Source organism: Pelobates fuscus, chromosome 12, assembly GCF_036172605.1.
Source record: "Pelobates fuscus isolate aPelFus1 chromosome 12, aPelFus1.pri, whole genome shotgun sequence".
Lineage (NCBI taxonomy): Eukaryota > Metazoa > Chordata > Amphibia > Anura > Pelobatidae > Pelobates > Pelobates fuscus.
In genome coordinates this window covers 73,534-217,712 of record NC_086328.1, presented here as the reverse complement: position 1 = coordinate 217,712, position 144,179 = coordinate 73,534, and the positions used below count along the sequence as shown (strand labels likewise).

General features: G+C 45.7%; 1 protein-coding gene across 5 annotated transcripts; it reads left to right on the top strand.

Annotated features, from left to right (window-relative positions):
- Positions 1–26,975: 26,975 nt before the first annotated feature.
- On the top strand, positions 26,976–139,628 carry LOC134579518 (anoctamin-10-like). Of its 5 annotated transcripts, XM_063438830.1 has the most exons (14): positions 26,976–27,050; positions 35,384–35,544; positions 36,796–36,969; positions 37,214–37,348; positions 37,892–38,011; positions 38,895–39,461; positions 46,176–46,231; positions 52,949–53,023; positions 64,921–65,082; positions 68,517–68,708; positions 102,481–102,618; positions 108,952–109,060; positions 127,179–127,246; positions 139,255–139,338. In XM_063438830.1, the coding sequence occupies exons 2-13, from the start codon at positions 35,400–35,402 to the stop codon at positions 127,214–127,216; spliced, it is 1,911 nt and encodes a 636-aa protein (XP_063294900.1). In that variant the 5' UTR covers positions 26,976–27,050; positions 35,384–35,399; the 3' UTR covers positions 127,217–127,246; positions 139,255–139,338. The 5 variants fall into 5 exon arrangements, with proteins under 5 accessions (XP_063294900.1, XP_063294902.1, XP_063294901.1 ...); XM_063438832.1 differs by lacking the exon at positions 108,952–109,060 and having other exon boundaries at positions 139,255–139,628; XM_063438831.1 differs by lacking the exon at positions 127,179–127,246 and having other exon boundaries at positions 139,255–139,340.
- Positions 139,629–144,179: the final 4,551 nt, after the last annotated feature.

Here is a 144,179-nt window from a genome sequence, read left to right as displayed (position 1 = left end):
ACTGGAATTACGCGTCCCTCTCCTTTGTATCAGATGAGCCACGTGGTTAGACCGGATGGATGAGTTTAGACTCTATTTATTAAATAGGTTAAGGGTATGTGTGGGTGTAGTTAATTGTGGGAGGAGCTACAGTGCTATATAAGGAATGTACTCTATGTATTCAGTACTCAGACTTTGCTGTATTTTGGTGACGCTAGTCCCTCTGAGTCCCGATCGGTGATCCAATAAAGAATCTCTTCCTTCCTGAAGAAACCTGTGTCCATCTCTCTGTGCTTGGCTTCCGTCAGTTTCTCCGGTATCACACTCAGACACATTACTGGGAGTATTATTGCTGTGGAGCTCTGTTATACACTCAGACACATTACTGGGAGTATTATTGCTGTGGAGCTCTGTGATACACTCAGTCACATTACTGGGAGTATTATTGCTGTGGAGCTCTGTTATACACTCAGACACATTACTGGGAGTATTATTGCTGTGGAGCTCTGTTATACACTCAGACACATTACTGGGAGTATTATTGCTGTGGAGCTCTGTTATACACTTGTTGTAGAATTATTAACCCCTTATAACTTACATCCAGTATTAGGCCCCTTATAAACTATATAATCCTTACTGGGCCCCTTTTAATACTATATTCTCATATTCAGCTCTCATGCCTCGTAGTTTAAACTTTACAAGATTCCTTTGTTCGTAGAAACAGCATGTCAGCAGAAAATGCTAGAATCTTCTGATTCAAAGAACACACTGTAGCAGATAGTATTGATAGAGTGTATAATTGCCAAAGAGGCCTTGAGAATACTGAGGATACTAACCTTGAAAGACTAAAGGTACCAGCTACTCTTTGTGGATAGCTGCCAAAATGCCCCCTCCCATCGAAAGAACTCCTCGTGCTAGCAAGATGTCGCTGAAATCTGGAGGAGAACTTTATGACGTCAGTTATGATGTAAGACGTAACACCCAACAGGGAGGGCATTTAACTAACCACTTCTTCTCTTAGCCAATTGACAATGTTTCCTATTTTTTTATCTTGATTTTACAATGATGTAATTCTACCTTTAAAAAGGACTTGCAAGCCTGCTTTGTTCAGATGCTAATAAATTTCCTGAAGTTCTTTCATTTAACCTGAACCTTGTGTCAGTGTGAATTTACTTCTGCGTATACGCAATTTAACCCTTTAAGTCCGGAGGACGTACTATTACGCCACGCAGAAACCGGCTCTAAACGCCGGCGGGCGTAATAGTACGTCCTCGCTTTTATTGCCGCCCACGTGGCCGGCGGTATTCTCCCGCTGCAGATCGCGGTCGGGGGGGATGCCTGGCCCCCCGGGCAACCCCCCCTGTGGCCGGTGACCGCGATCTGCAGTCTCTGATCGCAGTGACAGGCTGTCACTGCGACCAGTATTCAGCATGTGTCAGCCGATTTCAAATCGGCTGACACATGCGGCCGGCGGCTTTCCCCTTCTGCAGATCGCGGTCGGGGGACTTACCTGGCCCCCCAGGCAGTCCCCCTGGGGTCAGTGACCGCGATCTGCTAGGTCTGAGATCGCAGTGACAGGCTGTCACTGCGATCTCAGAGCGCTCTGATCGCAGTGACAGCCGGTCACTGCGATCAGTGTTACATGTGTCAGCCTATTGGCTGACACATGTAACTGGCACAGTGATCCCCCTGCAGATTGGAAGGGGGGAGTGCTTGTACCACCCAGGCACTCCCCCCTGTGGTCAATTACCCAATCTGCAGGAGGTGATCACAGTGACAGGCAGTCACTGTGATCACTGATCCTGTGTGTCAGCCAGTGATGTGACATCACTGGCTGACACTGTCTCTGCCCCCTGTCCTGTAAAAAAAATAAAATATTAGTTCAAAAAATAAATTAAAAAAATTACAGTTACAAATAAAATATACTTAGATCATATATATTATATATATATGATCTAAGTATATATATATATATATATATATATACACATACACACATTTACACATACACGACGTGTATTTAAATATTAATATATATATATATTAATATCAAATTACACGTAGACTGATACTGATTAAATATATATATAATTATTGTTATATATATATTTATATATAATATAAAAAAAATATATATGTAAATACGTAAAAAAATAAAATTAAAAAAATATTTAAAAATAAATAATTAAAAAATATATAGATGTGTGTTATTTCGTTCTAACTGTATTGTGATAATAATATATATATATTTATATCAAAATACACGTAGAACAAAATAATATATATCATAATATATATATCTATATACATAAATATATACGTATATATCACTATATATACCTATATATAAATAAAAATATAAAAAAAAAATTATATATATATATATATACGTATATATACACATATGTATATATATACATATATTAATTCTACACATATATTTATGTAATAATTTTACATAATTAGGTATCCTAATTAATTACAATTAGCGGGACCTGCCTGACAACCCATGCCGAAAGTATAGGGAATTTAATTTGCTAGCACTATATTTAACCCTATAACTTTCCAAGACACCATAAAACCTGTACATGGGGGGTACTGTTTTACTCGGGAGACTTTGCTGAACACAAATATTAGTGTTTCAAAACAGTAAAATGTATTACAACGATGATATCGCCAGTAAAAGTGACGTTTTCTGCATTTTTCACGCACAAACAGCACTTACACGGACGATATTATTGCTGCAATACTTTTTACTGTTTTGAAATACAAATATTTGTGTTGAGCGAAGTCTCCCGAGTACAACAGTACCCCACATGTACAGGTTTTATGGTGTTTTCAAAAGTTACAGCGTCAAATATAAGGCTTGTGTTTCAGTTTTTTCACATTAAAATTCGCCAGATTGCTTACGTTGCCTTTGTGACCCTATGGTAGCCCAAGAATGAAAATTACCCCTATGATGGCATACCATTTGCAATAGTAGACAACCCAAGGTATTGCAAATGGGGTTTGTCCAGACTTTTTTAGTAGCCACTTAGTCACAAACACTGGCCAAAATTGGCGTTTTTTGCATTTTTCACACACAAACAAATACTAACGCTAACTTTGGCCAGTGTTTGTGACCAAATGGCTACTAAAAAAGACTGGACATACCCCATTTGCAATACCTTGGGTTGTCTACTATTGCAAATGGTATGCCATTATGGGTGTAAATTTAATTCCTGGGCTACTATACAGTCTCAAAGGCAACGTAACCAATCTGGCGAATTTCAATTTCAAATGTAACACGCTATATTTGACCCTGTAACTTCCCAAAACACCATAAAACCTGTATATAGGGGGTACTGTTTTACACGTGAGACATCGCTGAATACAAATATGTGTATTGCATTGCAGTAAAAGCAAACAGTATTTTGACATCCACAGTTAAAATGTCACATAGAACTAAAAAAAAATAAAAAAATCTTTTTTTCTCCCATTTTTTTAATATATTTTTTATATTAAATTATGTTCAATACCTAAATATTTAATGTTAAATGAAAGCCCTGTTTCCCCTGAATAAAATGATATATAATAAGGGGGGATGCATTTCATATGAAAGAGGTGAATTACGGTTGGACAGACATATAGCGCAAATGCCAGGTTTTGTTTACGTTTTGTTCTGTTCACAACTTGTACATTTGGCTGCGGTGTTAAGGGGTTAAACATCTCTAATTTGGACAGGAACAGATAGTCATTCAAACTTTTTTGTTTGCTTAAAAGATTCCCTTATCAGCTGGCGCATCCAACGTGGAGCTTTGGGTTATGCCCTGCTTGTCAGGGTACTCACCTGTGAGACAGACGGCCAGACGTGGTCGTCCCTGGAATTCCCAACAGGGGACTTGAACCGGGGTATTTATCTATCCCAGTCCTGCTCTCTGCCTCTGAGCCACAGCAGCTTTACCTGAGACTTCTGATTCCGGTCTTGTTCATTCTGGCTTGGCTACTACACCGGGGGCTGCACCATGACTTGCCTGCTTCTCACCTGACTCTGATCTTCATTAGCAGGGTATTTAAACCCAGCCTCGCCCTGCACTCATTGTCAAGTCTTTGATCTTTGTTCCTGTGTCGTACCTGTGTTCCTGTTTATTCTGCTTCGTGTATTTGACCTCGGCTTGTGACTCGTTTATTCTACCTCTGGCATCCTTTGACCTCGGCTATCCCTCGACTATCCTGCTGGTTCTGTCCTTGCCTGTCCTGCGAATTTGGTACTGCATCCTGCACAGCCCCCGTGCACAGACCCACAGGCCAGGTGAATTCTTACCTGACCACCTCGGTCTGTGGCTATCTGCAAGGGTGAGCGTCATATCTGCGCTACAGACTCCCAACTCAGGTAAGACCCTGACAAAAGACTTGACCAATATGGAGTCCGCAGAAATGTGCTCACCCTCACTCCAGCAAGTGTCCAGCCTGGCCCAGATTGTTTCGGAGTTGCAGCAGGAACTTTTTTCTCTTAAAGGCGCAGTACATCCAGCTCCGGAACCCTTTGTCATCATGCCCGACAGATTTGATGGTAACTACACGTCCTTCCAGTCATTCAGGATGGATTGCGAGGTATTGTTCTCTTTAAAGCCTCGAACTTACGCCACGGATTTCATCAGGGTCAGAGCGGCTATCAACCTGTTGTCTGGACGCATTAAAGTTTGGGCTTACCAAATGTTGCAGAGGAAGAGTCCTGTCCTTGTCAGCTGGGAGTCCTTTATTATTGCTTTGGACTCACAGTGCAGGACCACTAAGCCCAAGCCAGCTCCACCTACTAAAAAATCGCGGAGTCTACGTCACCACACCCCGGTGATACCCTCTTATGATCCAGTTCCCAGGAGAACTCCAGAGGTATCCTGTGTTCAACTTGATCCTGAGGAGCCTATGCAAATTGGACGTGTCCACTGCAAAGTCACACCGGGAGAGAGGGACCGAAGGAGAAGCCATGGTCTGTGCTTTTACTGTGGAGAAGGTGGACACTTCATCACGCTTTGTCCTGTTCGCCCTCCTAGACCCCCTGCTCCAGAGTCGTCTGCCTTTACTACCAAAGTTGCTTCCTGTATTACCACCACTACTTCCTACCCACTTGAAAAGGATTTACCTAAGGATTGTGTCATTGCTTCTAATGGCACTACGGTCTGTAAAAAAGACTTGGAAGTGTTCGAAAAAGCACTGCTAGCTGCGAGCACTGTCCCTCCCGAAGTTGTGGAAGTTTTTGTCACCCCTACCCGGAACCTAGACCGATCGTCCGCTGTACCAGAAACTGGTACTGGGAAATCCCGAGCTAATCAGGGATCCCATACTGAGGACTTTCACTATGGGGACTCGACAGATTCTGAGAGTGACTCTGGAGAGACGGATTGTTTCAATGAGGAGCCTACTTACGCCCAGAGGTCGTTTTTGAAGGGGGAGGTACTGTCAGGGTACTCACCTGTGAGACAGACGGCCAGACGTGGTCGTCCCTGGAATTCCCAACAGGGGACTTGAACCGGGGTATTTATCTATCCCAGTCCTGCTCTCTGCCTCTGAGCCACAGCAGCTTTACCTGAGACTTCTGATTCCGGTCTTGTTCATTCTGGCTTGGCTACTACACCGGGGGCTGCACCATGACTTGCCTGCTTCTCACCTGACTCTGATCTTCATTAGCAGGGTATTTAAACCCAGCCTCGCCCTGCACTCATTGTCAAGTCTTTGATCTTTGTTCCTGTGTCGTACCTGTGTTCCTGTTTATTCTGCTTCGTGTATTTGACCTCGGCTTGTGACTCGTTTATTCTACCTCTGGCATCCTTTGACCTCGGCTATCCCTCGACTATCCTGCTGGTTCTGTCCTTGCCTGTCCTGCGAATTTGGTACTGCATCCTGCACAGCCCCCGTGCACAGACCCACAGGCCAGGTGAATTCTTACCTGACCACCTCGGTCTGTGGCTATCTGCAAGGGTGAGCGTCATATCTGCGCTACAGACTCCCAACTCAGGTAAGACCCTGACACTGCTATGGTAGCCGTCCGAGAAAGACGTGGAGCGGATGGATCCTAGGGGAAGGAAGGGAGATTGATCACCTCCAATTACACGGTTGAGTCTGCAGCACCCCGGTATGTTCCAGCCCCTGGGATTGACCTGCCCCAGTCTGTGATCGGCTCCCTAGAGGTCATCAAAGTCAGGTAATATCTTGCCCAGAGACCCCACACCTTACTTGTTGATATTTACTTTTACCTGCACATACTGACTGTTACCTGGGAGTGCTCTTACTGATTTGTCCTTATTTTTAGTGCCCGAGTAGTTTTATTTGTTTATTTGCCTGTTTACCCCTTTTAGGTACCACATGGCTGTGGTAGTAAGGAAAAAGGGGGGTGGATCTGTGGAAGTTTTCCTGGGGATCTTCTGTTTACCTGTTTTCCTCTTTTAGGTGCCGAGTAGCTACGGCAGTAAGGAAAAAGGGGGGGGGGGGGGAACCTGTGGAGGGGTGTAGACTCACTGCCTCCTGGGGGTTTCCCATAAGTGTCACTTTGACTGCTAGCCTCATTGGACATCACTTTACTCTGCTTGTTGTGTGCAGAGAGGTGGAACACTGCAGCCTCGAGCGCTGACGCTGGGTGTTCCAGTTTAACTTTTGTGGCAGGTGGATTCAGGCTGGTATTGCTGTCTCCATTACCACGGGGTAGTGATACTTGCGGGTGGGTCTGCGGGTGTACTACGGGATTGAGTTAGGTGGCTTTTGCCACACGTGTAAGGAAAGGGATTTTTGTTAACCCTGTTTGAACTGTTGAACTTATTTGAACTGTGATGCATGCACTGTATTTTACTTGAAATGTCTTAAATTGTCTGTCACACAGATTCCTGTGTTTACTTTTGTCTTACTCTCTGTACTATTTACACTTTCCCCTCCTGTCTCTCTCTCTCTCTGTCTCTCTCTATATCTGGGATGCCTCTGTAACGGGGTTTTGGGGATGCCCCCTAGTGTCTTTGGGGTCCTTAAACCTAGTTAATTCACTATGCCTGACAGGCGGATCCTGAGCCTCCGCTATCTGGGAGCTGGGGTACATGTCTGCGGCAGCGCCTCCACCCAGTGGAACATCCGGGGTAGGGATGTGGGGTCCCACTGGGAACATACTTGGTGCAATAAGACTGACACAGCCTAACTGGAACTAACTTTATATGGTAAATAGCAATTGAACCGACACACATAGGAAAATACAATGGCGTAACAGATAACAATGCAAATGTGGATTTTCCCCACTCACCCACCAGCACAGCTGTGTCCTACCCCCTTATCTTCGCCCTAGCGGCCGTTGGTGCACATAGGAGAGTTGGGGCCCTAATAAGTCCTGCTCCACAGAGTCACTGACACAGCCTCAGATGTGTAATGTCTGTACGGGACCTCAGAGTCTTTACTGTGAGTGAGAAGACAGGTGCCCTGTGGTGATACAGGGAGAGGTTTGGCTTACCCTCACAACACAATTAACCAGGTAGTCAGTAGCAGTCTCCTCTCACTGGATTCACCAAACGTCTGGGCTCAATGCTTGTCTTTGCCAGCAGGTCCCTCTCTCATCTGGTGTGATCTTGGGTGAAACAAGTTCTCTCTGCCAGGTTGCATCTCTTTTTACAGCCTCTCACATGTCCTCCATTTCAGCTCAGCATGTCATCCTTCTAGAATCCTTTTTGGCCCTCCTTCCCCAGAGCTGTGCAGGAAAACCTCCCAGGAACTGATGATGCCACACTCCTCCCACTGATTTCAGCAAGTCATGTGATCAATGCTCAATGTTTTATTAACAACATACTGGGGCCATGTGCCATCTACTGGGCATTTCAGATAATGCAGTCTGTGTAACTTCACAGGGTTACATGCTCCCCCTTGAAAATACTTGCCTTCCACTGGCAAGTCCTAGCCAGGGAGCTTAACAAAAATTCAACAGAGAAAGGTTTAGCATACCTACAGTACAGTTAGCACAGTAACATCCTAGCTAGCTAGTTATTTAGGGTAAAGAGTCACTAACATTTACCACTTCAGCTAGTGCATGTAGGAAAATGGCCATTTTAGATGCGGCTTGTGTCAGCGGGGCATAACTGGGCTCTCCTATATTGTCATAAACTAGGGTCCTAGGGGGTTGCCGCACTCTGGTGCTGTGTCTCAGTTCTCGCTGGGGGAGAGGATCTTGGGACATCAACTGTGGAACTTCGACTCCTGCCCTCGAAGTAGAGTCTCTAAGGGAAGTTCCAGGCACAAAACATGGACTTTCTGGATTCAACCTTGGAGAACTTAGTGACCCAGGAGAGGTTCCGGGACTTTGTGAAACCACAGGAGTTAAAGGAGGCAATTGCTGTGTTTCTTCAGCCGGTGATGACCACCACTGATCCTCTGCACTGGGAGTCCCCGAGGTCTCCTCTGCCCCATTTCTAGGACTCTCTGTTGGGTTTTCCTCCAGTTCTTCACTACTCTCTTCCTCTTCATCAGCATACACAACTGGAAGCAGATGGTTTCTATGCCAAGCCTTTATTCGGCCCTCCGGGCCCCTAATGTTGTACACTGGTAGTCCGTCCAGTTTGGACACAACCTCAAACAGGGTATCCTTCCATCTGTCAGCCAGTTTGTGTTTTCCAGGCACACCTAGATTCCGGAGAAGAACTTTATCCCCTGCTTGAATCTCCCGATATCTCACCTTAGCATCATATCTTCTTTTGTTCCGTTCTTCCATTTTTGCTGCTGCTTGGGTGGCCAACTCATAGGCCCGATGAAGGTTTTGTTTGAGGTTCCTCACATATTGAAAGTGTGAAGTTGAATCTGTTCCATCAGGAGACACTCCCAAACGGACATCTATCGGCAATCGAGCTTCTCTTCCGAACATTAGGAAATAGGGTGAGAACCCTGTAGATTCATGCCTTGTACAGTTGTATGCGTGGACCATGGCTTCCACATGTTTACTCCAAGACCGCTTCTCGACTTGCTTGAGAGTCCCTAGCATATCTAGGAGGGTCCTATTGAACCGTTCTGGCTGTGCATCACCCTCCGGATGATAAGGTGTGGTTCTGGACTTCTGCACCTGCAACATGCCCAACAGCTCCTTGATCAACTTACTCTCAAAGTCTCTACCTTGATCAGAGTGTATCCGATTGGGTAATCCATAGTGAATAAAATACTTCTGCCAAAGGACTTTGGCTACAGTCACAGCCTTTTGATCTTTAGTGGGGAAGGCTTGAGCATATCTGGTGAAATGGTCCGTTACCACCAGCACATTTCCAATTCCCGCTGTATCGTTCTCAATGCAGAGATAGTCCATGCACACAAGATCCATGGGTCCCGCACTTTTCAGATGACCCATAGGGGCAGCTCTCACAGGCAGGGTCTTCCTCTGGATACACCTCCTGCATGTCTTTACGTGTTGCTCGACATGTTCCCTCATGCGAGGCCAATAGAACCGATCTTGTACTAGGCCATAGGTCTTGTCCACCCCGAGATGCCCATGTTGATCGTGGAGAGCTCTCAGGACCATGCCACGGTATCTGTGCGGTAGTACCAATTGTTTTCTATCGGGGTGATCATGATACTTCACGACCCTATAGAGTACTCCATCTTCGAGATGTAGTCGGCTCCATTCTCTTCGGTATAATTCTCTTTGACTCACAGGTAGAGAAGTCAGCAATTTAGGATTCTCAGTCTTTATTGCTCTGATAACTATCCCAATATACCAGTCCTGCGCTTGAGCCTTCCTCTTGTCTTCTGTGGTTATACTGGGCCACTGTTGAAGCATGACTGGAGCATGGAACACCTCAGGCACAGCTTCTGGAGAGTGGCTAATGGAGTCTATCCCCCTTAGCTCGGCAAATTCTTCTTGACTCTCGGCCACCACATACATCTGACAAAAGGCTCCTACCCCCGGCCCAGGGATCTCTTCCCACTCCTCTTCTTCTTGGTGAGGAGGGAGTCTAGGTCTGCGGGACAGGGCATCTGCGCTGATATTCTTGGGCCCAGGCTTGTACTTCAGGCGGAAACTGTAGCTTGACAAGGCAGCCAACCACCTATGTCCTGTGGCATCCAGCTTAGCTGTAGTCTGGATGTAGGTAAGTGGATTGTTGTCAGTCCTTACTTCGAATGTTGCTCCATACAAATAGTCATGCAGCTTATCCACGATGGCCCACTTGAGTGCCAGAAATTCCAATTTATGGACTGGATAGTTTTTCTCAGCACCTGTAAGACTTCTACTTATGTAAGCCACCGGCCTCAATCCTTCTGGATAACTTTGGTGCAGTACACCCCCTAGGCCTTCCATGCTGGCATCCACATGGAGGATATATGGTTTCTCAGGGTCTGCATAGGCTAAGACAGGAGCTTCTGTAAGTCTATTCTTCAGTGTCAGAAAGGCATCTTCACATCCTGAAGTCCATTTCTCTCCAAAGGGGTCTTTAGGATATGGTGCCTTAACACCCTTTACGTCAGAGGTAATCTTCAGCAGGTCATGTAACTCTCGAGCAATCTTTGAGTAGTCTTTCACGAACCTTCGGTAGTAACCACAGAATCCGAGAAAGGACCGCAACTCACTGATGTTATTTGGTCTTGGCCAATTCAACACTGCTTCAATTTTAGCAGGATCTGTGGCTACTCCTTCAGCGGAGACTATGTGCCCCACATAAGTGACAGAGTTCTGGGCAAATCGGCATTTGTCCACTGATAGCTTCAGGCCTTCAGCTTGCAGTCGATCCAACACCTTTAGCAATCTTTGTTCATGCTCCTCTGGTGTCTTCCCGAAAACAATTAGGTCATCTAGATACACTAAACACTCTTTGGGATTCATATCCCCCACAGTTTTCTCCATCAGCCTCTGAAAAGTAGCAGGAGCTCCTGTGATTCCCTGTGGCATTCTGGTAAACTGGAAGAACCCCAAGGGGCAGATGAAAGCTGTCTTTTCCTGATCCTCCTTCTTCATAGGTACCTGATAATATCCAGACCTCAAGTCAAGCACACTGAACCACTGGCTGCCAGATAGGGCGTTCAGAAGATCCTCTATTCGGGGCAAAGTGTACTGATCTGGCACAGTTCTCTTGTTCAGAGTACGGTAGTCCACACATAGCCGAACTGAACCATTCTTTTTCCTCACTACCACAATAGGTGAGGCATAGGGGCTCCGGGACTCTGTGATGATGCCTGCTCCTTCCATCTGTTGGAGTATGTCCCGGACATCTTCCACATCTCGAGGGGGTATTCTTCTTGACCTTTCTCTGAAGGGAGTAGGATCAGCAAGTCTTATAGCATGGGTGGCACTTTTAGAACACCCCACGTCCATCTCTGCTCTGGAGAACACTCCCTCTCGGGTGGCCAGTTTTGAACGAAGGCTGTCTTTCCACTGCTGTGGTAGGGGAGAATCTTCTAGATCAAAATCTAAAGGTGCTTTCACATAATCCTTCTGTTCTGCACTCACAGACATGATGGACGAAACTTGATCTAAAAGGTGTATTGCACCAATCGTTTGATGACGATCAATCCGGATTTCCGTGGGGGTTAAATTCTGTACCATCACAGGAAAGCTCCGACACCACCTTTTTCGCCAATCTTTTATCTCAGGTATGAGAGTCCACCCCTTCTTCTGATCCTCTTCAGGCAGAGACTCAATAAGGTATTGTCCAGTTCCCCCCAACATTTCATGGTGCATTGAGGCTATGGCTCGTAAGGTTTTAGTCTCACCAGGCTTCACAAATGCAGGTTCTGTTCCTGAATAGTGGCACAACCCTGGTTTTGTTTCAAGGGCTAGTCGTCGACACTCTTTTCCTAGGACAGGGCTGACCTCCATCAGTCGGTCTAGGGAGACATCTCCCACTTCTGTCAGATAGGCCCTGAATACATCTTGTACCATCTTTGCATTAGTACCCAATATTATTGGGGCACACACTTTCTTGGCTGCAGGGCATATCAAAGCTTCCAGCTCCATAGGACATATCATCCCGGTATTTAACTGGGGAATAGTTATGGTCACTTTTATGCATCCCTCCACAGGTTGAGCTTGCGACCCAACGCCCCATAGCTGAAACTCTCCTGCAGGTTCCATAGGAATGTGTTTCAAATGACGTTCATAGAAGTCTCTGTAGATAATGGTGACTTGAGAACCTGTATCTAGCAATGCTGAAGCATGAATTCCTTCCACTTGTACGTGTATCAAAGATTTAGGCCCAATCTTGGCCCCTACAGATAGACTATGTGTAGGCCGGGTCTTCCTTCGCTTGTAAGACCTGGTCATTTGAGTCTCCTCGAGCTCGGTTGCCAGCACCTCCACATCCACCTCCATGGAATTCGCAGGGCACTCCCGCTGAAAATGCCCTGACTTTCCACATTTAAAGCAGTCCCCTCGGCGGGGTGAATCCTCAGGAAACAGCTTTTTCTGAGTCTTCCTGTGTTGCCCCCCACTTCCAGGGGGAAAAACTGCTCTCTTTGGTGGTGATTTGCATAAGAGCTCCAATTCAGCCACCTTCTTCCTAAGAGCTGACAGTTCTGTATCCTCTTTCTCCTTCTGTAGGGGTGGACACGTCTGGTCTTCCATTCTCCTAGCTGTATTTATTAATGTGGAGTAAGGCAGAACTTTATCATCCAATTTGGCTCTCAGCAGAATCATAACTGGATTATTGGTCAAACCACCTCTCTGAATTTGCTTAGATAGCCGAGCATCCAACTCAGGGGCAGTGACTGCTCCTTTATGGAATAACTTTCCAAGCGATAGTTGTAACCGGTTGATATAGTCAGTGGCCTTTTCATGCTCCTTCTGCTTAGTGGCTAGGAACTTAACCAACAGATCATCCAAATCTTCTGATTTCCCATAAGCATCCTGTAAAACTTGTAGATAGTCGTGCACAGTAGCTTGCCCATTTACTCCCTTGTACAGTCTTATCATGTCTGTAGCGGGAAAACGAAGACTCTCCACCAACCGCTGTTTCTTTATGGTATTCGTACAAGACCATTCCTCCAACAACTGCATAGCATTATCCTTCCAGACCTCAAAAGGTTCTTCTCCTGCAGGAACAGGCTGATTCCCAGAAAACACCTTTAGTTTGCGGTAACTATGGGTGTGGTTTGCCGTCACTATGGCTTCTGAGAGTTTCTGTAGTATGTCCGATACATCACTACCTCCTGTAGGCAGGGTGTGTACTTCAGGGTTGTCTGGTTTCAGTAATGCTGTAGGTGGATGAGATTCTACTTTAGGAGTAATCATCCCCTGCCCTCTAGGAGGATGGGCAGCTTGTTTAGGAATGGCTCCGGCCTTTCCGGAGATGGGGGTCAGGAGCTTAGAATAATTTTCTGTGACATAATCTTTCCGTTCTAATTTAAAGGGTTGTTGCAGTGAGGCCCTTTCTTTCTTATCAAGGAGAGCGTACACTAAGGAGCATCCTTCATCCGGGGCTCCATATAAATGAATGTTGGTAGGCATCTCGTGGTCTCCCAAGTCCGTATGACAATATATTAACATGTAAGTTTGGCCTTCAGAATCCTGCAGGATATCCCTGACGGTTGCCATTTCTATTCCCAGTCGAATTTCTATACACAAGATGACGTGATTCATCTCACAGCAGGATGGGACTTTGCATAACATCACAGCTTGCTGTAATGGTACATTTCTTTTCTGGGCCCACTCTTTTGCAAAGGAGGGAGTGGCCTGAGGACTTAGCCTATTCTCACTGGTTGTACCCCAATTCATCTCAGCAGCGCCTCCATATGTAACGGGGTTTTGGGGATGCCCCCTAGTGTCTTTGGGGTCCTTAAACCTAGTTAATTCACTATGCCTGACAGGCGGATCCTGAGCCTCCGCTATCTGGGAGCTGGGGTACATGTCTGCGGCAGCGCCTCCACCCAGTGGAACATCCGGGGTAGGGATGTGGGGTCCCACTGGGAACATACTTGGTGCAATAAGACTGACACAGCCTAACTGGAACTAACTTTATATGGTAAATAGCAATTGAACCGACACACATAGGAAAATACAATGGCGTAACAGATAACAATGCAAATGTGGATTTTCCCCACTCACCCACCAGCACACCTGTGTCCCACCCCCTGATCTTCGCCCTAGCGGCCGTTGGTGCACATAGGAGAGTTGGGGCCCTAATAAGTCCTGCTCCACAGAGTCACTGACACAGCCTCAGATGTGTAATGTCTGTACGGGACCTCAGAGTCTTTACTGTGAGTGAGAAGACAGGTGCCCTGTGGTGATACAGGGAGAGGTTTGGCTTACCCTCACAACACAATTAACCAGGTAGTCAGTAGCAGTCTCCTCTCACTGGATTCACCAAACGTCTGGGCTCAATGCTTGTCTTTGCCAGCAGGTCCCTCTCTCATCTGGTGTGATCTTGGGTGAAACAAGTTCTCTCTGCCAGGTTGCATCTCTTTTTACAGTCTCTCACATGTCCTCCATTTCAGCTCAGCATGTCATCCTTCTAGAATCCTTTTTGGCCCTCCTTCCCCAGAGCTGTGCAGGAAAACCTCCCAGGAACTGATGATGCCACACTCCTCCCACTGATTTCAGCAAGTCATGTGATCAATGCTCAATGTTTTATTAACAACATACTGGGGCCATGTGCCATCTACTGGGCATTTCAGATAATGCAGTCTGTGTAACTTCACAGGGTTACACCTCATATAGAGGATCTGGGACAGAAATTAGGAAAGCCCAGTAAGGGGTGGCTTGCGTGTGATTTGGTAGAGGATAGAGAAGGGGAAGAGATGGTTAAGAAAGTTGATAAGATTGCTAAAGTATGTGGAATTGCCGTACCTGTGTGCGGAAGATTGCAGCCAGAAAGCTAGGCGTAAGTTATTGACAGAAAAGAAAGGGAAGCTTTTAGATCATGATTTAGTCCATACAGCAGAAGCCTGGTTATATTATAATTGTCCTTCTGTCTTGTTACTATATATTAAATGCCCTCCCTTGGTTCTATATTATAACGTAACTGTCCTTCCAGCACTGACATGGTTAAAATTTCATGCTTGCAGTCCCTCTTGTTTCTCTCCCTCTCTCCTCCTACCCCTCCCTTTTTGCCTTCTGTGAGACAAGGGGGGGAGGAGGGAGGGGGGAGGGGGGGCGTGGTTGCGATTCAGATTTGTGTTCCGTAGAGTTATTCAGAACTACTGATAAGACTTGGCAATGGAATTTTTGCTAGAAAATATTCTAATTGTGTATTTTGTTATTTAAATTGAAGTTGATAGGATCGTGTGGGAGACTAGCTCACAAGAATACATTCCACCTTTCTGAGGCTGTATTTCCTTTCGCGGTGCAAAGTATTTTCTCCAAGACTGGTGTATAAGATAGGGAGTCGGGGATGTAGCTCAGTGTTGATTACGAAGGTTAGAAATGAATCTGATGCAAGAATAGAGAATTATTTGGACGAGTTAAAAATGTAAAGGCAAGTGTGATTTGTTGCAATACTATGCAATGTGGATAGAGGGAATATGCAAAGTTGTTAAGTTAGATTGTGAAGAGGAAAAGTGATTAATGGCTGTAGGTAAATTGTTTGAATTCCGTGAGTCTATTTTTCATCAAGCTATCTTAAAGTACATGTTTCTAGAGAGTCTGTCCATAGTTTAGTATTTCATTTTGCCGGACAGAATGTTGCTTCTCTGATTTTAAAGTTGAAACACCCTAAAAGAAAGTACGTCAGCCTAGCACAAAAGGAGGTTGGCACAGCCAGTCCCGTGACCTCCACCTAATTACCATAATCTACAGTCACGTACGCTCCCAAACTGACGTCACTTCTGCCCTATTCATTCATCTCCCCTGTGCCTCCCGTAGTCACGCAGCCAGCCCCTTTTACTCCTGCCCACACTATGCCCACATCCAACATGGCCGCCATTTCCTCACTGAACCCAAAACATGAAGCTTGCAGATTTAGCAGCAGGCCTTAACGACATTATTCAGGAGAAAGGTGGAACTGTAGAAAGATTTCATGCTAGACTTTTTCAAGTGTTCACTGACCTAGGGTTTGAGCTCAGTAATAAAATACACGCTCAGATGCTTTCCGGTGCCTTTGTCCAAGGCATCAAGGACTCTATACGTAAGGGTATTATTGCTGCCCGCCCAGAGTATAGAGTGGTTCCCCTTGATAAGCTGCTCCTAGTTGGCAGAGGCTTAGAAGCCGCACAGGTTCCAAGGAGACCCCATCCCACTCCCCTTATGGTTTCACGTCCACCCATCCCCAAAGGTACTAAGCCTGCAGATGGGATCTGCTTCAACTGTGGAGAAAAAGGCCATTTTAGGAGTGACTGTCCTGCACCCCTTAAGCCCCAAAGATCAAACAGGCCTAAATCTGTCATAAAGGCCCCAGCACCTCCTTCACCTGATTCAGCCCAGGAAGAATGGGATATTGGCAAGCCTGTATCATTAACCCCTGTTATGGCAGTATCTGCAGGGGAACAAGGGGGGCCATTAGCCACTGTTACTTTACCCATTGAAGGCCACCCCACCACATTCCTTGTTGATACAGGTGCAGCCCGAAGTGTTCTGCGAGAACAAGACCTGCCTGATTCTTCCTTTTTGTCCAATATTGATGTCTCCTGTGTGGGAGTGGATGGTCTTCCAAGACAAAGCCCATTAACTACTCCTTTGCGGGTTGGCAGCTGCCCTAGTCTGCTTGCCCGTTTTGTGGTGTCATCCACATGTCCCATTAACCTGTTAGGTGCTGATGTACTTTCCCGCCTACAGGCATCAATCACTTTCACACCTGATGGCCAAGTGGAATTATCTTCAGCCCTCTCTGATTCAGATACCTCAGCCTTGTGTTCCTTACCTCTGATGCTTCACCTAGAGACTCCACAGGGCTATGCAGAAGGCATGAGAGACAATTTCCCTGCATCTCTAATGAACACTGTCCCTAAGACCTTGTGGTCCTCAGGTCCAGAAGATATAGGCCATCTGAAAGTCCCACCAGTGGTGGTCAAACTTATCCCAGGGGCAAAGCTACCAAGAAAGTCTCAATATCCATTGAAACCTGCCCAAGCAGCAGCCATTACCAAGCAAGTCCAAGCACTGCTGGAGAAAGGGGCTCTTGTTAAATGTGAATCTCCATGTAATACTCCTTTATTTCCTGTGAAAAAGAAGACACCCAAGGGTGAACCAGAGAAATACCGAATGGTCCAGGACCTCAGAGCAGTAAATGAGGCAACAGTCCTGGACACCCCAAATTGTGCCAAATCCGCACACACTCCTCTCTGGCGTTCCACCTTCTGCCAAATACTTCACAGTGATTGACCTAGCCAATGCATTCTTCAGTGTTCCCCTGGAACAAAGCTGTCAATACCTCTTTGCCTTCACACGAGAAAAACAACAATATACATGGACTGTTATGCCCCAAGGGGCACATAATTCCCCAAGCCAGTTTGCAAAAGCAATGAGTATCATCCTTGACCCCTGGCAGTCTGACCATCCAGAGGTTGTCCTACTTCAATATGTAGATGACTTGCTCCTTTGTGGAGATGATGTTCCCACAATAGAAAAATGCTCTCTGGATCTCCTCTGTTATCTTGCAGATCAAGGATGTAAAGCGTCTCTCATCAAACTTCAATTCTGCCAGCCTACTGTGATCTTCCTAGGCCACTGCCTGTCACATGGCACCAGACACCTCACACGTGACCGTGTCAGGGCAGTGTTGGCCATTCCACCTCCAAAGAGCACAAAATCCCTACATGCTTTTCTAGGCCTCATCTCATACTGCAGAGCCTGGATCCCTGAGGCCTCTCTGCTCATGCAACCCTTGTATGACGCTCTCAAATCAGACCCCTTCTGCCTGTCACCAGAGGCACTTGACAACTTCTACACTCTTCAGCGAGCAATTGCCTCTGCCCCTGCTCTTGGCCTACCAAATTACGACAAGCCTTTCAAATTGTTTGTGTCTGAAAGACAAGGCCATGCTACAGGCGTCCTCACTCAACCACATGGTCCTGGCGGACGTCAGAGGCCTATTGGGTTCTTCTCCTGTCAACTGGATATCGTAGCCAGAGGCACCCTTCCTGCCTTCGTGCTGTCTTCGCAGCTCAAGAACTTATTGACTGTACTGGGGACCTAGTTCTTGGTCACCCTCTTACTGTTTTGGCACCTCATGACATTTCTGCGATAATCAACCAAGTCCAAATCAAACATGTCACAGCTGCCAGACACCTTCTACTCCAGTGTCGTCTTCTGCTACCTGACAACGTCACCCTCCAAAGATGCCAGGTTTTAAACCCGTCCACTCTTCTGCCCCTCCCTGAGGGGGGTACCTATTATGGATTCATCATGGATGAAGGATATATCCTACTCCTTACACACACCCTGGCGAAACTGCTACCCAACTTGCCTCCCTGTGACGGGCCTGAATATGCTTTTTGCACCATGTGGTACAAGCCAACCATCAACCCTGAACCTCGCTATGAGGATGAACTTTTCCAGTTGGTTGAGATAACACTCACCTTACAGGACTTCTACTATGATACTGAAGGTAACAGCATGGCTTTAGTCCAACTGCCACATGAACTTGAACATCTGTACCATCATTGGGACACAGCCATTCCACATGTCCCTGTAACCAAGTCTAAGACTAAGTCATGGGGTGATCTTGGGCCCATGGCAAAATTATGGGCCACCATGAATGATTCACAACTTCAAGAAATAGGCGTTGCCAAGTATCCATCAACTGAACGTGAACATATAAGAGCATGGCCACGTTACTTTCTGGAAGAAGAATTTGAAGACCTGGTCATACAGCATGACTATGACCCAGAAACCCCCCATGACTGCTTTGAACAGATGAAAGTGGAAACCACACATCTACCAACTGTGCATGAGGATCCACTAACAGACCCTGACATCACCCTGTTTGTGGACGGCTCCAGATATGCTGATGAAGAAGGAAAATATCATACAGGATATGCCGTCACCACAACAGATGAAATTATTGAGTCGTCATCACTACCATCAACAAAGTCAGCACAAGAAGCTGAATTACAAGCTCTAACTTCAGCATGCAAGATTTCTGAAGGAAAGCATGCCAATATCTACACAGACTCAAGATATGCACTGGGCGTGGCTCATGACTTCGGAGTGATTTTGAAAACAAGAGGATTTCTTACTACTGCCGGTACACCAGTCAAGCACAGTTTTGCGATCAAGGAGCTGATGGATGCCCTCCTACTTCCAGAAGAAGTGGCTGTTTTGAAGATAAAAGCACATGGGAAGTTGGACTCAGATGAAGCAAAGGGCAACCATCTAGCTGATCAAGCTGCAAAGCAAGCTGCAAGAGGACCACAGGAAGTGGAAAGAAGAGTGTCCGGAAATGAAGAAATTCCAAGAAAAGAAGAAATTCCAAGAAAATAAGAAATTCCAAGAAAAGAAGAAACTCCAATATTCACTCTGCAAACTCTTCCAACCGACCTAAAGATCTTACGAGAACAACAGGCTGCAGTAGCCCCTGAGGAAATACAGAAATGGAAGAAGAAAGGAGCAGTCCTAAAAGATGGAGTATATTACAACAACCTCAGATTCTGTCTCCCTAAGAGTTTGTACCCAGCAGTTGTTCAATGGGCACATGGCCCTGCACACTTATCAAAAGATCTGATGAATGCTCTTGTACAAAAGTACTACGAAGCTCCTGGAATTACCACGCTAACCAATAACTACTGTAAAGCGTGTGTCATCTGTGCTAGATGTAATCCTGGGAAAACAGCTAAAGTCCCCTCGAAGCACCTGGCTAAGCCCATGTATCCATTCCAAAGAATCCAGATAGATCATATCCAGATGCCAAAGAGCGGCAATTATGAATATGCACTAGTGATAGTGGACATGTTCTCAGGCTGGCCAGAAGCCTACCCAGTGATTAACATTACCGCCAAAACAACAGCACGACGTCTACTTACAGAAATTGTGTGTAGATTCGGATTGCCGGAAGTCATTGAAAGTGACCAAGGTCCGGCCTTCACAGCATCAGTTGCCAAAGAAATTTGGACTGCTCTAGGAGTGACTCTTGCTTTCCACACCCCTTACCACCCACAGAGTAGTGATCCTGATTCTGACACAGGCAACCACAGTCTGCTACCCGGTGATTGGGTCCTAGTCAAGAAATTTGTGCGAAGACACACTCTGGAACCAAGATTTGAGGGACCATTCCAAGTTCTCCTGATCACCGCTACCTCTGTCAAGCTGGCTGGTAGGCCACATTGGATTCACGCCTCTCACTGCAAAAAGACACCTGCTCCAGAAGAAGCTGATTCCGCACAACCATGTACTTCTGGTACCTAATCCCCTTGATTGGCCTTCTTAAAGCCCAGCAGGTGGCCATAACTAAAGATGCTAGTGGGTACACCTTCTGGTATAATTCATCATGTACCCGTGTGGCCACCTTTACCTTTGATTACTGTGATATTGTAGATTGCCCATTCCCTAAATCACAGATTCAAGCCATTTATAAAGACATACCGCAAGCAAAAGACCCCTACATTTGTGTAGTTGATAACCAATGGGGGCATAATTGTGATCATTGGGGGGCGGCGGGATGGAATACCGGGCCTGCCTGGGTTACAAACCAAAAAGTGCTTTATCAAAAGTAGATGATCATGGTAGATCCCTCCTCCAAAGAATGACTTTAAGAAAGCCTGGAGGAAGTACACCTATAAAGTTAGTATTAAATATTGAACATCCTGGCCCAGAGGATGCTGGCCAATATGTAATGGGAATGTACTGGAGAAGGGGTTCCTACAATAAACTAGGACATTTCTACCTCAATGATATGTGTCATTCTCCAGAGTGGCAAGGGGCTGTACATATGGTCCCAAATCCGCTGAAACCACACATCCAGTCCTTTAGAGACATGATGGCCATTGCTAACCCTACCTTTGAAGATACCATGGCCGCTGAAACTGGATTTAATGACATTAATTTGTGGTTAGAGTGGATGAGATATAATGCCAATAAGCATAATCGAACCGCATGTTATGTATGTGGTGGTGCCCGACCTCACCTTGGCACCGTTCCCCTAATCCTCCCTTTAGAAATAGAAGAGTGTTTCTTGAGTCTTTTCGCCTACCGCTATGATTTTAACAGGTCCCTCTGCGAAGCATGGACAGCAGAGTACCCTATCCTAGTAGGAGGTGTTAAACCCCCAGATGGAATTACCATCTATAAAGGTAATTACACTTGCAACACCATGTATGATGGGATCGGTAAATTTATGGGTAACTTTTCCAAAGGTTATTGTGCTACCTACAGAACTGTTCCTGTGCACCTGTTACAACACCATACTAGGTCACTAGGAGATATTTACTGGTTGTGTGGGGATTTACAATTAAGGTCTAGACTGGAGTCTGAGTGGTGGGGAGAGTGTACCTTAGTCAAAGTCATCATGCCCATCCACATTATTTCTGATAATCATCCTGACACTCATAGTCCGGCACACACATCAGCCAGAGCCAAACGGGAAACCCCAGTAAAAGGCAGTTTTGACCCACATGTTTACATAGATGCCATTGGGGTACCTAGGGGGGTACCTAATGAATTTAAAGCTAGAGATGAAGTTGCAGTGGGGTTTGAATCACTGTTCACTATAGTCACTGCCAATAAGAACCTTAACTGGATAAATTATATCTATTACAACCAACAGCGCTTTGTTAATTATACCAGGGATGCCCTCCAGGGTTTAGCCGAACAATTACAAGCCACATCCCAAATGACCTTCCAGAACAGACTGGCCTTAGACATGATTTTGGCTGAGAAGGGGGGTGTATGTAAAATACTACCCGACACCATGACTTGTTGCACTTACATTCCAGAAAACACAGGCCCTAATGGTAAGGTCACTTTGGCCATAGAAAAATTAAATAAACTCTCAGAAGAGTTAAAAAAGAATTCTGGGGTGACAGATCCCTGGGAAAAATGGTTTGGTTGGATGACTGGTTGGCAAAAAGCTTTAGTTCATATTGGTATGGCTCTACTAATTTTTCTTTTTGTTCTCGCTCTTCTCGTTTGTTGTGTCCTCCCATGCCTCAGAAAATTCCTACAGAAGACTGTAGACCAAACAACACCAACCTTTACTCATCTGGAAATTGGTGATCAAGATCTCACATCGCCCTGCATTCCGCTACAAACTCTTCCCTATGACGATGAAGTGCAGAAATTCTAGGGAGGGACCAGCTTAGGGACAGCATCTGTCAGTGAATGGTAAAGACCCAGTGTGGAGAAGTGGTGGAAGTGAAGTGTTCGAGAGCCATGCTGACGATGAGTTAGCCTACTAGGGTCAGATTAGGGACAGAATTGCACTTTGCACTAACACCAAAGTAGCGGACATGGGGGTTTTTATGTGTCTTTGGGCTAACAACTTTTCTGATACTAACAAATAAAGTTTATCCTTTTTAGCAATTAACACTCTATAGGGGGGACTGTTGTAGAATTATTAACCCCTTATAACTTATATCCATTATTAGGCCCCTTATAAACTATATAATCCTTACTGGGCCCCTTTTAATACTATATTCTCATATTCAGCTCTCATGCCTCGTAGTTTAAACTTTACAAGATTCCTTTGTTCGTAGAAACAGCATGTCAGCAGAAAATGCTAGAATCTTCTGATTCAAAGAACACATTGTAGCAGATAGTATTGATAGAGTGTATAATTGCCAAAGAGGCCTTGAGAATACTGAGGATACTAACCTTGAAAGACTAAAGGTACCAGCTACTCTTTATGGATAGCTGCCAAAATGCCCCCTCCCCTCGAAAGAACTCCTCGTGCTAGCAAGATGTCGCTGAAATCTGGAGGAGAACTTTATGACGTCAGTTATGATGTAAGACGTAACACCCAACAGGGAGGGCATTTAACTAACCACTTCTTCTCTTAGCCAATTGACAATGTTTCCTCACTTTTTATCTTGATTTTACAATTATGTAATTCTACCTTTAAAAAGGACTTGCAAGCCTGCTTTGTTCAGATGCTAATAAATTTCCTGAAGTTCTTTCATTTAACCTGAACCTTGTGTCAGTGTGAATTTACTTCTGCGTATACGCAATTTAAACATCTCTAATTTGGACAGGAACAGATAGTCATTCAAACTTCTTTGTTTGCTTAAAAGATTCCCTTATCACACTCAGACACATTACTGGGAGTATTATTGCTGTGGAGCTCTGTTATACACTCAGACACATTACTGGGAGTATTATTGCTGTGGAGCTCTGTTATACACTCAGGCACATTACTGGGAGTATTATTACTGTGGAGCTCTGTTATACACAGACACATTACTAGGAGCATTATTACTGTGGAGCTCTGTTATACGCTCAGACACATTACTGGGAGTATTATTACTGTGGAGCTCTGTTATACACTCAGCCACATTACTAGGAGTATTATTACTGTGGAGCTCTGTTATACGCTCAGACACATTACTGGGAGTGTTATCGCTGTGGAGCTCTGTTATACACTCAGACACATTACTGGGAGTATTATTGCTGTGGGGCTCTGTTATACACTCAGACACATTACTGGGAGTATTACTGCTGTGGAGCTCTGTTATACACACAGACACATTACTGGGAGTATTATTGCTGTGGGGCTCTGTTATACACTCAGACACATTACTGGGAGTAGTATTGCTGTGGAGCTCTGTTATACACACAGACACATTACTGGGAGTATTATTACTGTGGAGCTCTGTTATACACTCGGACACATTACTGGGAGTATTATTGATGTGGAGCTCTGTTATACACTCAGATACATTACTGGGAGTATTATTGCTGTGGAGCTCTGTTATACACTCAGGCACATTACTGGGAGTATTATTACTGTGGAGCTCTGTTATACACTAGACACATTACTGGGAGTATTATTGCTGTGGAGCTCTGTTATACACTCAGGCACATTACTGGGAGTAGTATTGCTCTGGGGTTCTGTTATACACTCAGACACATTACTGTGAGTATTATTGCTGTGGAGCTCTGTTATACACTCGACACATTACTAAGAGTAATATTGCTGTGGAGCTCTGTTATACACTCAGACACATTACTGGGAGTATTTTTGCTGTGGAGCTTTGTTATACACTTAGACACATTACTGGAAGTATTATTGCTGTGGGGCTCTGTTATACACTCAGACATTACTGGGAGTATTATTGCTGTGGAGCTCTGTTATACACTCAGACACATTACTGGGAGTATTATTGCTGTGGAGCTTTGTTATACACTCAGACACATTACTGGGAGTATTATCGCTGTGGAGCTCTGTTATACACTCAGCCACATTACTGGGAGTATTATTGCTGTGGAGCTCTGTTATATGCTCAGACACATTACTGGGAGTAGTATCGCTGTGGAGCTCTGTTATACACTCAGTCACATTACTGGGAGTATTATTGCTGTGGAGCTCTGTTATACACTCAGACACATTACTGGGAGTATTATTGCTGTGGAGCTCTGTTATACACTCGACACATTACTGGAGTATTATTGCTGTGGAGCTCTGTTATACACTCAGACACATTACTGGGAGCATTATTACTGTGGAGCTCTGTTATACACTCAGATACATTACTGGGAGTATTATTGCTGTGGAGCTCTGTTATACACTCAGCCACATTACTGGGAGTATTATTGCTGTGGGGCTCTGTTATACATTCAGACACATTACTGGGAGTATTATTGCTGTGGTGCTCTGTTATACACTCAGACACATTACTGGGAGTATTATTGCTGTGGGGCTCTGTTATACACTCAGACACATTACTGGGAGTAGTATTATTGTGGAGCTCTGTTATACACACAGACACATTACTGGGAGTATTATTGCTGTGGAGTTCTGTTATACACTCAGACACATTACTGGGAGTATTATTGCTGTGGTGCTCTGTTATACACTCAGACACATTACTGGGAGTATTATTGCTGTGGTGCTCTGTTATACACTCAGACACATTACTGGGAGTATTATTGCTGTGGGGCTCTGTTATACACTCGACACATTACTGGGAGTAGTATTATTGTGGAGCTCTGTTATACACACAGACACATTACTGGGAGTATTATTGCTGTGGAGTTCTGTTATACACTCAGACACATTACTGGGAGTATTATTGCTGTGGAGCTCTGTTATACACACAGACACATTACTGGGAGTATTATTGCTGTGGAGTTCTGTTATACACTCAGACACATTACTGGGAGTAGTATTGCTCTGGGGTTCTGTTATACACTCAGACACATTACTGTGAGTATTATTGCTGTGGAGCTCTGTTATACACTCGACACATTACTAAGAGTAATATTGCTGTGGAGCTCTGTTATACACTCAGACACATTACTGGGAGTATTTTTGCTGTGGAGCTTTGTTATACACTTAGACACATTACTGGAAGTATTATTGCTGTGGGGCTCTGTTATACACTCAGACATTACTGGGAGTATTATTGCTGTGGAGCTCTGTTATACACTCAGACACATTACTGGGAGTATTATTGCTGTGGAGCTTTGTTATACACTCAGACACATTACTGGGAGTATTATCGCTGTGGAGCTCTGTTATACACTCAGCCACATTACTGGGAGTATTATTGCTGTGGAGCTCTGTTATATGCTCAGACACATTACTGGGAGTAGTATCGCTGTGGAGCTCTGTTATACACTCAGTCACATTACTGGGAGTATTATTGCTGTGGAGCTCTGTTATACACTCAGACACATTACTGGGAGTATTATTGCTGTGGAGCTCTGTTATACACTCAGACACATTACTGGGAGTATTATTGCTGTGGAGCTCTGTTATACACTCGACACATTACTGGAGTATTATTGCTGTGGAGCTCTGTTATACACTCAGACACATTACTGGGAGCATTATTACTGTGGAGCTCTGTTATACACTCAGATACATTACTGGGAGTATTATTGCTGTGGAGCTCTGTTATACACTCAGCCACATTACTGGGAGTATTATTGCTGTGGGGCTCTGTTATACATTCAGACACATTACTGGGAGTATTATTGCTGTGGTGCTCTGTTATACACTCAGACACATTACTGGGAGTATTATTGCTGTGGGGCTCTGTTATACACTCAGACACATTACTGGGAGTAGTATTATTGTGGAGCTCTGTTATACACACAGACACATTACTGGGAGTATTATTGCTGTGGAGTTCTGTTATACACTCAGACACATTACTGGGAGTATTATTGCTGTGGTGCTCTGTTATACACTCAGACACATTACTGGGAGTATTATTGCTGTGGGGCTCTGTTATACACTCAGACACATTACTGGGAGTAGTATTATTGTGGAGCTCTGTTATACACTCAGACACATTACTGGGAGTATTATTGCTGTGGAGCTCTGTTATACACTCAGACACACCAACAAGATCAAGATGGACATTAGAATAGAAAAGAGGGAGACTTTGGAACCACCGCTGGTTACTCCCCCTATATATATGCAGTATCCCAGAAATTATTATTATTATTATCACCATTTATATAGCGCCAATAGATTCCGTAGCGCTTTACAATATTATGAGAGGGGATTTAACTATAAATAGGACAATTACAAATAAACTTACAGGAACGATAGGTTGAAGAGGACCCTGCTCAATCGAGCTTACAATGAAACTAGATCTAGCAAACATTTCGCCTGATATAAGGTGGAGCTACCATAACCAATAACATTTTGTAAACATTTTTGTTGAGGGGGGGGAGCAGACTACGGGTTACGTCCCCTGAAAAAGATAGTTAATATTGCATATGTAAGAGTAGATCTAACAAACAGAATACTATTTTATTAAAATTCTTAATATGGGGGGGCTAACCAGAGGGAGGTCACTTTGAAGGTATACAGCTATGCTTTCAGTTCGGCTAGTCTGGCCTGGAATTTTAAATTTACTTTGAATACTCACTTTAGTAAATAGCTCTGACTGTGTTGATTAGGAAACACATCTATTGACTGGAGGGGAGGGCAGAGGAAGAAAGCAGGAAGGAATTCTTTAAAAGATTTTGGTAACACCCCGTATCTGAACAAACCTGTCTGACGTGTCTCCTATCTATCTGTTTAATAGAATTCACTTGGGGAGAAATCACCGAAAAGGTAAAACATTTGTGATTATTTCCACTTGTAGCCATTCATTAATTCGAATTTTGTTCTGAATTTAGACTTTTCATTTAGTGTAGAGTTTTGCTGGAATATATAGCAGGATCCTGCGGATACGCAATTCTTGTTTGAACGCAGTGCGGACTATAACAGGCATGCGATGCGGACTATAACAGGCATGCGATGCGGACTATAACAGGCATGCGATGCGGACTATAACAGGCATGCGATGCGGACTATAACAGGCATGCGATGCGGAATATAACAGGCATGCGATGCGGAATATAACAGGCATGCGATGCGGAATATAACAGGCATGCGATGCGGAATATAACAGGCATGCGATGCGGAATATAACAGGCATGCGATGCGGAATATAACAGGCATGCGATGCGGAATACATTTTTTTTTGCATGTTCAAATATAAACAAAATGTTTGCAATAATAATAAATGTTTTCCAGAATACCATTAGCCGACCTCCATAGCCACGCCCCCTCACTCCAGTAAATAAATGTCTTATTACATGTATGTATTAAGCTCAGCCACTGACAGTACTACAAACTAACTTCCATGAGAAGGAATTGGTAAGGATGTCACTTCATGTCACTGCCCATAGCCAGGTTGTGCATTAAACACGCTTACTCAGTGCTGTGGGGGCTGAGACTGTGTGCATACCTTTGATAGCAAAGTCTTTCCAGCGTGAGACCGGCTTATGGTGTGTGTTGTGCAAAACAATACTGCATATTAATGATGGCAATATCTATCAAATGCAAGCTGTATTAAGACAGAAGTAAAAGTCATTTAACTCCTAAATAGCAGAGAATTGAGCAGTGAGCCTGCTGGGGCACACCAAAACTGCTTTATTAAGATAAAGTTGCTTTGGTGCTTGGATTATCCCTTTAAATTTGAAATGATCGTTTAGTTCACACTTTAGTGCATAACACTGTAGGTTTTTTATGCATGCTATACAGAATGCTACAGGCATGTAATGCTAGTTATTATATATACAAACCAAAGAAAAAAGTAACATATTAACACTTAAAGGGACTCTCCAGTGCCAGGAAAACATATCCGTTTTCCTGGCACTGCAGGACCCTGCAGTGCCCCTCTCTCTCCCACCCCCCATCATGTGTTGCTGAAGGTTAAAACCCCTTCCGTGACTTGCCTGAATCCAACAGCGATGTCCCTCGGCGCTGGATCAAGCTCCGCCCACGCTCCTTCCCCGCCGATGTCAGCCGGTGGGGGAGACCTAATGTGCATGCGCGGCATTAGCCGCGTGCGTATTAGACATCCCCATAGGAAAGCATTATTTAATGCTTTCATATGGGGATTCCAGCGACGCCGGAGGTCCTCATGCATTGCGTGAGGACGTCCAGCGTTGTTTAAAAGACTTCGTGTTCTAAGGCCTGTTCCACCACTTCTTGCATGGCAAGACGAAAAAAAAAAAAGGTCTAGCTCGATCTTCATCACCCAGAAACACAGTAGCTGCCACATGCGCGAAAACACCCTGTGGCAAACCAAAATCCCCTTACCCTCAAACACCTCGAAAGGCCCTCCAATTTTGCTTCATACGGCAGCGTACCATGCACCGATTATGGGCCCGCTGCCAAAGATACAGGAAATTACCTCCGACCAATCGAGGTTATTTATTGATTTTTATTGATTTTTAATTTAATTTAATTTAATTTTTTATTTTTTATTTTTCAGAATGGCTTTTGTTATAACATACGACAAGTCCCGTATAACACATCCAGAATTTATTATAATAATCTCTATAGTTATAATCTCTCATCTTTTCTGAAACCAAAACGTTAAGTTATGGTTATTTATGTTTAACATATATAACTTAACACACAGGGTCATACAGTGAACCCAACACCACGCATCACAAAACTACTAAAACATGCACCAATACCCTCGTAGGGGCAGACGCCAAACACCACCTTGGTATCGTCCCAAGCTCAATGCCCGCCAGGTGAATAACCCGAACATTGGGTACAGGTGGGACAGCTGAACCTGCTCTGGGAGGAGCCGAACACATTTCATACCTCCGGCACCAAACCAACAAACCTCCGCTTCAGAAGGTGCACAACCCAATAGCTCACCTCCCGGACGGACACCCGCATGCCACCTGGGAGTATAACCAGGAAAAAGACATCCAGATATTTTCTGTTTTCCAAGTGCACCCTGGGAATTGTTTCTTTTACCCAAGGAACTGGTACTCCTTTATCTAGCTCAAAGGAACGAATGGATGAGCCACCCTGCTGAGAATTGAACCCGCAACCCCCCAAGGATTGAACAAATTCCACAAAACCAGCATTACTTCACCGAGACATCTCACCATACCCCTTCCCGGTTCTTTGCGCCACGTGCGCTGACATACCCATCCTAAAATCCTCCAAGTCAGCGCTAAACAGAAAGGAATCAGACTTGAGACAAAGACCCAAAGAATTGGGAATGGGAAAGAAAAGGTTTCATCCGCATAACCCAAAAGAGGGGCCGTGCATACTGGGCGCAGCGCACAGTGCTCCACAAAGGAAAAGGGCAACAGCCGAACCGCCATACCCTTCCCGAAAAACCATCCGACCTGGATTGTGAAATACTTGTAGTGATATGATCCGCAGGGCGCCGAAGGGCGGCAAACAATACCCCACCACCGCATGGCCTACTAGGAATAACCAATACCCCAACATGCATGGCCCCCAGGAGCATAGCGTCCAGGTGGCCTTGGAAACTGATCCACGGACCCACGATTGCCCCTTAAGCAAGCGAATCACCGGAGGGAAGGAGACTGTCAGCCGAGTAATGGCCTGAACAACCCTCAAATTGTCCGTAAAACATGACCTCCAGACCTCCCCCACCAACAAAATGGGGAAAAGCTCCAAAAAAAGGCCAGATTCTTTGTGAGCCCAGAGACATGCCAACTGTCTGGCCACACGGGAGCACACCCACTAGAGCCCAGAATGGCCCCAAACCCCACCGCGCCAGCCGCGTCTGTAAATGGGTGGAGGTCGACGTTAGAAACCTCCGGCCCTTGCCAGCAGTCCCAAACCACCAAAACCTCCTGCAGCGGCAGAGAAAGCCAAATGAAATGGCGAGGCCTGGAGACCCCGGCTGTCGCCGTAGCCAGACACCGGTTAAAGACCTGCCCCACGGGCATGATCCGACAGGCAAAATTCAGCTCACCCAGGAGCGACTGCAGGCAGCGCAGCTGAATCTCGAGCCGCCCCATGGCCAAGGCCCCCTCGCGCCGCCAGCCTTGAATCTTATCCAAAGGTGTGGCAAAACTAGCCACTTAAGACTGTATTTACATAAATGTGTTTCTGTAGCTTTAAGGTTGTTAGAACCAAGTGTATTTCATGCGAACAAAAGCATTCGTATGCTGGCGGCATAAAAGCCACCAGCATTCATACAGTAGTTTCACGAACAGTGAATTTCAACACTGTTCGTGAAACGAACGAACTACCGAATGGGAGAACACACACAGGAGGTCGTGTGGCTCCCATTAAATATTGAAACATTGTTTCCATCGGCAATTAGCGAGATTCAGGGTGGCCGCCGTTCGGCTACCGACCATGCAGCAGTCTGCCATCTTAGATCCTTTGTTAGCCCAGCGGTATTTGGTCGTCGAGCGCCTGGAACTAAAATCGGCTACTCGACGGCACGAATACAACTGGACTTCCAAGCCGTTTGGGAGCCCCGGTTCTTCGGTAGTTTGTTTCCCTAAGGTCAATCGGTAGTTTGAAGGTACCTTGAAAATAATGTGTGTTTCGTGCGGCGTTCGGTTAGTTGTGCTAGGATCTGAGCGGTACTTTCACAAAATGTGCGCTCAGACCCCAGCTATCTACCGAACGTCCATTCGTTTAAATATAATGAATACTGTAAAACGTATGTATTTTCATGTAAAATGTCAGTTCTGCTGTACGGAGGGATAATCCACTTAACTGTATATTCTAGTGGGAGTATCCCTCTCGTACAGCAGTGCATGATGGGAGAAATGTCCAGGTTGTTAAGTTCCCCATGTAGTCCCCTACTGTACAACCCCTGTAATGTCAGTAGGGAAACCCCTTGCATGGGGAATCCCATAAATACTGTGATCTGTGATTAAAAGCTCAGTTGACTTCCAGCCTATGTGTCGTCTAGTTCTTGGGAAGGAAGGATTCTTACAACGCTACCGGGATTATTGTATGCTGTATTTATTTACCTGGATTATTTTATGCTGTTCCTGTTACCTAGCGGAGATACCGTGGATTATACTACCTCTCCGCTACAAAAGGCAATCGGCATTCCCCCGACAAATTGTCAATCTCAATGCCCAGAAAGCTGAGACAAGTGACCGGGCACACCGTCTCGCCATGTGCCAACGGTACCCCAAACTTATGGAACACCTCACCCAGAACCCGTCGCAGCAGCGCACAAGCTGGCGAAGCGGCAGGACCTACACAAAGGAAATCATCGAGATAGTGTAGCAAGGAGTCTATCCCAGCCTCCTTCCTCACCGCCCAGTCCAAGAATGTGCTGAAGCATGCAAAGTAACAACAGGATATGGAACTACCCATAGGGAGGCACATATCCAGGTAATATATGCCTTTAAAAACACAGCCCAGAAGATGGTGACATTCCGGGTGCACCGGCAGTAGACGGAAGGTCGAATCCACATCAACCTTGGCAAACAAGGCCCCAGGGCCCATGGCACTGACCATGTCAACCGCCACGTCAAAGGATGCATAAGATACTCGGCAGAGTTCCCAGGAGATGTTGTCATTCACCAAATCCCCCCTGGGGGTATGATAAATGGTGAATCAGACGGTATTTGTCCAAAACCCATGCTCAAGGGGCCATGCTAATCTTCTCTGCCCACAAGTGGAGCATTCGTGCTTGAAATGGCAAGATGCCACCCATTTGCAGTGACTGTCGTTGAATTTCAACAACAGCCCGGCCTCTGAGGAGGAGGACCCCCCCCCCCCCGAGAAAGGACGAGAACCCACCCTGCCGGGGGGCCAGGCACGTCATAATGGAGAGCCAGAGGCCAATGTCAATCTGGTGCCACGAAATTGAGGGGCGCACCGCCAACTGTTGACGGAACTGCTAGTCATATTTCCACCACCCCAGACTGCCATAGGTACGACAAGCGTTCCAAATGGTATCCCAGGATCAGAACAACGTGGAGCACTTCTGCGGAGCCCTTTCCCCAATTACACTGGCCAAAATTGCAAACGCGCAAATCCAATTCCTGCAAGTCTTAGGGATCTTCCAGTACTGGCATTTCTCCTTATCTTTTCCGGATTCCTACTCGTCCTTTGCCATTAACCCCTTAATGACCAAACTTCTGGAATAAAAGGGAATCATGACGTGTCACACACGTCATGTGTCCTTAAGGGGTTAAAGGACTAGCCTCCTCCATGGGAAGGAGGGAAAAATCTCAACAAAGTCTCCACTCCAAATTTTTCCACGAACCTCCTGTTGTAGGTGCAAGCCCAAGGGCCCTGACCAACACATAGTCGGACCCACGCGAAATGGCAGCAACACCCGGGGGATCACCTAATGCTAGGGACCCCCCAGCAACAGTAGGTGCTGCGGCACCCGACACCATAGCAGGGGTGCCAACATGCCCGCCCACTCCGGGAGAGGGAAACCCCGTGACCCCAGAAACCGTCAAAACGCCCTGTCCAGGCAGGACAGAGTTAACTTCATTTTCAGCACTGTTCAGCCTTGCAGCAGTACCAGGCGCAATCTGCTGGACGGTCCCAGGAACTGCAGCCACTGCAGCCAGATCCTTGGAGAGGAGCTCACACCCCGCAGAGGAGGGCAGCCGAGGTGAGTACCCAGGGGGCGCGGGGGGGACATAGGGACTAGGAAAAGGGGCAGGAAAGAGGGGGGAGGGAGACAGAGAGAGAGAGAGAGAGAGAGAGAGAGAGCCAGGAGGGGGAGCAGAGAGAGGTAGGGGACACAGACCAGCAGGAACAGGGGAGTAGGGAGGGAGGGAGAGAGCCAGAAGGGGCACAGAGAGCGGAAAAGGGCACAGCAGAAACAGGGGAGGAGGAGGTAAACCAAGGGAGAGGGGACCCCAGAGGGAGAGGGGGCAAGGGACAAGGGATGGCACCCCGGGGCGGTGAGGGGGGAATTGTGGACAGAACCCGGGGGAGGAGAGGGGGACCCCCCCTGCCGACCCTCATCCTCAGAGGAGCCATCAGAGCCCGGGGAGGACCCCCCTGCACCCCCCCCCCCTGCGGCAGCACAGCCGTGGCCCTGAGGGGCCCACTCACCACCACTGGCCTGGCTCTGGATCCACCGTGCGCTGACCATGTGGGGGCTGGGAAGGCCTCCCAGACCTCCCAGGATGCTCAGCAGGTCTTCTGGCACCCCTGGCCGGGGGGTGCGCTGGGGGCGGCAGTAGTAGCAGGCCGCGTGTCAGATGGAGCAGATGGAGATGACACGTGGGCCTGGTGGTGCCTTGGGCCCGGGCTCCAGCTCCTATACTGGGCCCGAGGTGAGGGATCGGGGCTCAGCCGAGCAGGCGGGTGGGAGTGCCGGCCCGTGCTCCTCCGACCTACAGGGGCTGTAGCCGCGTGGGAGGCCCCAGGAGAGGCCTGACCGCGGGGGGTGAACCCACACCGGCGGGTAGGTGCCTGCCGCCATCCAGGGCAGCAGCAGCTCTGAGGGCAGCAGGATTGAATCCACATCCATCCCTCAAGCAGGTAAAGTCACCAGGCCCAGGACAAACAGGAGCGCAGAGGCAGGGGAGTTGTTTGCTGGCCAGAATCCCAAAAGGCACTGAGGTAAGATGATCCCTGCCCCCCTATACACATACAGCCAATCACTAGCACCATCCCCACACTCATACATGTGCCCTTGTCCGTTTAGCTGTGCTGACTCCCCAAGGCCTTGTGTGTGTGGGGGGCAGGGACGCGTGGGGTAGGAGGTCGATGTATGGAGGGCCCCAGGGCAATTTTAGTCTCTATTCCCTCCACTTGCAGCCCATAACCCCCGACTACAGCCCCTAACTCCACTTTTGCACCCCAATTCCTAATTACAGTCCTTACCTCCCACTACAGTCACATACCCTCCCAACTACAGCCCCTTCCCCCAATTGCAGCAATCCACCTACTTAAGCCTCTAACTTTCCTAATACAGCCCTCATCCTCCACTACATTTCCTAACCCCCGTGTATAACTCATACCCCACACTACAGCCTCTGTCTCCTAAATTACAGCCTTGATCACCCTACTACAATCCACTACCAATGCCCCTCCAGGGATTAGGCTCTGGACTGATCCCAGCCACTCCAGCTAGACACTGGGCTCTGGAGAAACCAAGTGACCGAAGTAGTGAAAGAATGACACAGTGTGCGTCCTGATTTTTCAAAGAGAGACCAATCAGGACATGCGCTCTGTCACTCTCTCACTACGTCTGTAAAGTCTGCCTACCGATTAGCTTGTAAAGCTGCCTCCCTGAAATTAGGTGACCACCTCCCTGAAATGAGTTTTGGCATGTTGGGATGTCTGCATATAGTTCATTTAAAAAACAAAACTTAAAATGATCCTATAGTGCCAGGAAAACTGGTTTGTTTTCCTGGCACTATAGGCTCCTTCAGCCACTTACCTGAATCCAGTACCGATGTCCCTCGGCGTTGGGTCAGGCTCCGCCCAAGCTCCTCCCCTGCCGACGTCAGCCGGCAGGGGAGACCTAATGCACATGCACGCCAATGGCCGCACGCGCATTACACCTCCCCACAGGACAGCATTATTTAATGCTTTCCTATGGGAAAAATCTGACACTGGAGGTCCGTGAGGACGTCCAGCAACAGATAACGGACCAAAAGTCAGTTTGGATTCCGGAAGCCCTCTATTGACTGTCTGTTAGAAAGCCACAGAGGGCAGACTTAGAGCAGCAATGTAAACATTGATCTCTGTTACTGCAATGTTTTACATTGCAGCACTAAGTGCAAAAGGGTCACAGCACCCAGAACAGCTGACGTGGGTGCCTATAGTGTCCCTTTAATGAAAGGATTATTATACTTAAAAATAGTTTGGAAATGACTGTTGTACTTTATATACTAAGAATAATTCTGTCGTGTGGCAGGAAGGGACTGTTTGCAGGAACTTTCAAATTGTTTGTTTTATTTTGAGCACTTTTAATACATATGCAATTAATAAATCAGTAAAGAGTGTTAAGTAATGTTTATTTCGTTTTGTCAGGTTGTTTAGAAGTGTCCTAGACTCAGAGTAAACATATATTTTCTGAGTTTGTGGAACCTTACACGCTTTATGTGATACAGAGGATAGCTGGTAAATACTATGATGAGATAGCTATGATTCTTGTGTTTTAGTAACACGCGGCAAGCGATGGGATCATGGACGGCCATTTCCTGCAGCTGCTGCCAAATGGATTCAATCCTGACTCTTGCTGTGATCCAACTCAGACCAGACATCAAACCTGAGGCCAAGCAGTGGCTGACGGCGCTACTGGAGGCCCCCGCAACAATCGGAGGTAAAATCCGCTACGTCCAGTCAGCAATATCCAGGCCACATTCACAGACGAGGCTTTTCCCCCCTTTTGCATTAACAGAATTCATAATGTTTTTCTATTATTATTGATCATAAAGGATTATATGTAATTTAGCATATTTGTGTTAAACTGCAATGTAGGTTATTTTAGCCTTATTAGTAAAGTGGGAAAGAGCTGATTCCCACTTAGTTACATTATGTTAAAGGGACACTGCAGCTCATTGACGTGGTCTGGGTGCTGCAATGTTAAACATATAGATGATGGGGTTTTTTGCAGTTGAGCAGTCACTAACTGATTGACGTTTATTAGATGTACACCTAACTGTGGCCTATTTCCCTGCAGGCAAATAGTGTGGATGCTCATAATTTTTATGTTTGATTCTGTATTTCAGCTGCGTAGCCTCATCCAGACAGGCTAAAATACCGACAATATTTGGACTCATTTGGAGCCATTTTGGCAAAATTTAGATATTGCTAAATCGTGTGAACACTGCCCCTTATCTGATATAATATGCGCAGACTGCCCCTTCTCTGATATAATATGCGCAGACTGACTCCTTATCTGATATAATATGTACAGACTGACTCCTTTATCTGATATATGTGATGACAGCCTCCCAGTTGGATATGATATTTAAGGCTGGGCCTGTAGTTGTGTGAGGAGCTTGGGTCCCCTTCATAAGAGCATCCAATCCTCTCCCACATTACCGTGGTTGGTCTGGCCAGTTTACCTGTTTTCTCGTGCTCCTGGCTTGCTGTTCGTTTCGTTCCATCTGCCGACCGGTGGAATTCGCCTTCTGCCCTCTTCCTGCTACTGCTCCCTAGTGGTCTGGCTCGGATGCACTCTCCATGGTCGTGAGTCGGGTTGGGGCAATGAGCTGAAGTGGTCTGGGTGCCTATAGTGTGCCTTTAAGGGAATATTCATACAAATAATGTCCCCCAAAAGGGAACACCAAACAAATGGAACAAACTAATTAAAATGAGAAATACTGGCAAATAACCTTTATTCAACTTCTGTATGCAAAGAACGATATAATTAAAACACTAGTGATTATGCAGTATACAAGCACCATAACAACATAAGGACAGGCTTAGCAATCACAATGGCATCACTAAGCAGACAGGGAAACATAGTGTCAAACAGGATATTAACAGTGAAATGTATCTCATCCTAAATCAGATATGTTATTTTGTATTTGTGGGTTCTGTGATACTTCTGTTGAAACTTTACTAGGGCCACACATTTTAGTTCATCCTGGTGAAGATGATGAGGGTCACATTCTCCTTCTTTCGGCTACTGAATGTCTTCTTCTACAAGCCACAGAGCACCTTGGCTATGCTAAGATGGATTGCCATGGGTTCATGCGCTCATTTTGTTATTCTTCTAGAGCCAACTTTTTACATTCAGGTGAGTGTAAGATTATTATTGTTACTCTGTTTAAAGCCCGTCTGGAATGAGTAAAACCAGCCTTTGTCTTATGCTGAATGTGTTTAAATTTATTACAATTGGAATGATGTAACCTGAGACTGTAATAGCTGACTGACCACGTATTTCTTGTATTAACGTGGATCACCTTGAGATGTTTGTGAAGCAATGAAATACTCTGCTTTCTATAAATGAAACTGGGGAAAACCTTATTTTATTTCAACAGATAAAAGAGAACTTTTTCTGTCATTATCGGAGCAGCAGTTCCTGTTGAAATATGTTGTGGAAAATCTCAAAGTACAAGAAGAGACTTCTATCCCTGGATATCCCGACTGCATCCTTTACCCAGGACAACACGTTGGTAAGTGCCAGTTCTAGTGCAGACTTGTCACTTTGGACCTCATTCTAATATTCTGGGTAGCTCTGTCGGACCGATTAGAGTCGCTAGCTATTTATTGTAGTCAGTGGTGCTGCAGAGGCTTTTAACTTGGGGGTGATTGACAAACAAAGGTTAACTCAAGTCATTTTTATTGTTTTATTCAGTTGTAAAAAATCTGGATAAGTGTCTATTCCACGTTAACATGCAGAAAATATCACCAAACTATTAAAATCGAATTTCTTTTACTGCCATAGTCCAAGTATTTGATTGCACTGTGAAATGGTGGGAAGGAGTACTTTCTAAACCTGGGATATGTTTTTTACTGTCATACAATGCTACCGGTTCATTGCTATTGTATTCTCTTCTCGAGTACAATGCACTAATCATCTATTGAACAAACTTCAGATATGAAAGTTTTTTTTTTTATATTAGTGCACAATGTATGATAACTACCTGTCACTGTCTTTATTACCTCCTAAAGCATGCCAGTGTATTTTAACACATCATGTAACTCTATTTCCCTAGTTCATCTTCTGCAAAAGCTGAACATTGTTGTCAAATTCTACCCCCTTCATGATAAACCGAGACTGGACAGCTTAAAATCGAGATGGTATGCACAGTTGAACCTCGCACCCCAACCTATAGGTACGTTCTGTCTTTTAGATTGTAAGCACTTGTAGAGGACAGGACTTGGGTCCTTTCTTTCATTTAAATGGAATTATCTCCATTGCTGTTAATAGCAGATGGAATTGACATTGACCATGCTGATTGTAAATTCTCCTTATCAATGCGGCTAAAGAGGGAATGGACTCTGACTATCAGGAAAAATCACTTGAGAATAGATTCACATGAAACCAGGGCATCTAGGTAATGCATTGAGGTACATACTAGAGTAACTGAGCTACAATGATACAGCAAGCTGTAACAATACGATGAGCTGCAATAATACAATAAGCTGTAACAATACGATGAGCTGCAATAATACAATAAGCTGTAACAATACGATGAGCTGCAATAATACAATAAGCTATATTTGGGGCTTGCAATTCCATGTCTGATGCCACCAGCCAGACCTTAAATGTACTTGGGGGTCCATGGCCAACTCACCTGGCTAGAACTTGTACTCCCCAAATGCTAGTGGCCAGTGAGTTTTGTAGCCCTGATTATACGCTCTGCTGTAATAATAGAAAGAGCTGTTCTACTATGATAACATGTAAAGGTACAATAAGCTGTAACAGTACAGTAAGCTATGATAATAAAACAAGCTGTTATAATACCCTGGCCTATAAAGGTGGGCGATCTAATATATGAATAGCGCTAGCTAAATAGTCAGTAAATGTTATCCACCCTAACGTTATGTTCTTCATCTATTAATCGGTTTCGTAATGCACATTGTGACTCCCCGGAATCAGCTGGGATTTCACTATCCACACATATGGAGTACATGCGGCACAGTGTGTGAATATGTGCTCGTGTAATCGATTTGTTATTGTAATCATGTAACTCTCTTGTCTCCTTTTCCCTCCAGATGCTATCTGCTCTTATTTTGGGCAGTCTGTAGCTTTTTATTTTGATTTCCTTGGATATTTCACAGTTTCACTCATGTCGATGATGCTTCTTAGTTATTTTTGTGCCTTTTTCCAGGATTCATTAGATAAATATGTCGTTTTTGCTCTTTTTAACATCCTTTGGTCTACAATAACTATGGAATTTTGGAAACGTCACAGTTGTGTTCAAGCTTATTTTTGGGGAACCCTGCAGTGGAAAAGCTATTTAAAACCCTGTCGGGTTCAGTTCTGGGGAACTTTGACTAAAAACGCAATTACTGGGAAATGGGAGCTCTACTATCCTCCGTGGAAGCGGGTGCTGAGAGTCCTTTTTGTGACTTTACCTATAGTTTGCCTGTTTTTGGGGCTGACGGTTGATGGAATGTTAATGTTTCTCTATTGGGAGAAATGGGCTCAGGACCAGTACCATAAAAGCAATCAGTTTTTTGCCACAATCATGTTATACCTGCCCAGTGTTATTCACACATTTTTCATGGAGATTTTAAATGCTCTCTATAGGAAAACTGCTGCAGCGTTAACAGAATGGGGTACGTATAATGTATGTATTAAGGGGTGCAAATTATGTGTCACAATATGCAATAAAAATACAATTCATTAATTTGCAAGTAATGCTCTAATGATAGGTTTAAAAATATATTTACCGTAATTAAAATGACATCGTGAGGTGTGAACATTATATAAATTAATAGAAATCATCCAAATAGTTTGTTTTCTTTATTTGGGCAGGGTTTGTGAGAACACAGAACAATAAGTAACAATAACGAATAAAGTTAGAACAACACTACCGAGCATAGCATCAAGCCAGCCAATCAGATCAGAGTACTGGCTGTAAACGTCAGGGACAGCTCACCATCTTGCTCTTTCTTGCTATCTCAAAGAGCATTAACTGGAACTGTTATTCAGGAACAAAAGCCATAGCACTAGTCTTCACAAACACACAGAGAACAATCTCTAGCAGCAAAGAATTCCACTCCGATGAAAGCTTCAGGCTAAAAGAGAAAAAACTGAAATCTAAAAAAAAAATACAAATGTAGTACAATAATAAGTGGACATTGTCAAAGGTACCTACGGTAATATGAATATCATAAAGATAAAAGTAACGGAAACAAAAAGTCTCTGGGTCGGGAAAGCTTTTATGTCATTAATACAATCATGACTTTGTGTCATTATAATAGTAAAATCTGTTAATTTGCTTAAAGACACAGAGGCCAATATTATGCTTGTTTAAAACTAATGACATGATCCAAAAAGTGGCAAATCGGTCAAAAACAAGTCACAAAAAGTAGTTTTGAGAGACCAGAGATGTACTAGGAATGGCAGATGGATTACTGTAGGATCTGGTAGACTTAGAGTTGTGGATAAAAGGCATATTGCACAGTCTGTTGCTCTACATAATTCATTTTCTGCACTTTCAGAGTGTAATGGTGTTATGGAGACAGGCACTGAGGCTAGTGGTGTTATAGAGACAGGCTTGGAGACTATGGTGAGGCCTAATAGAAAGCAGTTGTTGTTTGGGATTCCATCATAAGAGGTGTGGAGATGGACAATGGTGGTCTTGTGAGGTGTCTTCCCGGAGCTACTGCTCACAGAGACAGGAGACGTATCTGTAATATTGTTAAGCAAGCAAAGCAGGAAGGGGAATTGGATGTACTTGTCCATTTAGGGACAAATGACTTGGCTTGCAATGAGGTTTCAGAGGTTAAGGAAGTTTTTAGTGTTTTTGCCAATGAAATATGTCAGGTTGCTTCCATACTGTCATTCTCTGAAGTTCTGCCTGTGCATAACACTCAGAACGACAGGCGGATGCGTATTAGGGACTTTAACTTGTGGCTTGGTGAATGGTGTCGGGAGCAAGGATTTGGCTTTATTTCTCATGGTAGCTCTGTTTGAAATGGAAATAAACTGTACAAAAAAAGATGGTTTGCATCATTCTCAAAAGGGAACAAATGTTCTCAGTGAGCAGTTCAGAGGTTTTTCTAGGATGTATCTAAACTAGGAGGTGGGGGCAAAAGGGTGATAAAACATCAAACCAACTGCCCCCCAAAACAAGGACAGAAGGTACTGTAGCAAGTGTGTTAAAAAATTATAAGCTTAGAGTCATGTCTACAAATGCTCGCAGTTTAGGGAATAAGATCCATGAACCTGTGGCAATAATGGCAACTGATAGTGTAGACTTAGTCGCTGTTACCGAGACATGGTTTAATGAGTAACTCGTGTAGGTGTGATTTATAGGCCCCCAGGACAAATAGAAGAGTTAGATAATCTACTAGTTGAGGAAATAGCTAAAATGACAATGAAGGGGGAAGTTATCATCATGGGTGACTTTAATCTTCCTGATGTGAATTGGAAAGCAAAAATAGCTACTTGTGCCAGGATCACGCATATTCTAAACTCCCTACTTGGATTGTCTCTAAAACAAGTCGTTGAGGAGCCAACTCGTAAGGAGACTATACTAGATTTAGTGTTAACAAATGGAGATTTGGTATCAGATATTACTGTAGGTGAAAGTTTAGGATCCAGCGATCATCAGTCAGTGTGGTTTAATATAAGAACAGTGACTGAGTCACACCACACAAAAACAAAAGTTTTAGACTTAAAAAAACAAAACAGACTTTTCTAAAATTAGAATATGTGTAAAGGAGTCATTATCAGAATGGAGCAATTTTAATGGAGTCCAAGAGAAATGGGGTTATTTAAAAGTTGCATTGCTGAAGGCAACAGAAAATTGCATTAGGCTTGTCAGTAAAAGCAAAAATTTCAAGAAACCACTGTGGCACTCCCAGAGTAGTCCCAGAAGATTGGAAGTTAGCGAATGTTGTGCCCATTCACAAGAAAGGCAGTAGGGAGGAGTTGGGCAACTATAGGCCAATTTGTCTTACTTCAGTAGTGGGGAAAGTAATGGAAACCATGTTAAAGGATAGGATTGTTGAACATCTAAAAATACATGGATTTCAAGATCAGAGACAACATGGGTTTACTTCAGTGAGATCATGCCATCTAATCCTATTGGTTTTTTGATTTGGTAACTAAAATAATAGATCAGGGTGGTTCAGTTGCTTACCTAGATTTCAGTAAGGCTTTTGACACTGTTGCACATAGAATGCTTATCAATAAATTGCAATCTTTAAATTTGGATTTCAATATTGTTGAATGGGTAAGGCAGGGGCTGAGTGACAGGCAACAGAGGGTTGTAGTCAATGGAGTATATTCGAAGCTTGGGCTTGTCACCAGTGGGGTACCTCAGGGATCTGTTCTTGAACCCATTCTCTTTAATATTTTTATTAGTGATATTGCAGAAGGTCTTGATGGTAATGATACTAAGATATGTAACACGGTTGATGTTCCAGAAGGGATAAGCCAAATGGTAAATGATTTAGGTAAACTAGAAAAATGGTCAGACTGAGATTTAATGTGGATAAATGCAAGATCATGCATGTTGGACGTAAAAACCCAAGGACAGAGTACAGAATATTTGATAGAGTCCTAACTTCAACATCTGAGGAAAGGGATTTAGGGGTGATTATTTCTGATGACTTAACAACAAGAGGACATAGTCTTAAATTAGAGGGGCAAAGGTTTAAAAATAATATCAGGAAGTATTACTTTACTGAGAGGGTAGTGGATGCATGGGATAGCCCTCTAGCTGAAGTGGTAGAGGTTAACACAGTAAAGGAGTTTAAGCATGCGTGGGATAGGCATAAGGCTATGCTAACTATAAGATAAGGCTACGGACTAATACAAGTATTTAGAAAACTGGGCAGACTAGATGGGCCGAATGGTTCTTATCTGCCGTCACATTCTATGTTCCTATGTTTTAGTTGGCAGTTTTCATGACTTGGGCAGAATGAGGAATAATGATAGGGCCATACTCCATTTGATCCAGTAGGCCAAAGTTTGTGTAGAAACAGGTAATTGAGACTTGTGATGGGAAATGAAAAGATGAGACTGTAGCGGACTAGCTGGTAACCCGACCGGTTACCTACGCTAACTCCCTTCCTTCAGTCGATTAGGAACCATTTCAAATACAAAGAGGCCCATTTCCCCCCAGTAACTTGACGAGACACAGTTCTTGAGGTACAACTCTAACAATCTTTATAGAAAACATGCTTCTTTTATGCACAGACCCCCACAGGGGTCTCCATTCATTCAGTACAAATTCCTCCGTACAAGGTTGGTGGGGGATGGCTTACAGGAGATAATCATCTCCCACTCTGGGAGATACCAACTAGACAATAGTTACACACATTAAAACATAGTACACACAGGGGGGACACTTAGGGGCTCCGTGCCCCGGGAAGGGGTCACACATATCAGACATAGGCACGAAACTTGGTTGAACCAATCGGCGCTTGGGGAGGAGAGGGATAGAGGGATCAGACAAAAGGGAGTGAAACCCCGTTTGGAAGGCGCTCCTTCTTTGATTGGTCGCCTCCGCCCCGCAGCGACCAATCAGGAGAATAGCGCAAAACCAGTTTGAAGGGGAGCGCCTTCTCTCATTGGTCGACACAGACTTCCAGGCCTCAAGCGGGGACTCTGCGGCTGTGAAGCTGACTCACAGCCCCAGGGTCCCCGCTGGGGCAGACCCATGGGGGAGTGCTCTTTGGGCAGCTACGAGCCTGGCTTCGCAGCCCCGGGTAGGGGAACAGTGATTATGGCTCCTTTTAGAAGATATCCCCATCAACATCAGGGACCATCCCTGGAGTCCAGCTGCGAAGCCCCCGCAAGGGAAGCATCCCTCTTCGGGATTTGAACGCTCCCAGTTGTGGTCACCCAGGGAAAAATGCTCTTCCTGGCGGCCTATAAAATATTCTATAGGCCACCCAGGGTAGCACTCATTAATTACTTCCCCTGCGGTTTCACACCTATGTTGCTAGTGCGAACGTTCTGATTAATTGGAGGGAATGTTCTAATGAGGCACCGGGGTGGTCCTCATTCGGGAGGCGCACGGGCTCCGTGCGGTCAAAGGCATATTACACAGTTAAAATAAAACTACATGGGGAAACACACATTTTATAATGGGTAATCTACGAATATAGAAGAGGGCAATTCACGGAGAGCCAGCGGTCCCACCACAGAGACATTACAAGACAGATTTTATTATGGTCTTTCTTCTGCAAGTTAAATCAAAAGAGACATCCTTTGGTGTAAAAGAACAGGCATCGGCATCCAAAGCACAAACATTGTATATCCTCTTGCAGGACTATAAGCAGAGGAGCATGGTTAACTTGGCAGAGAGAGTTGCTTCAGTGATCGATAGAGATTGTCAGGTCAAGATTCAAGAGGACAAAACGATGTTAACATCCCATATGGCAAAGTAGGCTTAAGAAGTTGGCAAAACAGATGCTCTTAAGCAAACAACAAATATAAGGATGTCACCCAATCAGAATGCTGTCCAGGATGTCCAGCTAAAATGGCTGGCTGATTAAAGATTAACAGTATGATAGCGTCTCTCTTTAATGCTGGCAGAGGTTAAGTGTAGAATGGAGTTTAAAGGAGCTGATAGGCGATTCAGATCTATGTCCAGGTACCAAAGATTCCAAGCATTGCAATATGATCTTCCAGTGCTGGGCACCCATATAGTAAAGACGTTGCAGAGTCAATTGTGAAACTCCATCGGGAGCTCAGTGTCCCCTGATATCAGCCAAACCAGATATTATAAGAGACGCTGTTGGATCAACACATGTGAGTTCTTATTTTGATTGAGTAGGAGGCAGTCTTGTAAAATTGATTGACATCTCCATTCATTAGACCTAGCTTTGCCATCCAATAAGAAGGCAGAAGCAGATCTCATAGGCAGTACATACCCTCCATTTGGAAAGTTGTTATTTAACTCAAGCAATTTATCACCGGATGTACAGCACCTCCTTTCCTGGTAACTAGAAAAAGATTGCTCAGAAATCCTGGATCACTTCCTTATTCACCAACTTGGTTCTCTTTCTTGAGACCAAGGGATCTTCCTGTTGGGAAAAGACCAGGTCGCCGTTGTTACACTGGTGGAGACCTTGTACAGCCTGTAGAATGTAGCCCATGCATCTCTCAGGTCTGACAGATTTTTAAAAATGGGTGTGTTTCCGCCCAGTCTATGAGGGAACAAAGGTGGAATACAAGGAATTACAATAGGAGTGTAGTCCAAAAGATGCACTATGGGCTTCTCTCAAAGACCAGGTTTGATTTTGTTCTCATCCGAAGCTCGGTGCAAACTTAGTATCTGGCATATTAGGCCTGAGTGGAAAGGAGCCTCTGTTCTGACAATAGAAATCTCTTGCATCGTGGGCAGACAGGGGGCTTTGATGCAAGATTTTTCTTATATTTGCTTGCACCTTATCCAATGCAGTCTCCGATGAATGAATCACCATGTTGTATACCCATTTATTTAGCCAGGTTGACTAGTTTGGGCTCAATTTTGAGAAAAATCACTTAACGACATTCCACAGCGATTGCCATACTTGCATTCCTGACAAGGCATATTCTTGTTTTTACCCACCCTTTTACAATCACAGGGCCCACCAGGTACTTGGAGGAATGTTGTTAAGGGGCCCAAGATTTCCAAGATTTTATCTTGGCAGTTCCTCAAGTAAAATTCCAGCTCTTTCTTTTCGTTTTCAGCCAGTTTTACCCAAAAGATTGTGCAATCTTTGGGTCTACAGTGAGCATCTGGCATACAGTGTCAGGAACTGTGGGGAAAGGTTAGTTGAGTAACCCCAAGGAGCAACAAAAATGTAGGCCAGAGAAAAGAACTCACAGAAAGCTGAGTGCACTGCAACAGGCAGAAGGAGTCACCCAGAAACAAAAGCAGCCCCCCAAGTAAGATTTGCGTGCCTCTGGAGCACCGCAAAAGCTGGGAGGCGGAGAGAATAAGGAAATAATTGCAATAAACCTGGCTACTGCCAGCACAGGCAGGAACCTCAAAAAGATGGCTGCCACCAGCGCTACCTCTGATGGGGTGCACCTTCCCTGACATTTTATAGCCTGTACTGTGAGCTGATTCACGGATATGTTTTCATGCTAGGTGACATTGTTCTATCTTTATTCATGTTTTCTCAATCTTGGTTTTCCTTGGTGCTGAGGAAATAAAGGAAGCATAATATGTGTCTTTAATAAAATATTTTTTTCTAATTTTCGGACACTAGGTTTGTTGATGAGAGATGTAATGAAAGCAGTAAGCAGAGTATCCCTCTCAAACTGTAATAATGTATCAAGGCTTTTTAATTTTATTAATAATAATATCTTTAATTTAACAGAGAATCACAAACACGAGTCTACATTTCAGAATTACCTGACCGTCAAAGTACTTCTGGTAAGAATATATATAATAATATAATATATCATGAAGTATGTGATGTATATTGCATACAGATAGTGCATACTGACTACTGTATGATCTACTCGGTATGTATCACGCTGTGTGTTAGTGAGGATACAGTGTGTTATGTATCACGCTCTGTGTGTTAGTGAGGATACAGTATGATATGTATCACGCTCTGCGTGTTAGTGAGGATACAGTGTAATATGTATCACGCTCTGCCTGTTAGTGAGGATACTGTCTGATATGTATCACGCTCTGCCTGTTAGTGAGGATACAGTGTGATATGTATCACGCTCTGCGTGTTAGTGAGGATACAGTGTGTTATGTATCACGCTCTGCGTGTTAGTGAGGATACAGTGTGATATGTATCACGCTCTGTGTGTTAGTGAGGATACTGTCTGATATGTATCACGCTCTGCGTGTTGGTGAGGATACAGTGTGATATGTATCACGCTCTGCGTGTTAGTGAGGATACAGTATGATATGTATCACGCTCTGCGTGTTAGTGAGGATACAGTATGATATGTATCACGCTCTGCGTGTTGGTGAGGATACAGTGTGTTATGTATCACGCTCTGTGTGTTAGTGAGGATACAGTATGATATGTATCACGCTCTGCGTGTTAGTGAGGATACAGTATGATATGTATCACGCTCTGCGTGTTAGTGAGGATACAGTGTAATATGTATCACGCTCTGCGTGTTAGTGAGGATACAGTGTGATATGTATCACGCTCTGCGTGTTAGTGAGGATACAGTATGATATGTATCACGCTCTGCGTGTTAGTGAGGATATAGTGTGTTATGTATCACGCTCTGCGTGTTAGTGAGGATATAGTGTGTTATGTATCACGCTCTGCGTGTTAGTGAGGATATAGTGTGTTATGTATCACGCTCTGCCTGTTAGTGAGGATATAGTATGTTATGTATCACGCTCTGCGTGTTAGTGAGGATATAGTGTGTTATGTATCACGCTCTGCCTGTTAGTGAGGATATAGTATGTTATGTATCACGCTCTGCCTGTTAGTGAGTATATAGTGTGTTATGTATCACGCTCTGCGTGTTAGTGAGGATATAGTGTGTTATGTATCACGCTCTGCCTGTTAGTGAGGATATAGTATGTTATGTATCACGCTCTGCGTGTTAGTGAGGATATAGTGTGTTATGTATCACGCTCTGCCTGTTAGTGAGGATATAGTATGTTATGTATCACGCTGTGTGTTAGTGAGGATACAGTGTGATATGTATCACGCTCTGTGTGTTAGTGAGGATACTGTCTGATATGTATCACGCTCTGCGTGTTGGTGAGGATACAGTGTGATATGTATCACGCTCTGCGTGTTAGTGAGGATACAGTATGATATGTATCACGCTCTGCGTGTTAGTGAGGATACAGTATGATATGTATCACGCTCTGCGTGTTGGTGAGGATACAGTGTGTTATGTATCACGCTCTGTGTGTTAGTGAGGATACAGTATGATATGTATCACGCTCTGCGTGTTAGTGAGGATACAGTATGATATGTATCACGCTCTGCGTGTTAGTGAGGATACAGTGTAATATGTATCACGCTCTGCGTGTTAGTGAGGATACAGTGTGATATGTATCACGCTCTGCGTGTTAGTGAGGATACAGTATGATCTGTATCACGCTCTGCGTGTTAGTGAGGATATAGTGTGTTATGTATCACGCTCTGCGTGTTAGTGAGGATATAGTGTGTTATGTATCACGCTCTGCGTGTTAGTGAGGATATAGTGTGTTATGTATCACGCTCTGCCTGTTAGTGAGGATATAGTATGTTATGTATCACGCTCTGCGTGTTAGTGAGGATATAGTGTGTTATGTATCACGCTCTGCCTGTTAGTGAGGATATAGTATGTTATGTATCACGCTCTGCGTGTTAGTGAGGATATAGTGTGTTATGTATCACGCTCTGCGTGTTAGTGAGGATACAGTGTGTTATGTATCACGCTCTGCGTGTTAGTGAGGATACAGTATGTTATGTATCACGCTCTGCGTGTTAGTGAGGATATAGTGTGTTATGTATCACGCTCTGCGTGTTAGTGAGGATACAGTATGTTACGTATCACGCTCTGCGTGTTAGTGAGGATATAGTGTGTTATGTATCACGCTCTGCGTGTTAGTGAGGATATAGTATGTTATGTATCACGCTCTGCGTGTTAGTGAGGATATAGTGTGTTATGTATCATGCTCTGCGTGTTAGGGAAAGTAGCGGAGCTCCCTGTACCCCAGCTGGGTACCTCCTCCAAAGGAACTGCTTCCTATCTGGAACAGGAAAACCGATAGGGGAACTAACTCCTTACAAGCACTTTTCCCGCTACATCTTCCACGAGCTGCGACAAACCCAGGGATTTACCCTTTCTTCCCCCCAGTAACTGGGCAACACCTAGTTCTGGAGGTACAACTCTGACAATCCTTTATTGGTACACACCTCTTTTATGCACATACCCCCACAAGGGGTCTACACTCTTTCAATTCAATTCCTTTGTCTCAGGCAGGAAAGGGGAATGGGTTACAGAAAACCATCTCCCGCTCTGGGAGATACCAACAGGACACACTCACATACATTAAAACATATTACACCGGGGATGGGGGGAGGGGAGAATTAGGGGCTCGGCTTCCCGGAAAGGTAAGGGGTCATGTAGCACATACATGTAACACATATATCACTGGATAGCCCCAGGTCCCAACTAGGATCCCTGCGGGGCTATTAGATGTACATAGACCGGGAAACCCTCACTCACAGGGCTCGAGGCTCTGTACATCCCCAAAATTAGTTCCATGGGGTTGCTTGGCTTAGGCTGGTCAATTCAAACTTCGCACCTAAACCAAGCAACAACCAATCCAGTGAAAGGTGCAAAACCAGTTTGCGCCAATTAGTGCTCAGGAAGGAAAGGGGCTTCGCCGCCCAATTAGGACAAATGGCGCGAAACCCATTTGAATGGGTGCTTATTCTCTGATTGGTTGCCTGCGCCCCACAGCAACCAATCAGCGCTTCATCGTGCCGACCTATCAGGAGAATGGAGCGAACCCAGTTTGAATGGGAGCTCCTTCTCCTATTGGTCGATACTGACTTCCAGGCGGCCTGCGGGACCTCTGTGGCTGTGAAGCCGACTCACAGCTCCAGGGATTCCACTGGCGCTCTCGCCTCTCTCCGATGGCTACCTCCACTTAAGTAGCCCCGGGGAGAGCGCTCTCTGGACAGCTACAAGCTTGGCCTCGTAATTCCCGGGTAGGGGCAACCGTGATTATGGCTCCTTTAGGAGCCGGTGGGCGATCCAAATCGCCAGTAACCCAAAAGTGTCCCTGCCAACCTCAGGGGCCTGTCCATGGAGTCCCAGTGCGAAGACCCTGCAAGGGAAGCGTCTCCTTTCGGGATACGAAAGCCCCCTGTGGGTAGCGTTCGCCTATACGAAATGGCGGCCACCCAAGGTAGCACTAATTACTTCCCTTGCAGTTTCACACTTATGTTGCAGGTGCAAAAGTTCTGATTGATTTGGTGTCAACATTTGTTTTTATTTTATATTTTTTATTCTTTATTTTTGGTCGTGCATGAGAATTCAACGGCAAATGCAGGGAGATGTAAAACATACAATGATACATATAGAATAATATCGGGAACAGTTAGAGATAATATCTTGCATCTTTACGAGAGAATAGCACAACATTTTATGTTTAGGGTAGTGTGGATAGACTGCGCTTGTTCAATTGCATGAGGAGGAAAAGTAGTCAGCGGCGAAACAAAGCTTTTTTAAGATATCTGTCTATACTAACTGACTATGTGAAAGGTGTGAACAAGAATAAACAATTAAGGACCTGCTGGGCTGATTAGGGAGGAGGTTAAACATATCTCTTGTCTGACTAGACAGAGAATAAGCGGTTGCATTACGTGCAAGACTTAAACTAGATTCTTGGTTGCTTGGAAACAAAAATAAATGAAAGCATCAAACAGATGAAAATACACTTTAAAGGGAAACTCCAGTGCCAGAAAAACTATCCGTTTTTCTGGCACTGGAGGTACCCTCTCCCTCCCACCCACCAATCCCCGGTTACTGAAGGGGTGAAAACCCCTTCAGTCACTTACCTGGGACAGCGGCGATGTCCCTCGCCGCTGTCTCCGCCTCCGCGACGCTCCTCCCAGTGATTGCGTTGGCCGGTGGGCGAGACTGACCCCCCCCCCCCCCCGGCCGAGGAGACCTAATGCGCATGCACAGAAATGCCGCGCATGCGCATTACGTCTCCTCATAGGAAAGCATTGAAAAATAATTTCAATGCTTTCCTATGGGGTTTTGAGCGACGCTGGAGGTCCTCACACAGCGTGAGGACATCCAGCGACGCTCTAGCACAGGTTTCCTGTGCTAGAACCCAGGAAGTGACCTCTAGTGGCTGTCTAGTAGACAGCCACTAGAGGTGGAGTTAACCCTGCAAGGTAATTATTGCAGTTTATGAAAAACTGCAATAATTACACTTGCAGGGTTAAGGGTAGTGGGAGTTGGCACCCAGACCACTCCAATGAGCAGAAGTGATCTGGGTGCTTGGAGTGTCCCTTTAAGCTTTTCCACCCCGGGTGATCCCCTTATCAGCAAGATGATAATCAATGGCTGTATACCATGAGACCTGCCTAAATGTGATGATAATAAGGAGGGACAAAAGCCTGGAAACTGCTGTAATAGTTGTAGTCCAGTTGAGTGACAGAGCGATAGTCCCTATGTGGTTAACTTGTTTTTCAGTCGAGTGCCTGCCTCGGGCGGGAGATAAATCCCAATAGCCGTGCTGTTCTTCAGGTGCAACATCACAGCTGCCGGTAGTCCATGTATGTCGGCCCCCACGCGGAGATCTGGGAGGTACGGCAGGTAAGGCTAAGACGCTGTAGCTTTGACTCATTCTGTGAGTTGTATACCTGGGCATGCTTGGTTGGCAGTTTGCAGGTACCAACCTCCGCTGGTAGCTTGTAATGCTGCTTGCGTTAGCTTGGTGTGGCTCCGGCTTCTCTGCCACAGCTTGGCTTGTCCCAGGACTGATAGTGTGGTCTTAGCAGGTACTCGCCAGTTCTTGATCAGCCTACGCCGACAGTCCGCCAGTGTGAGGTCAAGTGAGGTGGGTGCGTCTGTCTTCTCTTTTACATGGGTGGCTCGACATGCGGTCTCCGCCATTTTGGATGCGGCCTCTGAGCTCTGGGTCAACCCTGGGCCACAGGGATCACCGGGATCAGTCCCACCGGTCCAGAGGGGGAGAGGGGAACAGGGCCAGATCCACCTAGCCTTGTGCTTCTGTCATGCCGCTGGTGGGCAGCTCGCTCGCTCACCGCTCACCGCCCAAGCGGTACCCATCGTGGATGATGGAGAGCGCCCTTCCAAGGGACTAGAACTTTACAGCAAGCCTCTCGTCAGAACCAGGGTGGCTTCTTGCACTGGGTCACAGCTGCCAGTCGTCAGGTAGGTATTAAGTCGGTTATTTAGAGCTAAACCTGGAAGAGATTGCAGGAGCTGCTCTATTGTGCGACCGTTCAGCGTGGCGGTCCAGCCCCGCCTCGCCCCCCGGTGTGAACATTCTAATGGGGTACTGGGGTGGTCCGAGTTCGGGAGACAAACTAGTTCCATTCGCATGAGCGCTCCCGAACAGTCCACATGGTTATATAACACGAAATACATGGGGAACCGTACATTACACAGGGGAAAAACACACAAATTAGCAGTGGACATGGTACTCAGTGACAGTGGTCCGTCACAGTGAGGATACAGTGTGATATGTTTCACGCTCTGCGTGTTAGTGAGGATACAGTGTGGTATGTATCACGCTCTGCGTGTTAGTAATGTGATATGTATTATGCTCAATAACAAGAAACATTAAAGGGACACTATGGTCCCATAAAAACAACGTTCGCTTAATTAAGCAGTTTTGGTGTATAGATCATTCCCCTCTAGTCTCACTGCTCAATGCCATTTCAGAGTTAAATCCCTTTGTTTATGAACCCTAGTCACACCTCCCTGCATGTGACTTACACAGCCTTCCTAAACACTTCCTGTAAAGTCAAATCTAATGTTTACACTTGTTTTATTGCATAGTGCGTTTAATTAAGGATTTATTGTCTCCTACTATGTTAATAGTCTTGTAGATCCTTCAAGAGCCTCCTGGGTGTGATTAAAGTCACATTTACATAAAAACATCTACAGCAAGTTAACATCTGGACTGTAAGTTTGTTTGAGCAGGGCCCTCTTCTACCTATTGTTCCTGTGTCACTGTGTAATTGTCTCATTTATTGTAAATCCCCCCCCCCCCTCCATAATATTGTAAAGCGCTGCAGAGTTAGTTGGCGCTATATAAATACTACTACTACTACTACTAATTATTATTATTATTATTATTATTATTATTATTATTATTATTATTATTATAATAATATCCAAGTGAAACCATTTTTCCGTCACAGCCAGGGGAGGTGTGTCTAGGGCTGCAAAAACATAAACAAAGTGATTTAACTCCTAAATGGCAGATAATTGAGCAGTGAGACTCCAGGGGCATGATCTATACACCAAAACTACTTCATTAATATACCGTTGATTTGATGCCTGTAGTGTCCCTTTAAATTACCTGGAGTGAGCATGATAGTTTGTAATTAGTGTGTGATAAGTATCATGTGACACTGTATATTTTCACATTTTGAGAATTTAGCTTTTTTTTCTGCAGTTTCGTTTTCTAAACTGTTTTGGCCTCTTATTCTACATTACCTTCTACTTGCAAGATGTTCATTTACTGAAAAAGGTATGTTTCCATTTTAATATATGCACACATTGGCCTGAAAAGGTTTATTAATGTATGTAAAAGGACACCCTGAGCACGTTTAGCAAGTTTAGCTTGACGAAGCATTGTATAGATCATGCCCAAGCACTTTGCATGAAATGGTAATAAACCAAGCCAGGCCAGCAGAGATTGGATAAGGGTGTTTGGCTGCTGCTGACTAATGCTTCTGTGTGTGGCGGGAGGGTGATGTATACGGCTGTTCGCCTCCCTCTGACACCAACGTGCCCTGCTGGATGCGGTGCCGGGGGGGAAGTACAAGCTGTCAACCTGACTGGAGCTAATTGGACAACAGCCTGGAATTGGTGGGAGTGGGTTGTTTTTTCGACCATTGGTCAGGGGGCGGGAGGGCAACTCAGGTCTCCTGGTTTGTTCGTCCCTCCCCCAGATTGATTAATTGGCTGGGGTGGCGGATGGATCTGAATGGGCTAACGAGTAGGGCTTTGAAGGTATACGAGTATAACACTGTTGTAAAAAGGTTTTTTGCATTTGATTCTTATAATTTATGTTATTTACAAGGGAGGGCTCCTAATGTTGGGATTTCATGTATGTGACTCCGGATATGTGTACAGCCTTGACTTCGAAACCGCCATTTATAACGAAAGAGGGACCAAAATTTGTATTTAAATGCCGTCATGCTACATACTAATGTCATACAAAGAACAAGGGGCAGACTGACGCTCATAGAAAACGCAGTGAACAGCTGGGAAGGGGATCTATGTCATATTTAAATGTGTATAATAGTTAAAATCGCCATTGTTTTTTCCCTTGATTCATATTGTACTATAGTCTGGCTGTTTTCGAGGGGCACCTTGGAGGGCGAAAAACTGCGCGATACCAAATAGCGTACCCATTCCACGGTAGGGATCTGGTAGCTTTGGCACTGAATAGAGAGGATGGTGACCGACTTCGGTGCCCTTTTATGGGGAGACTTAATCCGTGCCTAGGGGGGTGATTCCAGAAGTGAGCAGGCAAAATCATACATTTAGATGCATTGAGGCAAAAACAAACAATTATAATTAAAGTGACAAAATTAGGCACAAAAAATAAATCAAAAAAATCAATGATAATTACCAAAAGTTTTCACAAGCCTAACAGGGCAGAAACAGGACACACAAAGTAACCCCCCAACATTAATGTTCCCTTGATAAAGGCAACCAGGAGGTGCCGAAACGTTGGGGGGTTACTTTTTGTGTCCTGTTTCTGCCCTGTTAGGCTTGTGAAAACTTTTGGTAATTATCATTGATTTTTTTGATTTATTTTTTGTGCCTAATTTTGTCACTTTAATTATAATTGTTTGTTTTTGCCTGTGTCTGATATTGGCTCATTAAACCAGGTTAAGTGACTATTGTGGCTTTTTTGGTGTGCATTCTCTTTCTTGTTAGATTACTATTTATATGGGTATTTGAGGGAATACTAGTGAGGATTAGCACCCAGATGGTTATGCTTTTTGTTAATTAGTCTCTCCATACTTTGTTTATTGTATGAAACACAGAGGAAACCCACATATTGCAAAAGGAAATCCACGAATAGGCAGGGGTTCTGCCACATGGATATATGTCTGTGTTTTTACTTTTAATTGGCATTAACTATAGAGTGATGTGGTTCATTCCAGTTCACTTATACAGTTGCAAGAAAAAGTATGTGAAACCTTTGGAATGATATGGATTTCTGCACAAATTGGTCATAAAATGTGATCTGATCATCATCTAAGTCACAACAATAGACAATCACAGTCTGCTTAAACTAATAACACACAAAGAATGAAATGTTGCCATGTTTTTATTGAACACACCATGTAAACATTCACAGTGCAGGTGGAAAAATATGTGAACCCCTAGACTAATGACATCTCCAAGAGCTAATTGGAGTGAGATGTCAGCCAATTGGAGTCCAATCAATGAGATGAGATTGGAGGTGTTGGTTACAGCTGCCCTGCCCTATAAAAAACACACACCAGTTCTGGGTTTGCTTTTCACAAGAAGCATTGCCTGATGTGAATGATGCCTCGCACAAAAGAGGTCTCAGAAGACCTACGATTAAGAATTGTTGACTTGCATAAAGCTGGAAAGGGTTATAAAAGTATCTCCAAAAGCCTTGCTGTTCATCAGTCCACAGCAAGGCAAATTGTATATAAATGGAGAAAGTTCAGCACTGCTGCTACTCTCCCTAGGTGTGGCCGTCCTGTAAAGATGACTGCAAGAGCACAGCGCAGACTGCTCAATGAGGTGAAGAAGAATCCTAGAGTGTCAGCTAAAGACTTACAAATTCACTGGCAAATGCCAACATCCCTGTTAGCGAATCTACAATACGTAAAACACTAAACAAGAATGGATTTCATGGGAGGATACCACAGAGGAAGCCACTGCTGTCCAAACAAAACATTGCTGCACGTTTACAGTTTGCACAAGAGCACCTGTATGTTCCACAGCAGTACTGGCAAAATATTCTGTGGACAGATGAAACCAAAGTTGAGTTGTTTGGAAGAAACACACAACACTATGTGTGGTGAAAAAGAGGTACAGCACACCAACATCAAAACCTCATCCAAACTGTGAAGTGTGGTGGTGGTGGCATCATGGTTTGGGGCTGCTTTGCTGGTCAGGGCCTGGATGGATTGCTATCATCGAAGGAAAAATTAATTCCCAAGTTTATCAAGACATTTTGCAGGAGAACTTAAGGCCATCTGTCTACCAGCTGAAGCTCAACAGAAGATGGGTGTTGCAATAGGACAATGACCCAAAGCATAGAAGTAAATCAACAACAGAATGGCTTGAACAGAAGAAAATACGCCTTCTGAAGTGGACCATTGAGATGCTGTGGCATGACCTCATGAAAGCGATTCAGACCAGACATCCCAAGAATATTGCTGAACTGAAGCAGTTCTGTAAAGAGGAATGGTCAAGAATTACTCCTGACCATTGTGCACATCTGATCTGCAACTACAGGAAACGTTTGGTTGAAGTTATTGCTGCCAAAGGAGGTTCAACCAGTTATTAAATCCAAGGGTTCACATACTTTTTCCACCTGCACTGTGAATGTTTACATGGTGTGTTCAATAAAAACATGGCAACATTTCATTCTTTGTGTGTTATTAGTTTAAGCAGACTGTGATTGACTATTGTTGTGACTTAGATGATGAACAGATCACATTTTATGACCAATTTGTGCAGAAATCCATATCATTCCAAAGGGTTCACATACTTTTTCTTGCAACTGTATCTATTTTTTGGGTTCCTGCTCTGGATTTATCCGCTGAACCTGGGAATAAGGGTTTTGTTTCTTCCATTGTTACGGTTTACTTGGTACTAATGCAGCTCTACATGGCATAGTCTATTGTCCTTCTACTTTCTATTCTCTTGGTACTCCTCTTTTCTCTTCCTCCTTACCTTTCTCCCTTGTCAATTTCCATAAAGCTTTGGGACAGCTTGGAGGTGGTTGTGTTTGTACATATGTTTTGTAACAGAGCTTACCGTACCCCGGTTGGGTACCTCCGCCAACGGATGCTCCTAGTGCTCACCGAGAGCTCCAAGCATTCCACCAGACACCATAAGCACTGCAGAGCCCACAGACCGCCGCAGCTTGGTTGGGGTCTCGCCGTCTCCTACCCACCCTGAACCTACGACAAGGTTCCAGTGGGTGAACCTCTCTTCCTCCAGAGAGTCAAGCAAGAATAGCTCTTACAAGAGCTCATGGAATCCAAGGGAGTATAGTGATTATAGAAACCCCTTGTAGTGATATAGCAATTCCCCCCAATAAGAGACAAGACTCTAGATTGAGGGTGAAGTAAAATGGAAGGTTTAATGGAGCATACTGGTCTTTTATACAAGTTTCCCAACATGGTTGACGCCCAGGTGGACCTTTTTGGACACAGGACATAAAATGTACAAGCCATTAAAAACAACGTAACAATGAACGACACTCCCACATTCAGTACACAATCCCTTCCCTCTGCCTGAGATACAATTAAGGTAGATAATACATTCACTTAATTATCTCCAAACATAAAAAAAACAAATTTTTATGAAGTCCAATAAGTACCCCAAAATACAACATATCCCCTAATAGCCCTGACCTGGGTAAACAACATATCCAAAAATCACCCAGATCAGAGCAGGGGTTTAGGAAATTCCAGGAAGTCTCTTTTTGACCGACCGCAGGCATGGACCCATGCCCAAAACCGTTCCAGAGAATCTGGGCTTGCGGCGGGTCTAGTTCGGTAGTTTGAAAACTAACAAACTACTGAACGGAGTCAATAGTCTTACCCTGGAGCTTGTTCTCCTCATACAGCGGTATGGAACCAGCAGGTCCCCAGATAGCATTCGCATATGAGGAGGAGTTTCGCTGGAGGTTGCAGCACCACTTGACCCAACAGGATGGGCCTGTATCAGAGGAGAACATACTGAACTACAGAGATGTCACTAGAAAGGAGCTTTGGGACGAGGTCCTGGAGGGTGTACAGCGTCGGCGTGGTAAGAGCCTCCCCAGCGAGGAGCATTGGCTACAGGTAAGAGTGGCACTGTGAATGCCTCTCCTGGGAGAGCAGCCCCTGGATGAGTGGGTGACGGAGCTTGAGAGCCTGATATGGAAGGATATTTGGCCCGACGACGCGTACCAGGCGATATGGTGGTACACGATTCAGCATGTTCCCTGGATGACTGAGCACGAACGGCCTTGGCCTGTTATGGGAGGCCTTTGCCGATGCGGAGTTCGGGAGTGCTGAAGAGTCCCGATTTTGGGACGTACATGACTATAGGGAAGCTCTGCTGGATCTTCCTATAGCTGGCGACCTAGTGCCAGACCTGATCTATCTGGCCACCATGGAATGGGAGCTGGAGCAGGATAACCAACACCTGTTCAGCTCAATTCAGCCCCAATATACCCTGCAGGAGAGCTAGGTGGTGGACCCAGACCACCCTAAAGTAGGGGAGACCTGGCTGAGGTACCCCCTGCTTCACTATCAGCTCCAGAAGTAGGGGACCTCATCAACTGGTCCTGGGAAGACCCCAATCGGCAGGTAGAGATGGGACTGAGGTCTCTCCACAAGCCATACAGGGATGTTGGGCCCGCGGTCCAGATCCCAAACCACAGCCAGAGCTACCGAGAGTAGGGACAGTCGGTCCTACTCCCCAGCGGCAGCTTACCTTACAGGGAGAGGAGACAACCAGTCCCTCTCCCCAGCGGCAGTCAGAGATACCGGAAGAGAAGACAGCTGGTCCCTCTTTCCAATTACAGGGGACTTTATCGACTGTTCCTGGGGGGAACCCCAACTTGCAGGTGGAGATGGGACCGAGGTCTCTCCACCGGCCCTACAGGGATGCTGGGCAGCCGGCCCAGATCCCCAACTGCAGCTGGAAGTACCAGGAGGGAGGACAGTCAGTCCTACTCTTTAGCGGCAGCTTAACGTACAGGAAGAAGGGATAATCGGTCCTTCTCCCCAGCGGCAACCGGAGATACTGGGAGTGGAGACGACTGATTCCACTCCCCAGCAGCGGTGCCTGTTGGCCCAAGGCAGGACACCGGAAATAGATGGTGCAGATGGTACAGAGGTCTCTGCACCAGACCTACAGGGATGCTGGACTGACAGTCCAGATCCCCAACCACCCCCGCAGGAATACCAGGTTGAGGATGTAGTCAATTCCTCCTCTCAGTAGCAAATTCCCAAATGGGTCCTGGGGGTATTGGTACCTAAAATACCCCACTAAAGACAGGGGAGAGTTTCAGGGGTGCAAAGTGAGCTGCATGGAACCATACACTGGATCAGTATTGAATTGTGGCTGGCCAAACATTTAACCTTTAATCATGTGGACAATAAGAACACTCTTTGGAAAAATGATAGCTAATGAGGTGATCTATCTTGGAATGTCTTGTTTGTGGGGGGGTGTTAAGTTTTCGGAGGGGGTGTTATGGCTCCCCTCTCCTGACGCTCTGGCTGGCTTGGGCTCATTGGGACAATTATCAACCCCAGACCTGGTAGTATCGGGGAGGGATCATTCTTTTGTTCTGTTAATTATCCCCTGGAAGGTGAATACACACTTTGTAAATATGGTTCCTGTTTCCCAATAAAGTGTACTTGTTTCACCCTTCATCAAGTCTCGACTGATGTTTATGTAGGCTGATAAAATCACTCTAGGCGTCTGAGATGATCAAACTAGCAGAGATTAGCGGAAATGATCGGCTTGAATACTGGAGCTCCGGTACATCGCCCAGGGCTGCCATCAGAAATTTCGGGGCCCCTGACACAGTTCAAAGTGTGGGCCCCCTGGGCCCGCCCCCGAGGGCCCTTTCTGAGTCCACCCACAAGGATGGCCTGTGTGGTGTGTAAAATAAATACAGATTGCACATTTGTATAATGAATGTAGTTTTGTGTGTTTTAGATAAAGTGTGTGTATGTGTAGTGAATGCAGAGTGTTTGTGTTGTAGTTTTCGTGTGTGTATGGTGAAAGCAGTGTGTGTTTGTGTTGTGGTTTTAGTGTGTGTATGGTGAATGCAGTGCGTGTTTGTGTTGTAGTTTTAGTGTGTGTATGGTGTATTCAGTGTGTGTTTGTGTTGTGGTTTTAGTGTGTGTATGGTGAAAGCAGTGTGTGTTTGTGTTGTGGTTTTAGTGTGTTTATGGTGAATGCAGTGTGTGTTTGTGTTGTGGTTTTAGTGTGTGTATGGTGAATGCAGTGTGTGTTTGTGTTGTGGTTTTAGTGTGTGTATGGTGAATGCAGTGCGTGTTTGTGTTGTAGTTTTAGTGTGTGTATGGTGTATGCAGCGTGTGTTTGTGTTGTGGTTTTAGTGAATGTATGGTGAAAGCAGTGTGTGTGTGTGTTGTAGTTTTAGTGTGTGTATGGTGAATGCAGTGTGTGTTTGTGTTGTAGTTTTAGTGTGTGTATGGTAAAAGCAGTGTGTGTTTGTGTTGTGGTTTTAGTGTGTTTATGGTGAATGCAGTGTGTGTTTGTGTTGTAGTTTTAGTGTGTGTATGGTGAATGCAGTGTGTGTTTGTGTTGTGGTTTTAGTGTTTGTGTGGTGAATGCAGTGTGTGTTGTAGTTTTAGTGTGTATGGTGAATGCAGTGTGTTTTTGTGTTGTAGTTTTAGTGTGTATGGTGAATGCAGTGTGTGTTTGTGTTGTGGTTTTAGTGTGTGTATGGTGAATGCAGTGCGTGTTTGTGTTGTGGTTTTAGTGTGTGTATGGTGAATGCAGTGTGTGTTTGTGTTGAGGTTTTAGTGAATGTATGGTGAAAGCAGTGAGTGTTTTTGTTGTGGTTTTAGTGTGTGTATGGTGAATGCAGTGTGTGTTTGTGTTGAGGTTTTAGTGAATGTATGGTGAAAGCAGTGTGTGTTTTTGTTGTGGTTTTAGTGTTTGTATGGTGAATGCAGTGTGTGTTGTAGTTTTAGTGTGTATGGTGAATGCAGTGTGTTTTTTGTGTTGTAGTTTTAGTGTGTATGGTGAATGCAGTGTGTGTTTGTGTTGTGGTTTTAGTGTGTGTATGGTGAATGCAGTGCGTGTTTGTGTTGTGGTTTTAGTGTGTGTATGGTGAATGCAGTGTGTGTTTGTGTTGTGGTTTTAGTGTGTGTATGGTGAATGCAGTGTGTGTTTGTGTTGAGGTTTTAGTGAATGTATGGTGAAAGCAGTGTGTGTTTTTGTTGTGGTTTTAGTGTGTGTATGGTGAATGCAGTGTGTGTTTGTGTTGAGGTTTTAGTGAATGTATGGTGAAAGCAGTGTGTGTTTTTGTTGTGGTTTTAGTGTGTGTATGGTGAAAGCAGTGTGTGCTTGTGTTGTGGTTTTAGTGTGTTTATGGTGAATGCAGTGCGTGTTTGTGTTGTGGTTTTAGTGTGTGTATGGTGAATGCAGTGCGTGTTTGTGTTGTGGTTTTAGTGTGTTTATGGTGAATGCAGTGCGTGTTTGTGTTGTGGTTTTAGTGTGTGTATGGTGAATGCAGTGCGTGGTGTTTGTGTTGTGGTTTTAGTGTGTGTATGGTGAACGCAGTGCGTGTTTGTGTTGTGGTTTTAGTGTGTGTATGCAGTGTGTGTGTTGTGGTTTTAGTGTGTTTATGCAGTGTGTGTGTGTGTGTGTGTGTTGTGGTTTTAGTGTGTGTATGCAGTGTGTGTGTTGTGGTTTTAGTGTGTGTATGCAGTGTGTGTGTGTGTGTTGTGGTTTTAGTGTGTGTATGCAGTGTGTGTGTGTTGTGGTTTTAGTGTGTGTAAATGTGGGGGCTCTATGTAAAATAGGGGGCTGCATAGGGGGGTGGGGATGAGAGGGGAGCCTTTTTTGTAGTATTAAATTTTATTCCCCCCTCCCTGCTTCTTACCTGGCCAGGGAGGGGGGAGATTGCATCCCTGGTGGTCCGGTGGTCTGGTAGAGGGAGCCAGCCGCTGTAGAATGCAGACGGGCACCAGCCAGCACATCTTAACACTCCAGAAGCTCCTGCCTGTAAGTCTCGCGAGCTGTGCCTGTTTGCCGCGCGGAGCGTTGCCATGGCAACCCGTGACAACGGTCTGCCCGCCGCGGAGCTCGCGAGAGTTACAGGCAGGAGCAGCTGGAGAGTAAGGATGTGCTGGCTGGTCCCCGTCTGCATTCTACAGGTAGCCAGGGCCCGAGGTGAACATATAGATAGCGATAATCGCTATCTATATGTGCACAAATGAAATGTGGGGCCCGGGACTCCCAGAACAGTCCGGGCCCCCCAGGACCGCCGGGCCCATGACAACCGTTATGGTTGTCATGCCCTGATGGCGGCCCTGACATCGCCTATACATATTCCTTTTGCCAAATGTAAACTGTCTTAACTGGAATTAAAATAACTGTTCCCCCATACAGCTTTACTCTGCAAATTATACCCCAATGCTTTCCAAGTTAAAGAGAGAATTGGAGACGTGGAACAAATATATATCTCCTGGGTGGACAGAACACACCGTGTGAAGAAGAATTTTCTTTCCAGATTTTATATTTATTTTAGGCTCTTTCCGTTCTGTTATGAACCTCTGATTTTAAATCACTTCAATCAGCAATCAATGAGTTCATATGGCAAGGATGTTGGCATCAAGTTGCCCGATCTGTCTCTTCTGACCTAGATTGCAGGGGGGTCTGGCTTACTAGCCACACCTTCTACTACATTCCTGCCTAGTTAGCTCAGGTGTGACATTGTTCAGTTGTATGTAGGTAAATTACATCTGTTTGAAAGTGAAACCAGTTATTTTTTCATGCAGGCTCTGTCAATCATAGCCAGGGGAGGTGTGGCTAGGGCTGCATAAACATAAACAAAGTGATTTAACTCCTAAATGACAGTGAACTGAGCAGTGAAATTGCAGGGGAATGATCTATACACTAAAACTGCTTTATTTAGCTAAAGTAATTTAGGTGACTATACAGGGAGTGCAGAATTATTAGGCAAATGAGTATTTTGACCACATCATCCTCTTTATGCATGTTGTCTTACTCCAAGCTGTATAGGCTCGAAAGCCTACTACCAATTAAGCATATTAGGTGATGTGCATCTCTGTAATGAGAAGGGGTGTGGTCTAATGACATCAACACCCTATATCAGGTGTGCATAATTATTAGGCAACTTCCTTTCCTTTGGCAAAATGGGTCAAAAGAAGGACTTGACAGGCTCAGAAAAGTCAAAAATAGTGAGATATCTTGCAGAGAGATGCAGCACTCTTAAAATTGCAAAGCTTCTGAAGCGTGATCATCGAACAATCAAGCGTTTTATTCAAAATAGTCAACAGGGTCGCAAGAAACATGTGGAGAAACCAAGGCGCAAAATAACTGCCCATGAACTGAGAAAAGTCAAGCGTGCAGCTGCCAAGATGCCACTTGCCACCAGTTTGCCCATATTTCAGAGCTACAACATCACTGGAGTGCCCAAAAGCACAAGGTGTGCAATATTCAGAGACATGTCCAAGGTAAAAAAGGCTGAAAGACGACCACCACTGAACAAGACACACAAGCTGAAACGTCAAGACTGGGCCAAGAAATATCTCAAGACTGATTTTTCTAAGGTTTTATGGACTGATGAAATGAGAGTGAGTCTTGATGGGCCAGATGGATGGATTGGTAAAGGGCAGAGAGCTCCAGTCCGACTCAGATGCCAGCAAGGTGGAGGTGGAGTACTGGTTTGGGCTGGTATCATCAAAGATGAGCTTGTGGGGCCTTTTCGGGTTGAGGATGGAGTCAAGCTCAACTCCCAGTCCTACTGCCAGTTTCTGGAAGACACCTTCTTCAAGCAGTGGTACAGGAAGAAGTCTGCATCCTTCAAGAAAAACATGATTTTCATGCAGGACAATGCTCCATCACACGCGTCCAAGTACTCCACAGCATGGCTGGCAAGAAAGGGTATAAAAGAAATCTAATGACATGGCCTCCTTGTTCACCTGATCTGAACCCCATTGAGAACCTGTGGTCCATCATCAAACGTGAGATTTACAAGGAGGGAAAACAGTACACCTCTCTGAACAGTGTCTGGGAGGCTGTGGTTGCTGCTGCACGCAATGTTGATGGGGAACAGATCAAAACACTGACAGAATCCATGGATGGCAGGCTTTTGAGTGTCCTTGCAAAGAAAGGTGGCTATATTGGTCACTGATTGGTTTTTGTTATGTTTTTGAATGTCAGAAATGTATATTTGTGAATGTTGAGATGTTATATTGGTTTCACTGGTAAAAATAAATAATTGAAATGGGTATATATTTGTTTTTTGTTAAGTTGCCTAATAATTATGCACAGTAATAGTCACCTGCACACACAGATATCCCCCTAAAATATCTATAACTAAAAACAAACTAAAAACTACTTCCAAAAATATTCAGCTTTGATATTAATGAGTTTTTTGGGTTCATTGAGAACATGGTTGTTGTTCAATAATAAAATTAATCCTCAAAAATACAACTTGCCTAATAATTCTGCACTCCCTGTAGTGTTCCTTTAAGATATATGCCTGGCTCTTGTTCACAGCACAAGCATGTCCGGCCAATCGGATGGATAGTTTAGCTCTGGCCAAAGTAAGTGATGTATATTCAGCCTCTTGGAACTTGTTGGCAATGGAACAATGGTGCAGAAGGTAGATATTCCCCTCTTGGACGTAGTCAATAATCATGCCCCACTTACCCATGTAAGCAGAGGATTGGGTAGCATTCACAACTCTCTCAGGATTATTTGGTATAGGGTGAAGAATCTATAAGGGTTCTGTGTGTCAGAGTTTGCAGGGCATTTTTAAGGGATGTTAGTAGCTTACGGAGAAAAAAACATAATGCAGGATTCTGTGTAAATGTTAATTCCCCAGGAAAGAGAACTGTTCCTCACAAGCCCGTAGCCTGAAGAGGTTGTGAGAGGGCCAGATGTGTCTCTCTAGGTTGCCTAGCATCTCCATAGCAGTGCTGTAGTTGAGTAGGTATTCATGTCCCAAGTTCTGTGTTGGGAGAGGGATAGGATGACAGGTTGTTCCTAACTTTTAGGCAGTGGCACCAGAATCTGAGAGTGGCACCAACAAAATAGTGTGCAGAAGCTTGTCTTGGTACTTTCACAGGAGAAATCCAAGACAGGGACACAATGGTTTTAACCATTGCCTTATTTTCTAGACCTACCCATTTATTGTATGTGTGACCACCACCCATTTTGCAGGCTGGACATACAGCAAGGAAAAGTCATGTTTTCCAATGCATTGCCTTACCAACTCTCACAGGACACAATAAGTGTGTTGTTTTTTCCATAGCAACTCTACTAGGACATAAAATGTTCACTGAAATGTACTGAAATCTAATATAAAATATAATATAACCTAGCAATCAATGCGGTTTTGATTTGGAAAGTAACAGGGTGCTGTCAGGGTAATATTTAACCTAAACAACGTGTAACTTGTGTGTTTTGTTTCCACAGCGCTTGTCTTCATTATTGATTGTATCCCAAACAATTAATCAGGTCAATGAATTCCTGCTACCGTATCTTCAACAAAAACTAAAAGTAGGCTTCAAGTCACAGGTTGGCACTAACCCATTCATTGATGAAGTGGTTTCAGATGGAGATTTGCCCTCCTTTTCAGTAAGGGGAAATATTTATCATTTTGTCTCTGGGTCTGTCTTGTTGTGAATTGGAATAAAACCTTGTTTATAGTTTTTTTTTTTTCAATTTGATGGCTGGATAAACAATTATATTATCACTGACTTTGCTTTATGACAGCTTTTTATGGAGATCAATAGATTCAGACAAAGAGATTTCCATTACATCCTGAATCTGAATTATTTGAATTAATTTTTTTGAACGCCCTTTTAAAATGAAAGTGAATATTGGCACTATTAAGTGATAACGTTTCCAATCTATATGTATCTATAGTTGCTATAAATACGTCTCCTACTTTCTCACTTGCTTAGGACAAAGACTCCTCATCTTATAGGATTATCAGAAGAATATACGTTCCCTATCAGCAAAGTTTCTGCTCAAAGCCTTTGTGTCCACCCTGGACTTGGCCAAAGCTTTTACTTCAGCTGCATTTGGCTTAGTTTTCTTTATTACTGTATCCAACAGGTCTCTTTGTGTAAAATCAATAAAATACTGACATAAGAATTTAAAAGAAAGTAATGTGAAATTAATGCAAGGAACCAGAATTTACAACTTTTTGCAAACAGACATTTATTAAAAAACAATCAGGCTATACTACTGACCCAGCAACAATGTCAAAAAAGATAAAGTTAAACGCCTGTAGTAGAGCAGCAGGTCTTGTGATCAGAGGAAGGGCGCTGTTGGGGAAGTATCTAGCACAAAGCAAGGAGAAGATCCCCTAGCTATGTGAGTAAGAGAGGGGGAAGAGCCCCTGGACTGTGTGAGGAGTAGAGGAGGAAGAGCTTCACGCTATATGAGAAGCAGACCGAGATGAGCACTAGGTTATGTAGGGATCAGACAGCTTCAGGATATGTGAGGAGTAGAGGAGGGAGAGCTTTGAGCTATGTGAGTAGCAGTGTAGGGAGAACCCCTGGCTATTCGAGGAGTAGTGGAAGAAGAACCCCTGGCTATGTGAGGAGTGTGATGGAGCTCTTGTACTCCGTCTGAGTACCCCCACATGGTCACCTTCCTCACTGCTACCAGGGATCCTGGAATGCTTCAGACCCAGTTGACAAACCTTGACTTGGGTCTCTGAGGACCTCTTCCACCGGACCAGGCTGCAGGGAATTTAGCCTTGGAGACTCTCTCTACTGTAAAGCAGGGATTATAGCTCTACTATAGCTTCCCCCCACACATTAGTCTCAATTTAGGGGGTAGAATGGTATTTATATGGAACAGTGTTGACCCTCCTGCAGGGGGTCCTCCATACAATGCAATGTACAGTACAACTGATCCTACCCACTGCCACTCTGTCTGGTGTCTTCATTACATTATCCCCAGCTAACACAATCCGCTCCCTGCTGTGTCCTCACAAACTTGGAGGCACAGCATACAAAATGTCCACCAGTACCCTCTTCCTGGACTGTACCTTTACAAAATATATATCCCTAGAAAGCTTCTCACAGAGTGCCCTCACAGTCCAAATAGTGCCCTATTGTAGAATCTGAGTTACAAAGTGTTAAAGTTTTACCAGGTTGCAACTATTCTCCAATCCTGTGAAGAGTTCAAGGCGTGTGGCAGCTAAGTCCCAGTCTCCAGAAAGGGGTTCTCTGACTTTTGGGATTGGTTGGGCACTTTAAAGCCCCAGGTATCTTCTTATAGATCTGAAGTGGACCGCCTTGTACCCCGACTGGGTACCCCCGCCAAAAATGCTCCCTAGCTTTCTACTCCTCTACTGACACCATCAGCACTTCAGCCCCTTGCCGCTACAGCTTGGCCGGCGTCTCGCCGTTGCTTCCGATCCTAGCAACGGCTTCAGCTTCTAGTGATTGGAGCTCTCCTGCAGAGAGTATAGCTGTATAGCTGGTACACCCAAACACTAGTCAAGACTTAGTGAAGGGTGCTAAGGAACTGGTTTATTATGGCCAAGTTGCCTGCTTTTATAGACAGCTACCAGCATGGGGTCTCCATTCAATGCAAGACAAGCCCATCCCATAAAGCTAATTATCTCCCAGAAACAGAGAGGCAAACATAAAAATATAAAACCTAAAAATACCCCAAAAATTAAATAACCCCACAATAGCCTTATCTGAGCGCCCACATTTTCCAAAGATCCATGCAGTGTAGGGGAAACGCCACCATGTTAAAGTTCTGACCGGCCGCACACGTGGTCTTATGCCGAAAATAGTTCCAGGTGTTTGGTGTTTTGGTAGGTCAACTTTTGGGAGCTCCTGCATCTGAAATATAGGGTGCTCCAGCTGGCTCTTGGGTAGCGTTTGTGCCCCTAAGTCTCGGGCACCTTCCCTCCAAAAACCGCTCTCCTGGCGAGTTGCAAAGTCGTTCAAAATTCCGGACCAAGTTGTCCGGGAGCCGCATGGTCACCTCATGCCTAAAACCGTTCCATAACATACGTGGCTAAGTCCTGCTGAGGTGACCGGGAACCCACGAAGTCCTCATGCCGAATTTAGTTCCATGATGATTGTGGCTAAGTACCGCTGAGGACAATTCGTGGGTTTTCTTATGCGAACAGCCACCAGGGAGCTATAGTTCGTTTCCATTTGAGTAAAGGGAAAGTGCCGAACCAGGGGCACCCAGGGAAAGCTGCTAATGGTGGCTGGGGAGGTTTACCTCCCAAACAGGGTCTTTGGATACAGCCCATAGTCCTTGGGCAGGAGGTTAGCTTGCAGGCTCCTCCAGGAGCTCGTGGCATAGGCACGTTTGCCACAATATCCCCTCTAAATATTTGGAGGTTGGGGGATCGAGCGATAACCACTTAAAGATCAATCACACCTCAGCACAGTCCTGATTTGAGGAGCATTTTCAGAGTGTTTCAGGTTATCTCCCAGTCAGGCGATCGATATGTAAAAGGAGTCTAGGCAATCCCCAGAGGTTCTGAAGTCTGGCTGTGAAGCACAGTAAGCATTTAGGGTTGCCATACCTCCCCACAGTGACAATTGCCCCTTTAGGGGCTCTTGGGACAAGGCCCATAGCCTGTGGGCAAGTGGCTGGCCTTCAAACCTCTCAAAAGGCATCCATCACAAGAAGCAAAGGGGGGAAGAGGTCTGGCTATGAGAAGAGAAAAAACCCCAAGCAATGTGAGGGGCAGCATTTGGGAGCATAAATTACTAAGTAAGGGAGAGATCCCAAAGCCAAGCGACGAGTAGTGGGATAGCATCAGATCCAATACAGTAAAAAGTGAGGGGTAGAACCCAAGGCCAAATACAGAATAGATTGGAGATCATGTATTTATTACGGAGATATTTTTGGAAATGTAGCTGTTATGTTACAATAATGGATATAATAATAATATTACGGCAAAACACTGTGCTGTACAATAAGCTGTAATTGTTATATTCTAGGTATGCTAATCGTATATGTGGATCTTGTCTAGTGCATTGTAATAAATGTAAATACATTTCTCTTGTGTTTAATTTCAGGGATTATTTGATGATTATATGGAGCTCTTTGTCCAGTTTGGGTATGTCAGTCTTTTTTCGTGTGTATACCCCTTCACAGCTGCTCTTCTGATTTTAAACAACATTACAGAGATCCGTACAGATGCTTTTAAACTGTGCCAGGTTTTCCAGAAACCATTTCCTGAAGCTGCGGACAGTATAGGCATCTGGCAGGTGCGTTGTAAAAGTTCTCCTGGTATGAGCTAAAAATGTAAACTGTCATTTTTTTTATTATTGAATGTAGCCCTTATCAGTAACTAGAGTAATATACTTTAAAGCCCATTTAATGCGTGACGGCATGGTACGTCGTAACGGCGTTAAGGGGTTAAAGTATATTATTCTGATCTTATTGATGTAGCAAGAATCCACAGAGGAAACTATTTCTCTTCCTCCTTCTCGGTTTGCGTAGCTTTGATCCAAGTGGGTCAGGATCCTAGTACATAAACAGACGAATCATGTGTGAAACATAGTTATTTATTATGTTTTACAATCTTTCTTTATTTCGGTATTTACATGGTTTTTTAGAGAAGAATAGATAATGACATGATATGCGAGCGCAGAGTATCATCAAGGTTGGATTCTGATGATTGAGAGTGAGAGGAGGGCTGGCAATGATTGACCTTGGGGGACAGGTATAATGTTTTTTGTTACAGTTTGCAGTGTGGAAGGTCCTACTCACATGGAGTATACTGTCTGCAATTTTCTTTCCTCTATTCCTTTAATATATGGTCTTGATGTATGGAGGCTGCTGAAGTTATAAGGTGTGACCTACTATAAATTTGTAACTTCTATCGAAATGACTTGTGTCGTGTGATGGAGAATTAACAGATCTGTGCATGAGGCACAGATTCTATTTCACATCACTCCATTGCCATCAAAGACATCCAGTGCAGTCTATGAGATTCCGTATAACTGCTTCCTCTCACCCTGTGTTCACTAGTAAACACCAGGGACTTTTTAGATTGTCAGCCTCTTCAGTCCAGATACTACAATCTGCGGGGTGATACCCCTGTGACCACTGCAGGCCAAGAGAAAATTGAGACTGTAGGTCACCAGCTAATGACAAGCCCACACAGTGCTGGGCTCATAAAAGCCACTGCACAATTCCTGGATCACTCATGTAGTACGGTGTCAACAGACATGACAAGGTACTTCCTCCTATGGTGTGAATCCTGTATACCAATGGACCAGATAGCTATTGTCCCCCTTGCCAGTCCTCCCATGTTAATAATAATGGAGAATGAGAGGGGAGATACCAGAGAGAGACATTGGTAGTATGTGCATCGAGATGGAAGAGAAAAGGAGAAAAAAAAACATGAGGGATCGATTTAGTAACAGAAAACTAGTACCCAGGAATAAGGCATGGCCACAACCTCCACATACATCTATTGTCTGTTCAGAAATATAGTCAGGCCATGCATTACACGTATCAGATATACTTTATAAATTCTGATTTCCTCTACATTAGCCATCCATTGGTGGAACATTTGTTGCAGGAAATAATAGTTTGGTGGCATTTAAATGGCATCAATGAAAAGAAAACCTGGTGGGTTGCTCTGTGGAGTGATCTTCAAGCCTTGGTTGGGTTGTCAATGCAGGGAAGGGTCTGTTTAGTGATAACATTGCCTGTGTATGGCTTTTCTTTTTATCTGAGATCTCCAATGAGGGTGAAAGTCGAAGACTTTATTTGAAGTCAGGTTCACAGATAACGTTTTTGGCCATGCCTTTGTCTCTGTATTTTTCCTACGCTTGACAAACAGTCAGAGGTTTGTCAAGTTTGTCATTGACGGCTGTAGGGAAAAAAAAGCTCTTTCTATGGAACATCTGGTGGGATCCTTCATAGACTTCAATGCTGTACTTTTGCTCGTGTGTGAGTACCGTGCTGGTGTGGGTTCCTGGCAGCTGACTGACACTGATGAAGCTGTGTGCTGTATGGCATCTTCAAATGATGCTGCATTAAACTCAACCTAGATTATAATAGCTGGATAGCTGGAACTCACATATGGATGACATCCAGGCCAGTGTTTGGGAAGCAAAGTAAAAAAAAATGGTCAGGATCAGGACCTTCAAAACTCTCTGCCAGGATCACGCATATTCTAAACTCCCTACTGGGATTGTCTCTAAAACAAGTCGTTGAGGAGCCAACTCGTAAGGAGGCTATACTAGATTTAGTGTTAACAAATGGAGATTTGGTATCAGATATTACTGTAGGTGAAAGTTTAGGATCCAGTGATCATCAGTCAGTGTGGTTTAATATAAGAACAGTGACTGAGTCACACCACACAAAAACAAAAGTTTTAGACTTAAAAAAAAAAACAGACTTTTCTAAAATTAGAATATGTGTAAAGGAGCCATTATCAGACTGGAGCAATTTATAATGGCGTCCAAGAGAAATTGGATTATATAAAATTTGCACTGCTGAAGGCAACAGAAAATTGCATTAGGCTTGTCAGTAAAAGCAAATATTTCAAGAAACCACTGTGGTACTCCGCAGATGTGGCCAAAATAGTAAAAAACAAAAAGTTAGCATTTAGTGATTATAAAAAAAACCCAGAGTGAGGAAGACAGAATGATCTATAATAGAGCTTCCCAAACTGTTATGGGCCGAGACCCACTTTTGAAAACCGTAATTTTTTGAGACCCAGTTGCTTTTAATGCATTTTTTAAAAATGAATAAACTTGGCACATCATGACAGCTTTTTTTTTTTTTTTTTTTTTTTTTATAAATTCTTTATTTTCCTGCAATAGGGTTTACAAACAGGCCTGCGATGCCACGATAGCAAAAGCGGGCGTAGTGAGACACAAACTATCATGACAGGAATAAGTAGCACAGAATATGTACTCATGGTCTGCAATAAAAGATTAAGTATGGTGGCAGTTGTGTTGGTCTTGGAAATGGTAAACAAACGAGTGTAACTTTTGCCATAACAATTATTAAAATAATAAAAACATTAAGTTGAGTTTAATTGGGGTAGCAGAAAACGTAGATTGTGCCAATAAACTCCTGCTAGAAGGCAAGTGAATGGTTAAGGAGTTAAAGTAGCAGTGGGATGTTAACTAACCCCTGTACTATGCATGCGATTTAAGCTTGGTATCATACTATGCTATGCATGGTTTTACATTTACCTGACATTAGGTTATGCAGTAAATATATGTGAGTGACCTTAGGCAAACAAATATACAATGTAAATGTTAACTCTGCTATGCCTGGGTCTGAAACTCTCTCCCCGCACGGCTCCTTTGTTTCTAGCCGCGTTTAACCAATGCCCTCTGCTGATAGCCTCGAAGCCCTGCCATATGGGTTACAAGAGTCCTGCTTTACTGTGCCTCTCCGGCCTCCAGCTGTGGTGCAGGTCCCCTCTCCGATCGTGTGATTCTCTCGCGTTGCAACGATGGCTTGTTCTCTGGAGCCTCTGTCAGAGTGCAGTTTCTCGAGGAGGGTGAGGGTTGTCCGTGGAAGCGTGTGGCATGGACGGGTGTTTCTCTTGAGGAGCTGTGGCCCACGTGCACTGCGGGGTATGCAGGAGCTTAGCGGTCCAAGTTGGGTGTCTGTGTGGGACCTCCACTTTGCCATCCGCCGTGCTGCTTGTGGTTTGAGCATGGATCTTTTCTTCTGGATGATTATCCGCGTGGGGTTGGATTGAGGTGAAGTCGCTTTGTTTTCGGGAAGCTATTCGGCTGCCGGAGTGGCTGGGTGTGCGCACCCCTGTATGGGCCCCCTGCCCCGAGCTGGGTGGATGGACTGCCGCTGCTGCTTGTTTCTTTTTAGCAGGTGAGACTTTGTAGGGAGGTCTTAGTTGTAAGCACTCCAGAATGCTTGGCATATTTGCTCGAACCGGCGCTCAAATTGTATTCTCCAGCGCTGGAGCTCTGGGTCCTCTTTTTTTCTGCTGCAAGGGCTGTGCGGCGGCCATCTTGGGTGCATCGTGTGGCTCTCTGCTCGGTATGAATGTCTCGTGTGGTAGGTGAGCATGAGTCCCAAGCGTGGACCGGGATATCCCCCACCGGTCCATAGGGGGGGTGACGGGAGGACTGTAGAGCCGCGCAGTGCGGGCCCCATGTCGGGGGATCGTCCGCCTCCCCGGCAATCGGGTCTCCCGCCATGTTAGGCCTCAGACGCGGATCTCGGCGATCCGGCATTAAAAGTTGCTTGTGTGACATCTGTGTAGTCAGCTTATCTTTGCCTGTCATGTGGTCGCCCCTTTTTATGTTTTCTGGGCTGTTTTGTGCCTTTTCGCCATCGTTTAATGGCCCTTTTTTTTTATCATTCTTTATTTATAACGTGCAAAAGAATAACATTGCTTGATGCACCACAACAGCTGCAGCAAACAGAAAGATAACAATACGTATTTGGCTGAATTATGGCATTCGCATAAGTTGCACATTTTTAAATTGTATATCATGCTTAGAGTACAGGCTAGACAGTATATGTTTTGATTAACTGGGAAGTTGCTAAACTTCGCTTGGTCGTAGGCCTGATGATAGAAGTGGTAAGTCAAATAAGGCAGGAGTAAATACATCATCTTCTTTTTTTCCAATTTGAAATTTTATTTTCAGAAAGTCAAGAAAATGGGGTACAGAAGAGAAGAGGGAGCTTCATTCGAACATATTGGGGTTGTACAATCTTTGATATACATTTCTTGATATATAACTTTAAGCAAGGGGGGTACAGAAGGGAAGGGGGGGGGGGTGAACACATCTTTTACACATCCTATCATCTCCACACCTAGTATTCTACGTTGGTGTCGTGGTGTTTCAATGGGTGGTGCGTGTGGAAGGAGCTCCCAGTTGTCGGGGGGTCCGCTCGTGTATCTACGTATGGTGGCATCGTCTTGAAGAGTGACACAGATTGAAACAGTGGCATTTGCCTCCCATATCTCCTGCCACTTAACTCCCTCCAAGACTTCCCCGAGGTCCGTTTCCCATTTATCTGTATAAGTCAGACTTCCCCATTCTCCATTTTCTGCACTAAGATGAGCGTATAAAAGCGTGATCATACCTTTGGGGGCTGCCCCATCCAAGCAGAGCCTCTCATAAAAGGTCAGCTTTCCCAAGGCTGCTGTTTTAATGTGAGGTCTTCTAGCAAAGTCGCGGATCTGAACATATCGGAAAAAATCCGCAGGAGTTAAGCGGGAGCCTTGTTGGAGTTCTGCAAATTGAATGACCGCACCGTTCCGATATAGCTGAAGAAGCCATTGGAGTCCGGTCCTTTCTATATTACTAAATTCTCTGGGTGCCATGCCAGGGATAAATTCTCTGTTTCTAAGGATTGGAGTCATAGGGGAGGGGGTTGCTGCTAGCCCATATTTGGTACTACATGTGTCCCAAATTCGGAGAGAGTTGAGTATGGCTGGACATGTGATCCGTATCTCAGGTCTATGTTCCTTGGGAACCCACATCGTAAACTGGGGGACATCAACCTCTACCATTATAGACTCAATATCCACCCACCTTCTCTCCTCCGGCGGGGAGTGCCACATGGCCACCTGCGTCAATTGAGCCGCAAGGTAGTAGAAATATAAATTCAGGAGGCCTAACCCTCCCCTGTCTTTACGTCTATACAGTACTTGTCTGGAGATTCTATGCTTCTTATTTTGCCAAATAAAGTCCCCCATCAATCTTTGCAAAGGGATCAATTGGGTGTTTGTGACGTGGACGGGTAATGCCTGAAACAAGAATAGTATACGTGGAAGTATGTTCATCTTCACAGAATTGATCTGGCTGATCCAAGAGATAGGAGACCTAGACAAGTGGACGGATAAACCTATCAGGGCTCTAATCATCGGGACATAATTAGCAAGGTACAGGCGCCCGGGGTCAGCCGTCAGATAAATCCCTAGGTACTTTAAAGAGTCTGTTTCCATCTGGATTTGATAGGTCTCTCTAATCCGAGCTGTATCTGTCTCCGTGAGACAGACCGGAAGAGCGCTGGATTTCTGGATGTTTGCTTTGTATCCCGATAATGTACTGTATTCTATCATGACCTCCTGTAGTGCCGACATCGATTTTGATCAGGTTCGTAACGGTCAGGAGGACATCGTCCGCATAGGCCGATACCATAAATTCTTTGTCACCCACCCTAACTTCTCCAATGTTCGGTTTCCGACGAATAGCTTGCAACAAAGGCTCTAAAGCCAATACAAAGAGGAGGGGGAAAAGAGGGCACCCCTGTCTGGTTCCATTATATAGCTGAAAAGGGGTCAGAGGGGCTCCCGTTATCTGCACCTGTGCCTGCACATTATGGTACATTGCTCTCGTTATCGCCAGATAACCCTCCGGGAAGCCCATATTCCTCAGTACCGGGAAAAGAAATTGCCATCCGACCCTGTCGAAGGCCTTTTCCTCGTCTATGGACACCACCAGAGTGGGTGTCCCCGTGGCCACTTGTTTCCAAATCAAATTAATATTCCTCCTGGTGTTTTCAAACAATTGCCTACCTTGGATAAAACCTACTTGATCTGCATGGATGAGCGAGTTCAACAACGGGTTCAGTCTGTCCACTTGTATCTTTGCCAAAATCTTCAGATCATGATTAATTAGTGATATGGGCCTGTAATTTTCAGGAAGAAGTGGATCCTTTCCTGGTTTGGGCAGTAACACAATGGTAGCCAGAGACATATCAGGGTCCAGTTGTCCTCCCTGTCTTAGGTGTTCAAAAAAGCGCACCAAATGAGGAGCAAGCTCCTCCCTGAAGGTTTTGTAATATGTGCCGTGAAATCCATCCGGCCCCGGTGCTGTGTTACCTTTCAAACTCGAGATAGCTTTGTCCACTTCGTCCTCTGTATTTTACGCCGCCAAATTGTCCACTGCCTCTCCACTCAGTATATTCATCCCTAGGTTGTCCAAATATTGCAATATGTGATCCTCCTCGTGGTCCCCATAGGGACTTCTGTCCGGCGTGTGGTTGTATAACCTTTTATACAAATCTTCGAAAACGCTAGCTATCTCGGTGGGTGTCGATTTCGTCGTACCGTCAGGATGTCTGATGGCTGTAATGTGGGTCCGTTCCTGCCTGGGCCGGAGTGTCCTAGCCAGGAGAGTGTCCATTTTGTTAGCCTTTTCATATTTTCATAGTATGTCGGTTTTGACCAAACCATAGATCTGGCCGTATCATCCAGTAAAAGTGTACGGATGTCTCTTCGTACTGCTTCTAATTGCCTGTAGATTCTCTCATCCGGCACAGTTTGGTGTTTCTGTTCGAGGGTTCTCAGTTGTCCCAGTAAGGTCTCCATGTTTCATTTTCTTCTTCCTGGTAGCGAGTTTGATCAAATTCCCTCTTGTGACCACTTTATGAGCCTCCCATAATGTGCTTGCGGGAACTTCTGGGGTGGTGTTCAATTCAAAGTATTCAATGATCCCTTTTCAAATCTGTTCTCGTATCTCCTCGTCCCGTAGCAAGGACATGTTCAGTTTCCACGTCCATGGTGATGCTACACAAAGGTTGCCCAATGCAATAGACACATCAGCGTGATCAGACCACGATATATTACCCACCGTTGACCCCACAATTCGAGACATGCCAGACGCGTTAGCCAAGAAAAGGTCTATCCTTGAGTACGTGCCATGGGGAGCTGAGTAAAACGAGTATTCTTTATCACCCGGATGGTGAGCCCGCCATATGTCCACCAACCCCGTTTCCGCTATGAAGTCTTTAAGTAGCCTATCCTGGCCACCCCTGCCCTGGGATCTAGGTATTCCATCACGCGAGCTCCTGTCAACGGCCGGGCATGGGGCAGCGTTAAAATCGCCCCCCATGTACACCATACCGTGGGGTAGTGCCGAGAGTTTTTCGCAGAGCACAGTCCAAAAACCTGGGTCCGGTTGATTTGGCACGTAAATGTTTATCAGATGGACGGCATGCGAGTGTAGAGTACCCGAAACGAAGACAAAGCACCCCTCCGGGTCTGCCTCCTGAGAATTCACTTGAAAAGGGCAGCTGCGTCTAAGAAGTATCTCCCCCCCATTACGTTTGCGATGGGACCTGGCTTCATATGAACCGGCGAAGGTGTGGTCTCTAAGCCGAAACTGGGCCTGTTTTGGCAAATGGGTCTCTTGGACAAAAGCTATATCAGATTTCATCCTTTTCAGTTCTTTGAACATTAGTCGGCGCATCCTTGGTGCGTTAAGACCCTTAACGTTCAAGGAGGTGATCTTAATCTCCATCTCGTGATACGTTCACTCCTACCATACATACTAGACATATTTTCTTTTCCGTTTCGCTCCCTTTCAAGTCCCCAGGTACCCGCCTACCCCCAGCCCCCGCTGCCCCCCAGAATAGGATAAAAGACAAAAGGAAGTAGGAAAGAAGAAAAGGATAGAATAAAGGAAAACAGCATCTGGACACAGTCTGATGCAAAACTACTCTGGTCTTACCAGTTGCCAGAGTTTTGTGGGGAACATGTTCCCACATCCCTGCCACGATCAACGTTGAGAGGAACAATGGGTCTATGAGCTCCTACACCTAGGCGCCTCACTTTGGATAAATTGGCCTCTGGTTCGCCCCCCATCGTACTGGTGTTTCTGTGAACTATTAGGAACCCCATCCCTTCTCCTGGTCGCTTCTAGTACACTCGGGATTCCCGGGTCGGGGCCTTGCCGTTAACTTTTCTTTATATGGGGGCCTTTATATACGACTATGGCTATTTCTCCTAATTAGCATTCAGAAAGGACCAATGTCTCCCTCCTAACGAAAAATGCCCATGTCCTTCTCCGGTCCTCCTGAAACTCGGCTGTTGGCCCTGTCTCGTATTCCCTAGGTCCTCAGTAGGTCAAGTGCACCACTTATGTCCGCCAGTCCATGATGCTCTGTGTCTTCGTGCCTCCTTGCTCCCCAGCCCATACCAACCCCGTCCAGATATATGTAGGGACCTGGCTGCTGTCCTCCACCCGGGGGGGGGGGGAAGACTCAATGCATCTAAATGTATGATTTTGCCTGCCCACTTCTGGAATCACCCCCCTAGGCACGGATTAAGTCTCCCCATAAAAGGGCACCGAAGTCGGTCACCATCCTCTCTATTCAGTGCCAAAGCTACCAGATCCCTACCGTGGAATGGGTACGCTATTTGGTATCGCGCAGTTTTTCGCCCTCCAAGGTGCCCCTCGAAAACAGCCAGACTATAGTACAATATGAATCAAGGGAAAAAACAATGGCGATTTTAACTATTATACACATTTAAATATGACATAGATCCCCTTCCCAGCTGTTCACTGCGTTTTCTATGAGCGTCAGTCTGCCCCTTGTTCTTTGTATGACATTAGTATGTAGCATGACGGCATTTTTAATACAAATTTTGGTCCCTCTTTCGTTATAAATGGCGGTTTCGAAGTCAAGGCTGTACACATATCCGGAGTCACATACATGAAATCCCAACATTAGGAACCCTCCCTTGTAAATAACATAAATTATAAGAATCAAATGCAAAAAACCTTTTTACAACAGTGTTATACTCGTATACCTTCAAAGCCCTACTCGTTAGCCCGTTCAGATCCATCCGCCACCCCAGCCAATTAATCAATCTGGGGGAGGGACGAACAAACCAGGAGACCTCAGTTGCCCTCCCGCCCCCTAACCAATGGTCGAAAAAACAACCCCCTCCCACCAATTCCAGGCTGTTGTCCAATTAGCTCCCGTCAGGTTGACAGCTTGTACCTCCCCCCGGCACCGCATCCAGCAGGGCACGTTGGTGTCAGAGGGAGGCGAACAGCCGTATACATCACCCTCCCGCCACACACAGAAGCATTAGTGACCCCCCCCCCACAGGTGTCTCCTGACCCGTTGAAACCAAGAAGCCAAATGGGCCCGAAATTACATGGTGTATAAGTCAGACCATAGATGTACCGAGTTGGGGTAGGAATCTAGAGCATAGCATCAGGTCACGTAACGGTATACCTCTATTCCTTCCTCTGTGAAGCCATGTTAGGTGTGTATTGTGTGAAAATATGCATTAGTTTAGTACATTGTACAATTTACATTCACGACGTACAATTTAGCAATTTCCTATATGACTCCTTTCCCATCTATCTTTATTCTTTTTCATTTTGCATTTTTTGTTATATTTAAATTGTTTTTTTTTTTCGTGTAAGAGATTTGTTATCCCTCTTTTAAATATATTTGTTACCCTATTTAAAAAAAATTAAAAATTTTTTTTTTGTAATTCTTTATTTTTGTTGTGCATGGTTAACATTCGCATGGCAGCAATGCTACAACAGCATTCTTAGACATATTGAACATACACAATTTTGACTGTTAGGTAGCATTTAGATGGAATGCACATGTTTTATATTAATACAACAGGCTAGGTACATGCTGGTTAGTTATAGTTAATTTTTCTGTCGCTTGTTAACAATAGCTTAAGGTTAAAAGTTATAATGAGCGTCGTCGTTTTAGCTTCCTATGCTTGGTATAGGTACGCTTAACTATGCTTAAATGAGGGATATATATATATTTCGCCCAGTATCATCCTGTCCAACTAATCTTATCCCATAGTAAGGAAGCTGTTGGTTCACATGTCAAATATTGCATCAATCATTAGTTAAGTCGCATTAATGAGATGAGTTAAATAAGCTTATACAGATCCTGCATTTGTTATAGTAGTTAAACAAGGCTTAGACATGCTTTGAGTCCAGTAAAGGACAGTTATCTAATGACAGGCTGGTTAGTTTGACAAAATGTGTGCTCAAGTTTACAGGGCGATCTTTGGCAAGCTCGTGGATGAAGTGTATCACAGATTGTCTCTAGGTCAGTCCGTCTTGTATGGCCAACACCGGCCCTGAGGGAATGGTAGGTGGACCCGGAGCGCTGCGGGGAACCAATTTCCAATTTAAATGTGTAGACATGCAGTTCATTTAGAACTTCTAGAGTACCATTGCTGGCATGCTTCACCTTTCCCATGGAGAGTTCGTAGGCGCAGTGATGAAGTCAGAGAGACAGTAACCCCAAGCGATGTGAGTATTTTTTGCTGCATCCCCTGTTTCTGCCCAGTAGTTAACACCACTTGATGTGGATCATGCTGGTCTTGCTGAGCTCTCACCATACGGTGCTAACAGCAGGCTCATCGCTGGATTGGCTTTGATGTTTAGTGAGCAGCGCGACTTCTCCCCTGTGGGGCTGCATGAGGCAGGGGCTGTTGGTGTCGGTCTCCACGCTGCCGCCATCTTGGAAGGTAGGTCTTGGGAGCATCGTGCCCCCAGTCTCCACTCCTCCTGAGCTCTGCATAGTGGGGACCGGGATAACCCCTCCGGTCCACAGGGGGGGGGGAAGCGGGACCGGCAGGCATCTTAGGTTGTCAGCGTGTGGCTGCCGCAAGGGGAGACGTCCACCCCGCTCCCCTCTCGAGTAGGCCGCAGGCCCCGAAGCTCTGTTCAACCCTTCCGGGGTCCCAAAACTCCCGATCTCGGAGTCTGCCACCTTAACCACCGCCGTGTGCGCGTCTGTTTGGCTCTTTGCAGGTATTATAGCTGCTGGATTTGCCTAGGAGGCCAGATTTCTCCGGAGCCTCCCCAGCATGCGACCGGTCAGCATGGCGGGCCGGCCCCGCCCCCCAAAATTAATTTTTTTTTTTATTATTTTTTTTTTTTTTTTTTTAAGTTTTCAAATAACCAAATAAAAGCATCCATGCCCCGAAACCATCCTTATTGTCAGCACCCGGGGGGCAGGTGCTATCCCTGCATCTTTAGAGGTTTCAATGACAGCCATACGTGACCAGGGCAGTCTAGAGATGGTAGAAAAAACAAAACCAGGACAGCCTCAAACAAACCCATGAAAGGGAGGGAACAAAGAACTGATAAACCAGGTGCCAGTCCCTTACCTCCCCCTTACCTCCCCCCTACCCCCGCCCAAACAGACCGGCCTAGATAAGAGAGGCAAAAGGGTTATCCGGTGAGCTTTATAAATCCCCGACCCAGTTGTAGGGGATGGCAGCGTTATGGGTATAGCTTTCGTGCAACTTGTGCGTATGGAGCCCCCAACCCAGGCCCCCCACCCAAACAAAAAAACGGTTCCCCCCACAAAAAACTAGGCCCCTTAGGGAAAGTTAGAATACGATACCACTTGCGTATTAGCGGCGGCTTCTTGATCCCACTTAACGCCACTCAGCTCGCAGGTGTGGAAGGTCCCCTGGGTACATCACCACTGTCCGAAGGTCCGGGGGCGGCTGGATCCCTAGGCCCTGGAATAGACGCTTCGGTTCTCCACCTCGTGTTAGGACATGCGCTCGCCCGTCTCGGAACACCATTAATTTGAAGGGGAAGCCCCAGGCATATTTTAGGCCTGCTCCTCGCAGCGCACCGGTTATGGGCCGCCAATCTCTCCTCCGTTGCAGTGTCGAAGGGGCTAAATCCTGGTAAAGGGAGATCACAGCTCCATTATGCCGGATCGGTCCCTCCCGACCCCTCTTCATCAAAGCCTCCTTTGTTCTGAAATGGAGGAAGTTAACTATCACGTCCCTCGGGGTGTTAGTATCGGCACGCTGCGTTCACATTGCCCAATGCACTCTCTCCATGTGCCATTGCTCCTCCGGAACGTGCGGAAGGAGAGGCTTGAAGATGGAAAGCCTTCAGCCTTACCTTCAGGTAAGCCCCTCAGGCGGAGGTTGTTCCTCCGAGACCGGTTAGCCAAGTCTTCCAAGGCCAGATCCGTGTCCACGACATGGGTCGTCATGCGGTTCACCCTGTCGACTACCTCATTATGGGCCTGTGTGGTAGCTTCCATGCGGTCCTCGAATTTGGCGGTGCGCTCCCCCAAGGCGCTAATGTCGGCTTGCAACACAGCTGTAGATTTTGCTATTTCCCCAGCTAGGTAAGCCTTAACTTCGGCGAGTTTGGCGAGCACTGCGTCTCGCTCAGCAGAGGAGGCCTCTTTGTCAGCTCCAGGCAATGCGTGTGGGTATCCCCCGTCGCCATCTTGGCTCCCGGCCCGACCATGCCGCTACGCCGTAAGGAAAAGAACCGATCCTCCAGACTCCATGTTCCTCTTTATATATGTTTCTACTTGATGAAGCCTATTGTGGCGAAACGCGTATAGAAGTTTTTTTCTTTTATAAATCAAAGTGCTATTAAAGGAATATCTGGCTATTACACACTGATTTGCCACATTCCTCCTTTCACTTTTATATTATATTATTTGCTATTTTATTCTATGCAAGTTTATTTTATTCAGACCTAACCACCATTTCTGACCATATTGGACTACCAAAGAATCCTTAAGGTGGGGATTATACCACCCATACGCCATCCACCGAGCAGTACGTCTGCTCTATATACCGTGAGTATATTTTCTCATTTTAATTGTTTTATCATCTATACAGTGAGCACTATATTTTTTATTTTTTATTATCCCGAGTTGGACTACTCCATCTTTTTACTAAAGGACCAAAGAGGAGCACCACATATCCTTGAGTGGGGATTATTCCACTTCACGCTATCCATACCAGAGCTGGATTTAAGCTCTGAATATTGTGAGTAGTTCCACTGCTATTTACATAATATCCATATTTTGTTTTTATACTACACCATTGGAGTTTTTCTCTCTTTTGTTCTTCCCGCATATTTATCTTCAAACTACAGATATACATTCGGACGCTACATACCCTTCTGATGGACTATTAGGACCACCATTTGCACATTTGGATATTTTATATTTGGACTATTAGGTACCGGTTGTTATTCATATTTTATATATTATATTTAGACATTTTATCTGACGTTTCTGTTATTGCTGCTAAATCCTACTTTCATATTATTATTTGTTATTTCCACTTGTTTAAGGCGCACCCTTATTACTTCCTTTTTTTCTCTTAGGTTGCTTTTTAGGGAGTCTCTTCTCCATGGTAAGGAGTTCGTTGGGGGTTCTTATGAGGCAGAAAAAGGCCGCTTTTGTATGCTTAGGGCGCCTGTAGGACGGAGCTCTAGTGAGACACGTCTAGTCTCATCGACGGTCAGACCACGCCCCCCAGCAGCCTTCTTTCTATCAGCTGGATCCAAGTAGAGAGAGTGAGGTAGAGCTCTTAAAAGAGCTAGTGATTAGCTGAGCAGGTTCCCTTTCAATAACAAGACAAAGCTACGTTTTGAAGGGTAAAGAAGAACTGAGGTTTAATGACAGGGATTCTCCTTTTATGCAGTGCTCCCATGTAAGGGAGACGCCCACAGGCATTTAGGCATTAACCAATCAGACAATGGTTACATCCCACATATTCCCTCCCCTCTGCTTGGGAGATAATTGAGTTTCTTACTGTATCTACTCAATTATCTCCAAGCTAAAGCTTATACTTTTTATTCATTTTTATAACTTTCCCATTTTACATCGTACATGAATAAAAACACAAATTGTGGAACAACATATTCAAAATTCGTGAAAATCCGTCCAGTGGTTCCAGAACTATTAAAAAGTCTCTTTGGACTGACCGCACGCCTGTTTGCATGCCCCAAACAGTTCCACAGATTCAGGCTGTGCGGTTGGTCTATTTCTGCCCTGAAAATAACAAAGTCCCATCAGAAGGCGGCGTTCGAATCGTCAAACTCACTTCGACTTGTGTCGAAGTGGAACCGGGGTCGCGTTTTAGCAGTGTTCAATAGTATAATGGAGGTCTATTTTACGCCAAAATGACAAAGTCCCGTTCGAACATGTGTTCGAATCTTCGAACGGGACTTAGTCTCCAGCCGCAGTGTCGAAGGGTAGGGGCAGGTACAGGTCAGCGGTGTTCGTTCAATTGTGTGGACGATTTCCGTTACAGGGATTTGACGGCACACACCGCTGACCACGTTCGACTGGATTAAAATGGCCGCCGCCACGTGTTCTAATGGCGGCCACTTCGACTACTTCGGCTGTATCCGAAGTGCCATATCAAATGTATCAATCCTTTGTCCAAAAATAGTTAAAGGGCCAGACATAGTCTTTGTTCTTTAGGTACAGGCAATGTGGATGATGATAAAAAACAAACAAAAGGTAGAGGTTCCCAGGCAACATGGTAGGGGTTTGTTACAGAGGCATACAACTAGTTACCCACAGGCTCAGGCAGAATCAGAAGCGCTGTGTCCCTCTCTTTCATCCAGACATCTCACGTTGAGTATCCCAGTGGTAGATCCCCATCTGTCGCAGAACTCCAACAATGCTATGCCAGCTGAGGATCTACCATTTGCCCACCGTTGCAGGGTTGCATTTGTAAGCAGTGTTTGAATGTAAGCATGTTTTTGTATGAAGTACGTGTTGATGTATGGGTGTATTTGTATGTACTGTTGACATTGGAATGTAGTGGTATACTTGAGTGTAGTGCTTGCATCTGAATGCAAGGGTATTTGTATGTAGTGATTTATTTATTTTGTATTTTTTAAATACTTTATTTTTTGCATCTTGGCAGACAGAGTTATGCTTCAAACAGTGTATGGGCTTGCGCAGAAGCCACGAAACATATTCATCATGAGTACATCATTTCTGGCTGTACAGTTATACTGAGACAAGTCCTCCCATATCATAATGCTATCATCATCACAGTCCGCCAAGGCATTTTTTCTTATATTTTCCTTCTTTGCGTTGTATAGGTGTAACCATTATAAAACATTAGAAAAAATAAAAACATAACATGACATTACGGAACATATCGTAACTCAATGGGCCGGAGCGACAAGTCCCTCCACTCGGGACCTCGCCACATGGTCAGGTGCTTTATGGAAAATTCCAAACAGTACGAGATGTATCTGAGACCAGTATCGTTGAGCTTTGGGGCATTCCCACCACATGTGAAGGTATGTGCCCCTGTGTCCACAACCCCTCCAACACTCATCAGTGGGTGTTTGTCTCATGCAGTGCAGTGTGACTGGGGTGGTGTACCACCTAAACATTGTTTTGTAGGATTGTTCCTGTAATGTTACACAGATGGATACGTTGTGGTTTGCCTCCCAAATGTCCCTCCAATCCTCCCCCTCCAGCACCTCCCCCAGATCCCTTTCCCACGCCTCTGTGTATGTTAGTGGACCCCATTCCTTTGTTTCTGAGCATATGTGTGTGTACATCGTCATTATTAAGCCTTTTCGCGTGGATTCGTTTAGGCACATTCTCTTAAAAAATGTCATAGGGCCGGTCGCTGCCTGTCTAACGTCTGGCCGCTGGACATAGTCTCTTAGCTGCATATACCGGAAGAAATCAGTGGGGGTGAGGTGTGTTCTCTGTTGGAGCTGGTCAAAGGGTACTAGTATCTTATGTTCGTACATATGGCAGATCCTCTGGATCCCTGCGGTCTCTAAGTTAGCCCTAGCTGCTAAGCCTGGCAGGAAAGCCCTATTCCTCAGTATGGGGGTCAAGGGGGATAATTTTGATGTTAGATGATACCTGTGAGCATGTGCGTCCCAGATGGATAGGGAGTTCAGGATAGCTGGGCATGCCGTTCTCATGATAGGTCTATCTTCTCTGCGTACCCACATATGATACTGTGGGAGGTCGGGTCCTGTCATGAGTGACTCTAGGTCTACCCATCTTCTCCTCTCTAGAGGTGTATGCCACATGGCAACCTGTGCTAATTGTGCTGCTAAGTAGTATGAGTAAAGGTGTGGCAAGCCCAACCCCCCTCTTTGCTTCTGCCTGTATAATATATTTCTGGAGACCCTGTGTCTGCGGTTCTGCCAAATGAAATCACCTATTGCTTTTTGAAGGTGCGCTAGATCGGATTTGAGCAACTTGACTGGCAACGCTTGAAAGAGGAATAGAATTCTCGGTAAAACATTCATCTTTACCGTATGGATGCGCCCTATCCAAGATATGGGTTTGTCGTGCCATCTTTCCATATCGTGTATGAGTGTCCTGATCAGAGGAGTGTAGTTCAAAAGGTGAAGTTTCTGCGGGTCAGCCGGTAGGCGTATTCCTAAATATTTTAAGTGGTCTCGTACTATCGGAATGTTATGGGTATCTCTTATGGTTGCTATGTCTTCTGCCGTCATGCCGATCGGGAGGGCGCTTGATTTTTCCAGGTTCGCCTTGTAACCGGAAAAGGCACCGAACTGTGTTAGAAGGTCTCTGAGCGCTGCCATGGATTCGTTGGGTTTCGTGAGGGTCAGCATTACGTCATCTGCATAGGCAGAGGCAAGAAATTCCTGCCCCTCCACTTTTATCCCTGTGATCAGAGGGTGTTGTCTCATGGCTTGCATCAGTGGCTCAAGTGACAGTACAAACAAAAGGGGGGAAAGGGGGCAGCCCTGTCTGGTTCCATTCCTTAGCCGAAAAGGTTGAGGCCCGGCTCCTGCAATCTTAACCTGAGCGGAGGCGTGGTCGTACATGGCCTTAACTGATGTCACATATCGTTCTGGGAAGTTCAGATGTTGCAGGAGGTCGAATAGGTACGGCCACTCGACCCTGTCGAAGGCCTTCTCGGCATCTAATGATACCAGGAGTGTTGGTGTGTCGGAGGTCTTTTGGCGCCAGATGAGGTCTATGTTCCTCCGGGTGTTCTCAAAGAGTTGCCTGTCAGGCACGAATCCCACCTGGTCCGGGTGGATCAAAGTATTCAGTGCGGGGTTCAGTCGTTCTGCAAGTATCTTCGCTAGTATCTTGACATCGTGATTAATCAGCGATATAGGTCTATAATTATCAGGGAGTAGTGGGTCTCTGCCAGGTTTCGGCAGGAGTATTATGTTAGCTAGGGACATACTGCTTTCTGTGCTACCTCCCTCCATAAGGTCATTAAAGAGTCGTGCCAGTCGCGGGGAAAGTTCCTCCCGAAAGGCCTTATAGTACGCCCCATCAAAGCCGTCCGGTCCCGGTGCCCTGTTGCCCTTCAGGCCTGCTATAGCCCTGTCCACTTCCTCCCTCGTTATTGCCTCATCAAGAAGTTGTGCCGTTGCTGTTGGAAGTTTCGGTAGCTCTAGGTCCCGTAAGAATTTCTGCATTTGTGCGGTGGCCTCCTCTTGGGATGCTTGTGTCCTAGGCGAGTGATTGTAGAGTTGCGTATAATAGTCTGTGAAGACTTGCGCAACCTCTGCAGGGGTCCTTTTCACCGTTCCGTCTCCGTGTTTGATTGTAGTGATCGGGGCGCTATTTCGACGCGGACGAAGGGTTCGGGCCAATAGTGTATCCATCTTGTTCGAATGTTAATAGTATGTTCTCTTCGTCCAATTTAGTGCCTTGATGGAGTCATCCATCAGTAAAGTGGTGATGGATCAACTGATCTCTTGTACTTGCTCCGTGAGATGGGGGTTGGGGGCGTTTTTGTGTTTTTGCTCCACCTTTCTCAATTCCTCCAGAAGCCGTGTAACCTCTTTGGTCTTTTGTGCCTTCTTCCTTGTTGCCAGTTTAATGCAGGTGCCCCTGATCACTGCCTTGTGGGCTGCCCATATGGTTTGCGGAGTTATGTCCTCTGTGTCGTTCTCAGCGAAGTAATTTTGCAAATCAGCACGTATTTCCGCTTTGGTTCCCTCATCTCTCAATAGGTGGGCACTCATCCTCCAATTCCATGGTCCCGCCGTGCATAGGTGGTCTAGCGTCAAAGTAACGTCGTCGTGATCTGACCACGTAATGGATCCGATTGTCGTCTCCTTTACTTTTGCCATGCTCGCGTTGTTCACCAGGAAGTAATCGATCCTCTAATAGGTGCCGTGTGGAGCAGAATAAAAAGTATAATCTACTTCTCCGGGGTGTTGGGTAGTGATTTATTTTAAATGCAGGTGTGCTTTAATGAGTAGTGTTGGTGTTTGAATGAAGGGGTGTTTATATATAATTTTAGTGTTTTAATACAGGGGTGTGTTTGTTGCGTTTGACTGCAGTGCATGTGTAGTGGATGCAGTGTGTGTATATTGTGTATTTAAAAATATATACAATGTGTGTTTGAATGTAAGTATGGAGTATGCGTGTGAATGTACATGTTTGAATGCAGGTATGCATTTGTGTGTAGTGTATAAACTTCCACACACACTGAGACACATACGCATGCAAAGACAGACACACAAATGCCTAGATTGACATAGCAGTACACATGCAGACACACACAATGACATGTTACACACACTGACACAGATACACAGACACTCATGTACACAGACACACAAATACAGACACACACATAGGGTAGGTGAGGGTGACGGTGTGGGGTAGGTGAGGGTGACAGTGTGGGGGGGAAGAGAGGGTCACAGTGGAGGGAGGAGGTGAGGGTGACAGTGTTGTGAGGGTGATAGTGTAGGGGGAGGCGAGGGTGACAGTGTCGGGGGGAGGCGAGGGTGACAGTATGGGAAAGGCGAGGGTGACAGTATGGGGGGAAGTGAGGGTGACAGGGTGGGGGGAGGTGAGGGTGACAGGGTGGGGAGGAGGTGAGGGTGACAGGGTGGGGAGGAGGTGAGGGTGACAGGCTGGGGGGAGGTGAGGGTGACAGGGTGGGGGGAGGTGAGGGTGACAGTATGGGGGGAGGTGAGGGTGACAGTGTGGGGGGGAGGTGAGGGTGACAGTGTGGGGGGAGGTGATGGTGACAGTGTGGGGGGAATTGAGGGTGACAGTATGGGGAGAGGAGGTGAGGGTGATCCTGTTGGGAGGGTGAGGGTGACAGTGGGGTGAGGGTGACATGGGGGGGAGGTGAGGATGACCCTGTTGGGGGGGGGAGAGGTGAAGGTAAAAGTGGGGGGAGGGTGACAGTGGTTGGTGAGGTTGACAGTGTGGGGGGTGAGGGTGACAGTGTGGGGGGAGGTGAGGGTGACAGTGTGGGGGGAGGTGAGGGTGACAGTGTGGGGGGAGGTGAGGGTGACAGTGGGGAGGAGGTGAGGGTGACAATGTGGGGGGTGTGAGGGTGACAGTGTGGGGGGGAGGTGAGGGTGACAGTGTAGGGGGGAGGTGAGGGTGACAGTGGGGAGGAGGTGAGGGTGACAGTGGGGAGGAGGTGAGGGTGACAGTGTGGGAGGAGGTGAGGGTGACAATGTGGGGGGTGAGGGTGACAGTGGGGGGGTGAGGGTGACACTGTGGGGAGAGGATGTAAAGTATTTGACACGGTTGCTCATAGACGGCTTATCAATATACTGCAATCTTTAAGTTTGGATTCCAATATTGTTGAATGGGTAAGGCAGTGGCTGAGTGATGGGCAACAGAGGGTTGTAGTCAATGGAGTATATTCGAAGCTTGGGGTTGTCACCAGTGGGGTACCTCAGGGATCTGTACTTGGACCCATTCTCTTTAATATTTTTATTAGTGATATTGCAGAAGGTCTTGATGGTAAGGTATGTCTTTTTGCTGATGATAGATTTGTAACAGGGTTGATGTTCCAGGAGGGATAAGCCAATGGCAAATGATTTAGGTAAACTAGAAAAATGGTCAGAGTTGTGGCAACTGACATTTAATGTGGATAAGTGCAAGATAATGCAATGTGGATGTTAAAACCCAAGGGCAGAGTACGGAATATTTGATAGAGTCCTAACCTCAACATCTGAGGAAAGGGATTTAGGGGTGATTATTTCTGATGACTTAAAGGTAGGCAGACAATGTAATAGAGCAGCAGGAAATGCTAGCAGAATGCTTGGTTGTATAGGGAGAGGTATTAGCAGTAGAAAGAGGGAAGTGCTCATGCCATTGTACAGAACACTGGTGAGACCTCACTTGGAGTATTGTACGCAGTACTGGAGAACGTATCTTCAGAAGGATATTGATACCTTAGAGAGAGTTCAGAGAAGGGCTACTAAACTGGTTCATGGATTGCGGGATAAAACTTACCAGGAAAGGTTAAAGGAACTTAACATGTATAGCTTGGAGGAAAGACGAGACAGGGGGGATATGATAGAAACATTTAAATACATAAAGGGAATCAACACAGTAAAGGAGGAGCCTATATTTAAAAGAAGAAAAACTACCACAACAAGAGGACATAGTCTTAAATTAGAGGGGCAAAGGTTTAAAAAATAATATCTGGAAGTATTACTTTACTGAGAGGGTAGTGGATGCATGAAATAGCCTTCCAGCTGAACTGGTAGAGGTTAACACAGTAAAGGAGTTTAAGCATGCGTGGGATAGGCATAAGGCTATCCTAACTATAAGATAAGGCCAGGGACTAATGAAAGTATTTCGAAAATTGGGCAGACTAGATGGGACGAATGGTTCTTATCTGCCGTCACATTCTAACGATTCCTTTGTTGCCTTCATTATGCCAAAACTCTACACGTGCTGCTATACATGTTCGATAAACCAAGAAATGCGCTCCTATTTGTGCTGTCCAGTTACTTTATGAGCTAACCTGTAGAATATATCTGCATTTGCTTACTAGCATGTGGTAGGTGACATGATGTGAGTAAGGGGTTCAAACAGATAACAGACGTGTTGTGCAAAACCACTGTTCATTTGTGTATTTTCCCCTTTGTGTTATGTGTTTCCCCTGGCTTTCGTGTATTATGCCCTGATTCCACCCCAGTGCCCCATTAGAATTTTTTACACCAAAATTATTAGAACGTTTACACCCGTAACATAAGTGCGAAACTGCAAGGGAAGTAATTAATGAGCGCTCCCCTGGGTGGCTGCCATTTCATATAGACAAATGCTAACCACTAACCAGGAAAAGCATTTGTATCCCGAAAGGAGACGCTTTCCTTACCGGGGGTTTGCACTCAAGCTGCGCGAACGGAGACCAGTCAGGGAAATGTACGGTGTGAGGGTTCATAAGGTTTGGGGGGGGGCACCTTTTGGGGCAATGGCTAGTTTGGCTGGCTTTTTGTTCCTGGGAGACAAACAGTCCCTTTTCCCACGCCCGGGCTCCCAGGTACAGAGGATCCTGGGATGGAAACCCCTGTGTGGTTGTATGGGAGACCCCTTGCAAGGGGTTATGCATAAAAGCCAAGTGTGGCACAATAAAATTGTGTTTGTAACAGATCCCAATACTCCAGCTGAGTATATCGGTGAAGAATCTCCAAAGTCCCAAGCGCAGTAGTGACTATAGTAGTAATTATAGCTCCCAATCCCCCAAACATAGGCCTAGACCTAATGATGGGGTAAAACGATCTGTTTAATCCAGGCTCAATGGCCTGCTTTTCTACAATACAGGGACACCGTAAACACGCCCATGACACTCTCATAAACACACTCACAAAATGTCCCCAAAATGTCATGTCACCATGACTAAGCATAAAATGACAAATTATAGAAAACACACAAAAATACATATTTTGCATAAAGGAACCCCCATAGTTTATACATCCCTGGATAGCCTGGATCTGAGCACCCAAGTTGTCCAAATAGCGCTCAGATCCCACAAATACAGCCGAATCTCCACCGGGTTAAAGTTTTGTCTGAACGCTCATGAGGTTCCTGCCCAAAAATAGTTCCATAGTTTTAGAGGTAGCGGTCGGTCATGTTCGGGAGATCCAAAACATATGAAAAAGGACAATGGGTGCCCTGGCTCATTGGTAGCATTTGTTCATAAGGTCCATACGAACAAACCTACCAAACAGCGCTCTCCTGGCTTGCCGCGAAAGGTAGCAGGCGTTCGCATAGTTTCACCGGTGTTCACGCCGTCAAGTGTCCGTCTTGGAGTTCCAGACACTCGGCGACCAAGTCTTGCTGCCTGCTTTCGTGAAACAAAATGGCCGTGTGGGGTTCGGTTATACGAACGGTGGCCACACAGAGAGAGCACTTAATTCTTGTGGTTTTCTTGGTACTTAATGAGCCAGGGGGTGGTCGGTGTTCGGTACTTTTATATTCCCAAATGTGAAGCTTAGAACGGGTTCCCAACCTGAGGAGGAGAACAAAATAGGGGTTTTGTCACATAGCTCCCCCCCCCCCAGTTCCATGGTACGGCATATCCGCCTAGACCCCAATGGGTTGGCTTGGGGATGTCCAGTTAAGTGGTGGTTATTTTTCTGTTTCCGTCTGCCGAGATTATTCATCTGCATTGGCATTCAGCTTCCCTGGGAGATACTACATTGTGAAGTTATAAGGCTGCAGTGCCAAGCTCCATCACAACAGCCTGGGGTTATCCCCGGCTACCCTGTTAATCCAGATTAGGGATTGTGGATTTTATAACATGACAGGAGGCTTCGTATTTGCTTAAGTCTCTCTTTACTAGAACTCCACAGCAGCACAGAAAACAACCAATCAGAAAAAAGTTAGGTACTATAAAACTCCCCTCCCCATGCATCATTTCCTCTTTCTTTGCTGCTCCGCACCAGTACAGGTCAGAGTACCTCTGCCTCCTGCTAATATTAGTTGGTGGCTTTGGGTTTATTATGATTTATTTAGGGTGTATATTTGTTATTTTAGTCATGTTGTTTTGCTTATATATATATTGTATTTTCATATATATATTTTTATGTTATAGCATTTAGTTATACCTATGTTATGTACATTTTTTGGTCATATAATTATTTTGAATCCATATTTTATTGATATACATATTGTTTTTATATTATTTTCCGTTTTTGCTTTTATTTCTGCTTCATGATTTCTGCATGTTTTTTTGCTCGTTTCCCCTGTGTCATTGGGGATGTTTGTGGTATCGGGGGAGCCCCTGGGGATCCCTGTTGTTTGTTTTGCCCTCCTCTCCACTCCCTGGCGCCATTCTAATAGTTTCCCTCCCCTGTGGGGATGCGGGCGCTCTGCTCGGGGTGTCAGGAGACTAGCCGTTTGTCTGCCTCCTCTGACTCCCCGAGCTCTGGTGTGAGACTGCCGGCGCCCGGGGTTCCTCGCGGTCAGACGCGAGCACCCCGCGACCGGGTCTGCTCACGCACGTGGCCGCCTCGCCGCGGCCGGGTTTTCCCTCAGCCTCGTGGATCCGACCGGCTGGAGAAAGGGGTGCCTGCTCACGGCCCCTCCTCCTTCCACGGTCGGATCTCTGCGTTTGTTGCCCTGCTGAGATTCCCCGGCGGGTCTCAGCAGTTTTTCCACTTTCCACATATATCACTATAGTTATTTAGTGTTGATCTCACAGCTTGCTGTGAGCTTTAGGGCTTTTTATAGGTCAGACTTCTGATTTTCTATGACAGTTCTTATTTTCTGGCTGTGTATTTGTCTCACAGTGTATATGAGATTGCTATGCGTTTTTCTCACAGTGTATATGAGATTCTATGCGTTTTTCTATCAGTGTATGTGAGATTACTATGTGTTTGTCTGACAGTGTATATCAGATTACTATGTGTTTGTCTGACAGTGTATATGAGATAGCTGTGTGTTTTTCTGACTATATATATCAGATTACTATGTGTTTTTCTGACAGTGTATATATGATAGCTGTGTGTTTTTCTGATTATGTTTATCAGATTATTATGTGTTTTTCTCACTGTGTATATGAGGTTGCTAGGTGTTTTTCTGACTGTGTATACGAGATTTCTGTGTGTTTTTATGACTGGGTATATGAGATTATTAAGTGTTTTCTGACAGTATATATGTGACTACTGTGTGTTTTTCTGACTGGGTATGTGAGATTATTATAGGTTTTTTCTGTCAGTGTATGTCAGATTACTAGGTGCTTTCTGACAGTGTATATCTCAGATTGCTGGGTGTTTTTTACTGACAGTGTATATCGCAGATTGCTGCGTGTTTTTACGGACAGTGTATATCACATATTGCGGTGAGTTTGACTGCTGTGTATATCTCAGGATATTGTAGTTTTGCTGACAGTGTATATCGCGGTTTCCTGTGAGTTACAGGTATTGCGAGCTTGGATTAGTGTGCCTCGCAGTATATAGCCTTTCGGGTCCAGCTATGGGGTCTCTGAGGAGACTACTCTGGTATGAACTCACTGCCCATGGCATACATATAGTGTTAACAGACCTGGATCTGGAATACCAGTCTACACTGATTCTATTCAATATTTTCAGAGATGATGATGATGGTATCTATATTTACGATTGAGTCATCAAACAGTTCTGTGTGAGCTTGTGCATACCAATTCACAGTTTAAGGTGAGTATCGCTCTATGTATCTTACTTTCAGGGACATGGTAATCACTGTGACAACTTCCGCTTATACCAATACAGCTGGGATACCGCTGTTTGCCTGCTGGGCATCTAGGGACTGCCAGTCCCGGTTCAAGTTACTCAGACAGCATTACGCTGCCTAAAGGGTTGATTGCCTAAGGGCCCTATGTCACAAGATGCCCTGAGGATCTACAATTTTGGGGACCTCTACCCGAACTCAGAGGTCCTCGTTACTCATTCGATACCCACCGTAAAGCGCTACGGAATTGGAAGACGCTGTATATAAATGCATGTTATTAATAATATTGGTATCACTCAGCCCATTGATTGGCCTGCTATGTCTGTGCCCCATTGATTGGCCTGCTATGTCTGTGCCCATAAGATTGGCCTGCTTTGTCTGTGCCCATAAGATTGGCCTGCTTTGTCTGTGCCCATAAGATTGGCCTGCTATGTCTGTGCCCATAAGAATGGCCTGCTATGTCTGTGCCCATAAGAATGGCCTGCTATGTCTGTGCCCCACAAGAATGGCCTGCTATGTCTGTGCCCACAAGAACGGCCTGCTATGTCTGTGCCCATGAGAATGGCCTGCTACGTCTATACCCATAAGAACGGCCTACTATGTCTGTGCCCATAAGAACGGCCTACTATATCTGTGCCCATAAGAACGGCCTGCTATGTCTGTGCCCATAAGAACGACCTGCTAGGTCTGTGCCCATAAGTACGGCCTCTGTGCCCATAAGTACGGCCTGCTATGCCGGTGCCCCTTTTATTGGCCTCCTATGTCGGTGCCTATTTCTATGGCCTACTATGTCGGTGCCTATTTCCTTGGCCAACTACTCTGTGTCCATTAGTTGGCCCGCTGGGCCTGCTCTATCCCTTTTGGCCGCAGGCCTGGGGGAATACCGCTGAGGAGAAACCAGTGCCCACCAGTGACATGGAAATAGGCAGGTGTCCGGACAGGCACCATTGCCATACTATCCAAGAGGACACCAATATACGGCCATCTGGATATGACAGGTAGGGTGAAGGCCCTAAACCTCAGACCTGAAGGGCAAGTTTTTTCCTATGAAGACCCCGGACACACATCCGCGGATTGCGCCAATCCGGCGACGGCACATCTCCAAGGAGAACTTTGCACAGGCAAGGACCGGTACTCAGACACCTACAGGAGAACGCAGTGTTTTTTCCTTGTCTTTATCAACTAACTTCGTATCTGCCTCCCGGTATCCGGATAGCTATCGGTAGTTATCCCTGCGCGAGGTTAGCTCCTGGCCCTGTTCAGTGGGGCTTACTTGTCTTGCCTTCTGGCCTGCCTTTTTGCCTTCTAGCTGAGATAGAATTTGCGTTTTTTTCTCGTATCTACGTTTTTGTTGTCTTTTTTGTTTTCGTGACTTCTTTTTCCTTTCGCTCGGGTCGTCGAGAGGCCGGACTCGACCTCCTCCGACCTCCTGGGTACTCGTGGATTGCGGAGAACGTCTCCAGCTTTCCCCAGACTACCAACGGTCCGCCTGGACCCCGCGCGCGCGCACGGGATCTGGACGGTCAGTTGATAGTTTTTCCAGTGTTTTTCCCTTAGATTTCCCTCAGCCTTATGCTGATACTCGTATTTGGTGTACCCTATAGTTGGTCACCCTGAGTCTCTAGGGACTCTAGCTTGGATCACAGGAGGGTGCGGCCCTCCATCTCTTCGTTCCGAGAATATTTTATCTTCTGGAGCAGAGAGCGAACCCTCTCAGATACGGAACCGGACACTGATTTGTTATTGGAGGGCGCAGCCCTCCCTCAACCTCAGCCAGAGACTGAGCTGGATACAGGGGTCATGTTTGGAGAAAACATTTTCATAGAGAGGAACGGTCACGGATGCAGACTCTACTGTTTGGTTATTTACGGGTGCGGCCCGCTCAGGCTATCAGCCGGACGTCGGCACGTTATTTGATCACATTAGTAGAGAGCGCGGCTCTCTCATACACTCGACGCTCTACGGTGCCATCCATTTGTTCAGCACACAGACTTGTACCTGTGCCAGAGGTCGATGACTACATGGAGGGGCGTCCCTCCTGCATTCCAGTAGATGTGACGTCCGTGCTCCTGATTTCGATATAGAGGACTGCCTGGTCATGTGAGATATCCATATTTAGACTGGATTCCTCTAGTCTATCTACTGTAATGGAGGGATATTCTCACAGAGGTATAACGAGGGGTGACTCCCTCTTATTTATACACACTCCTGGAGATGGTACGGCTATCGGATGGAACTCAGGTATTATGTGAGTGCAGGTTTTGGGAATATTCTGCACCATAAAAAAAACAGAGGATTGCTTTCTGTTTTTGGATATCCAGTCCATTGTGAACAACTGCTCGGGCAGTTTCTCCCATAATTGAGTGGCAGGAGATACGGGGACCTTCATGGAGCAAACGGGCTCTGCCCAACTCGGATAACAGGATTAGGAGGGCCCATTACCCGCTCTGAGGGTAAAAATCGTACGTATGTTCACATGGTAAGACCGGATAACCCGGTTTGTCTTGACCTTCACGGTCATCAGATCTTGGGATAAGTTGGCAGGACTGCCCCGGCTTCTCGAATAAGAATCCTGGTGATCAGGGTTCGGAGATGGAGGACCCCCGTCTATACTCTAGTTATTCCTCACAGGAGCCGTTTTTGTTGGATTCGCGCTTCCCTACTTTTCAACTATCGTCGAGGAGACCTACGAGACCTTATGGTGGTACCTGGTATACCCCGACTCCTACACAGACATCTTTCACTCTTGGACGGGGGCATTTCTGGATGGGAATCTGCGTTCCTGTTTGCACTTCCCATTCCTTTGAAGATTTCCGGGATTCCCTATCCCCAGAATAGTCGACCACCGTTCCTCCACTCAAGTTCAGTTCGGAACCCTGAATGGACGTCCTTTGAGGCCTTTTCTCTACGACGTCCGAAGTTTACCAAGCCCGTTTGGGATGTTGGAATCACTTAGTATACGGCTGGTTTGGCCACACTCTCGCCTGCATTAGGAATTTATGCTTGGTTGAGACACCCCACCGGGTAGGACAGGAAGGTACGAAAGTTCCTCCTCGGTTACTATTGCGATTTTGGTGGTGGTCTTCGGTGCGTTCCTGGAGATTGGAGATCTCCCTGCAAGGCCGCATCGCCGAATGGCCCGGGCACGATCGGAGGAACCGCCTTACGGATCATGAGTTGTGACTTGGTGTCAGTTTTCTTCTCGCGACCCTAAATCCTAGATCGGATTTCGAAGTTATTCTACTACAGAAAGGTAGCTAATAGGTCAGATTACCAGCTCATGGACCGACTTCTAGGAAACAGGTTGCTACACCACGTACAATGGATTTACCGGCGGAGGGTGCTTTTTTCCGTATTTGAGATACTTCGTCGGTTGACATCTTCTTTGACCCGTCGGCTGTCATTTATCGTATTTGGAATGTCCGATTAGGATTACTCTGAGATTTCCTGGAATAATTACCAGCGACACAAACAGCGTTGGATTGGTGAACTGAGCGTTGAAACAGCAAATACGAAGCCTCCTGTCATGTTATAAAATTGTAGATTATGCTAGCTTTAGTGTACCTATAATCTTAATTTTATTAATGACAGGAGGCGAGTATTTCCCACCCATTCTTGTCCCTCCCTTGTTTAATGTTACGGTTTAGATTATCAGGTAAGTATACAACTCTGTTTGTTGTCTCTGCTACCTGTCGCTTGTTCCTTATGTCTGTTTTTTTCCATAAGTAGGGTTGGGATATTTACATATTAGGTTAATTTGGTTGCTACTTTGGGTACCTACATGTTTATTCAGAGTACATTTCATTGGATAATCAACCTGTTCGATTCTGTTTTTCTCTCGTTTCAGTTTACAGTCCATCAACACTATCTAGATTGACGGTTACACTTGGATGGTGGACATCGTTATATTCATCGTACCTAGGACTTCGTTTCTTCCCCATGATGTTCTCTGCCTTTTATTCTGTTTTGTCGCAGCTTGAAAGAGGAAATGATGCATGGGGAGGGGAGTTTTATAGTACCTAACTTTTTTCTGATTGGTTGTTTTCTGTGCTGCTGTGGAGTTCTAGTAAAGAGAGACTTAAGCAAATACTCGCCTCCTGTCATTAATAAAATTAAGATTATAGGTACACTAAAGCTAGCATAATCTACAATTGTGGTCAGTCATGACGGTAAAGGAGCGCCCATACAAGTACAGCTGCAGTTTCTTTAATGCCCACACCAGGGCTAGGCACTCCTTCTCCACAGTGGCATAACTGACTTCCCGATGTAACAACTTCCTGCTCAGGTATGCCACTCGGTGCTCCAAGCCGTCTTCCCCAACCTGGCTTAGTATGGCTCCCAGTCCAAACATTGAGGCATCTGTATGAATGAGAAATATTTTAGTGTGATCTAGTGCAGATAATACAGGTGCCTCGCTCAGGGACACTTTCAACTTCTGGAAGGCATCCTCATACTCTGGGGACCATAAAACCTGCCTGGGTAAGGACTTTTTGGTGAGGTCGGTAAATGGATTAACTATGGTGCTGTAGTCCAGTACAGGCCAGTACTGCCGTCCCCAAAAACGCCATTACTTGCGTTTTGGTACGGGGTTGGGGCCATTGGGTTATGGCTTCAAGTTTAGCTGGCTCGGGTTGCTGTTTACCTGAGCCCACCATGTGCCCCAGGTACCGGACCTCTGCCATCCCTACATGGCATTTGTCAGGCTTAAGCATCAGACCTTCGTCTTGAACCGTTTGAGTACTACCGAGATGTGCTCTAGGTGGACTTCCCATATGCAGCTGAAGATAGCAATATCATTCAGATACGCACATGCAAAGTCTTGGAATCCAAGAGCCGGTCCGCCATCCTCTGAAACGTAGCGGGGGCATTCTTCATCCCAAATGGCATAACCTTGAACTGGTACAAGCCAAAAAGGGTGACAAATGCCAATTTAGGAATAGCGACAGGCTGTAGGGGGATTTGCCAATACCCTTTGCACAGGTCGATAGTGGTGAAATAATTCCCTCCTGCCATCTGATCTAATAGCTTGTCTACGCGGGGCATGGGGTATGCGTTGGTAACTGGCCAGTCGTGAGCTTGCAGTAGTCGATGCAAAAACTGGTTGTACCATCCCGTTTAGGCTCCAAAACTACCAGGGAAGCCCAAGGACTCTTAGAGGGTTCTATGACTCCTAACCCTAGCATGTTCTGAATCTTTGTGCATGCTCTCCCTCATGGCTTTGGGGATGCTGTCGGAGGGGTGCCTGACCTGGGGTTTCCACGCTGTGTACTGCCAGCGTTGTGCACCCTTGTAGGGCAGAAAACATATTGCCAAATCCCCTCAGCAGTTGGGAGGCTTGCTGTCTCTCAGTGGGACTCAAATCAGCCCCTATGCTGACTTGCTCTACCCCCACTGGGATGATCGGACGCATATCGGGCAAGGGCAGCCCTTCGCTGTCCTCAAAGGCAGGAGCACACATGGCGCAGGAGCACACTACCTCCTCTGTCCTCTCCAGATAAGGCTTCAACATGTTCACATGAAAGGACTTTCGGATCCTTTCATCTAAACACTTCACCACTATATAGGTCGTGTCGCTGATCCTCTCGACTACTTTGAAGGGACCCTGCTAGGCGGCTTGGAGTTTGTCGGCTTTAGTGGGTCTCAGCACTAACACTTTTTGCCCTGTTTCTAAAATACGGTCCCTTGCCCCCTGGCCGTACCAACGTTTCTGGCGCTGCTGGACCACCAGCAAGTTCTCTCGGATGGACTCCGTTAGAGCTTGCAATCGGTCCCACAGTCCAGGACATGGGCACAATAGGGAGTCCCTGCTTCTCCCATATCTCCCTCCCAGTGTTCCTGTACAAGGTCCAGGGGTCCCTGGACTCTTCTCCCATACAATAATTCAAAGGGGAGAATCCGGTCCACTCCTGTGGTACTTCCCTGTACGACGAACAGTCCGTTCATCTAAGGGTGATAGGGGGAGCTTAAAATGGCCTTTACCCCAGAGCTCTGCCAGATGTGTTGGGTAATAGCAGCCGTAAACAGGGTCCCCTGATCGGATATGATTTCCCGGGGAAACCCTACACGAGTGAAGACCTGTACCAATGCATCTGCTTCTGTCTCTGCGGAGATATTGAAGAGGGCCACAGCTTCAGGGTACCGAGTAGTGTAGTCCACCACAGTAAGGATATACTTCTTGCCCGAGGGACTAGGCTTACTGAGGGGTCCTACCAGATCTACCGCTACCCGGAGGAAGGGTTCCTCTTTAATAGGTAAAGGTCTAAGTTTGGCCCTAGGGTGGTCGCCTCTCTTCCCGACCTTCTGACACACCTCGCAAGTTCTATAATACTGTTGTAAGTCCCGGGTGACGCCAGGCCAGAAGAATGCCTGTGTCAACCGGTCCTTAGTTTTTCTAATGCCTAAGTGGCCAGCTAGGGGAATATCGTGGCTGATCCTAAATAGCTCATCACGATATTTCCGCGGCACCACTATCTGCTTGCTCCTGTTAAGGATATTAATTTACCCGGAGATACGTTCAGGTGGAAACCAAATTGACACTTTAAATTACGAGCTGCTCGGAGAAAGTAATCAGACCAGACAGTTTTTGATTCAAAGATTACCTCCTTATTTTATTGTGTAAGCTTACAGATTTTTTTTTTTAATTCTTTATTTTATTTGTGCATAGCGTGGACAATCATGTTTGCACTGCCACGATAGCTAGTGCAAGCAGGTATGGAAACATATAGTAACATAGGTATGGCATTGAAAGACATTGCACATTTTTTATATTTAGGATAGGAAACATGTGAAGGGTTAAACCAGCATGTATGATTAAACAGTGTGGTGAAGCTTAACACAGATTGTATGTTGTATATACTAATGAGTAATATGCTAGTGCCCTAGGTAGCTTGATTGGAGCATGGCTAAATACCAGGCTTGCTGTGCACTATACGCCAGTGGGGAGAGTGAAACGTATGGCATAGGGCTTTATCATAACTGACTGTAGTATGTCTTTAAACAGGACATGTTCTAGCTTACACTGCTGCAAATTATAGCATAGCAAAACCCTCTTGAATCTCGTTTACTTCGAGCCTAGTGTGTTTTACATGTTAATGACATTATGGGTAATTCTCAAGGCTGTAATGATATAGGCTGGAATGAACTAGGAACTACATCAGCATTAATAACGTTTCTAATCCTTTGGCCTACAGTATTAAAACAATGTGAGAGCAATTAGGTGACATCAGATCAGCACAACTTAACAGACTGAGAGTCCGTGTTGCAGCACAGAAAACTTTCTCCAGAGCTCGGGTAAAGTTTTTAGGTCTCAGTCTTCAGGGTGGCTCGTAGTCAGCCGACGCCGATTCTGTGGAGCTGTTGGGATTGCATATAAGCTGCTCGGGACCAGGCTTGCTTGGATGCCTCGGGGGTTCCTCCATGCCTCTGCGGCTCCTTGTAGCGAGTTTCGCTCTGGGATCCGGCTTTCTGGGCAAAGGGTGAGCTTCCAGGGGAATGTCGCTTCCTAGACTGCTGTCCGTGGCTGTGTAGGAGCTTCGCTGGTCGGGGCTTTTGGCGGGTATAGGCCTGTTGCCTTCTCTTCCTCTGCCGCTGCTTTGTTGGTGCCTTGATCGGGCCTCTTTTAAGTCTGCGCTTCTGCCTCTGTGGGGGCTGCTTTGGGTGGCAGATCCCGCTGGCTCGCTGCCTGGGTGGGTTGGTTGTGTGCGGCTTAGGTGCTCGGTGAGTGAGTGCGCTCGACTGGGCCTCTTGCGCCCCATCTTGTGAGTGTCTTTGATTGCCCCTCTGACCCCCTTCCACTGCATTTGCACATACCTCAAACTTCTGCCATAGCTTGGCAAAGAACTCGTTTAGGTGCTGCAGCATGAGGTCTACCGCAGCACACCCGTCCTGGTCACCGCGTGGGTATCGTGCGTCCGCCATTTTGAGTGATGGAGCTGCTTCTCTGGTCTATGCGGAATCAGCAGCCCGTTGTAAGCAGGGTGAGTGAGGCTACTATATGTGGACCGGGATGACCCCCGCCGGTCCTGGGGGGGGGGGGGGGGGAGGTGTTTTACCGGGGTCCCAGTCTCTGCTTCTGTGCCTGGAGAGCGGCCGTCTCTCCGTGGCTGAAACTCTGGTAGGCCGCAAGCCTCGGTATGTCCAGGCGGTTGTGCAGGGGCTCGAGAGAGACACCGTTCAATGCAGCAGCCTCTCCCGGTTACAGGTATTGCGGTCTGCGGCTTATGAGCGGCTATGGCTGGGTATAATACCCCATTTATTATCTCCAGACGTGGGAGCTCGCGCTGAGCACGTCTGGGCTGCTTGGCTGCTTGGCTCCGCCCCCTAAGCTTACAGATTTTATGCTTACTTGTGCTTATTTGTCAGACACCTAAAACTAGACTAAAAATTAAAAGCAGAACATAAGAAGTAAAGACTGGACATCTGGTCATCTTAAAAGCTTGAGCCTGGGGTCAAGGTATCTTCCATCAATAATTCCATTACACTCCCACCCCAGTTCCTCCGGTCACCCGATACAATAGTCCCTTCTCCCATTGGAACCGTTCCTGTTCCAAGTCCCCCTCAGAGGCCACACAGAGAGAGCACTTCATTAATGCGGTTTTCTTTGTACTTAATGAGCCAGGGGGTGGTCGGTGTTCGGTACTTTATAATGCCGAATGTGAATGGGAACAAAGTTTAGAATGGGTTCCCAAACGGAGGAGGAGAACAGCTGCTGGGAAGGCAAAATTGGGGTTTTGTCACAGTGTTGTACTCCCAGAGCTGTGTCTTTTCCAGTTACTGGGGGGAAATGGATGCCTGCTTGTTGCAAGGGTTCCTGAGTGGCTGAAAGAAGTTATTTGCGGTTGGAACCAGTCGGGTCACCCGTGGTCCACTGTGCTTGGGTAATATGTGAATGATTGAGTATTAAACCTAGCATACACAAAATCTGTAAAGGGTTTTTTGGGTGGTGGATTAGAGTTTATTTATTTCGTAGTTTATAAGTCTGTCCCAAGACATAGGTTACTATATTATTCCCAATAACATACTTTATATGTGATATCGAATATGGTGAAACCATGTTGGGTTTATTGTTCCCAGGTTGCCTTTGAAATGCTTGGATATTTCTCGGTTATCACCAACTGCTTCTTAATTTCCATCTCTCCAGAAGTCCAGGCTTTTTGCCAAGAATATGAGGTGGGACCAGAATCGTTCTTGCTTTACATGCTTGGAGCAGAGGTCAGTTATGGACAAAAATAAATACAATTACAGATTTTAGAGCACTTAATTGTTTTCCCTTTAAATGATCATGTGTTTAAAAAGTCACTTGGTCGTACAATGTGACAAAGAAAAGTGAAGGATTCTAGCATGTTCTTCCATTTTTCAGTATCTTCACTGTCTTCATATGTCAGCCATTTAGAGGAGTGACAGTCGATCTCAGGGAAACCAGACTTGTGATAAGTAATGATTGTTCCTTTTACTTCCAACTGGTTGGAACTTTGACCTTTTAAATTTGGCAGAGATCTTACTGGGTAGAACAGAAGGGTATATACAGAAACAGCCGAAGACATTAAGGAGCCATGTGTAAAATGCACCTTGTTATTATTATTATTGCCATTTATATAGCGCCAACAGATTCCGTAGCGCTTTACAATATTATTAGAGGGGGGATGTAACTATAAATAGGACAATTACAAGAAAACTTACAGGAACGATAGGTTGAAGAGGGCCCTGCTCAAACGAGCTTACAGACTATAGAAGGTGGGGTGTAAAACACATTAGGACATGTGCATTATCCTTTTGATTTAAGGAGAACCTATTCATATGAAAACTAACCAAAATAGTTAAAAGAACACAGAGAACATGCAAAAATGTAAACTATTTACGTATCAAATGATCTCACCCGCAGAGGTAGTCCAGAACTGAAAAAGTTCATACAGGAAACCCCAGCCTATCGCTTAGGTCTTCATTAAGCCTTGCTATTGATGTGAAGCTAATATCCATCTTGTAGCAAACTCATCCCTTTAAAGGAGTTTGCCATGAGTTTTTGGAGGGGGCTGCTTGCCCGCCTCCTCCCCTGTGACTACGGCCCCTGGGATGTATTGCCTTTTAAGAACATATTTGGGCATAATGGATTTTTATTATGCGGCTACTGGCCCTTTAAGCACAGTGTATGGACTTCTATTAGACTGTGTATAGATTGTGTATAGGAAGGTGTGCCCCTCCCCCGTTTCCGGTCCCATTGTTCTCCAGCAGGGCATGGTCCCAGGCACACTGCCAGACTAGTTGGAACTGGTTTTGGCTGGAAAGTTTGGGCTGGAAAGCCATGCTTCAGTGGTCCTAAAGGGACCGCCACCTAACTTTTTAAACCCTGAACCGATTGACCTAATTTTTGAGTATGTTTATATTTCAAGTATGCTGATTCTGAAAATGTATGGAAGATGTATGTTTTAGGAAGATTGGATATATATTTTTAAAGTTACAGCATGTGTGTAAAACTGTATATTTTCTGCCTGTGATAATTAAGTTAGTCTATTGTGTTGAGATAATTGCATCACAGGCAGAGGGGAGGAGATGTGTGGGAGGTAACATGTATCTGATTGGTGACTGTACTAAGTATTGTGGGTGTCTCCCTTGCAGTGGGAGAGAGGCATAAAAGCAGGGGTTGTGGAATAAAAGTTCAGTTCTGCTCCTGATACTGTGTGTCAGTTATTGGGAAAGGTGATGGGATATTATTGGATTGTATTGCTGATTGTGCTTGCTACGCTGTTGGATTATTCTATTACTGTGGATGTTTCTCCTGGGGTTACTACTTGTTCCTGAGCCACACCTGGACTTCCAGCAGAAATAGTCTGTGAGAGACCAGTGTTCCGTTACACATCTTAACACAGTTATTAAAGGATCTGTATCTAGATACCTCTCTGGCCTGCAGAACCCAGTTATACAGATATAACTGGTTGTAAGAAAACACTAAGAACAAACAAGCTTGCCTTAGCTTAACTATCTAGAACCTGTCCATGGGAAATGATTGATTTTCCTTTTGGGTATCATTATCTGGCAAATAGTATAACCCTCACCATGACTGGCAGACAGTATTACCCTGACCCTTCCTGGCAGAGAGTATTACCCTGACCATGACTGGCAGAGAGTATTACCCTGACCATGACTGGCAGAGAGTATTACCCTGACCATGACTGGCAGAGAGAATTACCCTGACCCTGACTGGCAGAGAGTATTACCCTGACCCTGACTGGCAGAGAGTATTACCCTGACCATGACTGGCAGAGAGTATTACCCTGACCCTGACTGGCAGAGAGTATTACCCTGACCATGACTGGCAGAGAGTATTACCCTGACCATGACTGGCAGAGAGTATTACCCTGACCCTGACAGGCAGAGAGTATTACCCTGACCCTGACTGGCAGAGAGTATTACCCTGACCCTGACTGACAGAGAGTATTACCCTGACCATGACTGGCAGAGACTATTACCCTGACCCTGACTGGCAGAGAGTATTACCCTGACCATGACTGGCAGAGAGTATTACCGTGATTGACAGAGAGTATTACCCTGACCATGACTGGCAGAGAGTGTTACCCTGACCCTGACTGACAGAGCATTACTCTTACTGACAGAGACTATTACCCTGACCCTGACTGGCATAGAGTATCGCCCTGACCCTGACTGACAGAGAGTATTACCCTGACCCTGACTGACAGAGAGTATTACCCTGACCATGACTGGCAGAGAGTATTACCCTGACCCTGACTGGCAGAGAGTATTACCCTGACCATGACTGGCAGAGAGTATTACCCTGATTGACAGAGAGTATTACCCTGACCATGACTGGCAGAGAGTATTACCCTGATTGACAGAGAGTATTACCCTGACCCTGACTGACAGAGTATTACTCTTACTGACAGAGAGTATTACCCTGACCCTGAGTGGCAGAGAGTATTACCCTGGCCCTGACTGACAGAGTATTACTCTTACTGACAAAGAGTATTACCCTGACCCTGACTGGCAGAGAGTATTACCCTGACCCTGACTGACAGAGAGTATTACCCTGACCATGACTGGCAGAGAGTATTACCCTGACCCTGACTGACAGAGAGTATTACTCTTACTGGCAGAGAGTATTACCCTGACCATGACTGGCAGAGAGTATTACCCTGACCATGACTGGCAGAGAGTATTACCCTGACCATGACTGGCACTCTGGCAGAGAGTATTAATCTGACCCTGACTGACAGAGAGTATTACCCTGACCATGACTGGCAGAGAGTATTAATCTGACCCTTACTGGCAGAGAGTATTTTCCTGAATGACAGAGATTACCCAGACCCTTCCTGGCAAAGAGTATTTCCCTGACCCTTCCTGGCAGAGAGTATTACCCTGACCCTTCCTGGCAGAGAGTATTACCCTGACCATGACTGGCAGAGAGTATTACCCTGACCATGACTGGCAGATATTATTACCCTGACCCTTCCTGGCAGAGAGTACTACCCTGACCCTTCCTGGCAGAGAGTACTACCCTGACCCTTCCTGGCAGAGAGTACTACCCTGACCCTTCCTGGCAGAGAGTACTACCCTGACCCTTCCTGGCAGAGAGTATTACCCTGACCCTTCCTGGCAGATATTATTACCCAGTCCCTTGCTGACAGAGAGTATCACCCTGACCATGACTAGCAGAGAGTATTACCCTGACCATGCCTGGCAGAGAGTATTACCCTGACCCTTACTGGCAGATATTATTACCATGACCCTGACTGGCAGAGAGTATTACCCTGATCCTTACTGGCAGAGAGTATTACCCTGACCCTTCCTGGCAGAGAGTATTACCCTGACCATGACTGGCAGAGAGTATTACCCTGACCCTTCCTGGCAGATATTATTACCCTGACCCTTCCTGGCAGAGAGTACTACCCTGACCCTTCCTGGCAGAGAGTACTACCCTGACCCTTCCTGGCAGTGAGTATTACCCTGACCCTTCCTGGCAGATATTATTACCCAGTCCCTTGCTGACCGAGAGTATCACCCTGACCATGACTGGCAGAGAGTATTACCCGGACCATGCCTGGCAGAGAGTATTACCCTGACCCTTACTGGCAGATATTATTACCATGACCCTGACTGGCAGAGAGTATTACCCTGATCCTTACTGGCAGAGATTATTACCCTGACCCTTCCTGGCAGAGAGTATTACCCTGACCCTGACTGGCAGAGAGTATTACCCTGACTGGCAGAGAGTATTACCCTGATTGACAGAGAGTATTACCCTGACCATGACTGGCAGAGAGTATTACTCTGACCCTTACTGGCAGAGAGTATTACCATGATTGACAGATATTATTACTCTGACCCCGACTGACAGAGATTATTACTCTTACTGGCAGAGAGTATTATCCTGAATGACAGAGAATACCCAGACCCTTGCTGACAGAGTATCACCCTGACCATGACTGGCAGGGAGTATTACCCAGACCCTTCCTGGCAGAGAGTATTACCCTGACCCTTACTGGCAGATATTATTACCATGACCCTGACTTGCAGGGAGTATTACCCTGATCCTTACTGGCAGAGATTATTACCCTGACCCTGACTGGCAGAAAGTATTACTCTGATTGACAGAGATTATTACCCTGACCCTTCCTGGCAGAGAGTATTACCCTGACTGGCAGAGAGTATTACCCTGATTGACAGAGAGTATTACCCTGACCCTTCCTGGCAGATATTATTACCCTGACCCTTCCTGGCAGATATTATTACCCAGACCCTGACTGGCAGAGAGAATTACCCTGACTGGCAGAGATTATTACCTTGACCATGACTGACATGGGACTTTATTGTTGAGATCTACTGGCTGCTAATAAAGCGCTGACTCTGACTAACAGCTAATATAGCGCTGACTCTGACTGACAGCTAGTATAGCTCTGACTCTGACTAACAGCTAATATAGCGCTGACTCTGACTAACAGCTAATATAGCGCTGACTCTGACTGACAGCTAATATAGCGCTGACTCTGACTGACAGCTAGTATAGCGCTGACTCTGACTGACAGCTAATATAGTGCTGACTCTGACTAACAGCTAATATAGTGCTGACTCTGACTAACAGCTAATATAGTGCTGACTCTGACTGACAGCTAGTATAGCGCTGACTCTGACTGGCAGCTAGTATAGCGCTGACTCTGACTGGCAGCTAGTATAGCGCTGACTCTGACTGGCAGCTAATATAGCGCTGACTCTGACTGACAACTAGTATAGCTCTGACTCTGACTGACAGCTCTTACTCTGACTTTGACTGACAGCTAGTATAGCGCTGACTCTGACTGACAGCTAGTATAGCTCTGACTCTGACTGACAGCTAGTATAGCTCTGACTCTGACTAACAGCTAATATAGCGCTGACTCTGACTAACAGCTAATATAGCGCTGACTCTGACTGACAGCTAATATAGCGCTGACTCTGACTGACAGCTAGTATAGCGCTGACTCTGACTGACAGCTAATATAGTGCTGACTCTGACTAACAGCTAATATAGTGCTGACTCTGACTAACAGCTAATATAGTGCTGACTCTGACAGCTAGTATAGCGCTGACTCTGACTGGCAGCTAGTATAGCGCTGACTCTGACTGGCAGCTAGTATAGCGCTGACTCTGACTAACAGCTAATATAGCGCTGACTCTGACTGACAGCTAGTATAGCTCTGACTCTGACTAACAGCTAATATAGCGCTGACTCTGACTAACAGCTAATATAGCGCTGACTCTGACTGACAGCTAGTATAGCGCTGACTCTGACTGACAGCTAATATAGTGCTGACTCTGACTAACAGCTAATATAGTGCTGACTCTGACTAACAGCTAATATAGTGCTGACTCTGACTGACAGCTAGTATAGCGCTGACTCTGACTGGCAGCTAGTATAGCGCTGACTCTGACTGGCAGCTAGTATAGCGCTGACTCTGACTGGCAGCTAATATAGCGCTGACTCTGACTGACAACTAGTATAGCTCTGACTCTGACTGACAGCTCTTACTCTGACTTTGACTGACAGCTAGTATAGCGCTGACTCTGACTGACAGCTAGTATAGCTCTGACTCTGACTGACAGCTAGTATAGCTCTGACTCTGACTGACAGCTAATATAGCGCCGACTCTGACTGGCAGCTAGTATAGCGCTGACTCTGACTGACAGCTAGTATAGCGCTGACTCTGACTGGCAGATAATATAGTGCATAATGTAAGAAAACACTAAGAACAAACAAGCGTGGCTTAGCTTACTTATCTAGAACCTGTCCATGGGAAACTAGTGATTCTGCTTTTTGAGTATCATTATCTGGCAAAGAATTAGGAAAGTTCCACTTTCTTGTGGGTTGTCTTTAGAGGCAGCATATATAAAGGCACATACCTTTTATGATTTATTTTAAATTAATTAATAATTAAATGCAATAAGAGTTCTAATTAGTTATTGTGGTGCTGTAAAGAAGTGCAGAGCAACACGATTAACAAATGTAATCAATTAAATGTGTTCTTTTTAATCAATTAATTTATCAATCTTTTCAAACAGCATTTACTCATTATTGTAAAGGTGGTTGTAGCGTTTACAATTCCTGACATACCTGCCTGGTTGAAGCTAAAAATGATGCAGGTGGAATATCTCTCACAAAAAGCTACAGGTACAGTATCACCATAATTCTACCTTGGTACCGTATAGTGACTTGAAGAAAAGCAGTAATTTATACTCCTTTTTCCTTAGTATAATGGTAGTACTGCAAACAAGTGGGTTGTGCCTTCTGCTCTGGACATGTATGTACGTAGTGGGGAATCATGATGCGGCATACTAACATAGAACTATCCCAAATACCACCTAAATAATGACTGACGATGTAGTATGGATGAAACAGGCCACAGCATTTATTATAACATATGATAAATACTGTATAACACATCCATAATTTATTTTAATATTCTTCTTTACTTGATATAAACCATACATCAAACATAAATAACCATAACTTAACAAGTAAGTTAACATATAGTGTCATACATATATATAACCCAACCATCCTTGCCAATATACGAATGTGAAGAAACTCCCCTTTTTATTCAATATTTCTTCATTATCCATTCGGTAAATGTAACTACCGAACAAAGACCATCCCCAGGCTCATTAAACTTCAAAGCCTGTTTCAATTAAACCCTCTATGTGTGCGGCCAGCGTTCGTACTACCGAACGCCACGTGGCTGAGAAAACCGTGGCCATCTTTTTTCAGACGAACAAAGGCAGCGGGACTTGGTCGTCAAGTGTCTGGAACTAAAATCGGACACTCGACTTCCCGAACACCGGTCTCAAACACACGAACGCTGGATCTATATGTACCGATTAGCTAGAAGAGCGCTATTCGGTATGTTTATGCATACGAATGAGGGGAACAATCGCTGCTAGGAGCCTGGAGATCCTTTCGGTACTTTATTCGTATTTTCCCTTTTACAGAAGACTTCCATGGGTTTTGAGAACCCCTGAACCGATCTGGATGAAATTTGAATATGTTGGTCACCCAGATCGGGGCTATCAGGGGACATATTGTGGGGATACCTCATGTATAAAGGGGTGTTCCAGATATTGGGGAAAACTGTGATTTTTCTGCCTGGAGATAATCAAGTTATTACTTTATCAGACTTGATTATCTCCAGGACTAGGGGAGGGAATTGTATGTTTGTGCTTGGTGTGTTTTATGTTTTTACTGTAAATGATTGGCTATAATGTGTCCCTCCCTGTGGGATGTCCCCTTGCATGGGGACTTGCATAAACGCCTGTGTGTGATAATTAAAGCCAGTTCTATTTGTACCCTTCTTCTTGACTTCGGCTGATGTTTTGGGATTCGTATGCTTTATTAAGGGAATTATCTTATAAAGCTATTTGTATTTCGTATGGATTTTGTCTACTTCAACTACCGAACGGAGAGCTATATTCCCTAGGCTCTGGCGGTTCGGGAGGAAACTACCGAAGAAGGTTTAAATATACTTGGTTTCCTTACAACGGACCATGAGCCTATGCACCACTTCTCACCTCCCTCCTCGGCATAAATTCCTTTTCCTTCCAATGCTTACCACCAGCTGACCTTATCCTTGCTCGATGGGAACGTCCAAACAGGTAACCTAAGGTAAACCCTTTAGAGCAGCGGAGGTTGAGACCTGAAACTTCACCACCTCATTCCACATATTAAGCAAACCGTCTCAAACTTAATTGGAAAGGACATACCCCCGGGCACAACCCCGCTGTTTTTTTTTTTTTTTTTCAAAATTCTTTATTTTCAAGATTTTCAACTGTTAATGCGGGATACAGAATAAAAAAAGGGGAGGGGTACAAGTACAATCCTTATATTCGGGTGAGTTATGATTTGGCGTTTCAGGATTGGGGATAAAGAGACTGAGATAGTTGTGGTTGGTGTATCGGATGTAATTAGCGGTAGTCTCTTGCGTTGACGTTGGCTGTTGATCTCTGGAATTTCGAGGAGGTGGGCTGTAAGTCAATGGCCATGTATATGGGCTAGTACCTTGTACGTCTAAGGGGGGTTACAGAGGCGAGTAGGGTGGTTGGAAGGCGGGAGGGTTGCGCTTACGTTCGTAGGTCTCTATGGTCTCCATGAGGCCTGTACCTCACGGCGTGGTGCGGACAACCCCGCTGTTTTACGCATAAAAAAAAAATCAGCGGGGAACCCCAGCAAAACCACTCAAGCCTGTTCCACCGCTTCCTACAGGGTGAGATTTAAGAGGTGTCAAGTGCACCCCGTCCCCCGAAATAGATTAGCAGCATCCCGTTTAAAGACCCTATGGTGAACTGGAATTCCCCGAGCACTCAAAACAAATCTAGAAACCCTCCTGTTCAGTTTCCAACGGGGATAACCTCGGACCAAACCAGACGTACAGTCAGGAATAAAACTAGGATGTGTGCCATGTCCTGCTTAATGGCAGACACTTAATCCCATATGGGCACTGAACCCAGGTCATTCCCCCCAGGAGGCAGAACAGCTGACACAAGTCAGGGAGGAGCCACACCCACCTCATGCCTTTGGTGCCAAACCACGCACCTCCGCTTCAGAAGACTGGCTACCTCCATTGAAGGATGCTCCTAACGCTTACAGAGGGCTCCAAGCACTCCAGCAGACACCATAACCACCGCAGGCCCCACGAACCACCGCAGCTTGGTTGGTGTCTCAATGTCTCCTTCCCACCCTGGACCTCCAACAAGGCTCCATGTTCCAGTGGGTGAACCTCTCTTCCAAGAGAGGGAAGTAGGAACAAGCTCTTACAAGAGCTTAGAAGTGATTATCCAAGGGAGCATGCAGAGCATAGCAATCCCGCAATAAGAGACAAGACTCTAGATTGAGGGTGAAGAAGAACTGTCAGAGCTGTGTGTTTATTGTTCTTATATACACATTCTTACACATTAGTACCACCCACAGGGTTTTGTAAAACAACCAATAAACATGTACAATACACTCAGACACTCCCACACAAAATCCTCCCCTCTGCTTGTGATACAATTACCTTACACAATGGGTTAAAATAATTATCACAGGCAGGAAAATACAGTTTTACACAATATTCATAACTTTAAAAATTTAATTTTCAGAATCAGCATACTCCAAATACCAACATACGTCAAAATCATACAAATTGGTCCAGTGGGTCAAAAGTTAGATCGACATCCTTTGTGACCAAATGAAGCATGGCTTTTCTGCCCAATACCAGTTCCACAGAGTCTTCTATCCTGGGGATAATTGGGAAGTAATCCAATTACCTCCAAGGACTGAGGCTGATCTCCATTAGCCACATAGTAGCAAAATACAATAAAATACATAAAAATATATAACTGTGCAGCTATTGCATAAAACAGGTACATTCAACATATCCCCAGATAGCTTAGATCTGAGCGCACATTATTCCTGAATGGCGCTCAGATCACATACATACAGTTCAATTGCCATGGAGCCAAAGTCTTTCACATAGTCTTTCATTATATGAATGGGCTCCATGGCATAGCTATCTGGGGTAACACTGCTCACATAGGGAAAGTACCGAATGACCCGGCTTTCGGGCCTTTGCAGGGGAAAATCAAGCATTTCAACAGGGGGCCATAGTCACAGGGCAGGAGGCTGACAATCAGGCCCCTTCAAAAACCAGTGGCCAGGTCACTTTCACCACAGAAATAACTTAGGAGGCCGGCAGGGTGAACATAGGACATATAACGCCCCAACTCCCACCTCCCGATTCTCTGAACCACCTGCGCAGGCATACTAAGCCTAGAGGCCTCTGTAGCAGCCCCTATACAGAATGAATGCCCCCCGAACTCCCTGCTGTCATTTCCCAGGCATAAGAGCCCCAAGTGGAACACCATAATGAATTGGAAGTTGGAGAGAAAACTGTTGTCCTCATGAACTAAAAGGGGGGTGGGGGGGGCGTAGAAGCCGGACGGAAGGAACAATACTCACCGAAGGAATAAACTGGACAAATGCCGGAACCCGCACCTAAGTGGACCCACTTACCCTTCCCAAAGAACTCTGTCTTCGAGCGGCGAATCCTGAAGGAAATATGTTCCACTGTGCATGTAACAACACCAAAAAGCAGCCCCTACACACACACGCCGACCACTGGGGCACACCAGCTCCCCGATCCGCATGGCCCCAAAGAATGCCAGGGAAAACACTAGCCGAAATAGACGGGCCTCAAAGACAGAATGCCAAACCTCGGAAAACTACCCGCAACCAGAATGGGGAAGAGCTCTAGGAAAGTCGGATTCCGCATGAGCCCTGCTGCATGCCAGCCCACCGGCCATGAGGCAGCGCACCATTGAGAATCCAAAATGGCTGCATCGGTGAACAGGTGGATGTTGGTGTTAGAGACCTCTGGCGTCTGCCAGTATGTTCTTCAGTTATAGGAGGCCAAGAAGGAATCCCAGACCGCTAGATCATCCCACAACAGCCGAGTAAGCTGAATAAAGTGCTGAGGGTGGGTGACCCCTGACGTCGCTGCCGCCAGATGCCTGTTAAAGATTCGCCCCATGGGCAAGATCTGACAGGCGAAGTTCAGCTTACCTAGGAGAGACTGCAGGCAGTGCAGCTGAATCTTACCTCACCTCAGGGCCAGCGCCACCTCCTGCCTGAGGTCTTGAACCTCAGTCAGGGGCAACCGACATTCCCCAGCCACGGAATCGATCTTGATGCCCAAGAAACTAAGGCACGTAACCAGACTCACGGTCTTGTCATGGGCCAACGGAACACCGAAATGCTGAAACAGGTCCCCAAGAATCCGCAGCAGCAGTGCGCAGACGTGCGACTCTGCCGGTCCCACACACAGGAAGTCATCCAGATATTGCAAAAGTGAGTCGACCCCGCTTCCCTTCGCACTACCCACTCCAGGAAAGTGCTAAAGCACTCAAAATAAAAACAGGATAGGGAGCAACCCATAATGAGGCACATATCCACATAAAACTGACCGTCAAAAGTACAACCCAGGAGATGATGACAATCCGGGTGCACTGGTAGCAGCCGGAAAGCCGATTCCACATCTGCTTTCGCCAGCAAGGCCCCAGGGCCTGCAGCCCGGACCATGTGGACCGCCACGTCAAAGGATGCGTAAGAAACCCAGCAAACTTCATCAGAAATTTCATTTACCAAACCCCCTGGAGGGTACGACAAATGATGAATCAGGCGATATTTACCCTGTTCCTTCTTGGGCACCACGCCAAGAGGAGAAACCCACAGATTGGGGATAGGGGGCACACAAAAGTGGCCGGCCATGCGGCCCACGGATACTTCCTTGTTAAGCTTCTCTCAAACCACCTGAGGGAATTCCCTAACGGACTGCAGGTTCCAAATGGAAAGTAAGGGAGGGCAAACTAAAAAGAGGATCCAAAAACCCAGCTCAAAACCCTCCAACAGGATCCGTGCTGCCCAAGATTCTTATAAAGGTCGAGCCATGGGCGCATCGCGTATACGACTACCAGTCATTGCCCTTAGCCCCCATGACCCCTTTCTCGACAGTTTTGCCCCACTTGAAACAGCAGGAGATGGGATGGGCACCAAGCCAACCGGAGCACTCGTGCTTGAAACAGCATGAGGAAAACCACTTACAGTGACTGTCGTTGAATTTCCAACAACAGCCTGGCCTGTGGTTGAGGGCCGATGAGGAGGAGGACGTTTCCTCACCGGCCCCCCCAAGAGAGGAAGAAAAAGCGCCTTGTTGAGGCGCCGGGCAAGTCATAATTAAGAGCCAGAGGCCTATGTCCATCTGGTCCCAGGGCAAAGAGGGTCACACCGCCAGCCGCTGACGAAATTGCTCTTCGTACCTCTACCAACCTAACCTGATAGCAAAATAACGCGGTGTATTTTTGGAGAGCCCTCTCCCCAATGATGCTAGCCAGGATAGAAAATGCCTGTATCACAAACATCTTGGGGATTTTCCGATAGCGGTATTCTTGCTTGTCTTTTTCGGCATCCTTACCGTCCTTCTCAACCAAGGGAGGAGCTGCCTCCAGTGGCAGGAGGGAAAATATCTCTATGAAATCCCCTTTCCAAAACTTCTCCCTAGGTTTTTTGTTTCAAGTGCAAGCTAAGTGGGCCAGACCAGCACATATAAGCAGCGCCCTGAGCCACATCCGAAGCTTTGCCAGCACTAGCTACTGCGCAGGACGCCGCAGGCAAAGGGGGACCCGAGGTTGCCGAAGGTTGAGCCTGGGTCCAAACTGTCCTGAGCTGACTATCCAGAGTGGACTCCCCACTAGTTTTTACCCCCTGCTCCCACTGATCTAAAAAACCCGCAGACCTGAAAGGAACCCACCCAATGCAGGACCCGACTGGATAAAAGAAGGAACACTGTACTCACCAGCTGATGCCCGGCGATCCGACTGCGGCATAACAAGCGCAGAGTGTCCTGGCAGATTACTCTGAATTTCAGCTTCCACTGTGTTCCTCAAAGGTGTCCCAGGAACCACCTGCTGGGCATTTCCAGGAACAGCAGTCAGGTCCTGTGAGTAGAGCAACGCAGCGGAGGTGAGCCCACGCTCCAGACCAGGAGGCAGCCAAGGTAAGTGACCAGCAGAGAGAAGAGGGGATCCAGAGGGAGCAGAACAGAGGGCAGAGAGGAACCAGAAGGGACAGGAACAGAGGTAAGAGCAGGGAGGAAAAGGAAGGGGGGAGAAGGGAGGACACAGAGGGCAGGGGGGGACAGCAGGACCTGCGGAGGGATACAAATTGGTCCAGTGGTTCAAAAGATAGATCATAGTCCTTTGTGACCAAATGAAGCATGGCTTTTCTGCCCAAAACCAGTTCCACAGGGTCTTCTATCCTGGAGACAATTAAGAAGTAATCCAATTATCTCCAAGGACAGAGGCAAAACTCCATTGAACACATGGCAGCAAAAGACAATAAAATACATGAAAAATATACAACTGTGCAGCCACTGCACAAAACAGGTACATTCAACACATCCACAGACAGCTCAGATCCGAGCGCACATCACCACTGACTGGCGCTCAGATCACACACCTTCCCATAGTCTTTCACCATACGATTGGGCTCCATGGCACAGTCATCTGGGGTATCACCGCCCAAAGAGGGCAAGCACCGAATGACCCGGCTTTCGTGTCACTGCAGGGGAAAATCAAGCGTTTCAACATGGGGCCATAGTCTAAAGGCAGCAGGCGGGCAATCAGGCTCCTCCAATGCACAGTGGTGAGATTGGTCTCGTCACAGTGGACAGCTGCTGGAGGTTTATAGAACTCAGATTCCTTCTGAATTGAGGGGGGTTAGGCTGAGGTTGTTGGGGGAGGGGGCTTTTGAGAGAAAATTATGATCTGAGAGAGAAAATGGAGTGTTGCAGATGTTGGAGATTGTACATTCATTAGTGAAAATAAGGTCTAGAGTATTTCCCGCTACATGGGTGGGGGAATTAGCCCACTGTGATAGCCCATGGGAGGAGGTAATAGAAAGTAGTTTAGAGGCTGCTGGGGTCAAGGGTGGGTTAATGGGAATGTTGACGTCCCCGAGAATTAGAAATAGAATGTTAGAGGAGAGGAATTAAGGAAGCCAGGCAGCAAAGTGGTCAGGGAAGAGAAGTGGGGAACCAGGCGGACGATAGATATAGATAACAGCAATGTTAGCAGAGATGGGTTTGAAAAGGGTAAAATAAGCAGGGCTTCTGCTAGGAGGGCCTCTGATTTTTTTTGTGATGGATACTTCGAAAGAAGAAAAAAATGTTTTGGCACCATTGAAAAATGTATTCTGTATCCCTCTGATATTGTCTTTATAATCCAATTGTTTGATCTCATCTCCTTCCATTTCTGAGTAAAGAGACGAAGATGACCTCCCACTCTTTTGTCATCAATATCTTTTCTTTTTTTCTTGTTTGTTTTGATCCCTGAATCTGGCGTCTCTATTCTGTTCTGGTAGTTTTTCTTGGTAGTGAAAGAAACGCTGTCCACTGAACAGAGATCCTTTCTTGGCACACAATCCTGAATACCTGGAATCTTGAGGCAATTACTTTTTTTCAGACATCTGTTTAATTATTTCTTCCAGAGGAGTGCCAAAAAATCTGTTCCTCTCGAAAGGTAGTTCACATAAAGCAGATTTTGAAGATTTGAAGCCACAAGGCTCTTCTGGCCACCGAGAATAATCCCATTATCCGTGCAGATATCTGATAGAAATTAATTGAAAAGTTTCAGGAGTTACAACAGTCTTTTTCTGATTTTCCCATAAGGGCCTCTTCTAAGGCTTGTAGCCACATGCCTTGGGCTTTTAGTACTGCTGAACCCGATATTTCGACTTTGCACTGATAACCTGTGGCCTGAAAAATTATTCTGCTTGATGTTTCGGCCCACTTGTCCATGGGATCTTTTAAAGCAGAAACCTCACCAATTGGGATCATGGTTTTCTTTGATAATTGCACCACCTGGATTTCAACTTTTGGAAGGTCTTCCCATTTTTCCTCCATGTGGAGTTTAAAAAATAGTTTGAAGTGTTTAGAAATAAAAGCACGTCTTTCTGGGTTACTCCACTCTCTTTGTAGGAGTTCCATAACCCTTGGGTGCAGAGGAAAACTTTTTACCTTACTCCTGGTGGGTTCATTTTCCTGAACAACCACTGATACTTGAAGCCAGACTGGAAACCTCAGAAAGAGAAGAAGAAGATGAACATTCACCTGATGGGTGGGGATCTTTCTCTCCTTTGTTTCTTTACCTGTCTTTCTTGAATATTAACAGCCCCGCTGTCTTTTTTTAACTGTATACTTAAATGACTCGAAGGGTTGGGATCAATTCAACTGGAACCAGCACAGGTATGAGTTAATTTCCTTTTGCTTGGATTTTTCCAGCAATTCCGCCGAGCACTGATTACTTCTTTTTCCTACACCCATCAGGAACAGGGACCTCACATTCTGAACAACACAAATGTTTTGTTTTGTATATGACCTTTTTAGGGATAGGAACTGACATCTTATCCTTTTCAGCTTTATCCAGAAAAGCAGGACATATTCTGTGAATGCAAACAAAAGATGAAGTTTTCAAGGGAGAGTTAAAGTAAATTCCCACCTCAAAAACCTCACCACCATGTAGGAGGGCTTGTGACATGAAGTACCTGTTCTAGCAACCACCACTGGGGTCAGACAAGTCCTGCACAGCTTTATAGCAAAATAATTAGAATTTCGTGCCAATTTTTCAAACTTCCATTCTGCGCATGCACATTAGTGTAATCAGAACCTTAGTGGAATGCAACACCTCCCGCCAGGATCTGGCCACATGTTGCATTCCATAACGCAACAGAACCCGGGGAGCTTTCAGGCACTCACCTCTTCCATCAGCACCCTGTGCTGACCACACTGATCTTACAACTTCCTGGAGGAGCCTGTCCATCCCGTCTGCCGGGACAAGAAGAACTGAGGAACCTTGGAGGTACAGGGTTATAAGGGCAGCAGACGGGATCTCAATCTAATATTGAGGCAGAAGGCACAACCCAATGGTTGCAATACTGCCACTATAGGAGAGGAAAATGTAGCCATGTCCCTCACTGTGAGAGAATATTACCTTGACTGACAGAGAGTATTACCCTGATGCTGACCTGACAGTATTACTGGTAGAGAGTATCACCCTGACTAACAGAGGGGATTGCCCTGACTGACAGAGTATAATTTTGAGTGACAGAGAGTATTACCCTAATCCTTATTGGCTGAGAGGATTACCTTGACTTGTAGGGAGTTTATTGCTGGGCCCTCCTGGCTGTGTGTATAGCTCTGACTATGACTGACTGGCAGCTAGTATAGCTCTCACTCTGACTGACAGCTAGTACAGCGCTGACTCTGACTGACAGCTAATATAGCTCTGACTTGGACTGACAGCTAGTATAGCGCTGACTCTGACTGACAGCTAGTATAGCGCTAACTCTGACTGGCAGCTAATATAGTGCTGACTCTGACTGACAGCTACTATAGTGCTGACTCTGACTGACAGCTAGTATAGCTCTGACTCTGACTGACAGCTAGTATAGCTCGGACTCTGACTGACAGCTAGTATAGCGCTAACTCTGACTGGCAGCTAATATAGTGCTGACTCTGTGGCGAAACCAATCTCGCCACGTGTCCTTGGAGGGGGCTGATTGCCCGCCTCTTGCCTTTGGACTATGGACCAGACTTTATGGGAATGTGATACCCCAGATAGCCATACCATGGAGCATATTCATATAATGAAAGACTATGGGAAAGACTTTAGCTCCATGGCAATTGTACTGTGTGAGTAGGATCTGCGCGCTATTCGGTAGTTTTGTGCGCGCAGATCCCAGCTATCTGGGGATAGGTGAAATGTCTGTGTGTTATGTATTTTAAAGTGTTTTATGTTGTTTTGCAACCATGTGGTTAATGGAGTCTGCCTCTAGTCCTGGATAATTGGATTACTTCTCCAATTAACTCCAGGGCAGAAGGGAGGAAACCAGGGTGCATTGTGGGGGTGTTTTTCTGCCAGCCAGGAGGGACAAAAGATACTTTTAGTAACTTTTGAACCCCTGGTCCGATTCATGCCATTTTTTAAATATGTTGTTCCCCTGAATGGATTGATTGTGGATATGTATTTTTATGTGAATGTGATGTATGGTTTTAAAGTTATGAAAGTTGTGTAAAAGTATATTTTGAACTGTATGCATAATGGGATTATGTGTCACACTAAGGGGAGGGGATGTGTGGGATGTAACATCTATGTCATTGGTTCTTTTATGCCTCCCCCTGGGTGTGGCCTGTATGTGTGAGTTGGAAATAAAAGCCAGGCTGGATGAGCCAGTCCAGAGTTCCTGCTTAACCCTCAAAGCGATGTGTCGTCTCGTTCTTGGGGGGAATTGGATTGTATGCTGACTGCCAGGAGTGTAAGCCGATGTCTGCTTTTCTTGTTCAGCTGTTCCAGTGTTCGTGTGGTTCCAGTCGGGAGAACGGTGTTTGCAGTAGCTGCCTGTGCATCTGGAAAGGGGGATATCGCCTAAACTGGGTTTTATCCTCTTGTAAGTGAAACGGTCCGTTACAATTGGTGGCAAGCGGCGGGATCGTTCCTACAACCAGAGGGACAGCTACAGACAACACCATTCCTGGATTACAAATTGAGGGCAACGCTAGTACCCGTACAGCGACCCTATCTACGAAGGATTTTGGGAAAATGGGCAACATGCACACCTGGGCAACACGCACACCTGAGGAAGAGAGTGAATTAGAATGGAGAGATAATGCCCGGATAGAATTATGGTATGATGCCCTGGAAGAAGTCCAGTATCAACGGCAGCAGCGCTTTCCTGGTGCCGCATACCAGTTGGAGGAACAAATGGCCTGGCGGATGCCGCTTCTGGGGGACCAACCCAGAGGGGAGCGGGTAAGACAACTTGAGTACCTCGTGGAAAGGGAACTGAGCCTGGACGTCTCATACCGGGCACTGTGGTGGTGCACTGTCCAGCCAGAGACATGGAGGGCAGAGGGCATCCAGCCGGAGGGGGATCACTACACTAGCCCTGGCCTGTTGTGGAAGGCCTTAGCAGAAGACGTCGACTTCGGCAGTCCCGCAGAGTCACGGTACTGGGCTATCGTGCATTACCGGAGTGAGATGTTACAGGGCCCGAGATCTATTGGACTGGGACAAGACCTCCGCCGTTTCGCTGCCATGGAACAAGGGCTGGAGATGGACTATGTAGAACTATTAAATTCCGGCCAGCCGCAGAGCAGGGACGCAGACCGGGAAAACTGGGTGGCAGACCCAGACCTGCTAGCCTACAGCTGGGAAAACGGGGCCGAGGTACCTCCTGCTTCACTACCAGCTGCAGAAGTGGGGGACCTCATGGACTGGCCCTGGAGAGACCCACAGATGGCCGGGGGAGATGGGACCGAGATCTCTCTACCGGCCCTACAGGGATGCTGGGCAGTCGGCCCAGATCCCCAGCGGCAGTGTGTGTCCCAGGGAGCAGAAGGTGCAGTCCTTCCTCCCCAGCGGCAGTGTGTACCCCAGGGAGCTGATGGTGTCATCCATCCTCCCCAGCGGCAGTGTGGGTCCCAGGGAGCAGAAGGTGCAGTCCTTCCTCCCCAGTGGCAGTGTGGGTCCCAGGGAGCTGATGGTGTCGTCTATCCTCCCCGGCGGCAGGCTGAGTTACAGGGGGCAGAGGTAGTTGTTCCTGCCCCCCAGCAGCAAAGTGATATGCCAAGAAGGCAGTGTGAAGTGAAGGGAGCGGAGAACAGCGTCCTCCCTCCCCAGCGGCAGTGTGTACCCCCGGGAGCTGATGGTGTCGTCCATCCTCCCCAGCGGCAGTGTGTGTCCCAGGGAGCAGAAGGTGCAGTCCTTCCTCCCCAGCGGCAGTGTGTACCCCAGGGAGCTGATGGTGTTGTCCATCCTCCCCAGCGGCAGTGTGTGTCCCAGGGAGCAGAAGGTGCAGTCCTTCCTCCCCAGCGGCAGTGTGTACCCCAGGGAGCTGATGGTGTCGTCCATCCTCCCCAGCGGCAGGCTGAGTTACAGGGGACAGAGGTAGTTATTCCTGCCCCCCAACAGCAAAGTGATATGCCAAGAATGCAGTGTGAAGTGAAGGGAGCGGAGAGCAGCGTCCTCCCTCCCCAGCGGCAGTGTGTGTCCCAGGGAGCAGAAGGTATCGTCCTTCCTCCCCAGCGGCAGTTCACCGTCCAGAGAGAGGAGCTTGTTACACCCTCTCTCCCACGGCAGCCTAACCCACCAAGGGGAGATGTTAAGCCCCACAACTGTGCAGATGGGACCGTAGTCTCTGCACTTACAGCACCAGGGGTAGGGACGGTCGGTCCTGTCCCCCAGCCACAGAGCGATATATCCAAAGTGGAGACAGTCAATCTCCAGCAACCAGGCTCCAACCAGACTACTCCCGGGGTAGTGCTGGCACCAGGACAGAGTACCGCTGGTCTCTGCACCCTCAGCAACCCACCAAGGCAGCCTACCAGTCCCCCACACAGCCGTGGTAAGGCACCTGGACATGGACAAGATTCTCCCTTACCCAGGTGTAGAAATGGTTTATTGTGGGTGGGCTGTACTGCTGTTTCTGTCTTGTGGGTGGGCTGCTGGACTAACAAGGGCACTGACCGGCAGGAGGTCAAGTACCCTGTTAGTCTGGGGGGTAAAGGGGAGAAGTGTGGCAAAACCGACCTCGCCACGTGTCCTTGGAGGGGGCTGATTGCCCGCCTCTTGCCTTTGGACTATGGACCAGACTTTATGGGAATGTGATACCCCAGATAGCCATACCATGGAGCATATTCATATAATGAAAGACTATGGGAAAGACTTTAGCTCCATGGCAATTGTACTGTGTGAGTAGGATCTGCGCGCTATTCGGTAGTTTCGTGCGCGCAGATCCCAGCTATCTGGGGATAGGTGAAATGTCTGTGTGTTATGTGTAAATGTGACTTTATGTATTTTAAAGTGTTTTATGTTGTTTTGCAACCATGTGGTTAATGGAGTCTGCCTCTAGTCCTGGATAATTGGATTACTTCTCCAATTAACTCCAGGGCAGAAGGGAGGAAACCAGGGTGCAATGTGGGGATGTTTTTCTGCCAGCCAGGAGGGACAAACGATACTTTTAGTAACTTTTGAACCCCTGGTCTGATCCATGCCATTTTTTAATATGTTGTTCCCCTGAATGGATTGATTGTGGATATGTATTTTTATGTGAATGTGATGTATGGTTTTAAAGTTATGAAAGTTGTGTAAAAGTATATTTTGAACTGTATGCATAATGGGATTATGTGTCACACTAAGGGGAGGGGATGTGTGGGATGTAACATCTATGTCATTGGTTCTTTTATGCCTCCCCCTGGGTGTGGCCTGTATGTGTGAGTTGGAAATAAAAGCCAGGCTGGATGAGCCAGTCCAGAGTTCCTGCTTAACCCTCAAAGCGATGTGTCGTCTCGTTCTTTGGGGGAATTGGATTGTATGCTGACTGCCAGGAGTGTAAGCCGATGTCTGCTTTTCTTGTTCAGCTGTTCCAGTGTTCGTGTGGTTCCAGTCGGGAGAACGGTGTTTGCAGTAGCTGCCTGTGCATCTGGAAAGGGGGTTATCACCTAAACTGGGTTTTATCCTCTTGTAAGTGAAACGGTCTGTTACAGACTCTGACTGACAGCTACTATAGCACTGACTCTGACTGACAGCTAATATAGCTCGGACTCTGACTGACAGCTAGTATAGCTCTGACTCTGACTGACAGCTAATATAGTGCTGACTCTGACTGACAGCTAGTACAGCGCTGACTCGGACTGGCAGCTAGTATAACGCTGACTCGGACTGGCAGCTAGAGTAGCGCTGACTCGGACTGGCAGCTAGAGTAGCGCTGACTCGGACTGGCAGCTAGAGTAGCGCTGACTCGGACTGGCAGCTAGAGTAGCGCTGACTCGGACTGGCAGCTAGAGTAGCGCTGACTCGGACTGGCAGCTAGTATAGCGCTGACTCGGACTGGCAGCTAGTATAGCGCTGACTCGGACTGGCAGCTAGTATAGCGCTGACTCGGACTGGCAGCTAGTATAGCGCTGACTCGGACTGGCAGCTAGTATAGCGCTGACTCGGACTGGCAGCTAGTATAGCGCTGACTCGGACTGGCAGCTAGTATAGCGCTGACTCGGACTGGCAGCTAGTATAGCGCTGACTCGGACTGGCAGCTAGTATAGCGCTGACTCGGACTGGCAGCTAGTATAGCGCTGACTCGGACTGGCAGCTAGTATAGCGCTGACTCGGACTGGCAGCTAGTATAGCGCTGACTCGGACTGGCAGCTAGTATAGCGCTGACTCGGACTGGCAGCTAGTATAGCGCTGACTCGGACTGGCAGCTAGTACAGCGCTGACTCGGACTGGCAGCTAGTACAGCGCTGACTCGGACTGGCAGCTAGTACAGCGCTGACTCGGACTGGCAGCTAGTACAGCGCTGACTCGGACTGGCAGCTAGTACAGCGCTGACTCGGACTGGCAGCTAGTATAGCGCTGACTCGGACTGGCAGCTAGTATAGCGCTGACTCGGACTGGCAGCTAGTATAGCGCTGACTCGGACTGGCAGCTAGTATAGCGCTGACTCGGACTGGCAGCTAGTATAGCGCTGACTCGGACTGGCAGCTAGTATAGCGCTGACTCGGACTGGCAGCTAGTATAGCGCTGACTCGGACTGGCAGCTAGTATAGCGCTGACTCGGACTGGCAGCTAGTATAGCGCTGACTCGGACTGGCAGCTAGTATAGCGCTGACTCGGACTGGCAGCTAGTATAGCGCTGACTCGGACTGGCAGCTAGTATAGCGCTGACTCGGACTGGCAGCTAGTATAGCGCTGACTCGGACTGACAGCTAGTATAGCGCTGACTCGGACTGGCAGCTAGTATAGCGCTGACTCGGACTGGCAGCTAGTATAGCGCTGACTCGGACTGGCAGCTAGTATAGCGCTGACTCGGACTGGCAGCTAGTATAGCGCTGACTCGGACTGGCAGCTAGTATAGCGCTGACTCGGACTGGCAGCTAGTATAGCGCTGACTCTGACTGACAGCTAGTATAGCGCTGACTCTGACTGACAGCTAGTATAGCGCTGACTCGGACTGGCAGCTAGTACAGCGCTGACTCTGACCAGGGCCAGATTAAGAGCCCAATGGGCCTGGTGCTGACAATTATGATGGGGCCTAATTACAGGATCTTATCGACCAGAAACACTAAAACAATCATACCTCTCAAGCGTCATATCTGATGGAGATGGTGCTGGAGGGAAACTCAAAGGATGCAGCTATAAGAAAGCACATACTCTATGCTAATCTCTTTATCTAATTTATGCTTTCATCTTTTAAGTAAATCCATACCCCCTAACAGCAGTGTCCAGTGAAGCAGGAAGTCAATGGGCAGGGTAAAAAGGTGAGCCACTGACGCGAATCACGTGACCAGAACTCCCAAAAGGGGCGAACATGCCCAAAAAGGGGGCATATCTGTCCAAAGAATTGGAAGGCCAGCCTGGCATCAGTGTCCCTATGTATCACAGTGTCAATGTCCCCATGTCGCCTAGTCCCCTAGTCTCCCAGTGTCTGTGTCCCCATTTCTGCCAGTGTCCCCATGTCTGTGTGTCCCGTGCCACTAGGATACTAGGGGACACTGAGAGACATGGGGACACTGAGAGACATGGGGACACTGAGAGACATGGGGACACTGAGAGACCCGGGGGCACTGAGACACATAGGGGCAGTGAGACACATGGGGGCACTTGTGGATACAAACATGGGGACACTGGGAGACATGGAGACACTGGGAGACATGGGGACACTGGGAAAAATGGGGGCACTAATGTGGACATAGCCATGGGGACACTGGGAGACATGGAGACACTAGGGACACAGAGACATGAGGACACAGACACTGGGAGACATGGGAACACTGAGACACTAGGGACACTGGCTGGGAGACATAGGGACACTGGGAGACATGGGGACACCGAGACACTGTCTGGGAGACATGGGGACACAGACATTTGGGGACACTGAGAGACACATGGGGATACAGACACTGGGAGACTAGGGGACACTGGGAGCCATGGGGACACTGAGACACTAGGGACACTGACTGGGAGACATGGGGACACTGGGAGACATGGAGACACTGTGTCCCTAGTGTCTCCGTGTCCCGATGTGTCTACCTATGTCTCACAGCGTCCCCATGTGTCTCAGAGTCCCCATGTTTCCCAGTGTCCCCAAGTGTCTGTGTCCCCACGTCTCCCACTGTCCCCTAGTGTCTCAGTATCCCCATGTCTCCCTGCTGCCTTTCTCCCCATCCTTCACATACCTGAGCTGTAGTCTGTCTCTGCAGGCTGGGAGCTGCTGTCTGGACTGTCTGTTCTTTGTAGCTGCTCCCCCGCGGATCAGTGAGTAGAGAGAGGCAGGGAGATGCTGCAACTTCCTATCCCTGCCTCTCTCCATACACAGTGACCCCTACTGGCCGGTGCTGGTAGTGCAGATTAATCTCTGTTTCTATTAAGAAAAATATTTGCATTTGTATTGCCGGTATTACTGCAATACCATCACGGCCAGGCAGCCTCAAATACCGACTGTGCCTTAAAATACCAGTCAGGTGGCAAACCTAAGAATAGTGTGTAAAAAATGCAAAAAACATTTTTTTTTTTCAATGGGCCTATTCCATGGGCCTGGGCCTGGAGCTGCAGCTCCATCAGCCCCTATGTTAATCCGGCCCTGACTCTGACTGACAGCTAGTATAGCGCTGACTCGGACTGACAGCTAGTATAGCGCTGACTCGGACTGACAGCTAATATAGCGCTGACTCTGACTGTCAGCTAATATAGCGCTGACTCTGACTGGCAGCTAGTATAGCGCTGACTCTGACTGACAGCTAGTATAGCGCTGACTCTGACTGACAGCTAGTATAGCGCTGACTCTGACTGACAGCTAATATAGCGCTGACTCTGACTGACAGCTAATATAGCGCTGACTCTGACTGGCAGATAATATAGCGCTGACTCTAAATGGCAGATAATATAGCGCTGACTCTGACTGACAGCTAATATAGCGCTGACTCTGACTGGCAGATAATATAGGGCTGACTCTGACTGGCAGTTAATATAGCGCTGACTCTGACTGGCAGATAATATAGCGCTGACTCTGACTGACAGCTAATATAGCGCTGACTCTGACTGGCAGATAATATAGCGCTGACTCTGACTGGCAGATAATATAGCGCTGACTCTGACTGACAGCTAATATAGCGCTGACTCTGACTGGCAGATAATATAGCGCTGACTCTGGCAGCTAATATAGCGCTGACTCTGACTGGCAGATAATATAGCGCTGACTCTGACTGACAGCTAATATAGCGCTGACTCTGACTGGCAGATAATATAGCGCTTACTCTGACTGGCAGATAATATAGCGCTGACTCTGACTGGCAGCTAATATAGCGCTGACTCTGACTGACAGCTAGTATAGCTCTGACTCTGACTGACAGCTAATATAGCGCTGAATCTGACTGGCAGATAATATAGCGCTGACTCTGACTGGCAGATAATATAGCGCTGACTCTGACTGACAGCTAATATAGCGCTGACTCTGACTGACAGAGAGTACAGTGCTGACCATGAGTGCATTACTCTTTAAATGTATAATTCAAAACTGCAGATTACAGTGACTGCAAATTACACAAATTACAAAAAACACAGAATGTATAAAATATTCAATAAATACATAACATATCACAAGCTTCATGTTGTACATATGAACCGTTGTTTCTTTTTCTCTGCTTCTGTAGGTCAGCACAATGAATTCCAAGCGTTTCCAGAAGTATGACAAAATCCCTTCGAGAAGTTGCATCAATTGGTAAGTTTGAATAATCTAATTCTCATTTGTTACATTTCAGGCATCATTACCAACTGCTGCTCAGCCTAATTTACCTGCTGCTACAAGTGCTGTGTGCCCATCTGAATCAGCAAGTTAAAGGGACAATATAGTCACCAAAGCAACTTTATCTTAATGAAGCAGTTTTGGTGTATAGATCATGCCCAGTGGTGTATCCTGGTTTTGTGCTGCCCTAGACATTCATGCCGGTGACGCCACGGAGATTCTCCAAAAGCTCACAGAGGTGAAGAATTACCTTGCTTATGAAATCTCCCGAAATTCAAAGGAAGTGAAAGCGGAGATACAGGCTTTGGGAGCCTGGACCTCCCACCTTGAGCACAGAGTGGAAACCGCGGTGAAGGCTTAGAACGGCACAAACTCACATGCTGAACTCATGGCCCAGCAGTTAGACCAACTGGAAATACAGGTGGAGCTCCAGACACAACAACATGAGGGTCAGGGGACTCCCAGAGTCACCTAATGAGGGGTCACTGGTTCAGAAAATGGAGGACCACTTTAAACATCTGCTACCTGAAATCCCTGATGACAAATGGGTAATTGACCGGGCCCACAGAGCCCTGCAAACTAGGAGACCGGAAGGCGCAGTACCCCACAACATCATTCTCCGTTTCCACTATTACTCCACAAAAGAAGCGATAGTGAAATACAGCAGAGACAATGTCTTACAATACCAAGATACAGAACTTGCAATCTATCAGGATCTTTCCCCATCGACCCTGCAAAGGCGCAAAGACTTGAAGCCGATAACAGACCTCCTGCGCAGAAATGAAATCAGACACACCTGGTGGCTTTCCGAGGAGGCAGAACCTACACCTTGCTGCCGGGAAATGACCCATGTCTCGTTCTTGGGGGGGATTTACTGTATGCTGTTAGAGACTGATTGCCAGGAGTGGAAGCTGATTGTCTGCTTCTCCTGTTCGTCTGCTAGCAGCTATTAGTGAGGTTCCAGTTCGGGAGTTGGAGTGCTATTTTGTATACAGTTCGGGAGTTTGGTGTTCTGCAGTAGCTGTGCCTGTATCTCTGGAAGGGTAAGATCTACTAAACGGCGGTTTAACCCCTTTTATGTTTGGGGGTGCTGTTACAAGCTCAATTTAACATTTTACAGGGAGTGCAGAATTATTAGGCAAATGAGTATTTTGACCACATCATCCTCTTTATGCATGTTGTCTTACTCCAAGCTGTATAGGCTTGAAAGCCTACTACCAATTAAGCATATTAGGTGATGTGCATCTCAGTAATGAGAAGGGGTGTGGTCTAATGACATCAACACCCTATATCAGGTGTGCATAATTATTAGGCAACTTCCTTTCCTTTGGCAAAATGGGTCAAAAGAAGGACTTGACAGGCTCAGAAAAGTCAAAAATAGTGAGATATCTTGCAGAGGGATGCAGCACTCTTAAAATTGCAAAGCTTCTGAAGCGTGATCATCGAACAATCAAGCGTTTCATTCAAAATAGTCAACAGGGTCGCAAGAAGCGTGTGGAGAAACCAAGGCGCAAAATAACTGCCCATGAACTGAGAAAAGTCAAGCGTGCAGCTGCCAAGATGCCACTTGCCACCAGTTTGCCCATATTTCAGAGCTGCAACATCACTGGAGTGCCCAAAAGCACAAGGTGTGCAATACTCAGAGACATGGCCAAGGTAAGAAAGGCTGAAAGACGACCACCACTGAACAAGACACACAAGCTGAAACGTCAAGACTGGGCCAAGAAATATCTCAAGACTGATTTTTCTAAGGTTTTATGGACTGATGAAATGAGAGTGAGTCTTGATGGGCCAGATGGATGGGCCCGTGGCTGGATTGGTAAAGGGCAGAGAGCTCCAGTCCGACTCAGACGCCAGCAAGGTGGAGGTGGAGTACTGGTTTGGGCTGGTATCATCAAAGATGAGCTTGTGGGGCCTTTTCGGGTTGAGGATGGAGTCAAGCTCAACTCCCAGTCCTACTGCCAGTTTCTGGAAGACACCTTCTTCAAGCAGTGGTACAGGAAGAAGTCTGCATCCTTCAAGAAAAACATGATTTTCATGCAGGACAATGCTCCATCACACGCATCCAAGTCAGGGCCGGACTGGGAGAAAAATTCGGCCCGGGCATTTTTTTTATCCCAGCGGCCCACTAAGAAGGGGGCGGGTCAGAGGAGGTGTGTTTTGTCATCACTAATGACAAGCACGCCCCCTCTCAAAGTGAGCATGTTGGTTCAATGCTCTTCCAGGGCAGACCATGCGCAGAGCTCTGCTGAAGAGCTCTAGCATGAGGAAAAAAAAACTGTATTTGTTCTGCACAGTGCAAGCAAATTTAATAACATGCTTGCACTGTGTTTCCTTGCAACTTGTCTCTGGTGTCTCTATAACTGGATACCAGGAGACAAAAATGCCAGGAAAGAGTATTGTGCATGTGTTTGGAGTCTGCTTGTGGTATTGCGTGTGTGTAGAGTGAGCTGATTGTGGTGTGGTATTGTGTAATAAGGTTAGTTTTAGACATGTTGTGCCTGTGGTGTAATGTGATGCATATGTGGCTAGGGGCTGTAGAGAATGTATGTAAAGGGGATGTAGCATGTGTGCAAACAGGCTATAGAGTGTGTGTATAAGTGATGTAGTGTTTGTAGAAAGTGTGTGTTTAGGGGTGTAGTATGTGTTTGCTTACAAGGAATCTAGTGTGTGTGTGTGTGTGTGTGTGTGTGTGTATGTGTATAGGAGTCTAGTGTGTGTTTGAAGGACCCAGAATGTGTAGGAGATCTAGTGAGTGTGTGTTTATAACGGATTCAGAGTGTATATAGGGATCTAGTGTTTATATGTGTGTAGATGATCCAGAGTTGGGTAAGGGATCTAGTGTGTGTCTGGAATGTAATGTGTTTAGGGGTGCAGTATGTGTGAGGGGTGCTGTGTGTGTGTGTGTGTGTATATATATATATATGTGTGTGTTTGGAACTATTGTGTATGTGTGTGGTGCAGTGTGTTGGGGGGGTTCTGTGTGTATGTGAGGGGTGCAGTATGTGTGCGTGATGGATGCTGTGTGTGAGGGGTGCTGTGTGTGAGGGTGCGGTAAGTGGTATGTGAGGGTGCGGTAAGTGGTGTGTGTGAGGATGCTGTGTGTGAGGGGTGTAAGAATGTGGTGTGTGAGAGTGCTGTGTGTGACAGTGCTGTTTGTAATGTGTGTGAGAGTGCTGTGTATGATAGTGCTGTGTATGATGGGTGTGAGAGTGCTGAGTGTGATAGTGCTGTGTGTGAGAGTGCTGAGTGTGATGTTTGTAAGAGTACTGTGTACGATGTGTGTGAGAGTGCTGTGTGTGAGAATGCTTTGTGTGATGGGTGTGAGAGTGCTGTGTGTGATGGGTTAGAGAGTGCTGTGTGTGAGAGTGCTGTGTGTGAGAATGCTGTGTGTGATAGTTGTGAGAGTGCTGTGTGTTATGTGGGTGAGAGTGCTGAGTGAGTGCTGAGTGTGATGGGTGTGAGTGCTGAGTGTGATGGGTGTGAGTGCTGAGTGTGATGGGTGTGAGTGCGCTGTGTGTGATGGGTGTGAGAGTGCTGTGTGTGATGGGTGTGAGAGTGCTGAGTGTGATAGTGCTGTGTGTGAGAGTGCTGAGTGTGATGTTTGTAAGAGTACTGTGTACGATGTGTGTGAGAGTGCTGTGTGTGATGGGTTAGAGAGTGCTGTGTGTGAGAGTGCTGTGTATGATGTGTGTGAGAGTGATGTGTGTGAGAATGCTTTGTGTGATGGGTGTGAGAGTGCTGTGTGTGATGGGTTAGAGAGTGCTGTGTGTGAGAGTGCTGTGTGTGAGAATGCTGAATGTGCGAGTGCTGAGTGTGATGTGTGTGATGTGGGTGAAAGTGCTGAGTGTGATGGGTGTGAGAGTGCTGAGTGTGATGGGTGTGAGAGTGCTGAGTGTGATGGGTGTGAGAGTGCTGAGTGTGATGGGTGTGAGAGTGCTGAGTGTTATGTGGGTGAGAGTGCTGAGTGTAAGAGTGCTGAGTGTGATGGGTATGAGTGCTGTGTGTGATGGGTGTGAGAGTGCTGTGTGTGATGGGTGTGAGAGTGCTGTGTGTGATGGGTGTGAGAGTGCTGTGTGTGATGGGTGTGAGAGTGCTGTGTATGCTGTGGGTGAGAGTGCTGTGGGTGAGAGTGCTGTGGGTGAGAGTGCTGGGGGTGAGAGTGCTGGGGGTGCTGGGTGTGAGAGTGCTGGGTGTGAGAGTGCTGAGTGTGATGGGTGTGAGTGCTGAGTGTGATGGGTGTGAGAGTGCTGAGTGTGATGGGTGTGAGAGTGCTGAGTGTGATGGGTGTGAGAGATGGGTGTGAGAGTGCTGAGTGTGATGGGTGTGAGTGATGTATAAATGTTAGAATGGATTTTGTGTGTAGGGGGGGCATTATGTCCCCCCCTCCCTTCTTACCTTTAGCCTGGGAGGGGGGGACTGGTTCCTGGGACTGGGAGGCAGAGTGGCAGTGTTCCCTGGTGGTCCTCGTGGTGAGTGAACTCTAGCCTGCGGGCTAGAGCTCACTCTCGCGAGATCCGGATCTTTGATCTCCCCACCGGCCCGACATGGAATACAGCGGGGCCGGCGCTCGGATAGTGCCGGCCCTGCATAAACCGGCAGGGGAAGTCCTGGGACCTTCCCCTGCCGGCCTCGGCCCCACGGCCATCGCGGCCCACCGGGCAAGTGCCCGATGGCCAGTCCGGGCCTGGTCCAAGTACTCCACAGCGTGGCTGGCAAGAAAGGGTATAAAAGAAGAAAATCTAATGACATGCCTCCTTGTTCACCTGATCTGAACCCCATTGAGAACCTGTGGTCCATCATCAAATGTGAGATTTACAAGGAGGGAAAACAGTACACCTCTCTGAACAGTGTCTGGGAGGCTGTGGTTGCTGCTGCACGCAATGTTGATGGTGAACAGATCAAAACACTGACAGAATCCATGGATGGCAGGCTTTTGAGTGTCCTTGCAAAGAAAGGTGGCTATATTGGTCACTGATTTGTTTTTGTTATGTTTTTGAATGTCAGAAATGTATATTTGTGAATGTTGAGATGTTATATTGGTTTCACTGGTAAAAATAAATAATTGAAATGGGTATATATTTGTTTTTTGTTAAGTTGCCTAATAATTATGCACAGTAATAGTCACCTGCACACACAGATATCCCCCTAAAATAGCTATAACTAAAAACAAACTAAAAACTACTTCCAAAAATATTCAGCTTTGATATTAATGAGGTTTTGGGGTTCATTGAGAACATGGTTGTTGTTCAATAATAAAATTAATCCTCAAAAATACAACTTGCCTAATAATTCTGCACTCCCTGTAGTTCTTGCTTTCAAATCTCTACATAATCCTGCTCCCACCTATCTATCCTCCCTTATACACAAGTATGTCCCGTCTAGGCCCTTACGATCTGCTGAAGACTTAAGTCTATCTTCTGTCCGTAGTCCCACCTCTGATGCTCGCATTCAAGATTTCACGAGGGCTGCACCGTTCCTGTGGAACTCGCTTCCCTCCTCCATTAGATGCTCACCCAGTCTCCACTCCTTCAAAAAATCGTTCAAAACCCACTTCTTCATAAAAGCGTATCATTAAACTGTTAATAGCTCCTGACTGATTCCTCTTCTGCAACTGTCACTAGTCTAATACTATCCTTACCGTTTTGTGTCATTTTACCCCACTCCCTCTAGCATGTAAGCTCATTGAGCAGGGCCCTCAACCCCTCTGTTCCTGTGTGTCCAACGTGTCTGGTTACAACTACATGTCTGTTCGTCCACCCATTGTAAAGCACTGCGGAATTTGATGGCGCTATATAAATATCATTATAATAAGTATCTAACCCCCATCAGACTGACAGGTTTTTAAACCTGGATCCAGTTTATTTCACTACATATTTTTTATATAATTTCAGACATAATTGGCTTTTCAAACACCCGTGGTGAGAGAAGTGGGTGGGACCCTGCCACACTGAGCCATGCCAGGGGGGTCGGGGGGAGCCACTTGGGGTTTGGGGGGAGGGGGATACGGACCACCATTGAAAGTTGACGCAATGACCTCAGATTGATAAATAACAGAGGTCCCCAGACAGCCCCAAAATTGCAGATCCCTTTGTTATATGGGCCACACACATAATTACATTAGCTCTCAGGTCCAGGACATACAGAATCAAAATACCCCAAAATACACCTTAGCAGTAAGGTACCCCCTCAAGTCCTATATCCCCTGGTAACTTGAATCAGAGCGCCCAGCAAATGTCGAAATCACTCATAGCCAACGAATATAGTCGAAACGCCACCAGGGTATAGGTTAGACCGACCGCACACGAGGCGCCTGCCCAAAACAGTTCCATGAAATCAGGCTGTGCGGTCGGTCTCTTTCGGCAGCATGAAAACATATCAAAATAACTGTGTCTGTGATTCTCCAGTGTCTCTTGTTCGGATGGTTAAGTATACCGAACAGCACTGCTTTCGTGCAAGGGAAAGTCGAACCAATGGAAGTCATGAAGTCCCAGCAGTGTTCGTGCGGTCGAGTGCACGATAATAGTTCCATACACTCGACGACAAAACACAGCTGGCTGTGTTCGACAGTCAAGATGGCCGCCGTCACGTGTTCGTGCATACGAACGACGACCACCCAGCCGACCGCTCAGAATGTTGAGGTGTTTACGGTTACTCAAGGTGTTGGAAAGGTTAAAGGGGTCAATAGGCAGCACACTCCACTGCTCGGTGGTCAGTCGTTCTGTAGTTGGGTTTGGTTTATCGAACGAGACCAGGGTATTCATAGAGAAGGTTAGAGTTACCGAACAAACAGACAAACTAAGAAATAAATATAAAATCCAGGGACAGAGAGGTCTGTCACAGTTATGTTATCTTATACTTTTGGATGCAACCCACGGCATGGAACACAAGGGAACACACAAGGGAGCATTGCGCTCCGTTACACAATAAAGACAGGAAGCACGCACGCTCACCTAATACTGAGTATAACCCACACTACTCCTATAAATGGCATTAAAAATTGTTTCTCTCAACGTGAAGTGGTTAAACTCCCCCAATAAACGTAGACTACTCCTGAGAGACCTTAAGTCTCATAAGGCTGACATAGCCATGATACAGGAGACGCATAGCCCCAGAACAGCGACAGTCAACTTGCACAATAGAAAATACACATAGGTATATGAAGCTATGGCACTACATAAGTGCGCAGAGGGGCGATACATTTCCGTAACCTGGACGATACACAACATAAAGGTCCGCATTATTAACGTATATGACCCAAACAACCCGGACCCTAGATACTGGGATAACTTGACAACACTGCTTGAGTCAGATGGAGGAGGGCTGACGCTGGTCGGGGGGGGGGGGGGGACTTCAACGCAGTGCCGTGCCCGACAGCCAATAAGAGCACAAAATCAGGGTCACCCAGGTCCCACGGTAGAGGAGCACAAGACAAGCTTCTACACGCATTCCTTGCCAAACACCCAGCTCCTTGACGCATGGAGGCTTTAACACCAAGATACATGGGATTACATATTTTATTCAACACCCCATGGCACCTATTCGAGAATAGATAACATATTCCTGAATGGAGTAGGGATGTCCAAACTTACACGCGCCGAGATCGGCAGCATCACCTGGTTGGACCACACGGATGTATCAGTCACACTAGATAAATTTAAATACTCCGCCACTTGGAAGTGACGAGTGAATACGAGCCTACTAAACAATGAGGCAATTTGCAATGACGCACGCACAACCATCACTGACTACTTTGCACAAATCATGAGGTAGACCCAGTGGCGATATGGGCGGCCCACAAATCGGTCCTGAGGGGCCACTTTATAGAGGTGGCGACCCACAAAAAGAAACACACTACCCAAGCACTTTTGGAATTACAGGCCGTCTTACGGAAAGCTGAACAGCAGCACAAACATAACCCCACAGCAGATAATCTAGCAGACCTCGGCGCTCTGCGACACTCGATAAAGGATTTATTACTGGAGGGTGTAGCTCGCTCCATCCAGCTTTCCAGGCAGGGCCGCCATCAAGGGGTGACAACCATGACGGTTGTCACATTCCCACTCTGCACATATCTATAGCGATGATCGCTATATATATGTGCAGCCGCAGGCCCCCGACTCCCTGTATTTGCAGAGGGGGCCAGGCAGACTGCAGCAGTACATTACAGCTCTTCCCTCTCTCTAACTCCCGCAAGACGTGCGGCCGTCAGACAGTTGCCACGGTTACCATGGCAACGCCCTGCGCGGCACGCACACCACGCTCGCGGGAGTTAGAGAGAGGGAAGAGCTGTAATGTACTGCTGCAGTCTGCTGGGCCCCTTCTGCAAATACAGGGAGCCGAGGGGCCCCACAATGCCACAGGACCACCAGGGATGGAATATCCCCCCTCCCTGTAACAGGTAAAAAGCATGGAGGGGGGAATAACATTTATTATTTTTAAAGTGGGGGAGGGGGATGCTCCATTTACACAACATGCATACACTAGTAAAACACACACTCTGCATTCACAACACTAACACACACTCTGCATTCATTACACTAACACACACTCTGCATTCATTACACTAACACACACTCTGCATTCATTACACTAATACACACTCTGCATTCATTACACTAATACACACTCTGCATTCATTACACTAATACACACTCTGCATTCACTATACTAACACACACTCTGCATTCATTATACTAACACACACTCTTCATTCATTATACTAACACACACTCTGCATTCACTGCACTAACACACACTCTGCATCCACTCCACTAACACACACTCTGCATTCACTGCACTAACACACACTCTGCATCCACTCCACTAACACACACTCTGCATGCACTGCACTAAAGCACACTCTGCATTAATTGCACTAACGCACACTCTGCATCCACTCCACTAACGCACACTCTGCATCCACTCCACTAACACATACCCTGCATTCACTACACTAACGCACACTCTGAATTCACTGCACTAACGCACACTCTGCATCCACTCCACTAGAGCATGGGTCTTCCTGGAGCCCTATGTCGTGGTGACAAGCGTTCGTTATTCCAGTCTGAGAGCCCAAACATTAATAGCTGGAGCACGCAGAACATAGTTACATAGTTACATAGTTACATCGCTGAAAAGAGACTTGCGTCCATCAAGTTCAGCCTTCCTCACATATGTTTTTGCTGTTGATCCAAAAGAAGGCAAAAAACCCAGTCTGAAGCGCTTCCAATTTTGCAACAAACTAGGAAAAAAAATCCTTCTTGACCCCAAAATAGCATTCAGATGTCTCCTTGGATCAAGCAGCTATTACCCCACTAATTAGAAATTATATCCCTGTATGTTATGTTTTTGCAAGTATTTATCCAATTGCAGTTTAAACATCTGTATAGACTCTGACCAAACCACCTCTTCAGGCAGATAATTCCATATCCTTATTGCTCTTACTGTAAAAAAAACCTTTTCTTTGCCTTAGATGAAATCTCCTTTCTTCTAGCCTAAATGTGTGACCTCGTGTCCTATGTATAGCCCTGTTTATGAATAGATTTACAGATAATGGTTTGTACTGGCCCCGAATATATTTGTATAATGTTATCATATCCCCTCTCAGGCGCCGTTTTTCCAAACTGAAGAGATTTAAATGTTTTAACCTTTCTTCATAACTAAAATGCTCAATTCCTTTTATCAATATTGTAGCTCGTCTCTGCACTCTTTCCAGTGCCATGATATCCTTCTTTAGAACAGGTACCAAAAACTGCACAGCATATTCAAGGTGTGGTCTTACCAGCAATTTATAAAGAGGCAAAATTATATTTTAATCCCGAGAATTTATGCCCCTATTTATACATGACAAAACCTTACTGGCCTTAGCAACGGCAGATTGACATTGCATATTGCTACCCAATTTGTTGTCTATAACAATTCCCAAATCCTTCTCGTGTGTGGTTATCCCTAGTTCACTACCATTTAGGGTGTAAATTGCTTGTGCATTCTTAACCCCGAAGTGCATAACTTTGCATTTTTCTACGTTAAATTTAATCTGCCATTTTAGTGCCCAGTCCCCCAATCTATCCAAATCCCTCTGCAGCAAGGCAATATCCTGCTCACATTTTATTACTTTACAAAGTTTTGTGTCATCTGCAAACACTGATACATGGCTTTCAATGCCCATTTCAAGATCATTTATAAATATGTTAAATAGAAGCGGTCCCAAAACAGAACCCTGAGGGACACCACTTACCACTTTTGTCCAGCTTGAAAATTTACCATTTATGACAACTCGCTGTACTCTATCCTTAATCCAATGTTCTACCCAAGAACAAGAATATTCAACTAGACCAATTTCTTTTAGTTTGAAGACTAACCTATTGTGAGGAACCGTATCAAATGCCTTGGCAAAATCCAAGTAGATCACATCCACTGCAACACCCTGATCTATACTGCTACCTACTTATTCGTAGAATGCAATTAGGTTAGTTTGACATGACCTATGTTTCATAAACCCATGCTGATTATTGCTAATAACACAGTTCTTCCCAATGAATTCTTGAATATTACCCCTTAATAGCCATTCAAATAATTTCCCAGTCACAGAGGTTAAGCTCACAGGTCTATAATTTCCAGGCAAGGATTTTGAACCTTTTTTAAATATAGGAACAACCTCTGCCTTCCTCCAATCCTCCGGTACAACACCTGAAACAAAACCATAACTGTGACTTCCTTGGTGGAGGAGACCTGTGATCAAGAATTGCTACACTACATAAAGCTGAAAGGTTTACAAATGTATCTCAAAGAGCTTAGATATTTATCTGTCCACTGTCAGACAAATAGTCTATAAGTGGAGACAAGTTAGTACTGTGGCTACTAGATGAGGTGACATTTTATGACCAATTTGCAGAAAACCAACTAATTCATCCGGGGTTACGTACATACTTTTTCTTGCCACTGTATGTGGAAAAGGATTGCTCTGGCACTTTTTAAAATAATTAATATTCTATTTATTTTGTGCAAGTGTTCAACAATTGTATTTATGCAAGATCTTTTGTTTTGTTAAAATCAGGCACTAGGGCATTGCTTAAAGTATTATTACCAGTGGTTTTAAGTGGAATAACTGAAATATATGCCAAAGTTTTGGTTCATTTCTGTGACCTGATAAATAAAGAACTGTTCCTTTTGCATATTTTTTTGTTGTGAGAAATTTCACACACACTTAAAATGTAATGTTATAAACAACTCCCAGTTTACTGAATAAGAGTATACCCGGCGAGTAAAAATGCTATCCCCCCCAGATTTGTGGGGGTTCTTACACCCATGGATGTAAACAACCTTTTTACTCTGCAGAGTGGGGCCAGTCACCTAAACATTTATTCTAGCACAATAGTATCAGGAATGCATGTTTGTATCATAATACTATAGTGTTCCTTTAAGGAAGACGTGCCTGTAATCAGTATTCCATCCGTCAAGGTTTACACTGTCCACGTCAATGAACAGGGTCTATACACGAAAACAATATATTAAGATGAAGTGATTTTCATGCTGAAACCACGCTGAGAATTCCATTCCATACAGGTATAGATCCTTTAGGTACCAGAGCGTGATGACCACATTAAAAATCATTGGTAGATAAGCAGTTAAATAACCCTTTCCATAGATACTTTCCTTATATATGCAGGTAGTCCTCACTTCCTGTCCGTCTAGCACCTGGAATTCCTCCAAACATAGACCTGCTCTCTAGCGAATCCTCATTTACCGACCAATTAGTTTTACAACCGAGTCGTAGGAAAAGAACCCGGCTGGTAAGCGGGGATCATCTGTAATCACATCTTGTATCTGTACATTTATGTATTGACACCTCTTGCTTTAAACTTACAGAATGAGCCTCTTGGCTGTAATCTTGGGATTCTTTGCTTATTCAGTGATGTAAGGCTTTTCTAATTTACCCACCTAATCTGAATTTATATTTTCTTCTTTTTTTCTTTATTTAGTGTGAAGTGTTCCAGTTAATAAAAAAATATTTTATTCAAGCTAATTGTGGATGTTTACAAAAAGGAGAGTGCGAGTTATGATGGTGAATCGTTCTCTTTGGAGCCTGATATTTAATTGTTGAAGGCCGAATGTTCTGTAACCATTTTTTTATTTTATTTTTATGTTCTGTCTCAATATATTTATCACAAAACTTATTTTCTCTTTCTGCTGCTATGAAAAGAGTAGAGAAAGTGTAAATCAGAATATCGGCATCCTCTTTTAATAAACATTGCCTTTTTGTCACTTGTTTAACAAAAATTTCCTTGTGATTTATTTCAATTTTATGTTTATTCAGTTTTACATCCATTGTTTAGGTTGTGAACTTGTAACATATTGAGCAAATAGTGCACTAGGAATCAGCCAAACCTAATATCATTCCTTAAATACCTGCGCTGCTAACCTATGTCCATGATCTCACCAATTCACAATGTTGTTTTGTTATACATGGACAGATTCAATTTACTAGATCACTCTACTAGCGTCCTATGTCAACATGACCATTCTCTGCTAATTAAATTGTATCAATTATAATTAAAACATTTCACGCAGCCTTATCACGCTTGGCATACACAATGGAGGTAACTTGGCATCAGTAATAATAATAATAATAATAATAATAAATAGAACACAATAAGAAGTGAGCTGCTAATGTCTTTCAGTAGAGACATTTGAGAGACTGGGAACAGCAATGAGAGAATATCAGGAAACTGAGTGGCTTAACATACGTTAAGTCTTTTGGAATAAGTGAATATATTGATAAATAACGATGGATATTTACTGTGAGTGGCAGAAATTTCTGTAATAACAATATAGTGGCTGAAGGGTTGACCCGGGTGAGTGGTTGAGGATAGTAAACAGAGCTCAGATTCCAGAGATGAAACGAGGTGCAGGAGTGAGAGCAATCAGGCAGCGTAGGATGGGATTTCGATCCTGGAGGGTGCAGACATGAAGTGGTGGTCCAAGGGTACAAAGGTCAACAAGAGTAAACAAAGGAGCACATCATGGACAATCTGAGTTAATAATCAGGACATAAACCAAGGATTACAAATGACAATGATGAAGGTAAGAGTTTGTGTACTTCCAAAGTCTGCAAGGCAATAATCTTATACATGGCAAGGCAAGACGAGGCGACTCAGTAATTGAGCAATGATGTGAGCAAAAGGCAATGGTTAAATAGGCATTAATTGATGGGAAGCTAGGAATCAAACCATGACATCACTGAGTAAGAAACATCATTGTTAACCCTTCTACGGGCATTCTGAACTGCCCCCTCCCGAACCAAGGACTACATTCAGGAGTCAAATGATGTGATTTGTCAGGATGGAGATCATCAGCACGTTCTGCCCCCCAAAATTCCTCTATAACATATGCTTTCCATTTTAGCAAATAATCAACCTTTTATATCAGACTCTCGAGTCAAGGTTTTCCTAAATCTCATATTCTTCTAGATGGGCTTAACTTACGCATCATTTAAAGCTTCAATAGGGATACATGAAATACTGGATGGATTCTATACAAGCTTTGCAAGGACAGTCTATAACAAGCAATTAGTTTGGGACTCAATTTTAAGTGGGCCAATCAGGATATCACTAGAGATCTGCATTTGTTTTGTTTCAAATTTAATTTCAGCAAATTTGGATGTATGCATGTCCCAATTCCTAACAACGAAATTAACCCAAAATCAACAAATTCACAATGAATTGAACTAAAAATTTTCAGATTAATTCATTTTCACGAGGATATCAAATGATGGACTTATCTACTACATAACTGAAACAGCAAAATTCAGAAAAGTGTTTTTAAATTATTTATTTTTTATCTTTGCTCTTTCAGCTGTTTAATAGTTTCCTAATTTGTTATCCTATTTTATTGTTGTATTGTTATGGGCATATGCAAATATTACAAGTTTTTAGAATGAAAAGTTGTATTCCTTAAAGTGTGTACTTTGAAATTTTTTTAGAAATGGAACATATTAATTCTCATACAATGTTTCTTTAATAAAGATCCTCTTACCCACGGTCAGTGAATTTGATGGTTAAAATTTAAGACACCATTTTGTCCTAGGTTAATGTAACACCAAGTCAGGAACGTTTCCTTGTCATGTTTACTCATAAAGGGACACTGTAGGCACCCAGACCACTTCAGCTCATTGTGCTTAGTGATAATATATTTAGCAATACGTTTAGCAGCTGTATAACACTCAGTGGATCACCCAAAAGAATCCACAGAAAAAGTAAACCAAAAGAAATTGTAACTTAAAGTTTAGGTGATCTACCCCACCACCTGCAGCACTTTAAAAATTAGCAGACTTACCCCTTATAGATACAGGGGATTATATTTCATATACATGAAAAAACAATAAGATAAATAATATAGTGAAGTATTGTTACTATGTAGATAGTTGGTTAATAGTGTATATATACCCAACTCACATGTAATAGAGCCTTTTATTGGTATAGGCTCTAAACAGTATGGCTTCCATGCCCTTAAGTAGGTGGCAACATTAACCTTTTCTTTCTACCATGTTGGTGAGGATTATCTTTACAGTAAATTAATGTAACATAAAAAAAGATGCAGAAGATAGATCTCTTCAATATTTTCAGGTGAGAAAACCAAACAATTCTGAAACTTGCTCACCTGGTTGAGAGCCTATTACATAATGGGCTCAAAACTTTAAGCTTGATGTCATATTGGAGGGTGACACTCCCTTATTTGGAACCAGGAAAACCAGGATGCTTCAGAGGATGAACAGTAAGGTGACTTTAAAGGAGTTTATTACCAATATAAAACAAAATAAAAACAGTGTAATCATAAATTAAAAACAATTAAAAGTCTATTCCTTATCCTTGTCCTCTCCTTTCCAAGACGCATTTTGCCAATAGGGCTTTTTCAATTGGTGTCACCAATTAAAAAAAAAAAAAAAGCCCTATCGGCGAAACGTGTCTTGGAGAGGAGAGGACAAGGATATATATATATGATCTAAGTCAGGGGTTCTCAACCCAGTCCTCAGGACCCCCTACCAGTCCAGGATTTGAGGATTACCTGGGTGTGTCTAAGGTGTTTAGAAAAAGGGGGAAAAAACACCTTAGACTCTAAGGTGTTTTTTTTTTTCCTTTTTCTAAACACCTTAGACACACCCAGGTAATCCCCAAATCCTGGACTGGTAGGGGGTCCTTGAGGACAAGGTTGAGAACCCCTGATCTAAGTACTTTTATATACACATGCACACATCATTAATAAAAGTGTATTTTAATATTAATGTATATAACTACAGGGAGTGCAGAATTATTAGGCAAATGAGTATTTTGACCACATCATCCTCTTTATGCATGTTGTCTTACTCCAAGCTGTATAGGCTCGAAAGCCTACTACCAATTAAGCATATTAGGTGATGTGCATCTCTGTAATGAGAAGGGGTGTGGTCTAATGACATCAACACCCTATATCAGGTGTGCATAATTATTAGGCAACTTCCTTTCCTTTGGCAAAATGGGTCAAAAGAAGGACTTGACAGGCTCAGAAAAGTCAAAAATAGTGAGATATCTTGCAGAGGGATGCAGCACTCTTAAAATTGCAAAGCTTCTGAAGCGTGATCATCGAACAATCAAGCATTTCATTCAAAATAGTCAACAGGGTAGCAAGAAGCGTGTGGAAAAACCAAGGCGCAAAATAACTGCCCATGAACTGAGAAAAGTCAAGCGTGCAGCTGCCAAGATGCCACTTGTCACCAGTTTGGCCATATTTCAGAGCAACATCACTGGAGTGCCCAAAAGCACAAGGTGTGCAATACTCAGAGACATGGCCAAGGTAAGAAAGGCTGAAAGACGACCACCACTGAACAAGACACACAAGCTGAAACGTCAAGACTGGGCCCAGAAATATCTCAAGACTGATATTTCTAAGGTTTTATGGACTGATGAAATGAGAGTGAGTCTTGATGGGCCAGATGGATGGGCCCGTGGCTGGATTGGTAAAGGGCAGAGAGCTCCAGTCCAGCAAGGTGGAGGTGGAGTACTGGTTTGGGCTGGTATCAGCAAAGATGAGCTTGTGGGGCCTTTTCGGGTTGAGGATGGAGTCAAGCTCAACTCCCAGTCCTACTGCCAGTTTCTGGAAGACACCTTCTTCAAGCAGTGGTACAGGAAGAAGTCTGCATCCTTCAAGAAAAACATGATTTTCATGCAGGACAATGCTCCATCACACGCGTCCAAGTACTCCACAGCGTGGCTGGCGAGAAAGGGTATAAAAGAAAATCTAATGACATGGCCTCCTTGTTCACCTGATCTGAACCCCATTGAGAACCTGTGATCCATCATCAAATGTGAGATTTACAAGGAGGGAAAACAGTACACCTCTCTGAACAGTGTCTGGGAGGCTGTGGTTGCTGCTGCACGCAATGTTGATGGTGAACAGATCAAAACACTGACAGAATCCATGGATGGCAGGCTTTTGAGTGTCCTTGCAAAGAAAGGTGGCTATATTGGTCACTGATTTGTTTTTGTTTTGTTTTTGAATGTCAGAAACAGGGGCGGACTGAGAACCCTCAGGGCCCCCGGGCAAAATAAATCAAGGGCCCCCTTACAGGCCCCACCCATACTCCGCAGCAAGCGCCACCCATGTCCCGCCTCCATGCACCGCCTCCAGCCACACCCTACACAATCTTTAGACACAAGGAACAAAAGTGCAATAATCCCTTCAAGGCCCCAGTAGAGACTACAATTGAGGGCTAATGGGCCATGGAGGGGGGGGAGCATTCTAGCAGAGGCTATCTCAGTGTCCTTTAGAGAGTGTGTTAGAAAGAATCCCCTCCAGGCCCTATTAGACACTACAATGGAGTCTAACAGGCTTGGAAGGGGGTCTTTCTAACAGAGGCCATCTCAGTGTCCCT

Excerpts from the sequence above, each read along its gene's own strand:
- LOC134579518 (XM_063438830.1), top strand. The coding sequence starts at position 35,400 with ATGGGATCATGGACGGCCATTTCCTGCAGCTGCTGCCAAATGGATTCA. Across the intron at positions 53,024-64,920 it reads ATGTTCATTTACTGAAAAAG|CGCTTGTCTTCATTATTGAT; the intron begins GTATGTTTCCAT and ends TTGTTTCCACAG. Across the intron at positions 102,619-108,951 it reads TTTACATGCTTGGAGCAGAG|CATTTACTCATTATTGTAAA; the intron begins GTCAGTTATGGA and ends CTTTTCAAACAG.